The sequence below is a fragment of the Gavia stellata genome, chromosome 5 (genome assembly GCF_030936135.1).
Source record: "Gavia stellata isolate bGavSte3 chromosome 5, bGavSte3.hap2, whole genome shotgun sequence".
NCBI lineage: Eukaryota > Metazoa > Chordata > Aves > Gaviiformes > Gaviidae > Gavia > Gavia stellata.
The window spans coordinates 10,886,346-10,994,427 of NC_082598.1; the positions used below are offsets into that span (position 1 = coordinate 10,886,346).

Consider the following 108,082-nt stretch of genomic DNA (forward strand, 5'->3'; position numbering starts at 1 on the left):
CTGTAAGCATTTCAGAAAGGGAAGCAGATATTAAGAAAAAAATTCCCAGACCGGATAAAAATTAAACAAATTACTGAAGTTAAACCTTCAAGCCACAGTTTTAAAATCTGTAAGTTTTCTTACAGCCATAATAGCAGCAGTGAGTTGTGGGATATATATCCTGCTCTGGAGATTGAAAAAAACTTGAAAAAAAGGTAAGCATTCTCCTACACCTTTTGACTGGTGAGTTCAGTTCCATTTCAGGTTCCAGTGCATAGAGAGACTGAAATGAAGAAATCCCCTACATACAAAGGATTTCTGCCAGTCCTTGTTCACAATTAAAGATCACAATCTTCTGCAAAGATCACAAAATCTTTTCAGGTTCTGTAGGAAAGTCAAATACATTTGGTTAATTCTTCCCTTGTTCTGGACCTTATATTTCTTTGGAATCTCTTAACTGATGTTCGCTTTTATGTGCACCATCCTTCCCTCTTCCTATTTCTCCTATTTAAAATAAGGTTTTCTAGTATTGCTCTTCTGAAATAAAAAGCTGTCCCCAATGCATTTTGAGAACTTGTTGCCTGTGCCCTGCTCCATCTGGCTGGCAAAACTTCCCCTTTACACATACTCTTGCCCTTTGGATGCTTAATTACTATGAAATGCCTCACCTACCTCCCCACTCTCATCAGATGGCTTAATGGCTGAACCTAGTGCCACCCTGCTCCCTCCCAATTTTACCTTTAGCTTGTAAGGCCTGTCTCACTTTCTTCCTGGGCTTCAAAGGCATGGCACACCAGTTTGATGCACCTGTGAACGCCTCCTGGCCTGTCCTCCCTGAGCAACCTGCCTCTTCTCCTCAGCACCACTTCAGAGCTGCAGTTTATTCTAAGGAGTCTCTTCCCTGCCAGCTAACGCCGTAGTGCTGTTTGTATGAGCACTGGCTCTACGTTGTTATCCCGACTCCGCCAAGACCGAAGAAGGTGTCGCTACTGTACGACATTGATCATTTAATTCCTCCCCTCACCCCGGTTTCGGCCGCGGGGCCGTTTGCTCCCTCAGCCTCGCGCTCGAGGGAGCAATGAGCGCCGTTCGAAAGAGCGCCGGCAGTCCGCGCCTGCGCACTCCCCGCCCCGCTGGAGGCGAGGGGGCGGGGCGCCCGCTGCCCACCGCGCCCTGGCGAGGCAGCTGGGGGAGACGAAGGAACTACGCGGCCCGGCATGCCCCGCGCGGCCCGCTCCCCACGGCCGCAGGGCGCGGGCCACTCGCAGGGCACGCCGGGAGCTGTAGTTCTTTGGGTCTGGGTATTGTCTCTCCCCTTTCTCTGTCCGGGAACCCGACCGCCACCCCTGCCGGGTGAGTGCGCTGACTGACAGCTCCTTGCAGCCAGTGGCCGAAGCGCTGTGTGGCGGAGCCCGGCGCCCGTCTCCTCGGTGACCGGGGGAGCTGGTGCCTCAGTAGAGTAGCCGGAGTCCTGGGGGACAGAGGTGAGTGGGTCTGAGCGGGGGAGCGCCCACCCCTGGCCGCCCCGCTCCCCCCTCCCCCTCGCCGCCGAGCGCCTGCCCCGGGACCCCGCTCGGGGTGTGGTGGGAGGAGGGGGCAGCAGAAGGGCGGCGGGAGGGGGGCTGAGGGGGGAGGGGAGCGCGGCGGAGGGGGAGGGCAGCGCCCGCGCCGCCCCCTCTGCGCGCCCCTCGGGCTGCGGCGCTGCCCGCGACCCCCGGCGGGCAGCGCTGAGGGGGGCGGGGGGATCCGTCCGCGGCGGGGCCGGGGGGGGTCGCGGGTACTCCTTGCCCTCCCGACGTTTTGCCGCTTGATTTTTCAAACCGTCCCTGCGGGCTCAGGTGCCGCTTCTCCCCTCCCCGCAGCTCCACCCTCCCGGGAAGCGGCTGCCCCGCGGGGCGGTTAATGTGTAAGCCCGCGGACCGTTGCTCGAGGCGGGGAGCGGCGGCGCGGACCGGCCGCCTGCCCCCCCCCCCCCCCCCCCGCTCGCCCCCCCGCGCCGCTCCGCGGCCTGCCGGGTCGCCCTCCGCGCCCAGCGCCCGCGGGATGCTCCCGCGCCCCGCTGAGGGCAGCGCCTGGCCGCGCCCGGCGCCCCCAGGTGCGGGAGCCCTCCCCGGGAGGTGGGCTGCAGCCCGGTCGCTTGTGCCGCCGAAGAAGCCCGCAGCGCAACTTTTAGAGCGGCTTCCGCAGCCTTGCACCGGCAGCCAGACGTGCCCCTCCTGGCTCTCGCCTTTGCCGGGAAGCGCCGTGAGTGCAAACCATCCCAAGCCTTTTCCCGGCCGCTTCTATTCCTGAGCAGATCTCGCGTGTCGCTGCTTCAGTCTGAAGTGCTGCCCTTTTTCGCGGCGTCCCAACAGTTTTGGAACGTATTTGCAAGAAAAGAAGGGGAAAAAAATGCCTAACTACCAACAAAACCTTTTCACGTTCTTAAATACGACAAATAAATTAATCTGAATTGTAAACACATACAGTAGCTTTAGAAAACTTTGTCCTTAGTCGCGTGAGTCTTGTCAGACAAAACAGCAAATGTCCTAAGTGTGTTTTTTACGCTTTGTACGCTGGCTTCAGTGTGAGAAGAGTTTTTATTAGCAACTATTTTTTAGCCTGCTGTTACGAATTAAAGTCAGTATTTTTGAATGATTGCACTAGGCACACCTAATTGTTTTCTGGCAAAGCAGTTGCTGCTTATACAGGAGACATAATGGTATGTTTTGCTAATTGTGAAATGCTGATAAAATTTTATTATTAAAATATTGTCGTGCCCAAGTTCTCAAACAACTGGTAGCTGTCTTCTACAGGCTGTGCTGTTACATTTCTCGTGTAACTTGTCTACGAACATGTACCACATTTGAATAGTGAGTGGAATTCAAATTTTATAACTTCATTTGATCTTTGTAGTGGCATCATTTGTGAAAGTCAGCTCAGCCTTAATGAATGGCATCCATGCTGAAGAGTCTACTGCAATACTCCAAGATGAGTGTGAGGGATGAGGGCACAGCCTCTCTCTGCTATGTGCTTCCACTTTGCACGCTTTATTCTCTTACAGTCTCACTGTTGAAAACCAAAATGAAGCCAACCAATTCTCTGCTTTTAAAAAAAAAGAAAAAAAAGCAGCACATTAACATGGATACTGTAGTGCTGAGTATCAGCTCACTTCCAAAGGCTTTTCAAAATGGACTAACTGGTGGTCAGTAATGTGGTCTTAAACTTCGCATGGTCCCTCACTGCCCTCCGTAACTGTTAAGTTTATAGTCTAACAGAGACTGTACAAGGAGTGTGACTCCTGTTTCTGTTTGCTTTTTTTGTTGCTATGAGTTAACAAGAGCAGAAGCAGGAAACAAACCACCTCTCTCCCTTGAAAGTAAGCAAATAAATAGTATTTTCTCTGTAGTAGAGGGTTTGAAAATGACATGAAAAGCTAGTGTGGATATGTAAAAACATTACGTAAAGAAATGCGGTGTTTGTGGGATAAAGTACAATGCAACTGTAACTGGTATTTTTGGTGGTTTATACCCCAAAAAGAATTGATTGAAATGGTAGTCCAGAATGTATGCTGGCAGCAAACTCAAATGTTTCTTTTTGTTTTGCAGTTCTGTGACAAAGCTGATGTAGATGGGCAAACTGTGTTATTTCACATACTTGAACAACTCTTAATTTGTGTTTGTTAGTGTTTCTGTCTGAAATGTCCTCTGAAATATTTTGTAGTTATTAAGCTGTATTTGTTCTGTGTCATGTTACTAAGCTGTGTGGGTACAAACTTTGATGAACTTTCTGAAATCATAGTAGTAATTTTATGTTTGCAGTGTTTTTCAAATGATAGTAGGAATTCTATATTTTCAGTATATTGAAATGTCACAAAACTGTATTATTTGCTTAAGATTTAGTTACTATGTATTACAAATCATTCTGCTTTTATAGGCCTTCTTTCTCCCATAACGTGCACATATCCTCCTGACATAGTCACTAATGTGTTTTGGTATTGTACAGACTTTTGTCTTTAAGACTTCCTTTATCATACTTAGCAGTAGCAGAAAGTCAAAGTAAGCTTGGCCATGTGTAGTATTGTGGTGTAACTGTTTTTCTGACCTGATGTATATGACTGAATGTAGTTATACTATCAAATTAATAAATTTTCAGTGCTATAATTATTAGAAGTAATTACAGTACTATATTATTGGTAGGCTCAGTAAGATTCAGTATTTAATTTGTACTGAAAATCAACAGCTCAAATCATTTTATCTTTGATTACTCGTGACAATTAGCACAGGTTATATAGTTCACTAACAATTTCACGTTTTAGTAAACATGCAGGCACCTGCAAAGCTTTATTCAGTGCAACTAAAATGATGTCTTTGTTTCACTGGATACACTACACATTTTGGAATCTGTTACAGGAAAAGGATATTCAGACATGATTATTATGAAACTGTGGAAGTTTGTGCCATTTTTGTGCCGTATCTCTTTAACTTCAGGTTTCAAATCTGCAAAGAAATTAAAAGAAAACTTAGGCAATTAGATAATTTGATAATTTAGTTTTGAACTAGTTTATTACAGTTTGTAACTGAACTAATCTCTGTTGGAATCTCTCTGGTTACAAGAAACACTTTTTGTAATTTTTCCATTTGCCTGTCATGCCATTGTTGCAGTAAAACATACTTGAACGCTGATGGCTCTTGCAGAAGAGCTACATTTGTCCTTTGTCTTGAAGTTTTCTCGATAAATTTAGTGAGCTGTTATTTATCATGGGTGTAACTGGCACAAAAAATGCTCAATAATATTCAGCTACTGAGGGAGGGAAGAGATGGCTTTTCCAGTGATGTAACAGTTTTTTCTTTGGTGTTTTTTTTTTTTTAGTGCGTATCTACATTAGTAGCAAAACCCCCTTTAATGTTGAATTACTTCCTAACTTTACACTCACAAAATTACACAAATAAATTAATAGATGGAAGTCTTCACACCTCTTGAACTTCATCATTAGAGAAAAGTAATGTATTAGCAGCCTGCTGGTTTTTTTTTACAATGGTCAGGTTTTGGAATGACGTTCCCTTATTAGTGGTTATCATCTGAAAGAAATGCTTGATGTGTAAGGGGAATAGGTTAGGAAGGCAAAGAGATAAATTGACTTGTGAATAGAGTTAAAAGGAATCCTCTCATAGAAAATGTGGAATCCTGAGGTAAGATAGTAAGGTAGCTGGGGTTTGCTTCTTCCCAAGAGCAGCCTAACTCCGCTTTCAATGTGTGTTTTTAATAGTTGCATTTCGGGTATTTTTTAATAGGTTAGAAAGATAGTTGGAAAAATCTGTTTTTTCTTATCAGCCACTTCAACATTACAGAATTGAATCTAGAATTTTTTGTAACTACTGCTTTTTATTAGATTTTTTTGATCAGATTATTTATAATCTAATATTCTTTTAATAGTTTCCTTTCCTCTTGCAAGCTAGTAGCACACTTCTAGGTGCCAGAGACTACAGTGCTTTATGTTGACCGGGTTAGTAGCACAGTTTTGGAGGTTACCCAAGGGACACATTAGGCTGGTTGACAGACAATTGAGAACAGAAATATTCACTACAAGGCAAATTAAAACTTGTATATATTCATGCTCCTAGATAGCAGGGTTTTATTTACTGTTGAGCATTTGTTGGTTCGTTTTTTTGGTTGAAGAACTATATCTTCAAATGTTTAATGGTTATTCTCAGAAAGTACCAGACCTAATTAGAGATAGCTGAATGCACAGTGATCTCTTGGTTCACAAGTTTAGCCTCATCAGGAAAAGGTCTGCCTATGTTTAAGGCACAAGACTGGATGCAAGTTGACAGGGGTCTTTTACAGCAACGTGTGAGTTTGGTTAAATGTTTGCAAAGCATTTCTTATGTTATGATTTCCATTCAAAGGTTAAGTGTGAAGTTTCGTTACTTCTTAAAGCGAAGTTATTTTCTCAAATTATAGGGGAACTTTTGCTATTGAAGCTAGATAATTGCTATATTAAAACAATTTGCAAAAAACATACTACATTGAACAGTCGCAGCTGCACCATGGAGACATAAAAACCTGGTGTTCCTTTGCTCAGAAAAAATGTAAACTAAAACTCAAAAGTGAAGCCAAGTGAATGTCTTCTGTAGTATCTTGAAGGCTGTCCTATTTAGGATTTGGAAGGGTCCTAGGGGAATCACATCCTGTACTTGAGTATTTAGCAGAATATTCAAGAAACAACAGTGGTTTTTAAATTTGGTAATCAAACAGCTCATATGTAGTTAAGTACTTAAGACTTTGTTCCTAAATGGTATTTTAGGTTTTTTTTTTTCTTTTTTTTTCTGGTGGAACTTTTGAAGTCATGGCTGCATTTTACCCACATACACAAGATACTTGCTTTCAAGTACCTTATACACTTTAAGTATGTTACAATGTGACTGACTGATGAATAAACCTGTGGACCAACACAGAGAACTAATTATTTTCAGATTAGTTCTTACTTGCTCAGATCGAGTTTATTACAATTTTATGTAGCTGTAGTCCTCCAGTTATTTCAGTCATCCTCCAGACCTGTGGAAGTAAGAGTTCATATCATGCAGCAAGGGGATAGTTTCAAAATTTGAACAAATTGTCATTTCTATTCTTTGTATTAAAACATTTTTATGCATTTGAACCTGCTTAGTGGAGAAGACCTGTCTAAAGCAATGGAATTTATCTGAGTATAATTAGAACGAGACATCCAAACTTAAGTGTCAACACCAAAATGTACTGAAATCTACTATTTCTTGCTGTTCGTATAAAGCTGCTTTATTTTAATTGTAAAGTCATGACTAGATTAATACTGGCAGCATGTGGAGTTCCTTCTTTTTTCCACTTTTTTTGGAAGTTTTTATCTAAACTAAAACACATGGATGTTGGAATGACTGACTGAAATGCATTTTTTATAGTGTTTGCTTTCTGACAGGTTATTTTTGAGTAGATTAATTGGTTGGTGTAACAGAGTAAATCTGATTTTGGATCCCTTTGGTCTAACACATGACAATTTCCGTTTGTTGTTGTGTATGTAACTGAAATGTGTGTGTCAAAGTTGAAGCTTGAGACACTTATTTTAAGCTGCCTTTACAGTCAGTCAGTGGAGAGATACAGGCAACTCTAGGGGTAATTTATCTAACCTGTTTTACATGAGTACATTTAGTACCTGTTTCTGTACATTGACTATAAAGGGGGGTTGGCTATAGCTGAGTAGATACACTTAGGCTCTAATTTTTATGTTGCTGGGAAAGGAGAGATGAGCTTCATCCTGGATTTTCACTGTGCTGTAAAATGTGCTGGTATTCCAGTGGTGCAGTAAGCCAGAAGTTAACTGAATAGTAGGTAACATGCTGGAGTTGAGGAAGATGTAACATGCTGTAGTATAAAAATACTGGCTGTACATCAGAAGGCTTAGATTCTATTCTTAGTGTTGCCATTCAGTTACTTTGCCATTTTGGACAGCTACTTTATTTGCATTTGCTGCTGCTTTTTCATCAGTTAAATTAAGACTGTGGTACCTGTTCTTTTCAAATTGTTTTGGGTGTTGTGTTAATTCTCTAGCAATAGTTTTTGGTAGAGTTCACTAGCAGTATTTCTGAACAGTAAAGGGAATACCGGGTACTAAAATCCTGAAATATGATTAAGAATTAAAATGTCTTTTTTTTTTTTTCTTTCTTTCTTTAGAGCTTCATCAGATGAAGGAGTGATACTGTGAAACATGACAAAAAACTGGACTAATTAAAAGTTTTCCTATTTTAGGAAAAAACCTCAAAATGTATAGACCAGGGGAAACAGTCAAACGTCGACTCAACATGCATGCTCCTCCTCGGATAAGAAGCGTGGAAGTTGCTAGAGGAAGAGCAGGTTATGGGTTTACTCTTTCTGGACAAGCTCCTTGTGTTCTTAGTTGTGTTATGAAAGGAAGCCCTGCAGATTATGTTGGACTTAAAGCAGGAGATCAGATATTTGCAGTTAATGAAATCAATGTGAAAAAAGCCTCTCATGAAGATGTAGTGAAACTTATAGGAAAATGTTCTGGAGTCCTGCACATGGTCATTGCTGAAGGGATTAGTCATATAGATTCATGTTCAAGTGATGAAGAAGTTGGTTTTTATGATGGAAAGGGGTGGCTGAAACCCAAACCTGACTCTAAAGCTCTGGGTATAAACAGAGCAGAGAAAGTTGTTGAAGAAATGCAGTCTGGTGGCATTTTCAACATGATCTTTGAGAATCCTACTCTTTGTGCTGGTACCTCAGATAGTTCTGCACCAAAACAGAGATCATTTTCAGATTCTGCTGCTATTAAATTTGAAACTGGAAATGAAAGTGTAAGCAATCCAAACCTACTGTCAAAGGAAGAAATATCCAAAGTCCTGAATGATGATTCGGTTTTTAGAATTGGACTGGAGAGCGCAGAAGACTTTGCATTAGATGCAAGCATTTTAAATGTTGCCATGATTGTAGGTTACCTAGGCTCAATTGAACTTCCTTCAACAACCTCAAATTTGGAAAATGAGAGTTTGCAGGCTATTCGTGGATGCATGAGACGTCTGCGGGCAGAACAAAAAATCCATTCACTAGTGATGATGAAGATAATGCATGACTGTATTCAGCTCTGCAGTGACAAATCAGGTGTAGTGGCAGAATATCCTGCAGAGAAACTGGCATTCAGTGCTGTTTGCCCAGATGATAGAAGATTCTTTGGACTAGTTACAATGCAGACAAATGATGATGCAAGCTTGGCTCAGGAAGATGAAGGGGTTCTGAGGACATCTTGCCATGTTTTTATGGTGGATCCTGAATTATTTCATCATAAAATTCACCAGGGCATAGCAAGACGTTTTGGACTGGAATGTACAGCGGATCCAGACACAAATGGCTGTCTAGAGTTTCCAACATCATCTCTACCTGTTCTTCAGTTTATTTCTGTCCTGTATAGGGATATGGGGGAATTGATTGAGGGAATGCGTGCGAGGGCTTTTCTTGATGGTGATGCAGATGCTCATCAGAATAATAGTACAAGCAGTAACAGTGATAGTGGAATTGGAAATTTTAACCAAGAAGAAAAGAATAATAGAGTTCTGGTGGTTGATTTAGGGAGCAATCCGAGTAAACACATTCCTAACAGCATGTGGGAAAATCCAGTAGGAAGGGGACAAAATCAGCCTGCTTCTCATTGGAATGGCTTCTGTCATGAACAAGAAGGAAACATTCCTTTAGAAGTAATTCAGAACGATAAGTCCCAAAATGTTAGCAAACACTTAAGTCCTTCTGCTCGTATTGAAGTTCCACTGGTTTCCTCCCGAAATTCAATACCCCCATCAAAGAAAAACACTGCAGGCATAGGCAATCAAAGGTGGTTGCCTGTGCATGTTTTACAAGAATGGCAACATGGAAATGCTAGTGACCAGGAGTCTTACACTGATTCTACAGATGGCTGGTCAAGTGTTAACTGTGGAACTCTTCCCCCGCCAATGAATAAGATTCCAGCTGACAGATACAGAGTTGACGGCAGCTTTGGTCAGCCACAGTTAAAATCTCATAAAAATGAATGGTCTAAGAAGATGTTTTGCATGCAGAACAAATTTGGCCCTCCACACAGTATTAGGAAGTCTAAAGAAGGTAAAAAGGTAAGAATATGTTGATACTGGTTCCTAAAAAAAAACCCAAACAAAAAACCCCCAAACCCAACAGCCTGTGGTATTATTTGCATACTAAATTTTAAACATGTATTATATCATTTACAAAATTTCAGATGAAGAAAATAATATGGTTCTTTCTCCTTTGCAGAGGCTTTGCGTATTCCTGTTTAATTGAGTGCAGCTCTGGAATTGTACTTCTGCTGGAAGTGTTGTCTGTTAGAGCTTTCTCACATTTCTTTTTGTCTCTTCATTGTTTCCAAATGTTGCAGTGGCATTGCAATAAAAGGAGACATGACATTCTAGCAACTTAGTTCCTTCTGACCTCTAGCAACAAAAGAATGGAAACAGTCTGGATATTCAGTCTGGTTCCTTTTTTATAGAAGGCTGGCTTGCAAATGTTATTATTTTAGTGATAACTATTTTTATAGAGAGGTAGTCTAATCACTAGTCAAAAGCTTGTGTTTTACACTTTTAACTGAGTAAGACAATTTCATTATAAAAACTGACTCCAGCAAACCTCTCAATACAACCTACATCAAAGGATAGTCATTAGTGGTGGTTATAATGTCCATTATTAGGTCACAAATCTAACATTCTGCCAGTAAGCTGTAATTCAAATTTTATTCCAAATTACTGCTTCGTTTACTTGTTTTGTCTACTATTAGGCTTCTGTAAACCAAAGCGAGAAGATTAAAAAAAAGAAGTGTGGGAGGGGTATCCAACATAATTACATACCGTTCCCTTTGTCACGTACACGTTTTGCTGTTGAGGGAACTAATCTCATGGGAGTCTGTTGTTGATAACTGGGATTCTAGTAAAGTGGAGGTCATTGATCTTACACTAGAAGAGTTAGTAGCACAGTTGTATCTAAAACATTTGCTGACTCCATGGAAAGACAAAACCTTATACTCCAAATTAGTCTTCAAGAAGCATTGTCCTTCCATGAGAAAGTATTGCTTGTATGATTGATTCAAGCATCCGCCATGCTATCTAAATCTGTTTTTGAAAAAATATTTTTTTCACCTGATTAAAAATATCCAACTGCTGCTCAAGTGGATGACAGTAGAGATTATTCATTATTAGTTGTTTCACACTGTTATAAACAAAATCTTTGCGTTGGTGTGACACTCGGGCATATACTTGTTGGGGATTAGAACGCAGAACTTTAGAACATTTTGGTTTTGGTGTGGAAAGAGAAATTTATTTTTTATTGCTTTTCTTGCATTGTGAAGCCAACAACTTTCACATATGTTCTTTTGTATGCTTTTTGCACTGAAAATTAAAAAAAAACCATAGTATATACAATAGTTATACACTAGGGTATTTTTAAGGTGAAGTGACTGGTATAGGCAGCAATGTTTTCCAGACCCACAATAATGTATTAAATTTCAAGTGATCTTAAATACAAGGTGATGCACACTTTTCAAAACCCAAACAAATTATCCAAACATAAACACTTAACTTGTAAACATTGCCCACCCAAACCACCTAACAATCAATTCTGTCTGCTGCCCTGAAGACTACATGCTTTATGATCTCTTTGCTGATGGACCAAGGAAAAGGTCTCTTTGCATCTGCACCAGGTGCTGCATATATTATGGATGTTTGGGATGCTGTTGAAATTCCTTCAGGGTCTCTGCAACAAGTTTGTGTCTGCAGTGTTGTCCATGATAGTCATATGGCTTAGATTTTTTTTCCCAGATATTTAAAACTAAAAAAAATATTTTTGAAATGTTTGAAACATTTATTTAATGGAAGTCAAGAATATACTAACGAAAATCTCACAAAATGTTACACTTTAAGATGAAAGATGTTCTACATGTGGGTAAACAGGAATAATATTCCACCTACTGTATCACTCAGGTCAGCATATACCAGAATATATGTTCCAACACTAACTATCTCAATTAATCTTCCCTTAATTCTTCAATTAATAATGAATTTGTTTGCAAGACACATTTAAAATGTTCCTACATGGCTTTAGCATTTAGTCTCGTTAAGGCTACAGAACCTCTTTTGCATTTTAATTTTGTTTGTCAGTATTATTGAAGGCTATTGAAACTGATGAGAAAAAGCTCGTGAAAGTCTTGAAATCATTTGCAAGCATGAGTTGCAAGCACTTAGGATTATTTAGAGCAATTCATAAAGATGAAGCAGTACTATGTCATCATCTTAAATCTTTAATGAAAATAGGGGGGATGTAGTTAACTGATGAACATACCTCTGTACTTCTTTAGGTACTGCATATTAGAGCACTAATTTGCTTTCATAAGAGAATGATATTCAGAAAATCAGACTCTCTTTTTGCTTTGTGTGGAGAGAAGAGGTAAGATTGTCTGTTCCAAAACATTATTCAGATGGGTTAGATGTTGCGTTCTAGAAAACCATACATCCTCAGCTTCCTGTGACCTTTTTAAGTGGTAAGGACTGATTTTACATAGCATGCTCAGACACATTCCAGTCATGGAATAAAGTATATGAAGTGGCCACATGGGATTACATTCATATTTTTACAACCTAGTGGCTGAGTTTAATGCTTCATTTAGCAGAGCAGTCCTTAAATTGCTTTTTAATTAAGGTGGGGTTTTTTTTGTCTTTTACATTAATATTGAAGGGTAAAATATCCTACAAGTGGGAATGTGCGGAAGCCACTAGAGGGAGAAAAGGTTACCAAAGCTAGAGTTTTTTGTGATGGTCTCTGCACATCCATATTATGTACCGTCTTACTTGGTGGAGCTTTCATTACACACTGGGGAAAGGACATGAGTTCCTGGACGCAATTCTGATCTAGCAGAACTGCTGTGCAGCTAAACGGTGATGATTGCAGCATGTAATTCATGAAAATACGCTGTACTGTACAGTGCTCGTGGGGGGTAAAAGGGGCATAAACTCTTTCCTGATTTTATAGCTGCACTGCTAAAACATTTGTGAATTGTACAGAGCACGAGAGCAGATGTGAGAAAGCTCTAGTGAATGTATCTATTTAAAATTGCACTTCCAGAACTGGACCTGGGAAGTATTTCTTGTGGGTAGGGATAGGTATGCATTTTAGACTTCAGGTTACAAAGAAGTAAACATGTTTTCTGAGCTTTGTTTTCCCTTTAGTGTGTAGTCCCTTCAATGATGATGTTTTCAGCTCACAAGTTAGAATTGTGGTTAATTTTGTAATGATTGGCAAAAACACTTTTGAAATATTAATATTCTTCACACTGCTACAAAGCATTTTAAAGTTCAGTATAAGTGTGACTCGTTGAAAAAAATTAAAACGCCTAATTTGATTAAGTCTTACTGGATAGCATGAGGTTCTTTGTTTTGCTTTAAAATGTTGTTAAATTACTGAACTTGTACTTTCACAATTGCTGTATTTTTTGGGTTTTTTTTTTTTTAATCTTTGGCTTTTAAAATGGACATGGGAAGAGGAGAACCAAATCAGGGAAATTTTGGTTCTATCCCACCTCTTGTGACTGATGTTTACTGGAAGGTATCTCTGGCCTTATGAAATAATCTAAAATTATTTCCTGTACCAAACTTCATGTTTCCCGTGTTTCTTAACAGTTTCATGGGAACAGATTTCTGTTGAAGCATTTTATGAGACTTTTTTGGGTGTCTCCTTGACTAGTGGAAGGCCTGATGATGTTGCTGAAATTCACTGAAACAGAAGGTCATGGAAGGTGGCTTTGAATCTCAGAATGGCTGAGGATGATTTCTGGCAGCAAGAAGCTTCTGAATTGCTAGAAGACTGATACTGGGTAGGGATGTGTGGTCTAATGAGGTCTATGAGAATAGCAGGTGAAGAGACTGGTTATGGTTTCAGTGTGAATAGAATAATTACTGCTTTTTTGTTTGTTATTCCTTTTGCCCTGTACTACCTTTGCTGTTGCATTGTTAATTCCACCTTCTTCAGCATCCCGCTAAGTTCCAGTCACTTACCTACTCACCCTTTTGCATGATTTTGGTTTATGCAAAAGAAAAGCACCATAAGCAATACAAAAACATCAGGGGATGTTAGGGTTGGCAAGGGACTTGAGAAATTGCTGAACAGGGAAGCATTCCTTTCTCTCTAGACTAAATTAATATAATACGTTTGATTTTGTTCAACCCTTACTCTCTGTTTTCAGGCTAGCGCCTGGCCAAAAATATGTCTACCCATTACTGTTTTAAATTAAGTCTTACTGGGAAAATACTCCTTTTTCCACTGGAAAGCTTCATAACAGTCAGTTTAGTCTTTGAGTTTTGTCTCCATGAGCACAGAATCCTAGGCATTGACCTCTCACTGTTCTGTGGTTGTTTTCTTTTTTTTTAATAAAGTCTTTTAATATTGTGGAGGCAAGTATAACATTTAGGATCACAATGAGTTTTACAACCTGATCTTAATAACTAGTATTTGGGTACTAGGTTTATTCCAAGTGAATATGACAGATCTATTAAGAAGTAATTAAAAAGCCTTTTTAAATTTTGGGTATTGATTTTTAGAAACCCTTTTCTGCTTCACATGTATTGTAAGACTTCTGTCTTGACCACATTATTGTTTGTGCTCATGAAGAGTGTGAATTTGTAAATTAATCCTATTTGTAGATCTTAGAGGAAGAAAAAAAATAGATAATCTCATTGTCTGAGACTCACTGGACAATATTATTGCAAATACTTTTTTTTAAACCAAAAACCGTATCAGCTACTTTGTAATCTTAATGACTTAAGCTACTGAAAATACTGTAAAAATATAGAAAAGAGAAGACAGGTAAGCAGTACTGTGGGATTCACTAATGCATCTTTCCTTGCTAATATATTTTCTGGCCTACTATTATTGTTACTCTGTTTTGATCAGAAGTTTAACTGTAACTACTTCAGAGTTGTCTTTGTTTCCAAAGCAAGTATTACTAAACAAGATATGCTGTTCAAGTTAGAAATGGAATAGGCTTTTTTGTGAGAATTTGTAATTTGCTTCAAATCCAAGAATTGCAGTTCTTAATGTTGGCAAATGAATGGTGAACTAACTGAAAGGCAGATACTTTAGATGCAAAGACAATGTTGGCAAAGCTGTGTGATTCCCATATTTGTTTTTTGCTGTATAATTACATGTTTTTTTCCCTTTCCTCTACAATTCTGTTTGCTCACTAGCTTCAATTGTTCCACCCCAGCTGTTTATAAAGCAGAATTAATAGCAGCTGGATTGCTATTCTTATGCAGTACAATTTAATGTTAACCTTTGGAATTACAGGCTTTGATCTGATTTGAGATGTACGTATACACCTTAAAGAGAACTCAACTGAAATCCCAAACACCAAGCTAGGTCTGAGAATGTGCTAATGTGCATTAATCTGCAAAGAGACATTTACATGAAATAGATCCTCTGATACATTTTGCTGTGAGAAAATGAAAAGCTATTAAATGTTTAGTAATTTCATGCAGCCTTTTCATATGTATTGTAATCTTCTAAAATAATGCTTTAAAAAAATGGTCATTTCTAGGATCTTTAAAAATGTATACAAAGCCAAAATAACGCTGGGTGCTTCTCTCTGAAAAAGAAGTTAGATAAAATCTGAACGGTAAATGTCTGTAGAGCAACGTTGACTTCGTGAAATTTTCTCATTTCAAATTTATGTGCTAGAGATTTAGAATTTTTCATTACATTATTTAAATGTTGTCTAGATCAAGTGTAGGTTTAGACTTCAATTAACATCATGACAATTAAGCGGAGATGCAGGCATCTAGGTATTTCTGAGCTAATTCTGAGTTGCAAAGTCACAGGAGAAGGTAGCATCTTAAGAAACAAAGAGAAAAAATGAAGAAAATAGTGTGGAGAAAAATAATTAGCACAGAATTAATTGAAATAATGAAAAATGGCTTCAAGTTTTAAACCTAGAAGCTTTGAGATAAGAGATCATAAACTTATTGTCTGAGCTTTCAGTTGTATGAAGATAGACCCCAATTCCTTGCAGCTGAGAAGATTTAGAGAGGAAAAGGAGTTGTAAAATACCAGTTCTTCACTGGAGAAGAAATAGATCAATACAGAATAAAGATCTTTAATTAACAAAAATAAATATGGAAATGCTAAAACGTACGTGAATTGTCTAAACAGAAGCATGGAAAAATGAAGCCTCAAGAGAAAGACTTAAAAATTAATCCCATCAATAAAATGGCCAATAAGACATCAATAAGTTTGTAAAGATTGTACCAGAGAAGGATGTTCTACATCGTCAGACCAAATTCTAGTTCTTTTAGGCAATCATGTATTATCATGCCTTCCATACACTTAGCAACTGTTCCTTTGAAAAAAATATGTTTACATCCTGCCTTCCCTTCCACCCTGCCTTCTACAGGAACAATATGCCATCACTGTTACGATGTTAGAAACTTTTTTTATTTTCCAGTCTGAAATCTAGTCATGGCCACCTTATACCCATTTCTTCTGCTGCTAGTGTCTCCTTTAGTGAAAGTGACTCTTTCTTCAGTGTGTACCTTTTTGTTTATGCTTAGAAATCATATTCTCTTTTGGCTTTCATTTTGTTTGATGTGAAGTGCTTAGTCTTTTAGTCTTCTGGGAAGTAAAGTCTTCATTCTCCAGATAACTTCAGTAGCTGTTTTCTGAAACTATTCTAGTTTAAATTCTTCTTTCTTAGAGCTGAGTGACCAAAATTTTATGCTGATTTCTTGGTCAAGCTTTTGTGTAATTGTAGCGTACATTTTCCCGTCTCTGTTGTTAATACATCATACAATAACTCTTCATACATTGTTTACTTTTTTTCATGGCACATAGCATTGATGGTTAATACTTATTTTGTGATTGATCAGTAAAAACATCCATATGTATCAGATGAGATATCCAATATTGAGGTGACTGTCCTGTTTTGGACACTGGCCAGGAGCAGCTGCTTAGAAAAACCATGGAAAAACAGTGAAAAATATATCCTAATTTTCAGCAGCATGTGGTTTAGACACTTTCCTCTGGTAGAGACACCATCCACATCAGTGTGTGTAATAACCTTTGTGAACCTTTGTTCTTGAATTTGTTGTTTCTTAAACTCAGCTGTATTTTTGGCTTTCCTGGTATCACTTGACTTATATATTCTGGAGTTTAATAGCATGGAAAGAAAACAGTACATAATTGTATTTTCCATATAGTTTCGTTTTATACCTGCTAATATTTGTCATGAGAAATACTGAGCAATCTTACTCTCTATTTATTTTCTTAGTCGTTTTATTTTGTTTTAAACCTCAACCACCAATCACAGAATCATTAAGGTTGGAAGAGACCTGTAAGATCAAGTCCAACCATCAACCCAATACCACCATGCCCACTGAAGCATGTCCCAAAGTGGCACATCTACAGGGTTTTTGAACACCTCCAGTGATGGTGACTCCACCACCTCCCTGGGCAGCCTGTTCCAATGTTTGAACACTCTCTCAGTAAAGAAAATTTTCCTAATATCCAGTCTAAACCTCCCCTGGCGCAACTTGAGGCCATTTCCTCTTGTCCTCTCGCTAATCACTTGGGAGAAGAGACCAACACCCACCTCTCTGCAACCTCCTTTCAGGTAGTTGTAGAGAGCAATGAGGTCTCCCCTGAGCCTCCTCTTCTGCAGACTGAACAACCCCAGTTCCCTCAGCTGCTCCTCATCAGACTTGTGCTCCAGACCCCTCACAGACTTCATTGCCCTTCTCTGGACATGCTCCAGTACCTCAATGTCCTTCTTGTAGTGAGGGGCCCAAAACTGAACACAGTATTTGAGGTGCGGCCTCACCAGTGCCGAGTACAGGGGCACGATCCCCTCCCTACTCCTGCTGGCCACACCATTTCTGATACAGGCCAGGATGCCATTGGCCTTCTTGGCCACCTGGGCACACTGCTGGCTCATCTTCAGCCGGCTGTCAACCAACACCCCCAGGTCCTTTTCTGCAGGGGAGCTTTCCAGCCACTCTTCCCCAAGCCTGTAGCATTGCATGGGGTTGTTGTGACTAAAGTGCAGGACCTGGCACTTGACCCTGTTGAACCTCATACAATTGGCCTCAGCCCATCGATCCAGCCTGTCCAGATCCCTCTGCAGAGCCTTCCTACCCTCGAGCAGATCAACACTCCTGCCCAGCTTGGTGTCGTTTGCAGACTTACTGAGGGAACACTCAATCCTATCATCCAGATCATCGATAAAGCTACTAAACAAGACCGGCCCCAAAACCGAGCCCTGGGGGACTCTGCTTGTGACTGGCCGCCAACTGGATTTAACTCCATTCTCTACAGCTCGGTCATCCAGCCAGTTTTTTACCCAGCGAAGAGTACACCTGTCTAAGCCACGAGCTGCCAGTTTCTCCAGGAGAATACTGTGGGAGACAGTGTCGAAGGCTTTACTAAAGTCCAGGCAGACAACGTCAACAGCCTTTCCCTCTTCCACTAGGCGGGTCACCTGGTCATAGAAGGAGATCAGGTTGGTCAAGCAGGAGCTGCCTTTCATGAACCCGTGCTGGCTGGGCCTGATCCCTTGGTTGTCCTGCACGTGCCCCGTGAACGCCCTCAAGATGAACCTCTCCATAATCTTCCCCGGCATCGAGGTCAGACTGACAGGCCTGTAATTCCCCAGATCCTCCTCCTGACCCTTCTTGTAGATGGGTGTCACACTGGCAATCCTCCAGTCGTCTGGGACCTCCCCTGTTAACCAGGACTCTTGATAAATGATGGAGAGCGGCTTGGCAAGCTCCTCTGCCAGCTCCCTCAGCACCCTTGTGTGGATGCCATCAGGCCCCATAGACTTGTGAGTGTCCAGGTGGCATAGCAGGTCGTTAACTGCTTCCTCCTGGATCATGGGGAGCCTATTTTGCTCTCCATCCTTGTCTTCCAGCTCAGGGAGCTGAATACCCTGAGGATACCTGGTCTGGCTACTAAAGACTGAGGCAAAGAAGGCATTAAGTACCTCAGCCTTTTCCTCATCCTTGGTGACGATGTTCCCCCCTGCATCCAATAACAGATGGGAGATTCTCCTTGGCTCTCTTCTTGTTGTTAATATATTTGTAAAAATATTTTTTGTTATCCCTTACAACCGTGGCCAGATTGAGCTCTAGCTGGGCTTTTGCCTTTCTAATTCCTTCTCTGCATGACCTAACGAGATCCTTGTACTCTTCTTCAGTTGCCTGCCCCTTCTTCCAAAGGTGATACTCTCCTTTTTTTCCTTACTCCCAGCAAGAGCTCCCCGTTCAGCCAGGCCGATCGTCTTCCCTGCTGGCTCTTCTTATGCCACATGGGGACTGCCTTTTAGATTTCCTTCTTGAAGAAGGCCCAGCCTTCCTGGGCCCTTTTGCCCTGCAGGACCGTCTCCCAAGGGACCCTCTCAACCAGCATCCTGAACAGGCCTAACTCTGCCCTCTGGAAGTCCGTGGTAGTGGTTTTGCTGACCGCCCTCCTTTCTTCACCAAGTACTGAGAATTCTGTGATTTCATGGTCGTTAAGCCCAACATGGCCTCCGATCATCACTTCTCCTGCCAGTCCTTCTCTGCAGCAGGTCAAGCAGGGCACCTCCCGTGGTAGGCTCGTTTACCAGGTGCATAAGGAAGTTATCTTCCACACACTCCAGGAACCTCTGGGACTGTTTCCTCTCTGTTGTGTTATATTTCCAGCAGACATCCGGTAAGTTGAAGTCCCCTACAAGAATAAGGGCTTGCCATTGAGAGACTTATGCCAGTTGCTTGTAGGACGCTTTGTCCAATCACTTAGTGTCCAAGCAGAAGTCAACTTAGTCTCCTCCCATACACACACAGTTGTACTATATTGTACTATATTGCCATAGTTGTACTATATTGCTTTAGAGGTGGGTTGACCAGAGCTATAAGCAGTTTTTAAAATGTGTGGACAAGCAATGTATTCGTAAAGCTCATTTCTTGATTTCTTTTGCTTTTCTGATGATTCTTCGTTTGCCTTTTTGATTGTTACTGATTATTGAGCCATACTGACTTAATGTGTCCAGCTGATGCCTACCTAATGTTCAAGATGATTTCGAACCAAATGTTATGTGTGTACTTGTAATTTTCTCCACGTTTTCCCCTAGTGTACTCAGGTCTTTCTGTTCCTCTGAAATTTCCAACTAATACGTTTCCAACTCATACAAGAGACTATTATGTAGTTATACTGAGAAAATTATCTTACTACTCCATCTGCATTAATACCATCAATGTGTGTGGTTTTTTGTTTGAAAAGGGATTAGGATAGTATTGAAATGCAGGTGGTCAGTGTTTTGTGCCTAGTATCCTTAGTACAGGAGACAAGCAATAAATTTCATTTACTTGGATGTCCAATGTGAGAGGATGTCCTCTTTTCTATGTCTTCCTAGAGTGCATAGAGATTTTACATGAAATTTTACGTCATTCTTGATTGTATTATGGGCCTAACTTCTATTAAAACTGCCACTGTAATGGTTAGAATGCAGTGAAATGTGTCACTACCATGTGATTAGTAAAGAGGTATTCTTAAAAGTGATCAATCCATTGACCAGTAATGGTGAATTTGAATCCTTTGTCATACTGGTGCCAAAAAGAAAAATCATTACAGGAATTGCAGTATAATTAAAGTCTGTGGAAAAGCTGTCTGTAAAGTTTGAATGATGCTAGATCTTTTTTAATTAACCCTCCCCCACCTAATCCAATTTTGTGAGGTCATGTCCATCCATGATGATGGCAGCAGCGCAGGGCAGCCTGGAGGGGTATTACTTCATTCTTTTTTTGTTCCATAGTATATGAAGCCCTCTCTATGAGCATGCCTACCTGCACCCCAGGACTTACTGCTTCTGTTCCTATCATAGTCCAGGGGACTGGGCCACTGCAAGCTCTTTTCCCATTTCCCTCTCAGATTCTTTCATCTCTTTCAGGGTATGAGAGGCCCTAACCCAGCATACCCCATATTTCAATCCATCCCATTCTCAGGCCCCATAAACCCTCACTTTACAAGTCCTGCAAGTCTGCACTGTCAGTTTTTGGGTGGAGGAGCATGTGACCCTGGCTGGGAGGATGAGGAGTAAAGGGAGGTCATGGCCTACAGTCTTGCCTGCTCTGCATTGCTGTAGTGGGGCGGTCACTCAGCTAAGAAGACCCGTAATCAGGAGAACGGGCACTTAGGGATGATAGTGGACAACAGAGGAAGATTAAGCCAAGTGGTCCAGAGCAGGATTTGAGACTAATATTGATGACAGAATAATATTTGTATCAACTGCTTTGTTCTATGATCCTCCAAGACTTTCAGTATTTTTTGAGATTTTGTGCACTGACTATATTGGCATTACTGTGGCATCCCTGTTTCCCATCCCTTTTCAGAAGGGTCTAAATTAGAAACTTTCTTTCTGAAGTCTTAAACCTGCATTTTTTGTGAAGATGAACTGCTGCTCCAGACTGGCTCTTCTGCTGTTTAACATCCAAGAGTAAATTTGGCATGCTTTGTAATATCCACAGAAGTTTCAAATTATATGATCTGTGTATCTGGGTTCCGAACTGTTATGCAGTTTACCATACAAAGTCATAGAGTAAAACCTAAAAACAGTAAGAGTTTTTAAAAGCTTCAAGAGCTGTAAATAGGAGTAGGACAAATTAAAATTTGATGATTTTATAGTTAGTATGATTAAGCTCTGTGACACATAGAACACAGCAAATTCTGTATTAGTTGAGCTCCTTAAATTGAGGCCTTTTAAATGGTGCTGTTCCTTTTTTTTTTGCGATAAAATTTGTGACTATAAGCACCCTCCTTTTGTTACGTGCTTTTTAGAGGCAATCAGAAATTAGTACTCAAATTGACACTTGTTGTACAGACACTCATAGATGGAGATTTTGTTAAAAGAATCTAATTTATTGGACTTTTTAGTATAGGGAGATTCTTACCTGGGGAATTGACTCTCTGGAGCAGGATGGCCAGTTGCTATCTGCGTAGTGATGGATGAGAGGACAATATATGTTTACCTGTAGAGAGACACAAAGACTGTGTAGTACAAAATGGAAATTTCAGGTTGTTATGTATGACAATTTGTTAAAAAGTTATAATACTTGATAAGTGCATTTGCTAGAACATGAAAGAGCATGACACAGCTCATGCTATAGCTGGGAATTTCTTTAAGCTAATTGAAGATGTTTTCTAAAGGTGTTTGGTTTCCTTGGGTTCTGAATAATTGATAAGTTTTCATCAACTTGCTTCTGTGCACTCAAGCTCCAGGTTAGAGTATTGTATTGACTATCATAGTTTCACATTGCATTTCTTTGGTAGTACCAACTTAAAGAGTTCCTGTCATGCTCAGGCCAGAGTTGGCAGTGAGCATCATCGGTTGTGTTGGCATGGCTGTCTGTGGATCTGTGTTAGAAACAGGATTATTTCATTTCATAAACTATAGTTTATTGTTAGTGGAGATGAGGGGGCAGCCTGCTGCAATTTGGGAGCTGGCATGAGTGGCCAGAGGTACATGCAAAGTCCTTAAGCTAGCACAGCTGTTGAAAAGAATGTTATATGGAACTACTACCTAACTTATTTATCAGTTAAAATTACTTCTAAGACCCCATCCTTTTTCTTTCTGTCTTTAAAGAACTAGATTTGTGGAAGTCACCTTGTATTGGATCACTTTTGTTCTTTCTGTCCCTTCATTTGCAGTCTAACATGAGTCATGTACTTCTTCACTCCCTCTGTCTTGCTAATACATGAAGTACAACATTTTCCACTTTCTCATTTGTACTTTTCTTGTACACCTTTCTTGTTATCGGGCAGAAACTGTTCTCGCTTGGACACATTCACAAACTGCTGCTATATCAATCCTCTGGCGACTTTTGTTTTTAATGCTTTTCTTGTCAAGTAGATTAGGAGGTAGCTCATCCACAAGGCCAAATAAGCAGTTTAAAAATTAAATAAAAAAAAAAAATTGTATTTGAAGGGAAAGACAGACTATAGTTTGGTCAGTGATTGATGGTTATTTCAGGGGAATGTATTTGTACTTGCCGTTTCCTGTTAGCCTAAGGAAAAGGGGTGATCTAGTAATATTAAAAAAATTATGCAGACCCATTCCTTGTCCTCCTTTTTCTCTTATGATTCTACATTTAACTGGTATTTCAGTCCATGCTAGTTCATAATTTTTACTTTGTTATAAGATTAGAAAAAGGAATGGATTTTTTTAGAGTATCAGTGTGTTAATTCCTTTAATCCTTTTTTGTTTTTCCTCTCCATCTGCCAAATCATAACAGGATAAAGGCTTTTAGAGATGTGTTCTTTTGTACTTTCACCATAATAGATAGTAGTAGCAAGGTTCTAAGTATCTATATTGCAAAATGCAGAGGATGTCTTGCTGTAGCACATGCTTTTCACTAATCAACTTGTTCTCACAAATTTCTGGGCTTTTCTGTTTGTTTCTGGATTCCTAAAATGAAGACACTTAGTGAAGTATCAGGTGGACTTTAGTTTCTAATACTGTTCTGTGATAGGATTTCTTAGATTTTCTTGAATATCTAGATATTTTTAGAGTTTTCTTTTATAGATTCAGCAACACAGTGTTTCCGGAAGAGAATCTTTTAAGATGATAGTAAATAGTTCTAGGGCTTATAGGCAATCTGTATTTAAAAAAACCCCACAGCCCACTGTTCATGTAGCGAATTTCAGTGTTATAGTTTGGCAGCTAACAGTGAATGAAACAGCATTTTGTTGGTCATATAGTGTACTGTTTTGAATTTTATTTAGGTTCATTGAATGTTTTTAAATATCTGTTTAATAGTGTAATAAAGGCTTTTAGAAATATGATAATTTCTTTATGGCTAACAGACAGCAAAATTTACATCAATATCAGTCATTGCACTAGCTATCTCTCTTTGCTGAAATACTGTGGATTTCTTTAGCCATGCTGATTAGTACATTCTAGTTGCAAGGGCTGTTCTCTCTTCAAGTCATGGATGCTTTTATTTCCAGCTCTTCAGAGTCCTATGAAAAACATTTGCCAATATGTTGCTGTTATTTGCTTAAGCTATGTGATTCTTTATTTGTGTGCGTGTGTGTATACAAGGCAATTTTCTAAACTGATCTGCAGAAGGAGGTCTGCCTTCATAGTCTGAATGTCTGGAATAGAGTCAAGAAAAGATGAAAAGAGAGACTTCTCAGCACCCTTACCAGGAAATTAAATACTTTGTGAACTGCAGTCTTTTTTTTTAGCAATGTCTTCCTTAATTTCCTAGATTATTAATTTGATTCGTCAGAGCAAGGAAGAGATTTTTGTCAGTTGAAAACATTTTCCTAATTGCAGTTGTTATCCAGATGGGTTGGGGAAATGGTTAGCTCAGTGAATTTTTATATTTTGCAATCATTTCTTAAGCACTGTTTTATTCTCAGGGTCTGTTTTTTTTCCTGCTCTTATCTTTACCATTCCATCCAGGGCTCAGTAGTGAGTTTTGTGTAAGAATGTCAAAAAATGTAAATAAAATTTTTGATTGGATACTAAATTACTGTTTTCTTTTCTACTACCACACAATTTGCAACTGTTTTTTGTCCACTCTCCCTCTTTCTCTTTGTTATCCTTCTGACCACAAATAGGTAAGCAACATTTACTTCTAAAATGGGGCATCTGGTGATAATTAATCTTATCTAGAATCTGCTTCTCAGTGGAATCTAATTAGGTATGTCTTCAGGCAGTTTGTTCCTCTTCCTTCAATTTGTAATGTTACTGTTTCAAAAATTTTTTCAGTGTAAATTCTCTAGTTGTATGTCTTAATCTCCCAGAATCATATACGGCAATCACCCCTATTTAAACATATACTGGACAGTTTATATTCTTTTTGGGCTGAATTAGAAACAAAAGTGAAAATTTATTCATTACTCAAAGTAGATATGACTGCTATTGATAGGTTTTCTTTTCCTTTGTTTCCTTTCACCAGTTTTCTTTTATGAAAGATGAGGTCCTCTGAGGGATACATCTTGTTTTGAGAAATACATGAAAGACCACTAAGCAGAATTCATACTGTGTAACTATTTCATTAGTTTCAAAATACCAGTTGTACTGGCACTAATGATGTCATTAATTTCACTAGCATTAGAATTTGCTGAGCTGTAGTCTCATTGTTCTTTTCACTAATTCACAGATTAAAAATTTAAAAATTGCAAAACTGGTGTGGTCATACTTGACTAGTGGTGAAACATAATAGTTGTACACATATATTCATGCTGATTTAACAGGAACATGCTCATATAGGAGGAGCCATGTCAGTGTTTTGGTATGTTGTGCAGGAATAGTAACGGATACTGCTGAATTTAGTCAGGGGATAATGTGGAGTTCACTGTTTGACACAGATGACTGCATTAGGTATAAGCTTTCAGTTTAGACAGGAAAGACTGCTGTGACTGTAAGGTATGAGCCAAGGGTGAACCACCTCAGTGGTACCTGTCTGGATGAACAGAAGATTTTAAAAGTTGCTTAGAAACACAGGAACTGTCATCATTCCAGTGGGTGCTATCTGTGAACATTTACAGAGAGCAACTTTCCTGTCTTCACATTTAGTTGATCATTTTAGCAAAATCCGTCTTAGCTTGTTTATACTGCACTTTTACATGTTCTTTTAAAAACCTTAGAAGCTAATCTCCAGCTGCCAGATTTCCAGTTTTCCTTGGCAGAACCTGCCCAATTTTCTGCTCAGCCAATAAAAAAACCCCCATAGTAAATTGAAAATTGGGAGGGAAGGAGATTTCATATAAAAATGGGTCACTTCTAATACTGAATGAAGAAGCTGGAGTCTCAGCCTGTTGCAGTGATGAACCCTGCTACATACTTTGGATCCAGATTCCTGTAAACTGTGTCATGTCTTGACATTTCTACGAGCTTGTAAACAGAGTCTGTTGTGAATACTGGTGACAGTTAGAGCTCTGTTGCTAAAGAATAGTGTTGACTCCATAGGAATAAGCAAACAGGCAGACATCTTCTTTTGGATATCTTATCTTTTATTGCAGTAAGGAGGCTATATAATATTCTCGATGCTCTTCTCTACTTTGTATGAGTGTTTGTTAGCATGAGATCATAAGAATGTGAAATTTATGCTTGTTCTTTTGGTTAATGTGACACATACAGACTTTTAAACAAGTGATCAAAGGGATACCAAAATATTTCAGTATTGAAAGCATAGCAACTTGCCCAAAGGAAGAAACAAATACAAATACAAAATTTAATAAATATTGCAAAGCTGCCAATAAGCAATTATAAAAATACTAATAAATATATTTTTAAGCTTACTGTGATGAAGAAAGATGCTGAAATGAAATAGAAGAAAATTTACTCTGAATTAAACTCCATTATTTTCTAAAGTGAAAAAGCATCAAAAGACAGGGAGGAATTTTCCCCTCATTGAATGTTACAGTGAAAGGAATCAAAAATTTCAGGCACATAATCACAAGTTTTCATAATGTAGTGAGTTTATGTACATCTGCTTAGCACCAGTCACTGACTGTGTGCCTACTCTTAGGTTTAAGCTTACACTTTGCCATTTGGCATAAACTAGATGTGTACATGTTGAGCTGTTGTAGCTTAACTGACATCTGGTGACTTTTTAAGGGTATGGTTATGGGTATGAGTATGTTATGGGTTAAGAGTATGGTTATGGGGAAAAGAGCAAGCCATTAGATTTAGTTATTGCAGCACCAATTCTAGTCATGGAACATCCATGTGAGGTAGTTTGTTTCCTCACAACAAAAGTTCCTGCATTTTGTGCTGTGTGATTTAAAAAGTTGGACCTGACAGTAGCAAGCCTTTTAAAAAAAAAAGAGGAGTGAAAGTAAGATTTTTAAAAGTGTGGAGAAAGATTCCAACAGAAGCTGCGTGACATGATTTCTAGCATGGTAATTTCCTATAAAAAGAACAAATATTTTGTCATTATAAATGTTTTCCAGTTAAGACAGTAAAGAGCTAAGATTGTCTTGCTTTTAATTAAGCTCTGTCTACTAATACTGACATGTAGAATGTGTACACTTCAGCAACCTAACTGATGACTCATGTTTATACAGTACCTTAATGCTAAATATTTGTGATATTTGACTTGAGACTGGAAAAGTAATAACTACTATGATTTTAATACACGATTTTACAGGGGTATGGCAAGTGACCAACTTGTGTTGAAATTGTGGTCCTGGTACAGGTTTGCAAATCCATCTCCTTGGACTTCTGTACCTATCGATGCTTAAAATTCAGATGCTGTTGCTATGATAGGCAATGTACTAAAACTAAAGAAGTAAAATGATAATATATATTTTCTGTTTTGTTTAGGGTGCAAAATTTGGACATCCGATGGGATTAAATCAGGCTCCTCCCCCGCGTTCTTCTGTTCGAAGATCATTTGGAAGATCTAAGCGATTTAGTATTACTCGTTCTCTGGATGACCTTGAGGTAATTAACTTTTACTTAAAACTTAGAAGTGAGTCGTGGAGAGGAGCTTACAGTAGTTAATGCTGATCATTAATGAAAGAAAGAAAGAAATAGCTGTAGTGTAGTAAAGTTACTAATCATCATATGACATTTATTTGAGGGGAATACAGATTTCGGGTATCACCTAAGTTTTTTGGTGTTTCTTTAATAGTTTACATTGATGCCAGCAGTGGCCATTCTTCCTGTGGGGAATTTTGACTTTATTTTACCCACCACAACTGGTCATAGAAAGCAAAACAATAGAGTTTTGCTGATCAAAATGTTCATCATATGTTAGAAAACATTGTATCATGATATCATATAAAAAATCAAATGGTCATAATATTCTTCTTTTCAATCAGCTGATGATCGTTGCATTGAGAAAATTTTGGGGGATTAAATTTGTTGCTGGACCAGGCTCTTTACATAACTTCCTAAGCAATGTAGCTTACTGAGTATGGAAAAATTTTTAAAAATACTTAAATAGGTTTTCCCTCCTTATACGTCAGCAGTTGAGAAAAGGGAATTCCTAATCAACTTGGTGTTGGTCCTCGGTTAAGGTGATTTTGGGTCTTTCTGAGTGTGATATAATAATGCTATTTAACATCTGGTATAACATCAGCTGATGCCTGGGCCTCCGTGGTCAAACCTTATTGATTTTAGTGAAAACAAGGAATGAAAAGCCATCTGAATTTAAAAAGCTGCTGCTCCTGCTCTGCTGAGAGCCTCCGTCAACCAGCTGTAGGAATATGGCTTCATTATACCTTCTCTTCTAGTGTGCTTCCTTGGGAAAACCTTACCCACAGTGATGTGAAGGTGAATGGAGAGATTTTTCCCTTACCCCTTTATCGTGCTTATCTGGAAGAAGGTTTGTGGTTGGGGAGAAACAAAAATATGTGCAGAGCTCTTGGCATAGGAGCCATGTAATACATATTACATTGCTCTTCAGCATGGGAGGGAATGTGGCACACTGATTCCTCTAAATGGGAAGGAGGTGTTTAAAAAGCATTTGAGATGGGAGGAGGAATGAGGGAGATATTCTGAGTTTCCTGCCGTGGGAAAATGTAGGAAGAACAGCATTTCACTGACTCTGAACTAAAGGAGAGGGGACCTCAGTCCTCTGGATTTTTAGGGAACAGAATATATGGAAGGAGCTTCTGGCGTGCTTAGGGAATGCAGGTAGGAACTGTAATTACTTATTTCTCAGATGTTTTAAAAGACATTTTTCATTGTGGTCTATTTCTATCTTGTTATCTGAAGCTTTTAAGTGTCTTGCTTTTTTTTCTAGTCATGGAAATTACTTTTTCATTTCTTTGCACTCATAACTTTAATACAGTTAGTGCATAACTTTAAGTGCATAACTTTAAAAAACAGAGCAAGATCCTCTGGATAAAGCTGTTTGGGAACCATCTAGCTACATCTTTCTTAATCAGAAAATGGTGATTCTTCTAAATTAAAAAAGCTTGCTACTATATATTACCAGTTTTGACAGAATTTCTGGTCACAGTAAGAAAGAATCCTCTTAGAATATCTAAGAGCCTAGTGCTAGTAATTCACATTCAATAGGAAAAACATGGTTCACGCCGTGTTCTTCCACATTTCAATTTCATAGAGATTTATGTGTACATCTCATATTTTGAACACCATGGATATAATTCAGTTTCTGTAGGAGCTGTTTTACATTGCATAAATATTAATTTAAATAGGGAATTGGTATTTACTTTCCATTACTTTCAGAAAGATGTTATAGTCACTGGCCTAAAAAGTCCATTTTTCTCTCATTATGTTTTAGTTGATATGCATTAGTGTATATAACTTGAATAGCACCATCAGTAGGGATTGAGAGGCTCTCTGTGTTATCCAGTGTCCTAATTCTTAAAGCTGATACTTTGGATGGTGAAACTTACATTCTAGGTCCCAGTATGAATTGGACAAAGAAACAATCTGTATTAAAATCTGTATTTGGATGAATGCCCTTACTACATGTAGCTATTTGGGTGTGGACTGCTCTCTGTCAATTCCTTCTTTTCACTTTGAAATCTCTTTTTTTCCTTCTGCCTGCCATAAGAGAATGATATCCTAGCCACCAGCAGAAACACCAACCCAGAGAAGAATTTCAAAAACTTCAGAAGTCAAAGTAAAATAGTGTTGAGGTGTTTCGATTTTGGTTCCAACTTTAACATTGCTACTGCAGCACTTTTCCCAAGTACTGTTACACTAAGTGTAGTAGAACACAATGTTGTTAGTACATGTTTAGATTATTTCAGGACATCTATTTAGAGTTGCTGGAAGAGGAAATAACAATACCAGGAAATTCTTAGAGACTCCACCTTTGGAATAATGATCGTGAACATATTATATAGGCTACTCTGTTGTTTTTGTGTTCTTTCCAGTTATCTTAGCAGAATGGATAAGGTACTAACCCAAACACAAAGTTTGAAAATGAATATGCTTCTCTGAGCTTGTGGCTTTGATTCCTGCTGGCATCCAACTTAGTCTTCTAAATTGGGCAGTATAAGTAGGTTCCATGCAGTTTCTTTTATGGGCATATGCTGAACACTGTTCATTTGCTTATGGGACTGAAGAAGGCTGTATTTGGATTTTTTGTGAAAGTATGAACTTGCTCCTCTTGTCTTTGGAGCTGTAGTGTGTGAAATACCAGCCGTCAGTTTTGCTGTCTTCTGCCATAAGGTGGCGTGATTTCTTTGCAGTTTGTTTTTTTTTAATCTATCCACGAATAAAACATATTTTTATATATATTATTTTAATAATTTTAATAAAAGCAATGATTGCAAGAGACTTTCACTTTTTCTTTTAAATTGTTAGATTATGGCTGGCTATACATGCACAGACAATATTCTTGTAAGTTTAGAATTAGCTGTAGTGGTACAGTTGCCCCTCCTTAAGCATTTTCCTCTTACGTGCAGAAGCTGTATTATACATAGAAGAAAACAGACAAGTTTGTAGGATTAACCTCTAGGTGCTGTTTTTACTAATAGAACCAGTATACAAGATTGTTTTAAAGCTGCAGGGATCAAAAGAGGATGAGAGTGCAAAATTAATGGATGCAGTTATGCTATGACTATGGTATGGAAAATGTCTCACAAAACATAAAATACACAATTTTATTTCTGAACTGTGGAAGTTGTGCTTGTTCACACCAGGGCTGAATCTGATTATTTTGTAAGTTGGAACTGAATTCAGAAAATTAGCGTGTGTAGTATCTGCCTTAATTATGTTGTTTCCACGAGAAATATATTTAGAACTTTTTCTTTATTATAAGAAATCTGTTTTTACTAAGAACAGATTCCTATTTTGTAGGTAGTAATAAATTTTCTTATGTGAATCATTTGTCGATAAGAAATAGTGTCCATTAACAACCGTCTTAAAATTCTGTGATTTCCACCAATTTTACTTTAAAGCATGTTTGCTGGTTCATATTTGCAAGATGTAGCTTAAGCTAAATGGAACTTTCCATGATTTAGGATTACTTAATATTTGGACTAATGAGAGAGCATAATCCTATCTTTCTTCCTAATTTTCTTCCCTGTAGGTAAGTGCCACTACTCTCATCCTCTTGCACGATTCTGTCCTTGCAAAGACATTCTTTATAGATTGATAAACACATTAAAGGTGACTCTGTGAGACTGCAGAGGCTAGAACACTGCCTTTGTAAAAATTTACATTAAACAGAGTAATCCTTTTACTTATCGACAGTTTTGGAACCAGATTCCCTAACACTTTCAACTGTAACTCATTCCGTTCATATCTTAATTTTTATTGAGGTATGTAAAAATGGGGGACCCTTGCAGTATTCCCTTGAAGTCAATAAATTTAGGTTCCTCCTCACCAAGGAGAACATTCAAAGCTGTTGTGCTTCCTGAAAATCATTGTGGTACTTGTACTTCTGGTATTTCTCTGTTGTTAAAAATATGGGAGAATAGTAACATGAGACCTAATGTCTTAGGCAAAGAAGTGTCAAGCTCTTTGAGTATTGTTAAATAATCTTTTAATGTAGAGATCTTTTTAAAATTAAAGACTATTTAATTCTTTTAACTAAATATCACGACAAAAAAGATGGCTGTTGCTGCTTTTCTTCTTGTCCTCATCCCATTTTGGAAACCTTAAAGCTATATATCCTATATGAAAAAGAAGAATTGTTGGATCAAATTTTTAGAGTAAGTAATGTTTTTGAAGTTGGAATGTATCTCATATCCCTTTTAAAAATCAGTGTGAGGAATTTTTGTTAGAATGTTCTATCTTAATTATAACCATTAATAATGTTGTATTATTAGCTGTTATTATAGATAATAATGCTTGATTTTTTTTTCTGTTTTGTTAATTCCACTGAAGCAACTTTTTTGCATTTCATCTGCTAATTGAAAGCATACGACACATCTCTTTGGTATGAGGTTTTTATACTAATGAATGACATGTCTCTGCTGGATATTAGCTTTGGCATCTGTGGGTGGCAAAACCCCCTAAATGCTCATTTGACTTAATAATGAGTTTTTAAGTGGGTACCTGTCTTTGTTTGACTGATTTAAATAATCAGACAAAGCTTACACAGGGAGATAATAGCTTATATTAGACCAACTAGTATACTAGGAAAATCAGACAAGAAGAGCTAAATATGCCCCAAACTTTTCCCACCCTGTCAGTTGATCTAATAAAAAATATTAACTCTGCCTGCAGAGCTTGCTTCTCTGATGTTCTTAGATCATCACCACGGCCACAACACCACCACTATGGCTAGTATAATTACGTGATTTAAATCAAGTGGCCTCTTCATTCTCAGCTTATAATTGTGAATTCAAAATTTTAAAAGAATGTATATTTGTCTTAGGTTTCACCAATTTTTTTAAGCTATGATAACTCGCCATGGGCTGCCAGTATACACAGGTTCCACATTGTACTACCTTTAAGTATTTTATCTTTTGCATGTATTTTGTCCTAGTTTTTATCTAAGATGTAAATGACCAATTGACAGTTTTGCTGTCTGCTTTCATGAAGGTGGAAAAAAGGCCAGTTGTGAAATAAAACTGTGTGCAAGAATAAAATCTCCATTTTTGTATGTAAAAGGTAGTTTTGTATTTTTAGCATGCTAGTAATAGAGTTCTTAAAGGGCTACTCCTGTCTCATACATGGATATTCTGAAGTCCGAATGCTAACACAGTCCAGCCCCTAACACTCCTGTTCTGGAAGCCCCATGGATCTGTGACCACAGGCTTGGTTCTTTGTTTCTCTTTTCCCTTTGCTAGAACCTGGGTAGTGTTGCTCAGCGGAGTAGCAGCAAATGACAGATCCTGTTTCTTGGAGCATGCCACCAGGGGTCAGCTTTTAATACAGTGTGAAGCCTCACATGTGTGCTTAGTGATTTTACAGTCACTTGCTGTAATAGCTCAAACCCTCTTGCTGATCTATAATATATAGCTTTAAATAGTGTAAGTTAGTCTAAGTTAGTCATGACATTAAACATTGATTTCTTTACCTTGAATCACTGTTGCATATGTGGTCATGGAGCTGATCAGTAAGGCTTTGAAAGTGGCTTCCGCCAAGCATTCTTCTGCTCTGTTCAGACCTTTGACTGTTACAGTCCTGGCTGGAGTCATTTACCTACTGTGCTGCATAGTGGCTGCACACCTGTGCTGGTAAATGAAACAGTGCCAGGACACGGGGGCAGGCAGGGGATTGCGATGTTTGTACTGTCACATTGTTGGTGTTGTCATTTACGTGGCTTTATCCTGGGCCAACTACTGTATTTTCTCAAATGATTTCAGCCATGGTATAGAAGTTAGCCCTAATAGCTAGCATCACTGTGCCCAGCAGGCAGTTTTGATGCAACCATCTTGATTGATAGGAGGTTGGGAGAGCTTGGTATGATAGGGGCCAGAAAGCACCTTCGGAACTACACAGTAGCTTATTGCGCTATTTATTTGACTAGCACAGATATAGCCAGCATGTCTGTAGGTGACCGTCATCTCATTCTGGATGATGCCTATGTTATCCCTTCAACATTTTTTTTTTTCTTGCTGTCATCATTCTTAGTATGTCTTAAAGATTTCCAAAAACATCATTTTTTCACATTTGGCTCTCTAGACTGCTCTGTTAAGAATTTCAAACTCTTTCCAGCCCACTCTTATCTTCTTCAGGCTTTTACTTTAGCATGTGTGATCTTATCAGGTACTTTAGTTTTATCCATTGTTACTCCCTAAAGAAGGAAAACATCATGCTAGCAGTATACATTTATTTATTTTTTCTACAGATTGTGCACTAGCATTAATGTTAAGTCTTTGCTGGTATTTTTTACTGTACCATAATTTTTAAAAGATTACCAATAGATGCTCTTAATTTTTCCTTACATTTATAGACTTTATCTTGGAAAGTTCTTATACTCTTCACACTGTTTTGTAAAATATCTGACAAAGGTGAGTTGGTCAACAGATGAATACAGTTGTGTGTAACCTTTTTATCATGAATTGGAGATGCTTATTTCAAGATATAATCCAGAATGTTAAACTGTGTGATTTTTTTTCCAGACACTGAGAATAATGGGATTTGTTTTCTGTTATTGCAATTAGTACAATCACCATATTTCAGTAATTTTACTCTTTACTGTTTTCTCCTGGTTTTTGGGTTATTTTCTTTACTTCAGATTCTGGAGAAATTTACCATGTAAATTTGCATGTAAAAAGCAGAGTAGTTGGAGAATGTGCTGAGAGATGGATCTCATCTCTACTTCCTTTGTGAGGTGCATATGGCAGTGCTCATCATGGCAGTGCTCATCCCATACTTCGGTGCCTGAGAAGAAACCAACAGTGTTGCCTAGGGTGGATTCCATAGGGAATTCAGTCCCCATATGTGCAAAGACAGTTGGCACTGTATGGAGAAATTTCTCCCTGAGGAAGCAATCAGTACTTTGACCCTGCCACTCAAGTGCTGTCCAAGCCTTATTGCCTCTGGGCTTGGCTCTCCAACACAAGCCAGTTTCTGTCACAGATCCCGAGGCACAGTATATGCTTTCAGGACTAGATGTGAACTTGTACTCTGCTTAAATCCTCAGGCAGCAGGCCTTACTTCTTGTCATTAGCCAGTACCGCCATTCTTAAGATGTGTGATTAAATAGGTGCAGGTGAATTCATAAGCTGTCAACATCTCTGATGCTGTCACGTTTGTAGAACTACAAGGATCAGCAGGGTGAACAAGTTATAGTAACCACCTGAAGCTACAGAGGTGTCATATCCCTTAGTTCAGCAATATAAGGTATCAGATCATGGTTTTGACTCTATTCTTCTGGTTCTGGTTGCCTTGAGTAGTGACGAAACAGTCAGTACTCGCAGAACTGAGACTCTCAGTAGGTGGACAACCTCTCAGGGGTGTCTTTCTCCATAATCTTTGGTACCTAGCGTTCTTTTAAAATTAGGCTTGCTCTCTGAACTAAAACTCCTGGGTCTAATTCATGAGGCATGTTAACCACCTGACATGAAGGCAGAGTAATAGCTTACAGCACTGAGGTCTGTTACTGAAACCCAGAATTATTTGCTGCTTAAGGCTGGCCCTTGCTTCAGTTTCTTATGTTACACTTGTCGATTCAAGAGAATCTTTTAAAGCTCCTCCCAAGAAGGTGAGCAGTGAGGTGAAGTTAGTCAAGGTAATAAGGACAAGAGCAGTCTCTGAAGATGAGAGCAGGCTGGATGACTGGACAACGAAATGGCAGGTGAAAATGTATGCAGATAAATGTAAAGCAATGCAAATGAGGGAAAATAGTCCTACCTTCATATATCAAATGATATGTATACGTCTCTGAGCTGACTGCTTCCTCTCAGAAGTGAAGTCTTTGAATTATAAGAGACAGTTGCATGAAAACATCAGCTCAATACAGTAGCAATGAAACAAAATCTTACGTTACGAATTATTAGGGAAGGAATAGAAGAAAAAACCCCACATAATAATTCTGTTGTATAAATCTATGATTTGCCCACAACTTGGATGTTATATTCTGGTCTCTTTATTTCAAAAAGGTTACAGTATATTAGAAGTGGAAAAGGTGCAGAAAGGCGTAACAAGAGAACAAAATCATGGGTGGCATAGAAAAAGTGGTTGGGATTGACTGCGCACTGTCTCCTTCAGGACAAGAAGTCAGCACCATTAATTAAAGGTAGCTGGAGCCAGGAGCAAAACAAACAGAACACGATTGTTCATGGGAGGTGAGTCGGTCTGTGGGACGCCTCACCACTGAGTGCTGTGGATGCAAGAAATTTGCATGTCCTGGGGGGAAAGTGGACAAGTATTTGGAAAAGAGAGCCACTGGGGATTATTAAGGAGACAAGCCACACCAGGTTCAGGAAATCTCCTGAACTAAAAATACCTGGAGTCTGGGAGAATGTAGTCAGGGAAATGTCCTGTATGTTGGCCTGTGCTACTCGTCGGTAGACACCCATGTGTGGCCACTACTGGAAACATAATACTGGGTTTGATAAACCTGTGTTTTGAACTGATTCTTATGTTCTTAGACTCAAGGATGGACATTGCTTCTCCTTAACTGTGGGATTATGGATTGTACTCTCAGCACAGGAAGCTGCGTTACCTTTCACTTGGTGTAAACTTGTTTGTTGGTAAAGCCAAGGGCTCGCTGACCATAGTGTCTCCTAGCACAGCGTAACTGCTGTGGGCTCTGGGAGCATTTACTGTTTGTGCTGTCTGAGGGAGAGGGCACCTGCAGCTTTCCTGGATAGAGCTTCTGCTGCAAAACACATTGCCCATGCAATTCTTGGGTAGGAATGAGGAACTGTGTGAGTGGTTTCACGCCTCTGTTCCTGCCCTCCCTCGGCTGCTCTTCCTGTTACCTGGTACGTCTTTTTGTCATGTCACATGCTAATGGAGGTGAGGAGGGATTTTTGCTCTATGAGATCTGGTTAATGTTAGGAAATGAATTAAGGCCTTATTGAATGAACTGAATTGGTATTTCTAGAGCATAATCACAAAATAGATACAGCACAAATGATAGCACTGTAGCTATCCATGAATTGTTTCTGACCCTGTCTCCATGCTTAAACTGCTGGGATTTTGGCTAGGAGTTGGTACCATTCAATTTTTACTGTCCTCTTGGATTTATCAGTCCACTGAAGTTAAAAAAAAAAAAAAAGAGGACTCACCTGTGGAGCTTCTACTAGATGAGCTACCGCTTTTTATTCAATATTAAATCCTCAAAACATTTCATTGTTCCTCTGATGTTTAAAAATATAGAGTAAAAATCCATCCTCTATTTCACTCTGGACTGAGGAACTGCAGAAGGATGGTATTTAAGCATTACTTGTTGGGCAGAAAGTGTGTACGTTTCTTTCTGAAAATACACAAATATTGCTGGTCTGTGTGGAGAGTAGGTGTGGTATTGAAAATTACGAGAATCATGTTTCACTTGGAACGCGATCCTTGTAAATGCCAATGCCCTGCTTACTCAAAAGAACACGGAGCATTTTGGTAGGATGAGATAGATTGCATAATATGCATACGTCTGATTGTAATCATACTAGGCACGTACCTACATGTCAGAAATTGAAATAAATTTGCTGTGAGACTTACAAGTTTTAACAATTTATTTTTTTAAAAGTATTTTTAGATTATATTTTAAGTATTTTTAGTAGGGATTGATGGCCTAGTTCATTCAGATAACATACTCATCAAAGTTTCAATGTATTAAAAAAGAGAATATTTTGGAGGAGAAAATGATGTTGACTCAATGCTTAAACAAGTTTGGACAAATGTTTAAGACAGAGTCCTGTAGGCCCTTACCGAATGCATTTTGCATTAGCAGATTCCTCAGCAGCATGCTGTTGTCTTTACAGAAGCTTTATTGTTACACAGGACCTGCCTAAACAACATTTTAAAAGCTGTCTGTTTCTTTTGATGAGAAGATACAGAACCAGTATTGAGGGCGGAGAATGTGCTGGGGAGGGAGGAGAATGGGAGAGGTGTTGATAGGGCAACAGACAGAGAAGCCTCATTTTTTTACTGGACTCTGGAAGAAGTAAATATGTGTTCAGAAAGAGCATAATAATAAAGTTGAAGGGACTGTTTCTTAACAATGAACTATTAAACTATTTATACATGGAGAAAACTTTTACTGATAGTCAAGTGTCTGTAAGTATAAAGTTTTGTTTGTCTAAAGCGAACAGAAAACAGGAATATGGTTTAATGAATAGCCTTCCGAGCTAAGAAATCTTGCAGTGAAATATGATAAATAATGCTTCTAAGGATTCAATGAGGTTTTAAAGATACAAAGTTTGTAAGTATAAGTATTTAAGTTGACTTTCTATATATGTTATGAAATTAAGAATACACTATTTTTATAGACATGTTTTAAATCTCTCTTTAGCATTGTACTGTTTCTAAAATGTGGAGTGAGTTTAGTAGGTATACAGATATTTCTCTAATTAAGTTTTTTATAAATCTTTCACTTAATTTTCACTATGCTTGCACATGTGTTTCCGTAAAGCAAGAATGTCATGTTAAAGTTATGTTACCTTCTAATTGTTACAGTGTTTTTTTAAGGTATGCAGCTAAAGTGATTTTTTTTTTTAATTCCAGCTGGATTTTTATCCAATAAAACAGAATCCAGATGGTATGAGTTATTAAAATAACTGAAAATAAATGAAAAGTATTTATAGAATACAAAATTTCTGAGGTGTAGAGACTTCAGACCAGTTTTAGCTTCTTGTTGCTCAGAAAACACATATTTTGTAAGTAAAGGTCCTAGCTGTACTATCAAATTTTGACATTATAGTCTTATTCTTTATGTCTGTATATCTCAGATTGTAATTGTCTTTAATGCTAAAAGTTTAGCAGCAAAACTGTCAGTTTTTTAAAATGAAAAGGGAAAGAAACAGTTGCAAGGCTTAGGAAGATATATACGCATTGTTTACTTAAAAATTAGTAGTTTTCATGCTCAGTTTTACATTAATTTCCTCCAAATCTATTGCTTCTTAGAGGCTCCATCTGCAGGAGTAGGAAATTCAGAAGCAGCTTAATGTGTTTCAGTGATCTGTCACTTAGTCATATCCTCCTTAATTTGTAATTTAATTTTAATTTACTATTGGGCTGCAAGTCACCTTTCATCTGGATGTGCAAGTTATGCTGTTTCTGCTTGTTTTTATTAGTGGAGAGAATTCAGTTGTCTTAAAACAGAAGGAAAAAATAGTAATTATTTAAAAAGCATTTGTGTATTTTTTATTATCAGTTTACAGTCAGGCTCTACAGAACTATTTTTCAAAGTTCACCATACGGCTTTCAAAACCAAGTATTTGTTTTTAGAGTAAATTTCTGCATGGCAAATCTTGAACTTAACACTTTAAAATGTGTGCATCACTCTCCGAAGTGTAGCCAGACAGCAGGGGGCACTCGGAACAGCAGTTTGCATCCGCTCCCTTTACTTCACTGAATTTGTTGTATGGGAAGTCTTGGTATTTGATAATGCGGCTTGTATTTCAGTTATTTATACACGAACAAATTCCAAATAGTTTGGCTTGAAAATATTTTTTGTTAATATTGCCTTGGAATAGGAAGGACTTTTGTCTTTAAAATTGATGGAGGGAATCTTCCCTCTTTTAAACAGTAGCACGTATGGGGTCTGTTTATTGTTGAGAAGCTGACAAATCATTGACAAAAATATATCTAGACAGATTATAGAAAATTTGGAGACTCAGGGAAAAAAGCATTTTATTTTATAGCAAAGTTTTCTTAATTTACATGTATTTTTGGTACTCCTGCTTTTTATTTCAGTAACTAGGGTCAGTGAGCTAAATATTTTTTCTCTGGCTTTCATGCAAGTAGTTGTTACTTTCTTTAATATGAGATAAAAAAAGAAATACTTGATATTGACGAGATTTAAGATTTTTGATGGTGCATTCTGCTAATGTCAAATTTACTTCAGGAATTTGTGTGACTAGGAGCTGGTTCAGGGGATTGCGTCTTTCTAGTTGCCTGGTGTTTTTTGTGTGTGTTTTCTTCTTCTAGGAGTCAGGGATATATTAAATCCTATTCATCTTTTGACAAGTTAAAACTTATCCTGGCTTCCTGTCATTCTGTCTTTCTCTTCAGCTTTTTCTGCTCTGAAAACAAATGTACAGAAGAAAATATGAGCAGGAAGTGGAGGGAGGGTAGAAGAGAAAAACAGATCAACCATATCTGGGGTCTCTACCCTTTCCCACAGTTTAGCTTCTAGCAGATGGACGTGGGTTTACAAATGTCATCCTTGGTATATCTGAATAAGGTTTTTAAAGCTGTTGTGTCATATTTTAACACTTCTCATTAATAGCTTTGCATATTAACATTCCTTCTGCTTTTGACCTTTGAACTTTGAGTTGCCTGCCTGGTTTACAAATATGGTACACAAAATCACAAGATTTTGAATCTGGCAGCTGTTGAAATAACCTGTGAAAATGTAGAGGGATATGAATTTTTAAAGGGCTTTCAGAGTCACATGACATTTCATAGCCATTATCATTAACTGGTACTGTCTAATTGGTAGAGCTTATTTGCGGTCCTCGTAGAGTCACTGTATGGAAAAAATGTGGACATGCAATGCTTAGTTCAATGAAATAAAATCAACAACTCTAAAGGTCTGTTTAAACTAGGGATTATTAGGTTTATAACGCCAAGTATGAGTGCCTAGAATGTGTAAAACATTGCCCACACACAGTGTTCCTAACAACGTTCACTAAGGTTGCTCCGGTGAACTGCTAGTCTTGCAGCTACATCCCATTGCATGTGGGGTTATTTTTCTCCAAATCACTTGTGTTCTTGTGGGTAGCATCCTCACCTGTTAAAACTCTGATAGTACATTTGGCCTTTCTAGGTGATTCCTAGAGGACTTAGGTTGAGCATTAAGTAAACACTATTGATGAAAGTCCTTTTTATGTTACCCCAAAGGGGTGTTCGCAGGAAAGTTCTCTAGGCATTTCTGATCCATTTGTGCTTTTTACTTATCCAGTGTAAGGATTATTATGCACCTGGTCACCTGCATATTTGTAACGGTGTTCCTGTTTGGCTAAGGTATTGACAATGAAAATACATTCTGCATCCCACTTGGTTTAGTGTCAAGCAAAATGCAGTATCTAAACAGCTCTGTTTGGCATTTTTGCTTTATAAAATTATAAATTTTTAATACTTATCCACGCATAGTGAAACTGTTCTTCTGTCCAAGTATCATAGGGCATTTGCTTCTTAAGTCCTCAAATAATGGAGGGTGTAATTTGTAAAACACATTCCTTCCTGTCTACCCACCCATTTGCTTCCATTGCATTTCTTCATGGTATTAAATACTTGTAGAAGACAGCATTCAAAAGTGCAGTGGTGTGCCTATTCAAACAAGTAATCAATCATAAAATGAACTTTGTCCATTGCAGCAATTTGCTTATGTTTCTGGAATGCTTGTTAAAGTATGCTTCCTCCATTTTCATCTGCAATTATCTTAAAATTTCTTCTCTGATCACTCTAAATTAAATTGAGAAGACTGAGTTTTTCTGTTAACCAAGTCTCTTCATCCTAAATGCAAAAATGGGAAGATGCGCAGATTTGCAAGCCAATCTTACTGTGAGATCTTGAGTAAAGGCTCTTAACTTCTTTTTGCCTCATTTTCTTTATAAATAAGTTCAGAGTAGTATTTACTTTCTTCATAGAGTTATTTTTATACTAGGGTCTCAGCCTAGGAACTGTATGGATGTGGGGGATTCCACATACTGCATTGAACAAGGGAGAAGATTCCTCTTTCCCAAACTACTATTAGTAAGTCCACCTTGGCTTTAAGGACATCCCACTAGCATAAAAATGCCCACTAATCATTCCCAGTTTGCAATTCTGGTGTTTGTTCTTAGCAGAAAATTGTATTTTGATTGCTTAAAAAATAACAGCAATGAATGATTTAGGTACTATCGCTATTTACTTGTGAATATCAGCAAACTTAATGAAATCCTATACTTTCCATATACAGTCTCTTGAAGACGCTGCTGTCACAGGCAAGTTAATAGCACTTCCCTCTTACATTACAAGTAGCCTATTTTGCTCTCTGTTCCTAAGGTGCTGTGCGCAGAACTGTCTTGACATCAGTTGAGCACAGGCTCGGGTAGTGAGGAAGGAAGGGCAGAATATCAGTTGGTTTCTGAAAGGAGAATTTTGTCTTCAGTGACAAGGGGCTGCTCCTAGGTTTAAACAAATATGCCAAGTTTCCTTGTACTGTGGATTTTTACAAGCAATTTATAGTGTTAACCACTGAAAAGTTAAGCAGAATAGACCGTTTGAGGTCCTACTTTATTCTGGCTTGCATTATGTAAACCTCTGAAAATAGTGGTTTACTATGTAAATGTTTCTATAACTAATGTTAGAGTGATTAACTAATGTTTTTCTGAAAGCTGTCTTGGAAATCTGTTTTATTGAATGCAGGACTATCACACAATTCGACGTCATTTTATTTTCCTGATTGGTTATAGGAAACATTTTAAAATACAATCAGCATGATTTATATAAAATGATCTAGCTTTTCTGGTGAGAGATAATCGAGATCTAATCTGAATCCCTGACGAACCACAGCTTCCTGCATTGGCCTGTTGCTATGGGTAACATAAAGGGAGTAAAATAGAACTTCATACGAAATGCCTTTAAACTTTACTGGCATGTACAGGCATGGAACAGGGTTGAATTTTTTAGTTTAATCTTTGAGAAGCTGATGTGTTAAGGAAATGCTTCTTCCATATTAAGTGAAGATGAATTTAGGAAGAGTACTGTTAGGAAAAATAACTGCTGTTTCTTACGAAGAGCGGGTAAGTGATATGAATTATATTTAGCTAAGGCAAGACATTGTTGCAGTGAGAAATTAGAAGAGGCTATTGTTATTGGCAAGAAATTAGAGAAGCATGTTATCAGCTTCAGAATGCTTTTTGTTTAGCCTTTAAGCTTTTTTACTTTAAAGTATTTGAGTTAAAATTCCTTTGTAAATGCAAACGTTGGGTTTTATTATCAGAGAAGAGTAAAGGGAGTCTTACTGTACCAACTAACATTCAAATTTTGAGATGTATTTATGAACTCTGCCCAATATGTATAAAGCTAAAATAATCAGTATGTTTGTAGTCTATGCCTACTTTTTAATTCTGTGCAATGTATTTTGTATATGCTTTCTGTACCATTATATCAATATTATATCTTTAGGTAAAACTGTATATATTTTGTATGTATCTGTATCAAAATAATTTTAGGGATGGATTTGGCATTTAAGGCACTGTGTTTATATGCGATAAGACTGGTTTTGTTTGGGGTAAAAAGTTGAACATTTATTTCTTAAAGGAATTCCAAATGTCACATCATTTACTGTTCATATGTTGGGTTTATAGATTCAAATATTTGACAGAAATATTTAACCTTCAGAGAAGAATGTATTCAGTTAAATTATTGTAGGGTAGTTGTACTGTATTTTTTTTTTCCTTGGGAATTCTTACATCTATAATACTTCTGTATTAACCATTATAAATGCACTTCAAAAGACAAATTATGTAATAGTCCTCCTTTAAGTGGCATTCTGAAGGGGCATCCTTCTCACAGAATTCTAAATCATGAAATTAATTGCAATGATATTTTGAAACTTGGATAAAAATACTATAATGTTACTCTAATATTTAGGTGAGAAGTACATTTGAGATTATTTATTAGAAGAAAAATCTAGCAATAATTTATAAGTAATATGGCTTTATTTTTTATTTAAAATGTTAGGACAGTGTATACCATATTTCGAGACATGATCTCCCTCACAGAGATCATTTGAGTTCATGGCATTTGTACAATGTTAATGCTGTAATGTATTTAAAAGGATAAAAATACGTGTATGTAATGTAAGTCCTGGAGTAATGTGACTGAAGATCTAGGGAGCTGCTCATAATTCATACCTTGGCAAAAGGAGAATTTGCTTCAGGTGATTTAATAAGGAGTTTGAACAAAGCTAGATGCAAGCAGACAGTCAACTGAGTGATAGGCTTTCCCTGAGCTAAGTGACAGAATGTTTGAAAGTTGGCTATTTGTATTCAGTCTGTACATCTTCAGTGCTTCATCTCTTGAACACGACAAGTTTCCCAAACTTATTTTGTACATTAAAATCATATGAGAAGATCAGTTTAGAAGGTTGGTGGAGCTAGGTATGCCATTCCAAGCTGAAAGGCTTAATTAGAGGGACTTCTGTAAAATAGCGTGTACTAGGTAAATCTAACAGATTCTGAAGGCAGCAGTCAGAGAATTCTTTGCATGCAGCAAAAAGTCGATGCCTGTATTGAAAGAAAGTGTGCTTTCGAAAGGACACATAGAGAGGTCAGTTTTAATCCCTTTTTCTCTGAATCTTTCTGGATGCCCAGGAAAGAAATGTTTCTGTTTGGTCTGTGATTTTGTCATTGTTAGGGTAGCAGAGAGGAATACGTTTTCACTCTCCTTACAGATTTTATCCCTCCGCATCTCAGAAGGAGTTGGAAATAGATATGTCTTTTTTGACTCAGGAAGACACTCACCCACACTCTATTAGCACAGATGATTTCACTTTGCTCCATTTTATTGCTAAGGCCTGGCGTTTCCTAGTATGTGTCACCCCTCCTGGTATCCCCATCTTTCCCTTTGTTCTACTCAAGTACTTGAGTATGTCTTGGACTTGAATGACAAATCTCGAGGTGGAGAAAAAGGACATTTTTGTATTGTGTCATCTGGGTGGTTTGTACACATGGATTTATTTGCTCAGTGTCATTTCTGGGATATGGGTAGGGTATTTTGGGGTTTTCTGCATCATGGTATTATGGCAGACTTTGACAGTGTTTAGTTAGTTTCTGGGGCCCTGATCCATGTAAAATGGAACTAAGTGGACTTTCTGGATAAGAGTTTCTGTCAGCTGAGAGATGCCATCAGACTAGTTCCATGCAGTGGTGCACACATCTAGCAGCTTATAGACCATGAAAGCTAAAACATACAGGCTGTTTCAACCTTATGAATTATTGTCCTTTATGCCGTCTCTCCTTTTTTACCCTGTTGTTGGTGCAAGACACTATGTTGTCTATTTCTATTCTGGAAAAAAAGGTTTATATACTCACAAAGTAGTTTTTTACCTGTTAATTATTGTAAGCTAGTACTCTTTTAGATTGTTGCAAGCAGATCCTGAACACATCAAAAAACTCATGGGCCCTTCTGGTTTTTCCACCTAGCAAAGAGACATGATACAAAGAGAAATTCTACATCTTTTCTCTTAATCAGAACTTCATGCTATGTAATATATGCTGAAGCATTTGCCAGTTTACAGAGACCTAGAACATCTTTTATGGTGTATGATAACTGGGAAGACACTGTTCAGCTTGCTGGCCCTGGCACTGAGCTCCTCATTTGGATCACAGGAATCAAGATCTTGCCCTTCCCTAGTCTAGGGAAGAGAGTTGCATCTTCCACCTTTGCAGGGTGAGTGTGTGTCTTTATACCTCAGCTGCTAATCCAGCTAGATGAGCAAGCAGAGTTCCCATGAAGAGATATACTGGAAGACGTTTTAGTTTTCCTAAACTAGATATATTTTTTTAAATTTTGTTAATCTGTTACCATCAGACTCCTCACATATACCATGGGCTTTTTCCTAAACCAATTTGGAAGTCAGGGTAATTTCAAGAACTAATTTCAGTTCTTATCTGGTTGTGAAAGATTTGAGGGTTGAATGCAATTAGATTTTATCTCTGGTTGATAGTTCATATGTACATTCACAAAATGAATACATGTATGTCCTGTCATTTGGAATGAAATACTTAAATACTTTTTTTTTAATCTTCACATTAGCCCTAACTGGGACGGGGTCATACCCTATCCTTCCTCATCTCTCAGAAATGGTTACATACAGGAACTGTTAAACTTTATATCTTTTTAATACATGTTTTTTAATAGGTAGTTCTTAATACGTATGTGGTAAGTGTTGAATTGCATCAAATAACCAAACTTTGTATGTATAGTAGATCAAATTTTGTCCTGAAGAGCCTCCAGTGGTGGTAAGCGTGAGTGCTGAAGAATGAAAAACAGCCCCCAACATACAGTGAATTTTTAAAATGAGATCATAGTATTTAAAAAAATCTGGTCTTGCAACTTATACCTTTGGACAAATCTAGACAAGTTTCAGCTGAACAGTTTAGAAGAGAAACTGCTTTGTCTAAATGTGGACTGCATGCAACTTCTGACAGGTTTATATTAAGATTTTTAAGTACTCACAAACATGTTTTGAACATATTACTGTGAATTCTTACACAATAATTACAAGCTTTAGTTTCTAGCTGGTTTTGTTGAATTAAGTGGATTTAGTTCAGTTACATAGATGAATTTAAAGAAATGTTCTTAAAATAATTTTTATTCTGTGATCTACAGAAGTAAACTGATAATGCTTGGAACATGCTGGGTAGTTTCAGTGGCACTGTAATGTAAAAAAAACCCCATATAGTTGGAATGTATCAAAACCAAAGGGAAATTTGAAATATCTTAATAGCACAGAAATAGGTGGTTGATATCTAGATAAGAAATTTGGTTCTTCCTATGGGTACTATTTTTTTTCTTTTAATGTTTAAACATAATAATTATGAAGGCCTTCCTTGGAGAGATTGTAAGATGTTGATATATGCAATATAACGTGCATTAGCCAAAACATTTAAAATAAACACATGAAACCAACCCATGGTGTGTTAACTGCATTAACTTATGCTAAATGGATTGAGGTAAAACTGTATCTCATTGTTCATAGGACTTTATTAAGTGGTACTATTACTGTAATATTTGAGCTTTCCTGTGAAATCACACCAGTTTTCCTTTGAAATGATATTTTACAATTGTTAACTTCCCAGTTTTTGAAAAAAGTAGTGTAAATATACCTTTTACTATCATGAGAATCCTATTCATTTTACTTGATACCTTTCAAAAACATGAAAGAGAATTGTATTCGGTATTTGAATCTAGATTCATGCAAGCTGCCAAAGTAAATGACCATTCATAAATGTATTTTGAAAGTATTTTTATTTTTTCTGTGTAATGTGTAAACTGATACTATTACTTTACTTTGAGTCATCCTTTTCTTCGTTTTTTGAGAAATGACATTGAAATCATATGTGAATAAGAAATTAGAAGCAATGATATTTCTAAAACAGATTTCAGTAATGTAAATTAAATTTTCTAAGTTACGAATATGAATTAAGTTACAGCTTCTGAATGCATAATATCCTTGCTAGACTTACGTGTAAAATAGAAGTAGAAAAGATGTCCTAAGCCTCGCTGAAGAACTGTACCCAAAACAGAAGTACTTTTTTGATACCTGAAACAGTGCTGTTAAAAAAAAGTGAGAGGCTGGATTATATTATTATGCTGCACAGATTCAGAAGCATTTATTTTTGTGTTGTTAAACATGGTGTCATCATTTTTTTAATCTTTTCTATGAAAGATGTGTTTGTGTTTATCTGAACTAGCACCAGAGGAATGATGTCAATAGGGACTAGTTTAGAATTTCAAAGTTCCAGAATACTTGTGTTAAAAACTAGATCAGATCCTCTGATGATGATGTGAATGGTGAGGATACAACAGTTTATAACAAGTGATGTTCTTCAGATAATGTTAACAGCAGTATGAGATCCTGCACTGAAATAGAAAAGAGAAAGAAAGGAGAAGATATTCTTTTAAGGACTAGTAAAGTTTTTTGTGGGTTTTGAAGGGGAGAGGGAATGTTTGTTGCCAAGGCTGGAAAATAGAAACAAACCGTGGAGAGATAGCTTTTCTCTCGAGTTGTGTATATATGTATGTTTTTTTCTTCTGTGTGTTTTCCATCTTGAAGAAATTGTAGATATTGTAGGGTATTCTTTCCTAGCTTTTTGAAGAGCAGTACAAAATAAGAGAGTTTCTTTTTAACTATTTAGAAAGTTACTTAAAGGTTCAAGGACACTTTAAATGACCAAGAAAAGGTTCCCCATACTAAAATAATAATAATAATTTTTAATAGCCATTAAAAATCAATAGAAGCTTAAATCTAAAAATCAGCTGTCCTTCCAGTTTTTCACTCAGCTGAGTGTCAAGGTGCAAGCTCTGGAGTACATGTTTGGGAAATGATCACCTACTTGGTTTTACAGAAATGTTAGCTGCCTTGAGGTAATTTGTGATCAAAGGTGAGAGGTTTAGGGTAGATAAGCACATAAACGTCAACATTTCACTGGAAGACTAATTGTCCTGGAAAATTTGATGTAAAATGCTAGTAGAGATGGTGAGGAGTTCTTACCTAGCTTATTGGAAACACTTTTAACATCCTTTTGGCTCTGTGGAAGTGAGAAGTCATTGGCAGGGGAAGTTTTCAGAGTCATCTGACTGACAATACTAAATTTTAATTTTGGTTCCACATATCCCCAGATATTGCAGCAAAATGAAGTACATGAGGTGGTGTTTTCATTTTAAGTCTTTGCAGGTCAGTTTTAAGGTACCTGCTTTCTCACATATACCAACTGATTGACTCTATTCATCTCAGAAGGACTGTTGGAATCAGTGTAGCTACTCACAGGAGCAAGTACTTTGTCCAGTAAATACTGGTGGGATCAAGTGCCAGGAGAGTGGTTAAAAGGCCTGGGGTGAACTTCATGGTGGGGAGGAAACACCTGTGGGAAAGTAACAGCTGGTTTGTTTAGATTTTCCTCTCTTACGTTATCTGTTGTTAGTAAGACAATAAAAATAGCTAATGCTTCAAATATTATATGGAACTCAGAGATTCCTAATACTTACCATGAAACTTAAGTAACACTTATTTTTCTCTTTCTTATTGCAGTCAGCAACTGTTTCTGATGGAGGTAAGCTGAAGCTTGTTTTTACTTTTATAATGAAAAAGAATCAATTTTCCACTTGAAGCAACGTAATACGTGGTAAATAAGGTGATACATTACAAGATGTTAGTCCAAAGTGGTGCAGAACTCTGTGACTTCTTTGGGAACTGTGCCAATGAAAATATTGCAGGAAGGTGTTCGCATACTTTCACTGATTAATTTGCATAATTTGTTTTGTGGCACATCTCCACATATGCACATTTTTATTATAACTAGACTTCATAATAATAAAGAGGCAGAGCTGGTAGACTTTGGTATAATTGGATGGTAGATAAAATCTTGTTCTCTGTTTTATTGTCCTTTACGTACCCTATTTGCTTTTGAAGAGATATGCTTTAGCTCCTAAGTTGTAAACTGTGTTGGTGCACTTGTTGAGGTTGAAATTTCTTTACAGTGTGATGCATTTTGAGAAGGGGGTAAGTAATTTGATATTTGTAAAATCCCAGCATGGAGCTTTTGTCATTCTGGACTACTTCTAAGTAAACTCCTTTTTACCTCACCTAAGCTTGTTTGTTTTGATTTTAACATGGCTTTAATGTTTTAAAGGATGTCCACTCTCTGTTAAACATTAGAAGATGATTTCTCTGAACCTTTGGAGTTAATTGAAACAGTTTAAGTATGCTTCCTTAATGGAATAAAGGAATTTGTGTAGTTTAGGGTATACAAGGGATGGCTTTTCTCACTTGTCGTGCTTGGCAGGAGTTGGTTTGCTTGATCCTGCAGAGAAACTCACATACATATTATTACGTTTGCTATTCTTTGACAACAGTACAAGACAATTTTGTTAAATAAAAAGGGGACAAACTGTGTTGCTCTAATTGGTGCAGTGAAATTGAAGAAATATTTTGAATGGTAAGGATAGTTTTTTATATTACATGCAAATGTAAATGCAAAATTAGCAATACTAGTCACAAAACTCCATCGTGTCCTGATTTCTGATTCCTTGCAAAACTAAGGCTACAGTTGAGAGAAACATTACTGTTTTGGTCCTTTTGACAGAGCCGTTTCCAAGGGCTGGTTGACTTTATCAGGTATTTTCCTTCTCTACTGCTGACACAGTCTACTGCTGTAACAGTACTTCTGTCTAGAAGAGAAGATAGACTCTATATTGTATCTGTCTTGTCTGCAAAGTGACAAAAGAAGGAAACAGAAACCAATTGTGTCTATTCTGCTTTCTATTTCTAAAATGTAGCCTATGTTTTTGTGGGAAAACCATGTATTTTTTCCCCTAGATGTTCCCTGTTTGATATAAAAATCAAGACAAGCATAGACTTTTTTTCTTTGTGTATGTAGTTGAATTAAGTTCCAGGTGCTGAGGGGCAAAAAATTTGATTGATCATTTTTAGCTAAAATGGAATATACTTTCTCCATGAGGGTTCTTGTTCCATGTTAATGAAAATTATTTCTGTTGCCTATCCAAACTTGGAGATCCCTGTGATAGTACTCATATGACAATAATTTCAAGATTTTTATGCTTCCAGCTGAAAATTTATTTTAAAGATCTGACTTATTTTCAGTTCTGCCAATGACTTTTGTATTTCATTCTGATGCCTAGGTAATTGTGTTTTCACAATTAATTCTATATGGTTTTGTGAAGTCATGAAATTTAAGGCCCATGTAGGTTGCAGAGGTGAAAAAACAGATAATAAGTTGTATGCATTTTTCTGCTGAGTTGTATTCTCTACTTTTTCAGCTAGTGGTGAAGATTTAACATGGACTTTCTTCACTGTTGAATGCTACTTAAGAGGGGGTTGTAATCTATGTAAAAAGCGGTAGTCGAACTATACTGAATAATACGGAATCAATGCTTAAATACCTAGAAAGTGGATTGGAAAAATAAGAACCAGAGAGACTGTAACCAGAAAAAGTGAAATGAAATAAAATCCTAATTCATTTAATTTAGAGCTGCATTGAGTAAAAAGCTCTGATTCATGTCTGAATTACATTTTCAGGCTTTTACTTTTATTGAATATGTCACAGCACTGAAATTTTTCCAATCTTCTCTAATCTCACTAATTTATTAATAGATCCACAGATTTACATGTTTTAGGGCATGTCTAGATTAGAGGAGTTTTCACTAGTGTAGCCATTAGTATAGCAGTGCACACTTCCCTTCCTAGACTAAATCTTAATATTAGTATTTGTACATATAACTAGATACTATAAATACTGTTGTTAAGCTTCAGTCTGGGAAGGGAAAATTGTGTGTAAAAAGTAATTATTATGTGTTTATATACATCCCTTCAGTATAATAGGAGGCATGACAGCTCTCTGTACCTTTTCTTCCCAAGGTCTATGAAGTCTCATGTCATATGGCTTTTATTACATTAGAGCCAGGCACTGGAAACCATCTACCCCTTGTTGCATTTATTTTACATGGTAACTCAGCTTGTGCAAAGCTGGGATGTTCCCATCAGGCAAAACTGTGGGCTTGGGCTTTGCAAGATAGCTAACATGTAAAAGATATAGGTACTTGAAGTAGTGTTGTTTCCAGAGATGCCGACCAGAAGCAACTCTTAACTGTAGTTGATTTGCTTAATGAATTGCAGACAATCATAATGCAAACTGTAATAATGCTTAGATGCAAGATCACTGCTATAGATCAATTAAATCTGCAGCACCTATGCTCTAGGAATGGCAGAAACCATTTTATGTTACTGCGATGACTTGTAATGAGCAGATTTCGCCTACTTCCCATCTTGGAAACTGTCCATTTCTGCTGACTGTAGGAATAGTGAGAGTGAGTATACAGCATGCAGGCTGTGGCTGATGTTTTGAGCACTGTGTCATCTAAATCATCACAGGGATGATCTATAGTCCCCAGCTAATGTCTGACTTTGGCTGTTGATACTTAGATGGCACTTTACAGAGGCAAAACCTTAAGGTCAAAGGGCATATAATAGAAGCACATCATCATTCATCTCCCAGACAGACAGGTGCTGAGGTATCTGAGCTACTGAGAATGTCTAAGTCAGTTTTAACCTGCTATTCCCTACAGAGATCAGTTCCACAAAGCTGAAGTCTAGTATTTCCAAATACTTAAGCATAACAGATACTATATGTATGTCTTTTTCCTAAGATACTACTTTGCTGTAGTTTCTGCCAATTTTTGGTTTTAATCTTCATCACCTGGAAAGAATTTTCATAAGGAAAAGTGTTCTTAAAGACTTTTTTGAAAGGAATCTGATGTTTACAATAATAAATAATTTAAAACTGTATTTTAAAAAGTAACTAAAGAAGGTAGAGCAAAAAATCCACAATGAAGTCCAAAATAAACCGAAATGCTGTTTACACTTGTACACTATAAATACAGATGGATTATTTCCTCCAACAGGTATACGATTTATTTGTCAGTTACGTTGGCAGTCCATGCTTGCTGTAGCTATGTTCCACTCTAACATAAATAATTCAAGTTCCTTTAGCAGCAGTGGCAAAAGGTCTTTTCTTTAAATTATTTATGTAGCATTTTATAATGCTTTGTGTTAAGTATACTATTGGTTCCTCTGCTTGAAGCCATGAGGGTAAAAGAATCAATTTGTTTAGAATGGTGTTAGAGGCTACCAGGAATTGCTGGGGGGAAATGCGTTAGCTTCCCTTACCCCGAAATTGCAGAGGAGCAATGTACCGTACAGTAAGACTAATCTGCACCCAATGGGTTCCGGGACATTACAGCTGAACTTGGTATGGATTCAGAAGGATGGCTTTCAGTGAATGGCTTGAAGTATTTGGTTAAGTGGCACCACAGTGGTTCTTACCAGCTTTATCCAGGTAATGTATTTAGTGATTAATTGGAATATCTTAATTATATGAATGTATGCATTCCGATGATTACAAGGAATATGTTTAGCTTCTCACAATAATAAAAAGTATTTCTAGATTGAAAAATGTATATGGATTTTATAAACAAATGCATACAAAAATACCCTTAATTAATTGTATTCAGACTTACTGCTTTATATGATTTAACCCAAAACTTTCAAAGCCATCTTATCTTGAATACTTTCAAGATTTTAGTTGATTAAATGCCTGCATTTTCGTACATAATGCTGTTATTGTAAAATAAATAAAACCAAGACCCTCCACAGAATCTGTAAACACAAAAGCTGTAAAATACTGAGTTTTGAGGATATTTAGAAAGCATTCTGTGTCAATTCTGTATTTGAAGGAGGTAATAAATGAAACTAGATGAGTTTGCACAGAAAGTAGTACTTCCTGGCTAGGTATGGTGGCTCGCAAACAACAGAAATAAATTTAGGTCCCTGGGATTTGGGATGCTTGAGTAAGGAGCCTCCTTTTACAGGTAATGCAAGATGAGTTGGTGCTTCCACACAGTGAGGAGAAAGGAAGGCAGGCATTAGGAAACTTCACAACGCTGCTAAGTTGTCCGTGCACCTGAGTTGGGATTTTCACAGTAAACTCCTGGTATCCTGAGATTCCCAATAGCTAGTTTTCTTTTTTAAAACACTTTTTTAAAACAAGAAGGAGGAGGCTGCTTTGCACAACAGCCTTGTAGTTAGAATGTTTGAGGGTGGGAATCAGGGCTCTACATTTCCTTTAATGATCGTCACAGAGTGCTCCTTAGACAAAATATGTGACTCAGTCGGAAAGTTTCTCCATTCCTGCTGTCCAAGGTGGGCTGTGTGTACCTAGGAATGCGTGAGTTGTGAGAGTCGGGAAACCTGACACTGAAGTCGTACATTGGAAACATTCCTCTGCAAGGGGAGTGGAGCAGGAGTTACAGCTTATACGGTCTTCATTTAAGCGTGATTTGGATAAATTGTGTACTAGTGTTTTAGTTGGGGGGATGGTGCTTCCCATCTGACCTTTCTTTTTCTCTGATTCTAAATGGCATACCTGCAGTAGGTTGTAACAGTTTTAATTGCAACTGTTGATAAATGTAGTAAAAGAAACTAGAATAACCAAGCCTTTTCTGGGAAACAACCTTGTTCTGTGTTGTTTTCAGGTTGACAGGTACCCCAGCAGAAATCTGTACAGATTTTAAAAGCAAACTGACGGCATTTTTCTTTTAAGAGAAAACAAAGCAGTGTCAGGGTTAAGTATGAATTCAAATAGGTCTTTCTGAAAAAGTCTGAATTAGCTAAATAAAAATCCACCAGAACAGAGACAGTTTACTGTGAATGAGTAATCCCTTAATGCTGCTTTAACACTTTGGAGGACCTGTGCCAGTAGCTCTCAAAGTTGTTGAAAATGAAGTCTTATTTTGGTTCATTTGTTTTCATGGGACCTCCAGAGTCGGCAGCGTATCAGAGGAACGAGAACCCAGTGTAGTTTAGAGCAAATGTAACTCTGGCAAGCTGGCGAGAGTGAGCAGCTGCTAGCAATTAAAGGTAGTTAGCAGTCACCCACTGGTGTAAAGGCTCAGAGACTGTAATTGCAGTTTGGTCTTCCTGCCTGCCATGGGGAAATTGAACAGCCATCACTTGGAGGGAGGAAGGCGAAGCTGACCTGCTAATGACTGCTCTGCCTACCATTTTGCAATCCCTTCTGAGTCCTGAGGCGCTGTGACTTGGGGATTTAGAGTTGAGCACTTCATGTGGCTACTCCTTAATTTCCCTCTGTCAGCCAAGTAGGTTTAAATGGTTTGGTATGTGGGATGGGTTTACCTTTCTGATTTTGCCTGAGAGGAACTAGGAAATTTTCATCATTCATCACTGGAGAACACTGGGGATTGAACCCTCTTAGGAGTGAGGCAGTATCTGAAACTGTTGCAGATATATCAAGAAGTGGGTGTCTATTTATATCCTGGGCTGTAAAATAAAACGTATCCACCTGCAGAATTAAAGCAAAATACTTCAGATAATAAATTTAGATACAATTCTCTTCAGATTCACATTAGCTTCTTTCACAGTAGTTTCACTGTGGTGACAGGTATTCTCTAATGAAGCTAACAGTTGACTTGGTTATGTGCTTTCATATGTCTTAAAGGAAAAAGTGAATAAATATTTCTTATTAAAAAATTGGCATTATTTGCAGAGTGTTTTTCATTAGCTTTTATTAATATGATGATTAGGCAAAGAAAAATATTTGTATACCTGATGTGTTATTATAGTCCTTAAATATTATCCTTGTTGAAAATATAAAGTTACATTTACATTCCTCCCTAACCTAATTCTTATCTTTGTCTTATTTTTGTCTTAAACAATAGCTTTTCTTACAGAAATTTGCCGTAGTTAACCGTTACATCTTAGTAAATATTTCTAAGCTACAGAATACATTTGAAGTGAAGTTTCAGAACAATATTTTTTAATTTAAGTTTTCTTATCTTTATGACTATCTTTATAACTTTTTCCTATTTTCATAACTATCTTTGAATGGTCCTTTTTTTCAAAGTTCATACTTCCAGGGAGGAACAGTAATGTTTTGTAACATAGAATTTGGAAATGCAAAGTGCTTTGACATATAAATAACAGAAAAGGAGAATGTGGGAGGTCTTGCAAAGTAGTCATTTTTGTGAAATTACTCCTTGCTTTAGTTAGTCCAGGTGATTAACTGAGGAAAATAAACAACAATAAAAATGTCTCTGTGAAGAACAGACCATTTCTTGCTGGTTGTGAATTCAGTTTTCTCCATCAGTTTACATTTATAATGACCTGTATATATGCTTTTCCATTTGGCGTAGAATTATTGAAGATATAATCTATTTTATTTGAGGATATTATTTTCTCACATCTATTACTGTTAATTTTTCAAATACTTGAATGTCTGCTTTTTTTTATCTCTTCATCAGAATCATTCAGTTTGGCATCTCTCTAGTGCAAGGCAGGGTCCACTATGAGATCAGACCAGGTAGCTCAGGGCTTTATTCAGTTGTGTCTTCAGAACTAAGTAAACCTCACATCACTTCTGTGAAGTGGGTATCTGTGAGTACTACTATGCCAATTTTACGTTCATGTAAACAGGGATGAAGAAAGCGGTGATTTGTAAAAGGGCATACAATAAATAAATGACAGGTTTGTAAATAGGACCCTGCTTTTACTTAGAGCAGCCATTTCTTTCACCTTTGCATTTCTGTGAACAAGTGGTCACTTTAAGAATTTATTGTTCATGCTCTGTTTACTGTTACGTGACAAAGATGACCTCAGCCAATACTTGAAATTACTACAGTCATGCTGCTACATAAGGTTGTGTTTTCCTGAATTCTCTATGGGTTCTTGTTAAGTTGTCTTTCAGAATACAAAAGAGATTTCTATTTTTCTGAGATCTAAAGAATCTGATCATGTCTCAACTTGGGGTCCCCAGATTATTGCACTATGTTGGCTCGAGTCTGGAAGGGAGTCACGGATCCCTGTTTTTATCAGAAACCCTAATAAATTTAGCACCTATGGTTTGATACCTCTACTTTCCATGGATGAGGAAGGCATCCATTACTAGCTCATTCTTTTGGTGTTCTTTTCCTCATTTGATTTCTTTCTAAATTTTCAGCATTTAACAGGAATCTCTCATTTCCATGAAAAACTTCACGTAGTCCCTGTCTGCTGATTTAAGAGTGTATGAGGTTTTGCTATCTCCTATCACCTAATAGGTTTTTTCCCACTTTCTGATGATCAGTGGGTTCTTAAAGGTCTACTTTCCTTGGATAATCTGACCGAAGGATTGCAGTCGTGAGGTGAGGAATGTGAGCAGAAAATTTTGTTCAAAAGATTTGTTTTGTGAAGGAAGAAAAAAGATTTCCTTTCGTGCCTGCCCTTTTTGCTTCTGGTCGGGGATTGCTGTTAAGACACTCATTTAGTTTTCCTTGCGGTGGAACAGAAGAAAATTGAGAGATGGTTGGAGTTGCTTTTTCTATGCAGGTGCTCCTAATAAAAATGCAGAGGGATAGTTTGAAGTTTGCACTACTTTCAGCTTGAGCAGAAGGTGTGATAAATCAAGTAAACAATGCTGAAGAGTAAAAGTGAATATTTTATTGACAGATTTGTTCATTTTTTTTTTTTAACAGAGCTGAATAGTACTGATTTAAAAGACTGCATCAGTGAAAATAGCCTCAGTAGCAATGCTAGTCTTCCCAGTGTACAGAGCTGCCGACGACTTCGAGAAAGAAGAGTTGCAAGCTGGGCTGTTTCATTTGAGCGCCTTCTTCAGGATCCTGTTGGTGTTAAATATTTTTCGGTAAGTTTTGAGGGACAGTAAGAGGCCTTCCAAAATGCTGCACTAATTTTTCTGTATTCTTTTTTCTTTCTTGACAGTATCCTTACATAGAACAAGAGATAGGAGTTCATTGTTCCACAGTTGTTATCTAAGCATCTTTGTAAGTTTAAACTGGCTCACAGTTGAATAAAAGTTCATAGTAATACACATATTGCTATGCATTTCTGGATAGCAAAAGTTTCAGATAAAAATTGAGGTTATACTTTGCTTTGTATCTGAACTTTAAGGAAGCTTCCCCATTTTATAAAACAATTACATTTGGTTACATTTGTATCTGTAGCCTTTGAAAAAAGAAAGAGGCAGTAGTTTCCTAAGAATTGCTAATCTATTCATGTTTGCCTACTGAAATCTTGGAAGCCATGTAGAACGTTTTTTCAACAATACAGTGGCTTATCTTCCTGCAAAATATTTTTAGAAATACTTTTTGGAAGTAATTAAGGTAGCTAACAGCACTGGTTAAAGCTGCAGCTTGCAGGAGTAGTGTTGAGTATTTGCGAAGCATAAATTAATCTTCTTAACAGCACATATATGAAGTTGTAAGTAGTATCATCTGTTTTACGTGTAAGGAAATAGAAGTTTATACACTTTTGCATTGTTGCACTGAAAATGTGTTGCTGATTCTTAATCACAAGGACATTTTGTGCTGCCCAAATAATTTTCACAAACAGGACATAAAGAAACCGATGGTATAAGAGATGTAGATTATTGGACTCCTTTACTTGCTACAAAACTACATTAAAATATCAAATGATTAGTAAGCAGACTTCCATATTAAATGGCGTGGAGACCCATAAAAACCATGTTAACAGTGAACACCTGTTTGAGGAAACAGAGAAGATGAAAACAAAATAATATACCCTGGGTATTATGTTCCCTGTCTTTCCATTTTTCTTAGGAGAGTAGCCTAAGAGTTATTAGCGTTTCCGCTTAGATACTGAGACTTCTTCTCAGACTGAGAGAATTACAATTTTGATCTGATATTAGAATCCACCTGGAAAATGGTATAGTTTGTGAGTGTGCTAATGAAAGTTTAGTTGTCTTTTCTCATTACTTTTAAGTCACTGGAAAACTTACGTACACTTAAGAGTGTAAGCCTTGGAGTCATAAAGCAGAGTCATGGTGCCTGAAAAAAAAAAAAGCCTTTTCAAGTGATAGGTTAGCATTCTTTCAAAGGGAAGCTCAGAAAGCCCATGGACTGAGAAGGGAGTCACCTATAACTAGCCAAAATATACAGATTTCTGCCAGTATTCAAGAACATTGTAGCATCAGCATTTAATTTACGATTGCATAGTAAGCATCTTGGTGCATTTGGGATTCAGCATGCATGGGCCTTTCCTGAGGACAGCTTTGTCACAGAGCAGGAATTACTCTCTATGAAGAAGAGATTTTGCATGTTTTGCAAATACTCACATTTTGCATAATAGTCTGCTGATTAGAGCAGTCATCCAGGAAGTGAAAGACCTGATTGCAAGTTCCCTCCTCAAGTGGTTCAAACCAACATCTCCAGCTTCCCAGCCATGTGTGACAACTGCAAGGTTACATAATGTTCCAACTGGGGCACCACTCAGTCTTCCTGATGAAGCTGAACTGTTGTGCAGCCAGCTGTGCCCAAATCATGTGGCCAGAAAGAAAGCAAGCAGGAGATTGACTGCAGATTCGTAGTGAAGGCACTGAGTGGGGAAGTAGGTAGTTGGGTTCCAGTTCCTGCTTGCTAATTTGATTCTCTTTTAATCTGTAATTACATGTAAAATGCAGAAATGTCCCCTGACTACTCTCTGGATTGTCTTTTATACTTTTGGTGGCTCAGGTTAGGTACCTGAAGAACTTTTAGTTTAAATTGAGAGCTTGCTAGTGGATTTAGAATGCCTGGATTGTAGTTTATCTCAATTGCTTTCTTACAGTTGGACTCCCTAAACTCTATGTAAATCTTAAAAGCACAAATAAAGTTAAGTTTTAAGTATTTCTGTGAAGATTCCTCTTACACAGCTTTCTGACACTGCCTTATATGTTAAGGAAGCTTGAGTGATACCAGTGTGGCACTTGAGTGAAGGTTTTGGCTTGTGGGCTGACTTAAAATAAAATTTCTAATTAAACACTGATACCTAAAGCTCTAAAGTGTAAACAAACATTGTTCCGATTACATGAATGCCTAGATAATTTTTTTAGGGGATCAAGCTAATTTTTTTTTTATATTTCCTTCCCCCGCCCCATTTAAAATGCTTTCAAGAAACATATGCTGAGAGAATATTGAATTATACAAATTTGAATCGGGGACAGTTTGTGGTTGTACAGTTTCCCAACTGAAGGGTGTCCCAATCTTCATTTGGACCTTTGGATGCTATAACATAAATGCCCTGATTATTGTGTGTTGTACTGGGAGAGATTTTTTTTTTCTCTAAGAATGCATTTTCCAAGGAGAACCTATGTAACCACATCAGCAAGCAGTGATAAATGATTTTTTTTTTTAGTTGCCACGTGATGCAGAAAGACGCTGTCATGAATACCGAATTGATTACGGGCACTGCTTGATAAACACCTACTCTATTATACTAGTAGAACTGCAATTAAAGACAGCTGGTTTACAGTGTAATTTTTAAATGTAGTTATAAATTATTTAGTTTTTTATTAAAAGTTTATACACTAGTTTATATACTACTTACATGGAGTTTCAGACTTCATCTTTGTACGTGCAAATTATTTGATTGTAACTTCATGGATTCTTCTCAATTGTATACATTTAAAAAGACATGAGAAAGATGAGAAGCACTAGGTGTATATTGGACATGCACTGATTTTTACTTTAGAAGGAAACCGGACTGTGAGACTCATTTAAATGTTATCATTAACTTTAATATTCTTATCAAGCATTATAAGTAAGTTGTTTGAAATGTCAAGTAACTTCTTTATGAGACATTTATTTATTTTTCCCCTAGGAATTTCTACGGAAGGAATTCAGTGAAGAAAATATCTTATTTTGGCAGGCCTGTGAATATTTTAACCATGTACCTGCACATGATAAAAAAGAGGTAAGTCAATGTTGTATGTCAATATATGGTGTTGCTTACTAAAAATTGTTACTTCTTCAAGCTTATTGAAATTATTGGAGCTGTGCTTGGTCTTTGTACTGTGACTTCACTAAAATAGGGTTGGAGCCTCAGTCTAATTTTCTCAATCCCCTGAGAGTACTACCCCAGGTTTAAGATGTTGGATATATTTAGACTGCAGTGAAGTGCAGAGGTAGCTCTGTAAAAATGAGCTAAGGTATATTGGATGTTGATAAATGGCTAGCTGCAGTAGCCCAGTGTGAGGGAATGCAGGGCAAGTTAATTTAACATGTCGAGGAGAGGTGACAACTAGCTTCTGTTGTGCTCTGTCAGCTGGCTGCCTCCGCTAGCCAAGATAATGTGTTTATAACTAACTTAGATATATCTGCTGCTCTAAGTGTAGTCATGTTTGTTCACAAATTATGAGAATTTGCATCTCATCCTTTTAAGACAGTCCTATGTTGGTCAGGCAGTTTTGGTGAATTTTGAATTTTGTGCAGGTTGGCAACATTTCTGTCGACACCACAACCAGATCTAGTCAGGTTTAGACTGTGGAAATGGTTTCATCTTGCAAGTCCCTCTTTGCTCTTTTGTGGACCATTGAGGTTTTCCCCACTTTCTTCTGTCTTCGAACAATGTATTTTCTGAACAATATCCTTAATGGCTTTGAGATCAGTTTGGTGGCTTTTTCATTATTTCCAGAATGTGGGTGTTTCAAAGTAAACAATTTAAAACCAGAGCATGAACGTTTTTAACAGTAAATATTAAAATATATGCTTACATTTTTCTAACTTCTAGAAATTGAAGCTTAGAGGATTTATTTATATAGTAACTGTTATGTAAAAGGTGTAAAAAAATCTATTCTCCTTTGTAAGACAGCATTTGATGTGCTTGACCTTTATTCATAGTTTGATTATTTTAAGTTTTATTTTGGTGGCAACTTTTACTGCTTAAGAAATATCTGATTAATATTTGTAATTTTAAAGGAAGAGCTCTATTTATATGCCTAAAACTAACAAAAGTTATTAAATGAAAAATGCTTATATATTAAGGAAACTGGAGTGGCTGTATATTTTTGTGTGGAATATATCAGTGTAAAAAATACCTGTATAAAAATATGTTTGCAAAACAAACATACACTTTTCATTTATTTTCTGTAGCTTTCTTACAGAGCTCGGGAGATCTTCAGTAAGTTCTTGTGTAGCAAAGCTACAACCCCTGTTAATATTGATAGCCAGGCACAGCTGGCAGATGATATTCTCAATTCTCCACATCCAGATATGTTCAAGGAACAGCAACTTCAGGTAACCATCAAAAACATGACTGTTGTACGTTTATGTCTATTGTCTTTTCCTCTGAAGTGCTTTAAAATCTATAAAAATAGTCTCACATACTGTATGTTTTACCATGCATAAAAACACAGAAAAGTCAAGGTCATATAGATTCTATTAGCAGAATAGAAAGAGGCTGTATAATGGAATGCTGCTTGACTTTTTCTGTACATTTGCATATGTGTGGAAAATCAACATTAACTAAAAATAATCTGAAAAATACTATTATTGAAATGAAGGTTTACTGCAAGTAAATAATGCCATGTGGTGCAACAACATTGCATATAGTGTTTGCATATGGTTGCTTATTCTTTTTAGTGGACAATTGTGTACACAAATAGAGTCTAATTTTGGTTAAAGTGGTTTGTAAAGTATGTCTGTTGTATTGAAGGAGTGAGTCCTTCCCTTGTGCTTTAAACAGAACTGTCAAACAAAGAGCTTGTTAAAACTGTTGGTATCTGAAGACCTCTGAAGTGGATGCATTTTAAATAATTTTTGATGTTCAGAACAGAACAGTTATGTAACAATAGGATACAGTTCACATTTTCTGTAGGATTTAAGTTTCTTCGTTTTTCTCCTAAGTAATCTCTTTGGTAACTCCTACCCTAATAATTTATTAGTAGAAATAATTTTGAGATCATGTTATTTAGAAATCAGGGATATAGCTTTAAGTGCAAAAATGAAGTAGGTCACAATCTTAGTCTTAGTGCAACCTCGGATCGCTTGCTTTTGGGACATAAGAGCAGGTGGGTATAGTATCTTCCTCCATGTGCGAAGTGGAGATAGAAAGGTAGTTCTAACTGCTGGTCAGCTATCTTCTAGCATTACAGCTACCCCCGTGCACCTACCAAGGCCTGAGGCTTTTGTGGGAATTACCAGCCATGATCTTTCCATAGATTTTTTCATGCATTCCTTATCTCTGCTTTGTGGAGCCCATGCCTGAATTCCTTTTCATCCTCTCCCAGTTGTTTGGTGGAGCAGATGGTGTTCTTATGAGTCTGGTGGCTGGGCTGGTGCAGGTTTTCTTCCTTCTTTGAAAACACTGTGTCTTTAGGTTGGAGGGCTCATAAGGTGGGTGAAAATGCTGGTGTGAAGTGCTGCTGTGGGTCTAATCCCAGCCATGTGGCCTGTCTGGACCTGACCTGCTTCTCTCAAATTATCAGCACCTCTGTAGTTCTCCCATCAGATCCCTCAGTCAGATCCGTTCCTTCCACTGAAAAATTAGGTGAAGCAGGAAGAGAGTTACTTCTGCCAAAGTAAGTGGCCTGGGAGCTAGGTGTGCCCGCTGGGGTACTAATGGTGTGTTGCCAGGCTGAGGTTGGTGCTGGGTAATCAACTGCCTTGATAGCCCTTAATATCTTGGTTTCACTAAGTGGTGGTTCTGCAGTAGGTCAGTTTGTGGTCCTGATGGGTGGCATGACCTCGGGAACACAGAACTGTAGGTGTGTGTAGTTATTGCAACACACCCACTGAATTTCAGAGTTTAGCTCATGGTGGTGACTACATATTAATAATGCAAAGGCTCTGCGTTTGTGGTCTTTCACAAGATTTTTTAGAGTGCAAGGGTGCTGATCTGTGGTGGTTGTCAGATAAGCATTATATGATGGGGAGTAGGGAATGTTGCTGTAAGGCTGCAGTGGAGTTGCAGAAGCGTGTGTGGGAAAGTACCTTGGAAAGCACTGCTGAGGCCGTTATCTCTCAAGCGCACTGCTTGTTGGAATGCTGCTGGAAGTTGCTCTCTGTCCATAGCCTAACAAATTTGCCATTGAACCTGTTGTTAGAGGTGTTGTAATATGACAGTGTGGATGCAGCCAAAATACCTAGTTAGGATTTCACGGTTTCTTAGAATAGAATAAGAACAAGCGTTTTGAATGTTTCTGGATGCAAGACAGTGTAGGTCACTTGCAGATACTAAAATAAAGATAAAATATCATTTACCTCATGTAGAGTTGCGTAAATGAATGTAAGTTTTTCTACCCTTGTTTATGTGTAAAATTCAAATTAAGCTATATTTCTCTTTCTCATTTGTAAGAACAAGAAATAGCATCTGCTAGATTTTTCCAAATAAGCAAAGTCATTAACATGTGTAAATTAATAAGGTAATAATGATAAATATAGGAAATTGGGGATGTAGTGTGGGCTAGCAACATAGTAGGGCAGATGATGATCAGCTCAAGGTAAATTAGTTAAGCTGTCATCACTCTGTCCAACAAAGTTAAAAGGTTGGAATGTTTTTGCTGTATTAAGTATATTTAAACGGCAGACTTCATCTCTGCGGTAACCCTCTTTGTGTCTCTTAGTTCTCTGCAATATTTTCCTTTATTCTTCCTACCTAGCATGGAATAGCAGTTTTATTTTCTTTTGGTGCTAGATTCTGTGGCAGAAGGCAACTCTGAAAAACTTCGTTTTTCATCCTGAAACGTTATTAAATTTAAGGTATTAGTGTTAGCTGTGCTGTAGAATAACGTCTTATATTTTAGGGGCACAAACTGCATTTAGGTTAAAATATTGTGATTTGTTGTTGAGTGTAACCTCTAAGTTTCATTTTCTTAAAAAACTCAAGGACAGGTGAAGTATTTTGTATTTTTTTCAGTTAGCTTTGGTTTTGCACCTGTGTTGGTGTTTGCAGACTGTACTTACCATTTTTCCCCAATAACCTTTCATCAGCAGTGCATCTGTGAGTCCATGAGATAGAGACATCCTGATTTCTTGTAGTTGCTCCTCTGTATTTTATGCTGTTTTGGCAATACACCACAGTATTATTCTTTGAGCTCAACAGAGCTCAAGAAAGGTTTCAAAGCTATGTGTGTCGTGTATACTGAATAATTTATTGAGCCTTGGTCTGAAGACTACGTGTGCTCTGAAACTAGTTGCCTTTTTGAATTTTGCTAGTGTACCTGAGGTCAGAGAGGATTTTATTTTTCATAGTGTGAGAGAGAGATTCCCCTTTGTGAGCAGTTTTTCAAGTGGGAAATCTTTGACACTGGATTGTCTCTCTGATACTACACTGAGTGCACATCAGACTTTGTGCTTGGCCATTTCAGTACGTTAAGCTGGCAAAACTAATCCTACAAAAGTATTTTTTCCATAGCTTACCATGCAGAAAACAGTGCATTAGAAGGCCCAACAAACACGACAGGTAGCACCTAAGCAGGAATGGGAATATCTGGGGGGAAGGCAAGAATGTGGAAGTCAGCATTCAGTTTGCATTAGGTTTCTGTGATGCTGCAGGATCAAGTTCTCTCTGCGTTATCTTGCTGTTTCCCAGAAAAGCTTTGGGTTAATGCTTGTTGAGAAGGGTCTTTCTGCACAATCTGAAAAATTATTTCCATTTGCAACTGGGCCACTGTGGCTTAGTGATGGACTTCCCTGTAGACTCTTGGGAATGCCATAACCAGTTGGGTGGCACATACCGTTCTTCACTTGTAGGGAATTTATCATGTCCAAAGAAGGCGGCATTCATACTGTTTTTTCAGGTAAGTGAATCACTGGAAAAGACATAAAGGTAAAAGCATGGATTCACTTAAAACTACAGGTTTGCAAAAATGGAACAAGAAATCCAAACATTGTTTAGCATTTAAGAAAGAACTTCTCTTCCTTTACTTTCGTAAATTTAGCTTTGGCTGAATTATCCTTAGACATTTATTCCAGGCCTGATATAGAGCTGCTTCCATCTTACGTAGTTAAAGATAAATGTTGATGTTGTCCAGAGCAGCCATTTTATGTAAACTGTTCTTTTTCAAGGTCTTGATTTTACAGCACCTTGATTATTGAATCTTCCAAAGATATTGGGGTTTTTTTCCTTATGATTGGGCACATGAACATTACATAATACTGTAAAGGACTCTTTGCTCCTTCCCATGTCAGTAATTAATTTTGTGTATCTTGTATCAGTGCGTACTATTGCATATTGTGATTATATGATATTCCTGAGTTTTAGACCATAAACTTTTTTCTTGTTCACAGCTACCTTAAAACACACTTGTGTAATTTAATCCTGTCACCTGCAGTACTGATGTAATAATCTTTAAAAAATATTTAAAATGGCTAGCCTGATACGCGCTTTGCGTAGAATGTACAAAGGCATAAATGCAGTAAAAGATGGCTGTAAGGATGCTGTTGTCAAGGCTCTACAGCATCTCAGCTTCTCATGCACTTTGCACAGATCATAGCATTTTTCTGAACCTGTGCGAAGGGAATAGATTAAATTATCTTTCACTTTGAATTAGTGCAGTGTATTTAACCAGGTCTAAACAGAATCACGTCTGCTGCTGTTTACAGGTTAATGTCCTAAATTTTGTGGGAGTTGGCTGTTGCAAAATAGCTTCATTTTCTTCATGTGTTATTTAAGCTTATGTAACCAGTATCCGTTGCATTTTAATTTCAGATATTTAACTTGATGAAGTTTGATAGCTATACTCGTTTTCTCAAATCCCCCCTTTACCAAGAATGCATCTTAGCTGAAGTAGAAGGTCGTCCTCTTCCTGATCCTCAGCGTGTTCCCAGCAGCCCCACTTCTAAACACAGCATCAGTTCAGAGAAGTCCAATATCTCAACACCGAAAAAGGTTACCTTTTATTGTTGTTATCTAAAAACTATGTTCTTAAATAATGTTTTTCAAGTTCTTTAGAAGATCAAAGATAATATTTAAAAAACAACTAGAATGTGTGTTTAGTGGTGCTGGCAAATATAATTAGAAAATCTTTGTGTGCTCAGGAGAATACTTATTTTTTTTAATCCATACCTTTGAATCAGATTTCTAGATACTGACTTCCTGAATATAATTTTAAATCTTTGTTATTATTTAAATATATGTGTACAAAAAAGGAGGATTATTTTAATGCATCAGTTCAGAGGCTTATTTTGATTGAATATTGGAATTAAGATGTGATATTTTAACCTTTGCTGAGAGCAGACATTTTATCAGAAGTAATTGGAGAAGGCTTAATCTAATCTAACTCGTCTTTGCAGTGGATAGTTTTTTATTTTTAATTTCTTAGCCCCTACTGAACTAAGGTAATTCTGTGTAAAACAGATACATCTGCTTGAAAATTAGACCAGTAGTCTTACTGATCTCCTAACATTATTTAGAGTTGGGTTGGGGTTTTTTAATTTGTTGGGTTTTTTTAATTCATGTAGATAATACTACCATAGTATTACATAACTGTATGGGTAAATTATAACTTTGCATTTTTCATGTCAATCACTATACATTAACCCATCTGCTATTATGTATTTTTATGACTAGGAACCTTTTTAAAAGTAGCATTTTAAGGAATACTCTAATAAACTAAAAAGAATACTATCTTGTTAAAAGGAAGTTTAGTTTAATATCAAACATTCCTGTTGTTTATATTCTTCTCACTAATAAATACTTTGATTATATTTGTAAATGTTAAGCAATACTTTGTTGTTGTCTTTAAATGCAGTTCATGTTCAAGCCTAGCCTAGGAAAAACATCTGAAATACTGAAATGAAATTCTGTGTTTTAAAAGCCAGGCAGATGGCCTTTCCACATTACTGGTGAGATGTGGAGAGTTCTTTCATGTCTGCAGGAGCTCTCCATGGCTTGTTTCCAGCTACCATTTTGTACTCCCTACCAAGTAGCACATTTCCATCTATGTATCCCTTTTGGTTTTTTTGGTTGCTACTTAGAGGGATGCTGGCATATACACTTGTGAGTGGGGTAAAGAAGACAGCTAACCTGACCATCACACTCTTGTTTTGGGAAGAAGCATGGGAAGGTTTATTTTAGATAATACGCTTGCAACTGTGATCCAACCAATGATTTAATTCTGTTTTGGTGATAGTTAAGTGGTAAATCAAAGTCAGGAAGATCTTTAAATGAAGAGTCAGGAGAGGAGGACACTGAGAAGAAAAAAAGGGGAACTTTTTTCTCGTGGTCAAGAAGTAAGAGTTTGGGAAAATCACAGAAGAGAAAAGAAAATGGTGATTATCCAAATGGTGAGTATTCATGTTCTACTTTGTTGCAAAGTTGTTTCAGCAATAGATGTGAGTAATCTCATCATTTATCATCGTTTAGTTTGCATCTAAGTGCACCCTTGGGTGTGACAGAGGGAAAAGAAACTGTCAAGTCAGAAGGCCATAGCGTGGCCTTCACTGGAATCAGTGGCCTAATCATGGAAGTTTTGTGGAAGCAGATGTACGAATAAATAGATAAAAGTATGAAAATATTTAAATTTGTTTTTATTGACTTGCAAGAGACTTTTTTCTTCTTTCCAGTAGACTCTGCATTTCTGTGTGGTGGCAATTGCTTTTTCAAGCAGAGAGCTACTATTTTTATAGTAAGATAATTTCAACTTTATTTAGTTGAATTTATAGTAAGATAATTTGAACAGAGAAGTTCAGGAGCTGTACATGCAAATAGTGCTATAGTTACAGCTATGTAAAATTTCCTCCATCTGCATTATCCTACCTTTCTTTCTTTTATTACTACCACACAGGTATGTTCGCTTTTGAACACACTCACTACCTGTTTCCAGCTTTGCTGCCTAAAATAAAAAAGGAAGAGTCAGAGTTGTTAAAACCTTTGTAATCTGCTGTTTTGTTACTTAACTGTTTTTGAGAGTTTAAGGAAGAGTTCCCCTATGAAAGCACCTGTGCACGGCCTCTAGAGGAAGAGATGAAAGTTTTGCATTAACACATTCCATTGAGTTAAAAATAATAGAGATATTAAATCAAAGCACCAAATTTGGACCATATTGTTACGGTGGTTTCTTCTTCTCTATTTTCTAGTAAAGGCCCAGACCCACAAGATATCTTTGATCATATGGATAGTTTAAGTGTTCTCATTATACTCATATGTGAAAAGACATCAAAGGCATTTGCTAAGATTATAGACTTAAACTTCTGAAAGTGACTAGTGATTATCTTAGATTTTAGTTTTCTAACACCGTACTTGCACTTTTAAAAATATTTATCTCCCTTCAAAATATCTGAAGAGGTATAATAATTTTTAAAAACATTTTAAGATTAAAAAAAGAGGTTTGGTTTTTTCCAATATAAAAGCAAGTGGGGTTATTCAAGGGTTACATAACCAAGGAATACTAGACCAAATATTGTTTTGGTTTTCCATGCTTCACTGTGCAGTATGAAGATTCGGTGTTTTTTCCTTTAATGAAAAAAATTATTTTTCTGACCAGAGGAGCTACTACTTGAAATAGCTTTCTGTATCATAATAAATAATAAAAATAAGCCTTTTTACTGATTGCGGATTCTTTCCACAAACAGATTCTATTCAGTCCAATGGATTGTCATACAGACGGGAATCACAAGGCTCCATGTCATCAACTGCTAGTCTTGACTTGGTAATGGCTGGCTCTTAATAATGAAGTAGGGAAGCAGTGAAAACAGTGAATTACTAATTTTTTAAGTAGTGTGAAGTAATTTGTTTGCAGCAGTGGTTTGAGAAAGGGTCTTTAAGTGATACAGTTAGAGGGCAAGATGTGTAATATTAAGCAATTTTAGAATACTAGTAATGTAATAGAGGTTGTTTTAATATATTGCTTCTTATTTTGTCCTTGTAACAGGAAGATATCCTTTGCATCTTGTCTGTCTTAACTTCAGGTACCACTAAACTTCCAGAATAAAAGTTTGCCTTTCAAAGAGAGCTACTGTAGCTCTTTATAAACAGCTTTTTTCACCTACCAGACCTTTGAGATTCTGTTCTGAACAGCCACATGTTAAAGCTTTCCTTCTGCTTTACCTGTATGCAAGTTGTGTTAGGCTGATTTCTGTGGTACCAGCGTCTGTCGTGCTTCTTTCCTTTGAGTTGTGAGTTTTAATTCTTGTCATTATGACTTAACTCTGCCCCTAAAACACGAGAAAAGAGAGGTAGGGAATTTCATTGCAAACACTGTGATTTTTGTCATAGTATATAGGAAAATAATCACTGAAGACACTATGATTTTTAACTATCAAGTTCTACCTTTGCAGTGTAAAACTAATGAAACGCAAAATTAAAACAGTGTTAATAATAGAACATAAATGTAATACTTTAACTATGTTGATACAGAGGAAGAATATAAAAAAGGAAATTTTTAAAAGGTTTTTTTGTAGTCTTGATATCCCTCTAGTAGACTAGATTCTAGCAACTATGTAATTTTGCCTGTGCTACAAATATTGATCAGGGAAGTAAGCATGGCAGTCATGTTTATTTCTGTTGCAGAAAAGTCTTGTCTTAAGAAACAGAAAATGCAAAGCCTCCCTAAAGCAACAACTGATTAAGTCAGAAAGTTACTCTTTTCTCTCCCACTCCAACTGATTAAGTCAGAAAGTTACTGTGATTTGGATGAGAAACAGCAAGTTAGAGAAGAGAAAAAGCACGATGAGTACCCTAAAAGACTGTTGAAAACAGTATTTTTGTAGTGTTCCTTTAAGTTATAAGTCGTCTTTTTGTTAAATTTTCAAAGGTACTTTTGATATTTCATAGTTGTGTTACTATTCTACTGTTACTCTAGAATAAAGGTTAATACTGTGCCCTTTAGCCTTTAACCCATAACATTGTACTTTTTGTTCCCTTAAATAAAAAAAAAACATGGTCATTAAGTGAATTATTTTAAAATTTTAATTTCTTTTTGGTGTATTTGTATGTGTGGCATTCAGATTATGTTAAAGTAAGAGGAAATTTTGTTTGAGGAACCTGATGTTTAAGGGTGTTCCTCATCACTGAAATATTGATTCATAATGTGCCGGTGGTAACTTTTAAATCAGCAGGTCATTATTGAGTATAGACACTTAACTATTTGGAAGCTAAATAAGATTTTTAGTTACCTCTTACATTTTTTGATTAGGAGTTCTGTTCTATAGTTTGAGAATCTTGTAACCTGTTTTACACCCTCGCTGTCTAGAACTTCATCTGTTCTTGAAATACATTTAGATTTGTGCAGTGGTGTTACCTTTACCTACACATTTTTTTTTTCAGGATTTAAATTTATTTGATATTTGTGATATTTGAAAGGATTTCTAAACTGTAAACATGGTACAAAGTATGCTTCTTGGCTTGGTTTGATTTGTACAGACTCTGAAAGTTTATGCATATTCCTAATTTTCCTGTTGGGCACTGACTTGTCTGTCTGTCTTCTGTCAAGTCTGAAGCCTCAAGATTACCTGCGTTTGTACCAGATAAAGAGAAATCCCCCAAATACTGCTGTATAAACCTTCCGGATGGTTCATCCAGCAAAATGGCTGTTAAATCTGGATTCTCTATCAAAGAGGTGCTGTCTGGGCTCTGCGAGAAACATGGCATTAACATAGCTGCAGTGGACCTTTTTTTAGTTGGAGGTGATAAGGTATTGCATGTTCCTGTGCTTTTTTTTAAAGCATTTTCACTAATTTGGCTAATAAGGAATTCTGCTGTCTCAATAGTAATACATATCTCCTGGTTCTACCTATAGCTTTACATTGGCAATGCTAGTTAATTGAAGGAGAATTTTGGTGAGACTAGAACTGGTACAGTACTGTGGTTGTGTTATCTACATTACAGAAAGCAGAAGAAAGCTTATGACAAGGATTTTATTATAATAAGTTAATTTAGCTATCTATTCCATATATTTTGTCAGGGGAATGGTTAGCTTGTACTTAATTGAAAAGTATCCACAAAGAAAACAAATGTGTTGTAGTAGATGGTAGTTCATTAAAGCAAAGAAACATAATGACATTCAGTTGTTCAAAAGTGAAATGGGTTGAATTCATGCTAGAATTAAGGTACCTGTTTTAATATTGAAGAAAATTTCCAAGACGGCAGTCTATGTTGGTGGGGGATTGATGGTTCTTATTCCAATAGAAGTATCTCCAATTGAAAGAGAAGCTGTGGATGTGAAACATTTATTGTCTTAAATTTGTGCTTATGATCAATCTAGATGATTACAATGACAAAATCAACGAATGTGCATAGTTATGTGCCTGTTCTGTTAAAGCTTTTAATGACTGTTAACTTGCCATATTTTCTAACGCATCATTCTATGTAATGGTTTATTTAAGTTGAAGGACCTAGGCTTGTTTTAAAACACTGAGTTCCTGAATACCTGCTGACTCCAGTGGAAGTTGAAGTTTGGTCATTGTCTCACAACTAGCCAAAATAAAATACACTTTAATCATGTTGCATATTGTAAATGAATATCCCCTAGAATGCATACAACCCATATTAATAATTTTCTGAGTTATCTGAAAAAAAATTTTAACCACTCAGCTGTTCTTTTTTACATATTTTAAAATTAATTTGCTCTCTTTTCTTTTGTTCCTGACATGTGCTCTGTAGCCACTTGTATTGCACCAAGACAGTAGCATCCTGGAGTCTCGGGACCTACGTTTAGAAAAACGCACTTTATTTCGGTAAGAGTCAAAAATACTATCTTCCTCTGGCATTTTCCACCCATTTTCCATTTTACTTTTTGTAAGTGCACTAAAGTATATTGTCAGTTACCTGTGCAGCAAAACAGTAGTTAATGCAGAAAAGAATTTGTCTGAATCCAGTAAAAAATCCAGTTAGCCATGCAATGCAACATCTTAGGTTGTAATCCTGAATCCAGCATTAAGGGATCCAAGGTTCCCATTCATTGTACAGGCACATTAGAAGAAATAGGCCTTAGTATCAAGCAAAGAGTCTCATGTGAAGAAGGAAGGCGACCTAACGTTTGCAACTGAGAATTATTGACTTCCACATCTTGCAATTAACTCACAGTTTGCATTTCTATTAAAGTCCATTTTTACTTTAGGTTGCAATAAAACTTAGGCAAGAGATACACGTTTAGCATGGGGATTCTCTTGAGTTACACAAGTGCCTAAGTTAGATATGCTGCCTACGTTTAGGCACTGATATTCCTTAGATTTAGAGCCAGCTGCTAAGTGCTTCCTCTACAGGTAATGGTGAGATTGGGGTACCTCTAAAAGGTAGTTCAGATGAGGGCAACCAGGGTAGGGATCAGTGGGAGAAATGTGGGCCTACAGGAACATTTCAAACTGAGTAGAGCAGCACCTGGTGAGTTTTAAATGCTGCAAGAGGAAGCTTTCTGGATTGTTGTCTTGCATACAAGTGGGATTTTGATGCCAATGTTCCAGTTTAGGGCCATTTAAATATTATTATGATGTCTAACTGCTCAAGCTGAAGCAGTTGTGAACAACCGTATAGGACAGATCTGCAGGCCCAGAGGGACTTTCCACATCAGGAAGAGACATGTTTTGTATGTTGAAGCAGGACAAGAATGAGATGGAAATTGAACTGCAAGTCTCCTAGTATAATCCTCAATGCAACAATAAAACCCCAGGCCTTTAAGATTAAATGGATATATTTATTGATTACATGTTCCCATTCAGTTACAGCTGTAATTATGTGCCTAACTGGCAGATTACAGTAAGACTAATTGTATAAATATAAATTCATCTGATTATAGATTTATAACCCTGAATCTTAAACTAGTCAATGTTATAATATTATCATTAATATGGGTATAATATAATTCAGTACATTATATATTTAGTATTACATAATATTTTTATAGTACACAGTTTTTTCAAAAGCATCTATTTTTTTCCTAAATGCCAGAAAATCTTTTAATGTTCCTAAATTCTGAAAGTCCAAACTAGTGCTATGAAAATTCCTGAAAAAATTATTTCAGGAAAAAAGCATGAAGCAGAATGTTTGTATTACATTATTGAGTTGTGCTTTTGAAGTGAGTAACATTTATTTTGTCAGGGATTCTTCATTTTGGCTTTTTATTACTTTTCTTTAGGAAGTAGGGCTAGTTTCTATTTAAGGGTTCTTCAGATTAATGAATATGGTACGGCATATTCAATTTCAAAATTGAGATTGAGCCGTCTTTTACTAGGTGTGAGTTTGTTGAGTTTCCAAATTAAAAAGTAGGCAGTACCATATGTTCCTTGTGTGTTAATTAAAATGTAGAAATGTTATACATTATTTCCTTCTGTGGGTAGACACTGTGTAAGCAAAAATACTAAAATATTTGGAATATTTCAGACATAAGACAAATACTATGTGGATATACTTGGTTACCTGAACGTCTGCCACTTCTGTGTTGATTACCAGTTAATGATTAAAACTGATCATTTCTATTTAGTAGCTGTTGTATTCTAAGAAAATATGACAGACAAATTTCAGTTATTCAGGTTTCTTGTGGAAGGGAAAAGTCAATAAGACTAAACATCTTGTATTTAAGTAATTTGTGTGAGAGAAAAGATGGGATTTACATTTAATTGTGACTGACAATTTTCATTTCTTCTGATGATGTACATTTCTTCTGATAGTTTTGTTAGTAATAAGCCTGCCTTTGTTTTCATACTATAGGGCCATTATAGTCAAATGTGGCTGTTATGGAGGAATCAGGACACAGAGGAAGAGCATTAAAAAACCCTAAAAACCTAGGCACAGTTCTGTGCAGGGAAATAGACATAAATGGAATACTTGTTTGTGTTTTTAAAAATTTTTCTTATTTCATTATTTTGTTGCTATTTTGATGAAATGGTATAAAATTGTGTAATAGACTCTGAATAGGGCTGTCTTTACCCTTTAAATTCCAACTGAATTGCTTTTACAGCTTTTGCATGCAAGTTTCTCTTACAGCAATTTTTTGTGATATGGTGGCATCTAGCCAGAAATTGGCATCATCTGGAATTCTTATGTTTCAAAATAAAAATTCCTGTCCAAGCCTGTCTCAAGTAATTGAATTAGGACATTGTGAGTCTCTCTTGTGGAAGTGGGGAAATACTTTTCTTGCATCCAAGGCTACCGTACAGGCATGGAGTCACTTTGGAAGCACTACTAGACCAGAATGGTCAGAGCAATCTCACTGTAAAGATGAAAGTGCTATGGAATGTATTTAATTGGTCTGAGGATCACCATGCAATTAGGGTGGCTCATACCTTTGCTTAGCTCTGGCGAGTGAAACAGTGGAAGTTTTATTTATATTAAAAGTGCTTTATACCTTCAGGTTAGGATAGATTTGTGTTAGTGAAGTTTCAGGGTCACTGGCTATAAACTAGCATAACTTTGCTGGATTGGATTTATACACCTTGTACATTTTGTTTATTGGAATATTTCATACTTAATGTTACAATTGATGTGTTTCAGGCTGGATCTTGTTCCAATCAATCGATCAGTTGGTTTGAAGGCTAAACCCACCAAACCAGTAACAGAGGTCTTAAGGCCTGTGGTTGCAAAATACGGTTTAAATCTTAATGAACTTGTGGCAAGATTAGTAAGTATCTTTTGATGTAATTCAAGCTGCAGTATTTTTTGTCTGGAGAAGATCATATGATAGTCCCTGAAATTATTCCTATCCTTATAATTAGGCATTAAAATCTGTATTTATAACTACATGTTGAGATGAAAATGCATAGTAGTCATAACCATTATGCTTAATAGTAACTACCGCAAAGCTTTAGTCTGCATCTGTTTTATATTCTCTTTCAGAATAAATTCAACATCCTAAATAATAGACCCTGAACTTAGCTTCTTCCAGAGCTCAACTTTTCCCATTATTAGCCAGGGAAGTTGATTGACATTAGTTAAAGCTATCATTCCATTATCCTGGGAATCATGAAAGTTGCCTCTAATCCCCTTGCAGAAAATTTCTATGGGAGCAGACTGATTCAACTTCTCTACTACTAAACACTTGGCTAGCATTTTCTCTATTCTATGATGATGGAATATCAAGGAATGGAGTTACTTTTGTGGTATTTCTAGAATGTATATTGTCTTGGCTGAACCAGTCCATGTTTTTAAAATAACTGGAAAACGTGTAGGTATAAAGATAGCTTCATTTAATAAAATTGCAAAATCAACAAAGTACAAGCAATTTAGAATATAAAATAATCTCAAACTTCCTCTGAAAAATATGATTTGCTGAACATACACACTAATGGTCCTGGAGTATTTCTGCATACTTGCAAACTGGAAGATTTTTTTTTCTCCCTGTATCTTTTCCCCAAATACCGTTCCTCTCACGTAAATGGGTTACACTCATTGTAAGCAAGGTAATTTTACACAAATGGAATAAACAGTTTTAGAATGGTAGAAGAAAGACATATTGAGGCTACACTGAAATGTAAAAATGCTTTGCTCATTGTCTTTCAAAAAATATCAGACTGCTTAAATTTGTTCTGAAAACAGCATTTTCTCTATTATATACAAACTGTGATCCGACTTTAGAATGGTGAGCAGGAACCACTTGATCTTGGTGTCCCTATATCTAATCTGGATGGTCAACGAGTTGTTCTAGATGAAAAAGAGCCAACAAAGGGTAGAGGTAAGTTGGCATAAAAGCTTTCATTTATGATGTTAAGTCAGTCATAAACCCTGACTTTGGTTAGTTTCTTCTGTTGATGCGAAGGTGAGGTAAATGTGTTAAGTCACATGTAGCATATATCTTTTTTAACTAAAAAGGAATGCAGTTTCTAAAGATTGAAGATTAAATTAATCTGTTGATACCAAGTACTTTACTGTTGCCATAAGAAATTTTGCACTAGTAGTACTTGAATGCTTTACTTGCGCTCAGCCATAGATCCACACAGACATTTAGGGACTTAGTGCCCAGTAATAATAATGAAAATAAAATGCCAAATAGTTTCGGTGAATTTGGCAATTAATTCAAAAGAAACATTCTGTATAAGTAAAACAGATGCAGTTTGTGCAGCAGCTATATATACTGCTATAACCCCCTTCTTTAACATGAGAAAGTAGCAGAACCGACATCTCCAGTTTTAAGTGATGATTTCTGGAGATAATCCTAAAAAGGATATAATTTGTGATTGCCCTGGACAAAATAATTTGAAAAATAAAAGTTGGTCAACCGAACAGCTGACAATCTTTTGGCACAGTTAACATGCTAGATTAATGTAAGCAACCTTGAGAGTAAAGGTTCAGTTTCATTAGGAGACCTTTTTATAGATAGAGAATACTTAGTTTTAAAAATGAAATTAGATGCAGTTAAATTAAATTGACTTAGAACAGAGATCCTCTTTGAGGAAGAACTAGGAGAATAAAGATGGAGATATTTATTGAGGAGAATCAGATTTATCGCTTTTCTAGGAAACAGAACCAATTGTTATTAGTTTAAGGATTACAAGTAAAACTGTAATCCTATGTGGTCCCAGCTGCAATAAAAGCCTAAATCATAGAGGATCGTTCTAGCAGTAGGCTGATTCTGTGGCAATATACTAGTGAAAAAGGGCCATGATTCTGTTTGCAGCTTGGTCTTCAGTTAGTATATTTGTTGTAGGCAGATGTAATTTGAAGTAGCCATTTAGTTACTTAGAAGTAGACAAGGAGGATATGGCAATGTCTAGAAAACAATTGATGCACAAAACAGGTTGGAAAATATTCCACATGACCTTTCAATGGTCTTTTCTGATGATTATTTTTTCTTGGTTAAATTCTAAATTTGAGAATTACAAACTGAATTATTAGCTGAGATTTTAAAAGCTGTTTGATATAAATCATCTGAAAATTTAGGAGAACTTAAATGAAACTTCAGCATCCTTAAACTTCAAATTTTCCTAATACTGCCAAAACTTTTAAAGATGACAGGGAGATTCTGGTAGGTTTTGACTAAAAGGTATCAGGGATATCAACTGGGCTTGCTCTTTATTTTCTGAGTACATTTTTGAGAAATTTTAAAGCAAAAAATCTGTTTTGTGCATCATTGTCACTTAAGTATTACTTCTTTGGGAAATTATAAATTTGTAGTTATAGAAGGTATGTTTATGTTCAGTGTTTACAGATAAACAAAAAGGTGCATCAGTAAAACAGAGTGCAACTGTAACTACTTCAAGAAATCAAGTATCTACTGTAAGTCTTCTGCAATGACCTTTGTCCCTTAGATCATCTTTTGTTTCCTTCTGGAATTCTGTACTAAAAGCTGCATTCATCCATGATTTTGAATCAGCCAAATTATGTAATTAGATTGAGTATAGCTATAATTCATCCGATATTTTTCCACTGTCAACAGTATTTATTTGTGAGAACTTTGTCTTCATGATGAACCAAATAGCTCTTTCACTGTGTTGTGTTTGTTGTTTTGTGTCTCATTGGCTTATCTATATTTGAAAATGATTGAATTACTCTGAAATTCAAAGGCCCTTTCTGTAATGTGAATTCTTCAGAGTAAACAGTGTTATATTTATTTATACGTTTTTGGGAAGTACTATGGCAAATGTTCTTTGCAATAATCAAAATTAAACTAAAACATTTGTGGTGGTATTAGAGAAATGTGTTTTCAAAGTAACTTTTTTGTTCACTTAGACCATATTATGTACACAATGATATAGCCCAAATGTAAGTAGTACCTTAACTTTCCTTCTAATGCAGGGAGAGGGAAGAACTCTAGGAAAGTCTAATTCTATCAAAATGAAAGGCGAAAATGGAAAAAATGCTAGGGAAGTCCGACTGTCAAAGAGAGAAGACTCTATTGCAAAGATTGGGAAAAAAAAATGTCAGAAAATAAATTTGGATGAAGCAGAGGGTATGTGAACTTTATAGTTTATGTATTAACATAAGTAGTCTTAGAAGAATGAGAATTTTGTATCTGTGTACGAAAAAGTACCGTGTGTTTAATAGTGCATTGTGAAAATCATAGTCATGATCCTCATATTTTTGTTTGCTACTGTGTGTGAGTCGTGAAGTTTTTGAGGCTGAAGGTAAAATTTTAAGAATACCTAAAGATAGATGCAGGTGCCTAGTGGGATTTTCAAAAGTGAAAGCTACCTAATTCCAGGTAAAATAAAAAGGAATTAGTTACTCAATTGCAGTTGAATATCTCATTTGATACCCTTTGCAAGCCATGTAGAAGCTTGCCTTTCTGTTCACCTTTACTTAAGAGTCTTTAACTCACTGAAAGGCATTCTGCACAATGGTGTAGACCCTAAGTTACTCAGGTAAGAATTTTTGAAAATTTTATGCTAAAGTCTTTAACAGTCAGGGCAGTACAATCTGATGACCGTGGAGGAGCTGTGATGGGCAAGAGTGAAAGCTTGGTTTACATTCAGTAACTGCTCTGAAAAGGTGGTTAGAAGTAGAAATAAGCAAAGAGGTTATTGGTAACCTTATATATTCTGAGTCCTATTTTTACCTTCAATTACATCTTAATAGTTTTGGTGATATAATTGGAAAAGTACTCATAAGAGAATTTGCGTCCATATAGAAAGATGTCCGTGGGAGAAATAGGAATAAAAACAGTGTAGCAGTAGAAACCTTGACATACCACCCTGTGCCCTAGGGCAGTAACTGAAGTAATTGCCAATCTTGTCAGCCCTACACATTCCTCCCTATTTTCCCAAGTAGAAAAAATCAGAGGACATATTTTATCCACAGATTAAAATTTACTGCTGATGTTACCTAATATGCATATCCAAAACCTGGTTATGCACACTTATACAGCAAATGAATGTTTATCTGTGAATAAATGTGCACTGACTGGAAAGGAAAAAAATGCTGTGACTAAAACTTCTATTGCAAAATAGATGTTTGTTAATATAAGTGTTATTATGAAATATTAGTGCATTTTAAATTATTTTCTGTTGCTTATTTTGTTAACTTGTTTTCCATATTTTAATATTTTCATTTTTCTTCCTAGGGCTGAGTAAAACTTTAACATAATTTGAAAACTTCAGAATTCGAGGCTTTCACATTTTATTTTGAATTTTGTGAAATTTGTCCAAGTTTGGAAAATACATACCAAATGTTGTAGACTGTTTTTTAATGAAAAAAAACCCACAAAACCTGTTCTATGAAGTTTGAAATTTCAAAAAGGAACATTTTTTGTATGACACATTTCAGAAATGTTGCATGTTTTAATATGCATACCGCCATTTTGCAAAACTTTGGCAATAAGAAGCATTTTGAAGCTTCCATCTTGGCTACATTCAGATTTTATGGCATTTGACAAAGCATGTTAAAAAGGCATTTTTACGAATACATTGCACAGCCTGCCAAATGTGAATAGAGGATTAGGAACAAGGTCATACAAGTGCAAGTGAATGACTTCATATTATGCTAAGTTAAAACCGATACTAACATTCTGTGCTTTATTTTGTAATGGCTTTTGCTTCAAACAATATTTATAAGCTGGATTGAAACTATTGATTTTAATTCATCTGTTGGAGATGGCCTTTTTAAGCATCTTTAATATCCGTAGTGACAGTGCTCTCTTCTTGAAAAATTAGGACATGCAAAGACCCTATATTAAGAGTTACATATTTTTATATTTATATGTTTTGTACCAAAGAGTTTGTTTATTGTTGTGATGCTTCTTTTTTGAGGAGTGGTATAATTCTTGGCTTATGATTGATAAGTTTCTTGTTGCCAAGTTTTGAGACTTTCTAGAACAGTGGTGATTTACTATGAGTATTATTTATATATAGAAACGTATTAAACCATTGGACGTCATTAAGGACATGATCAGAAAATCACTACTACTTCTGTTAAAAACTCTATAAAAAAGCTGCCCCATCCCTTTTAGTAATGGCTCCTTTGATGGTTATTGACTACCTATATGCTAGTGATTCATTGCAGTGCAACGTAAAATGGGGTTACTTAAATCATCATCTGATCATGCCCTGTGATAACATCCTGGATTAAAACTCCACCATGAACTGAATTTAAACTGTGATAAATATTACTAAACTGAGAGAAATTCAATATAACAAGGAAGCTTGCAACATTTTGAATCTTTGAACTTTCAAATGGCGTGGCTATTTTTGAGTTAAGATGGGTAAAACCCATCCAGAATATAAAAACGTGCACCCATTGTCAGTAAGACCAGAGCCTTGTTTTGTATGAAGAATTAAAAAATCCTGTGTGTGTGTACAGATTTATTAACTGCGTAAAATAGAAGATGTGTTCAAGGCTCAGTGAATTGCAGCTGTTCTAAACTGCAAAACTCTTACAATAGCAATCCTGATGGTCTTAATTATAGTGATGCTAGCGAACATTGCTGCAATTGAAAAAGTTCCTAATTAACATGGGATCTTATTTCAAGGCAGCATTGAAGGAATTGAAGATCTTCATGGAAAATAAATGTGCTGAAAATTTAAGTTTTAATGACATTGCACTTTCTGACAAAAACTTGTCAATTTTGGGTTTTTCCCCAATAGAATTTTTTGAACTCATATCCAAAGCTCAAAGTAACAGAGCAGATGACCAACGTGGACTGCTAAGGAAAGAAGACCTTATTCTTCCTGACTTTCTTCGTTTACCGCCCACTGGACCAGAACCATCCTCATCTACTCCTGTAGGCCCTAAAGGCCTCAACAAGCGAGTTTCAAAAAATGAGGGCAAGGATGGATGTACATCACCAAGTGGAAAACAGGAGTCTGTGCAAAACTTTAATGAAAATTCAGTTAAGAAAATGGGTTACTCAGAAAATAAACATAAATCTGCTTTGACAGCACTCCACAGTCAGAAGACTTTCAGTGTTCCTTTTAATACTGCATTGTCTCCAATTCCGCATGCACAGGAAAACAATGCAACAATATGGAAAAGGCAGTCAAGAGAATTGCAAGCTGAAGGCATACAGATGGTAGATGATGAGAATGTGGCAGACTTGACTCTTGTGGCTGAAGGAGATATTAGTAGCCCTAACAGCACTTTGCTACCACCGCCACCACCAACACCACCGTCAGACATCAGTAAACTCACAGAAGCCAACTATCCACCCCCAACTCCTTTTGCAGGTAATCAGGAAAAATCTGGATATCAGAGATCCAATTCAGGTATTTCTAGATTTTAATAGTCTTTCCTTTCATGTAAAACTACTTTTTCTTGGCACTGTTAATCAGTATTTGGCACCCATTAAAACAAGAAAGAAAATTCTCTCTGCACCTTAATTTTTTTACAAAAAAAAAAAAAAATTCATTGCCTTAGTCTGTGCTAACTGTAATATTTCAGGTTGCCTTTAACAGTGTACTTTTGTTTGGATTTGGCATGTGGCCAAAAATAGACACGTGCAGACAAACTTTTAAAATACATCCATATGCTATAATTATCTCATTCTGTACCCTAGGAGTACAAAACAGGATATCTGCATTTTGAGCTGCATAACACTGTTGCGTTCCAGATTTTCTGATCCATTTGTCATAATGAGATACATGATTAGGGTTTGGAAGTTTAAGTGCTTTAGCAGGAACCCTAATTATGTGTTGAAAATTGCAGTACTGTTTATGATTAAAATTCGAAATGGATAAACCTTAATTTAAAAAATATTTCTCTAATAAATTAGATATTTGTGGCTAAAAATAAAAATGTTACAGGTTTTTTTTAACCCGTACTTTGCTACACAGAGAAATGGATTGCATCTATCACACTTTCTCCCAGAAAATTCACATGTGAAATAGCTCTTTCTATTAGACAATTTTAAAGGAAAAAAAGTAACTTTTTTAGGATGTAAGTTTCATGGTCTAGCAATATCACAGAGCAATATTAGCCCAAGCCTGAAGTATGGAATTTCTTTATAGGCACGGACTCTAGTAATAATTGCTATTACCAGAAACAGGAGTTTGAAGACAATGGGTGTTGTGACATTGACGTTTTACAGTCATTGTACTGTACATTTTAATGTAAAATACAAGAAGAGGTATCTATGTGCTACATTTATTTTTGATGTTTCACAAACATATGGTGCCATAATTTGTATGATCACATTTCTTTGTGATGTGAGAATATACATTTTAATTATTTATCTTTTTACACAGAGTATTTGATACTGTTCTTTATCTGTATGGTTGATGATTTGTAAATACTTCTTTGGTTGTTGGATGCTTATAAATGGCGATGCAAATTATTTCATCCTCTTGGTATTTTAAAAACAAATTCCTTTATTAGTAGTATTTGAGAAATGTTCTATAAGCACTACCACTTAATTTCTGAAACTGAGTATTGAACAGACTTGTAACCAGTGCCTACAAATAACAAAACCACAAAATGTACTTCAGACATATTGATGTGTATGTGCATAGATTTGTGTTGGTGTCTTTCTGATAATATGACAAGTGTACAACATAGGTATCAATTTGCATATTTTTCAGTGAGAACTGTTAAAAAAACCATTTGCACTTAAAAAAAACTTCATGAATTTACAATATTTTAATGCATGCCATACATTTCTGTGTAACCACTGAACTGTAGCTTTCCCTTTTCCCACTTTCTACTTTTTACTTTGTAGAGATCTTTGTGTAGTTTTCACATGTATTTTGTATCCTTGTTCTCTCAGGAGTAATAAATTCTAGACCTAGTTACGCAAACTGGTTTTAAGCTTTGATTTTCTTTGTTATTTAAAAACAGCTCTTTCACTCCTGGATTAAGAATTCTGATCAAAATTATCTTCTAATAACAAACAGATTAATAGATATGGACTAGCAATTACCGTGAGTCAAAGTTGACAAATGTTCTATTTGTTAATAATCTAGATATCAAAGGGCAAATGCCCTGAGATGCTGATGGGTCACATGTGAAATCCATAGCATTGGCATGTGCACCAGAAAGCAGACAAGGCAGGAGATTTCTTTTAAAGAAGTCATAACAGGAACTCCTGAAAGGAGAGTCTCTTCTGTCTTTGGGTTCTTGGGCTAAACTTTATATTCATTACTTTCCTTCTTATTTTAAACTAAAGCAATTCTTCCCTGGTCTTTAAGAAATGAGCTCATTTGGTACGGAGTAACAGATATAACAACCTCTTTGGTAGTCTTGGGTGAGAAATGAAGGGTTGGATGAGTGCTGGAATCTGCATTCTTAGAGGTGAGCCCTACATAACAGTACTGTGAAGCCTAATTGAAACAATACTGCAGAGAGGCTTGTGGTGCTGTTACCTAGGTCTCATTGTGTTCAGGGGGCTGAAAATGTAGTTTTTTCCAAAAGTCACTGTGTTCCCACGTAGTTGTGGGCCTCCATGAAAGAAAATTAAGCAGCTGAAAGTCCTGTAGCAGTTCCCTTTTAAAAATTACTCAGACTTTTCCACAACAAATAACCAATAGCCTGCATATTGAATTATTTAATTATTTTTTTTTACAGATTTTAATTTTCATGTATTCCAACTGGTCTACTCTACTTTTACTGGTGATTGTGTTTTATTTTTCTGTCCTAGTCACCTATGAGAGACCTTTAACAAAAATAATTTACCAAAATACTTCTGCAGAACTAAAATCTTAGTTTCTCTTAGCTTTGTGACAAACCATATTTTATCTCTGTTTTTTGAGGAATAACAAAACTTTAAAACACCTTCCTTTTTGGCTACAACCTTGTGGTATACACTAACTATTCTACACTCCTCTCACAGTACATTACTATTTTATGGGAACTATTCTACAAAAGAACGGTGATTTCTATAGAAAAAGTGTGGGCTGAAACAAAACTTTTCCATTTTAATGATTTCATGGAGTTTACATGGAAAGACTATTCAATGATGTACAGTAATTATAATAAAGACTGCTGGAAACTATCTTCAGTCAATAATTGATATTTCAAAGGACTAAATCATTAATAATGGTTGCTTTTTTAAGTGCTTTAATGGTTCTCCATTCATAATCTCCTATGAATGGAAAATGCATTTCTGATTGGTTTATTGAATGAAAATGTTGGGATAAAAATAAAAATAATGACTACATAATTTAAAGTGGTCTATAATCTTGGTTTCAAATTGGTATAAAGGCAAATGACATGTATGCTTACGCTATGCGCTGGGCTTTTATACATTGGGTTTATATATACTGGGAAAAGGGCTTGGGGGATGTAGTGGTCCCTCGTGTTCTACAGGGGGCAATTTGCTAACTGCGGACTGATGTAGCAATGCCAGGCCAATATCCATCCCTGTAGTGCGTAGTAACTCTTAAGGTTTTTTTTCATTTGAAGATCTAGAAAGCAAAATATGGATAATGGAAAACAGCAAAATGAGGTTTGCATCGCTCAGAGCTTTTGAGAACAATTTTTCAAACACAGATCTTAACTTTTCTTAAATAAGTGAAATGTGTTTATACTGTAGTAATATTTAGCTATGAAGTACATACCAAATCAGTTTGCAATACAAGAATCACTACTGATTCTACTTGCGTTACTCATCAAGAAGAAAATGTCTTTATTTTTGAATAAGCCTGCTAGTTCTGGCAGATTTCCCACTTTAAAAATCAGGGGTTTCTGGAATCTGAACACTAATTCTGAAATGCACTTGCTTCATGTCTCTACATATAATGGTGGTGGTACCCATCTGTGGAAGAAATCATTATTGTGTGGTGTAATTGGCTTGAAGTCATGCATTCATTTTTTGAAAGTGTTAAAATACTGATTTAATCTCTCTGGGTTTATTTTTTTTTTAATTGTGTGGTATAGTCCAGGTACTTTGAATGTTGTCCAGTTTTTCCCGGGGGTTGGGCACGTTCATTACCCAAGTGAAAAATAGCTGTCATGGAGAGAGGCAGTCTTTCAAACCTTTAGTGCCCTCAAGAGCTGTGAATATCAGACCAGAGGCCTTGCACTAGGTTATTTATTCAGCGATATTCCAGTGGGGCCAGTGGGTTGTTCACTGCGATTGTTGTCTCTACTATAAAGTAGGTGGGCATGTAGTCTTAATAGCAGTTGGGCTTTTTCAGGGAGTACCATTTCCTCCTTAGATGGGACAATTTGCAGCAATCCAGAGTGAAGGTGCATGGACTGCAGATTTGATTCCATAGATTTGATTCCATCAAGTTGTTCTTTCTGTTATTAAAAAAATTCCCCCCCCCCCTTTTTTTTTTTTGCATTTAGGATGAGAAATAGTCTTAAAATGAAATTCCAATTACATTCAATGGAATTATTGCCTACCCAGTAAGAAGGTATTTTTTTGAGTAGATGTATAGACTGAATCCAGCAATTCAGTCAAATAAAGAGTTTATTCAAAACTCCCTTTTAATAGGTATAGAATGTCATTGGTTAAGATAGAGAGCCAGCTAGGGAAAATAAAAGCATTGTAAACTCTCTGGAACTATACTTGAATAATAAGGCTATGGAAGATAAAATGTGAATTTAGACTATATAAACAGTTACTTAATTTGTTCTGAAGATACTGCTGTGTTTCTGAAATAGATGGGCAATGGTATCCCCAAAATAAACTTGCTTCCTTTCTTATTGGAAAGAATTCTTTCAGAAATGGGATAGTTAGTACCAGTGCTAGGATTTTTTTGCTTTGAAAGATAAATTATGCAGAAATAAAATGCAGGGTGGACTCTCAGAGCCTGGGGCTGGCTATTGTGCCCAAAGACAAAAAAAAATTCCCAACTGCTCTTTTTTATTATTCACAGAGAGGACGCAGTATGCTGCAACCAAGGAACAGAGATCAGATAATAGCAGCGGTATTTCTGTGACTTTCACTTTTTGGCTACGAAACTTTTCAGTTATAAGGGGAGTGAATTCCAAGTGCAATAAACTTTGTGATAGTTAAGGAGATTAAAAATGATCGTGCGTATGTCTTCAAAAATGCAAAATAAACCTTTGTTTTGTAATAAATTCTGTAATATTTTATGTAATTAATATTTTACATAATCCCTTAATTCATGTGGCATATTTTAGAGAAAATCCAGTGGTATTTCCTGTAAATCAAGATAGCCACGTAAATGAAAACAGAAATGAAATAAATATTTAAGTAAAGGAAGGGAGTATGACTAAAAGATGTAAAAATACTATAAATGATTATTTTTAACAAAGGCTGTTGTCCTGCAGTTAATTGTATCCTTACTGGCTCTGTGTAATTTTATGGAAGGTAATTGGATTCTGGATCAATATAAAGAAGTACTCGTGGGGATCCAGTAATACTAAGGCCAGAATCTGTTAATCCTCTTTTAATCAGAGCATGATTAAATTGGAGAATTACATGTAGTACATGACTGAGATCAATAATAAACAAAGGAGAAGGAGAGTTATGTTAAGAGTAGACAAGCGGGAAGCGAGGAAGGCCTTGAGGGATAATTATTTGAAATGTATGCTTATTTCAGTCAAACAGCAAGATCACATTTTAGAGAAGATTACACATTTTATCACTGACTAGATAAAATGTTAGAAAAATTACAACTGCTCTTTGAATCGAATGCACACTTCGTTGAATTATTAGTTGAAATGTAACTGTGGTATTCCTGCTAAGCCACATTTTAGAGTTTCTTAATTGAAACATAACAATGAATGGCAGATTAAATTAAAACTGATTCAAGTAATTCAATCCACTATTTCCCAGCTTAATAATCTCTGTAATAATTAAACCTGCTGTTACCGACTCCTGATGGAAAAGCAAGACCATTGTTAACAATTAACGCTGGGAGATGAAACTGGGGGCTGAATGCTTTTAGACTGTTGCAGAGATGTTTTGTCATGCCCATTGCTTGGAAAGTATTCAAAAATTATTTCAATTTTAGCAGTGGAGAAACAAAGTTTAAGCAAGTTGGCCAGCGTTATTGAGGCATACGTCTCAGTCTGGATCAAAATTCAGAACTTCGTATTTTATTTCTTCTTGGACTATTCCTGGCTTTTAAACAACGTTGTGCGCAGTTCCCTTCAGCAGCTGTTGTAGCCATGTATATAGAAGGTCACTGCCCCCAGCAAACACAGTTTGCAGTGTTTCCTTTTCTGATTATATACGCCGCTGGTGAGCAGTAGTAGTCATACCAGCTCCCTCTTCTATGTAATACTCAGAATTTGTCTTTCCAAATAATGTTTTGTGCTTTGTTCTTCTTGCAAATGCTTTTGAGATGAGCGCAATGAAAGGATTTCTATCCGCCCTGTCTTTCTAAACTTAACACTGCAAATGTATTCCAGAAATTCCCAGGACAAAAGTAAATAGACTGGTAATGCAGAGTATTGCTGCTTTGTAGAATAATCCATTTCCTAGCTTGATGCCCTGATTGTTACTGAGCCAGATTTCAAGGCACCGAGCATATGCTGCAGTTGGTGTTTCATCATGCAAGTGAAGTACAGCTTGTAAAGTCAAATTTCCTTTGAAAAGATTTAGCATAAACTGTAGGTAGGGACCTTTTATTAAATCCTCTTTCTCCTCGGTGTTGTATCATTTAAGAGATAAAAGGAAGGAAACTTTTGAAGGGAATTTAACCTGCAGAATTCTAAACCTTAAATGTAAAGTATCCTTTTCCCTTCGGAAGCATAAATCACTTTGCAAACTTAAAAAAAATAAATGGTTACAGTACTAACAGTACATCAGCCAGTGTGGAATTAATTTGTCCACCACTGAAAAGAATCCACATCTGGGAAGCCTAAAATTTTGAAGTACCATTTCACAACAGTTTAGGACAGGAAGGGAGAAGTGTTTTTCCCAGAGTGAAACTGCCAGATTACGCGTATCTTAAGGAGAGTTACTCATACTGAAATATTTCCAGGGCATCAAAGTGAACACCAGTGCAGAAGTGACCATCGCAAAGCTGCTTTTTTATAGTCTCATGTAAAAAATGCTCTCTCAGCCAGCATGCTGTCACCTTAAGTTAGGACAGGTGGTTGAATGGAATCAGAGATGAGAACAGTATCTGCCCAATCTCCCACATTAAAGAACACACCAGTCTATGAATTTGGGGACTGAAAATGACTGATTGCATTTGGAGGTGCTATATGCCAGTAAATAACCAATTCCAGGAGTTGTTCCTGAAAACTTTTCACAAGAGTTATAAGTATTATGAAATACTTCAAACAGATTCTAATCTGCTGTAAGTCAGCACAAAATCATTAAACTATAGGTAATTCTTTTTAACTGAATATCTGATCCTGGGATCAACGGTACAGAAGTTAGCAGAGTATTCTTGTTACCTTTCAGTAGAACTGAGTGCCATCTAAATGGTAAATGGTTTTCACAAGAACAAAGGTAGAATGCTAAGTGAAACACTGAATCTACAGGGAAGAGGTCTGTCTATATGGAAATGGTGGGAAAATTATGGAATAGAATTTAACATTCTGTCATATATGAAATCATATGTCAAATATGAGCTTATCTCTTAAAGTGAAACTTAATAAACATCTACTTTTATAAAAAAAGATAAATATAGTGTGAATGGAACTGTATTGAGTATTGATCACTTAAAAATAAAGGTGCTGCCTTTCAGATCAGCTCTCAATTATGCTTTAACAAGTGAATCATAGCTAAAATAAGCACATTGAAAATAAATGGATCTAATAGTTACAGTATAGAAATAATACCATTGCAAAATGTTGTGGGGTGGACATTTAAATCCCAAGTATCTGCATTGAGTTACGGTTTTTTGATCCCATCATCTACATTTGAGAGTCACTGCTGTTCCTGAAATTTCCAGGTTTTTTGTAACCTCATCTTTGCCTGGAATTTGGTCAAATGCTCCCTTGGTTCTAAACTAATTGGAAGACAACGTCTTCCAGTATCTTGCTTAGATCTTACTTAGAGCTTGAGGAATTTTTTATACAGAAGAACAAAAATTCCCTTTGTCTTCCTCTGTAAAGACACTTTTCCATACTCATAATGTTAAATTCAGAGAGCTTGAGAATAACACACAAAATCAAAATTTCAGAAAAAGAGAAATATTGGTAAAGAAAATCAGGAGATCAGCCAAAACCCTGCCTGATCATTTACCTTGTGCAAAATGCAGGCCGGTACACCTAGCCTTGTAAGCAGTCGTTTAGCTGCGAGTCTGTAAAATAGGGGATCTCCAGTTTAAAGACAGAAGACGACATGCATCATCCCATCTTTTAACCAGCTGGAACATATTAATTGTATCAGATGCACAAGAAAATTCCCTTAGAGCTGTGTGGAATGCTTAGCAGGGGAGCCAAAGATTGCCAATAGGCGTGATTATGCTATTCCAGTCTGTTTGGAAATTAATCTGCACAACTGCTGCTCTAAACACTGGCTTCCATTCCCTTCTGAAGTTAGGTAGGACATTTGACAGATTAGATTCAGGAAAATGTAATATCATTCCTGACATGCTTTATGCAAGGCAAAGCAATCCGTAGAGATACTCATGGAGGTTTTCATCACTTCAGTGCAAGAATATGCGAAGAGGAATTTTATCTGTGAAAGCTCTCTGCACCTTAGATGGTGCCCTGCATAGCTAAGTTTGCTCAGGTATTTGTTACTCAAAAAGAGAATATGAGAAGGAGGCCAGTGCAGAAGTGTTGTAGGCATCATTTAAGCCTCATTATAACGCTCCACTGAGTATACGCAAATCTTGAGTCTATTTGAAAACTTGTGAGATATGTTTCTACAGAAACCGGTTTCGGGAATCTCTCCTATTATTTGTGCTAAATAACCTTGCTTTATAAATGCTTTGGTTTTAAAAATGGGGAAAAAAAGCACATTAAAATATTTTTTCAGTGTAGTGCTACCCTTGAAATCATCTTCCTGTTTGGTGTAGATGAGCCAAGATCTTTTCTACCCTGCCAGGAAAAGAGAAATCATCTTCACAGTATCATCCCTTAGTAATTCCATATTCTTTTGAACCAGTATTTTAGATAAGACCTTCTCTGTTACTGTCCTGCCTCTAGCAGTAATTTATTAGATGCTTCAGAGGGATTGCTCCTGAGAAGGGCATTAATAGAAAAAACTGCCTGTAGTGTGGATTTATTCCTCTTCAGATGGGCTTATGTCTTGTGAAGCCCGAGAGCTAACTAACATTGACCTCATTTTTGCTTTGCTCCTGTTAGACAACTTGCAAGCCCAGTTACTCCATGTGGTGACTCAGTGACACTGTAATTCCAAGACTTAATGGCATTTCTTATGTGTAGCTGTAGAAAGACTTAGCAACCAAATAAATACAGCAAGACTTACACCTTCCATAGCGTTCCTCAGCGGGAGTTTCCAGCTCTTTCATCTTTTGCACCCTGTTAATGCAGGCTGTATCTTTTGACTGCGGAAAGTGTTTCTTTACACTACATTTAGTAGAAGGATGTATTCTCAGTACTAGGACTACTGGATGACTCATGCTCTGTCAATGCAAACTATTTGGTGTAATTTATCATTAGTATGACTGTTTTGAAATTAGTATCTCTCTTAAACGAACATGAAAGGACAATCAGAGATCTTCCTCAAAGGGCATAGAATAGTAGATTAAAAAGATCAAGAGTACAATTCAGTACATGCATGTTAAGATAAACATTTTGGAATAGAAGAATAGCATTTTACACCACATCCATGCAAACAGCAGTTAAAATTAAGCCAATGCTCAGCTGCAGTGGGAAGACGTAAACATGAAGCCTAATATAGTCCCATTAAATATTTGCTGTAATTTACTAGGCTGGAGTCATGCTGGGCTACCAGGGCTGAGAAGCCTTTCTGCCTTCTGCCTGCTATTGCTCAGCTGAATTGTTTGGAGTTTGATCTAATTCCTCTGGATGTGAAAAAAGGCAAGCGTTACCGATGTGGAATATCTACATTATTAATGTGGGGCTGCACTGTAGCTACAGCACTAAAATAATATTGCACTATTTAGAATTTTAACTTATTTTCATTAAATAGAAAGCTTTAACCCTTGAGTGATTTGACTGAAACAGTATGAAATTGCTTTTTTTCTCCTTTTCATTTGCATTTTCCCCCTTCTCCATATCAAAAAGTTCTTGATTACGATGATTATACATTGAAATTTATTTTTCTTGCAAAAAACACTGTACACATCACTTTATGGAAGAAACACAAATCGAAGATTTCAAAGCCAGCTATGGGATTTAACCACACAAGTCTCATGGGATTTGCGTGGCTAAATGTGCTAGCCAGACATTTGTGTGTGCTGTGGTAAAAAGTTTAAAAATGGTTTAGTAAACCATGTTGGACAAGATAGTATCTTTTGAAAGACCAGCTGGTATACATGGGAAAAAACAGTTAAATGTGAAATGGAAGCCCTTACTCAGGTCTGCCTTTGTGCCTTCAAAGGTTTTCTATTTTTCTCTTGGGTATCAGTTGGTCTAATAAAAGTAGTTCTCTCTACCTGCAAATTTTGCCACTTTTTATATCATTATGGTGGAGGTACCTCAACGACAGAAATCTTGCTGCTAACCATGGTGCAAATCATGAAATCAACTTATTCTTCATCCTTCCCTTCTTGTTGCCTGTTGAAACAGGCAAAAGAGCTTTATCTACATTTGCTTTAACAAGTGCCTGGCAGTTTGCAGTGTCACACCTAAAACGCAAAACTACCTTTTGGGGGGCTCAAGGTTTTAATCTAGGGTTGACTTGGGATAGTAACAACTTTGTATGAGTAGTTCTAGAGAATAGGCCCAAATCCTAAAAACTCTTATTTTAGAAGCGCTGTACCAAAAAGAAACTTCAAGGTTAAAACAAATCACACGTAACTCAGGTGTTTCTTGAATGTTTAAAACCCTTCAGCAGATTAAGTTATTTTTTTTCTTCTTGTTGTGTAAACCGTGGCCCATAATTGCTCGGTTGCAGTTCAGGACAGTGAACTGCAACTTCAAATCATCAGGGATCTGGTATTGGAGGCCAGTTCAAGTCAAGGAACATCTCCTGTTCTGCCCCAGCGGAAGCTCTGTATTCTCCTCCTTCACCTTTGGGTTTGCTCATGTGGGAGTTTTTGTTCTAGAGATGTACAAATTTATACTAAGTCTTTTTAAAAACTCTGAAAAATGCTAAATTAAGACAGATGCATATTAATATTTTACCTGTATCTTTGAGATCTACTGTTTAGTTACCTACTTGATACATCACGTCTCCTGTATGGGGCAGAGGAGTATCCCAGCTGACTATCTACCATTAGGACCTCAGAGGAGGCTGTGATATTGAAAACTGCTAAAAGCCAGGAGATAGGTACCTAACTCCTCTGTTTTGTGTTTTTTGTTTTTAATTCTTCTGTTAGGTGCAGACCACAGAAAGAAAAAAGATTCACAAGGGACTTCGGGAAACCCTTGTGAGCAAACCTCTCACAAAGGGAAGATCAGCAGAAGCTTTAATCCTCCCGGTGCGCGAGAGAACCCCAGTACAGAGCTCCCTGTAAACAGGATAATCGATGTGGACGGAGTCAAACTGGAAGACACTGGCACACGTTCCTGTGACGATTCTGAAGGGAACCTCAGCTTTGAAGGTTACATCTCTGAACTGAGATCTTGCCAAGGGAGGATGAGGACTGGAGTTTATAGGACATCAGACCTTCCATCTCTGATTACTGTCAAGAGTGAGAAGAATAAGGGCACTGAGAATCAGTATAAAGCTACTTTCGTTTAAATCTCTGTTTTTAATTAAGAGTTCTGGTATTTTTGCTTGGCATCAGCAGCAATGGAGATATCCCTTAGAGACATGTTTCTGCAAGTTATAAGTTGTTTTCAGTACCCATTGCCTTCAACAAGCCTGCCAGACCATCTCTTCTGATATGAGTTAGAACCTGTAGAGTGAAAAAATACTATTTCAATGAAAGTATTGAGCTATTTGTTTTTGTTCTCTTACCATTTCTTTATCATTTTGCCTGGGATGATTCCATTGCATAGTGCAATTAAAATTATTATTTCCACCCCTACCTTTCTTGTCTTTAATAAAGACAAACTCACTTTAAATTCCCCTATCCAAACTTTTTATTTAAGATAATTTCACTTTAATCTTCTAATGTTTTTCCTGGTCTGCAGGATTCCCTGTGTGTTGGTAGATTTTTGAAGTGGAAGTAAAATCAGTTACTGGTGTAAAAAGATTAGGATTATTTTCTTAATATCTTCCTACCTGTCACATAACGTTTGGGAAGAGGTCCAGGTGGAATTTAGTCTTCTCTAATGCATTGCCTGGATGGATGTATGCAATAAGACCATTTTTATACAAGCAGTAAGAAGCACAAAAAAAAAAGCTGTGAATTTCCTCTTCTGGGAATAATAGCTGCTCCTGTAGCCAACACTGGTGATGTTTCCATACCAGAAATGTATATACTAATTACATAGTTGTGGGAGGGTCATCCAGGTCCCTCCTCATCACTGCTCTTGGTGTCTTAGCTTTGGGGGTGGCAGATTTTGTTATTGCTCTTTCGATAAGCGGTTAAGTGCCCCTCATTCTTCTTGTCGTTAATTCTAGTTTCAGTTAATCTTCTAGCCTTGGGCGGAGTTTTGAGAAAGAAAAGATACTTCAGACTACTGAACATGTTGCTTTTGCCAGCCCCTCCTTTTCCTCCTTTCCCATTTCTTCAGAAGAGGTTATGAGTCTGGACAAGCAAAAGCAAAAAAAAAAAAAAAAAAGTCTGGACAAAGAAATGAAAGCGTTGGACCTCTGCTCATCATTGTGAAACAATATTGAGTGTATATATTGAGACCTTCTGGTGGTTCACTGCTCTGAAATTATCGTGAGATTTAAAAAGTCATGTTGCATTGCTCCTAGACTGCAGATCCACACAGGCAGTAAGTCGAAAGCATTACAGTAATTATTCATTAACTTATCTTTCTTTGCTCCTAAAACCGACCAAGAATCATGAATTTTCTGAATAGCCAAAAATACTGGAGAGAGTCACTCAGTTTCTTAAACTCAAATCTGTAAGATGAGAAAGAGGTACCTATGATTTTATAAGAGTAAAGTAAGATTCCTAAAGCTTAAGAGTTATACATCAAATACTCCAGTGATATAAATGGACACAGAACCCATTAGCTGTAATACTTTAATTCTTTTCTACTGCTAAGTGCTTCTGCTCTTGATATTGAGGAAAACCCTTGTTAACATCAGGGTCAACTCAGTGTGTGACTGAATGAGGTTATATCCTATGAAATAGATGGTTTTTAAAAAACTTTCAAGATTAAACCCAATTCGAGACTCATGCTAAAATCATAGTGGTGTAACGACACTAGAGCCTTGGGGAAACACAGTGGGCAGCAACTGAGATCAGAACTAGGAGTGAGTGAACAGGCTTGGAAACGGATGTAACTGGGTACCACACTGCAGCGGACTGTGCTGTTAAAATACAGCCACAGCATACTGTGTGCGGTCTGACGTTGCAAGCACTCAGACTGCACCTGTGCTGAGGATAAAGGGGGAAAGCTTTTATACTGATCCACAGGATATGTTGTTTTGTATTGTACTATATGTCACCTCTGTGGGACACAACGTAACAAAACAGTCATAGCCCAATGATGTGAAAATATTTAAGTATCTATGTATTTTTCAAGTGGTTTTGCCATGTTTATTTCTTTTTTGTTGTTGTTGTATTTTGCTAATAATTGCCCATGGGAGGATATTTCTTTGCACAGATAAATGGCCACAATTTTTTTCTATCTTCTGGAAAATTAATAGCTTCGTTCTAATCAAGACCAACATTACACCAGTCAAACTCAGTAGAGGGCTTTTTGACCTGTGATATGCTTTGCACTTTTTGAGTGTCTTGGAAAATCAAATCCTGACTTCATACAAGTAAAAGCTTGAAATTCAAATACAATAATGACAGTCTTTATCAATCTCCGATCAGTATTTTAGATGAAACAAGGTTGCTTATCTTACATTGTGCAAGTGCGCTTAAGTGAGTGACTCTCAGTGAGCAACACAAAATTCTTCAGCTGGAAGAAGAGACAACTGAGGGGACGTATAATAAAGTCTGAAAAATCTTGAGTGCCATGGAAAGGGATTGACTATTCACACTCTTTCCTAATACAAGAATTAGGGGCCATCAGATGAAGCTAGTAGAAGCCAGGTTCAAATGAAAGAGTTGGTTCTTCAACTTCTCCTGTTTTCTTTCCACAAGCTGCTGTGCTCAGGAAAAAGGCAAAGAAAAATGCTAGTTTTAAATTCTGAGTGCAGCAAACTGGATTTGATTGTATCAAGGATTCAAAGGGAATTTGACAGCATGGGAGAGCCAAGCTGTGTGCAGGAAAATGAAGGATGTGAAAGAATGGAGTTTTCTTTAACATAGGGAAAAATCTTGGCACAATGCCTGGAAATCCTGTAAACAAAGGGACATGGGAAAAACCGTTCCTCCCCGTGCTGCACTGTTATGCCAGTTATTGGCATATTATTTAAAACAACCACTTCTTAGGACTCATGGAAATTCATTACTTAGTTGTAGAAATAATTAATAATATTAGCTCTCCTAGTCAATATCTGGCAAAATATAAAAGCTAAACCTACTGGAATCAGTTGCCACGGATCACAGAGTTAATAAAAATGAATGTGGACAGCCTGTCTCTGGTTGATGTCTTCCAAGATTTTACTAAGGATGTTGTCCAGTTTTAATTACTGCGTGACTTCAACATTATAATACGATTTTAAGTTGCCTCATTATACTGTGATTTCCACTACTAATGAAATCTACTTGCAGTTAAAAAAGCAGCCCAATTGAAGTGCTGCATGATAGCTTAATCCTTTATCTTGCCAGCTAGTTCCTAAAGATAATACGATTTTATGTGGCTTTATTTCTCTTTTACTTTTCCCAGTTTTCCTGTTGAAACTCCACTTGTACAGAGTTACTCTTACATCGCCTTAATTCCACCATGATAAATAAAAGGGGAATTTGGTCTCCCCATCCTCTTACGTGGAAGAGGGAGATCCACTGACCTATATCAGTACTCAAACTTGAAACTGTAACAACCAGTGATCTAAAAAAACCCCAACACTTAGAAAATCCTGCAGCATTCTAAATCTTATTTAATACACCAGTTCTCTCGTATTTCATTGTTGTCATGGTATTAGATTTTCAGATGGTAGCAGTTTCAGCCTCATAGGCTCCACAACGGTCACAGTTTTGTTGCTTTTTTTTGTTTTAAAGTCTCTGTGAAGACTGAAAAATATACATATAGGCAAACTTGCAAAGGGACTTCCCCCTTAGGATTACTATGGCAGTGTGCCTTGTCAACAAATCTGTGATATAAGACACATGCAAAATAAACCACTGCGCAATTTGGCTCTGGGGGACTGTATGACAAATAACCGATGTTTTTTGAAGGCACATAAACAGGCTTTGCAAAGAGGCTTTGCAAGAGATTTATGGCTCTGTGGGAAGGAGCCAATACCTGACTGTACCGTGTCCTTTCTCATGCCCCTGAAAGTCTTCTGGGAGCTATTTAATGTCTTTCAAGGATGCTGGGTCCTTCGTGCACTACTCCTCTGCCCAAAAGTTTTGGTCTGTTTTCTTGCATTTGCTATAGTGTGTATTGTTTTATTCCTCCTTCTCGTCTGATCCCAGAATCTACTGTTCTTTACAGAAAACTGTTAAAAGATGTGTCTCAGCCAGTAGCCTCCTTATCTCATTGTAGCAGAGATAGTCAGGACTCTAGGAGCTTATTTTGATTTTTTGGAAGTAGCCTGAGTTTCCTCACAAAACTGAAGTCCTTGCCAGTAGTTGTTTCCCAGTGGCAGTGCTGCTGCTCATCCCAGATCTCTCCAACACAGTATTAGTAGTGAATGTTGTCATTTAAAATGGTCTCTCCTGAGGTACTCGGTAGCTGGGAAACAAGGTGAGTGTGGGGTAGCGCGCCGTAGCGTCCGTGATGCAAACACCCAGGGGCATCTTTTCACAATTTCTCAAAGATTTTGAAAAGTTTCCAAAGGCTCAGTTAGACAAAGGCCATGGCCCAACGGCAGGTCCTTATCAAGAGGTGTGAGAAGCCAAAACCGTTGCAGGTCCAGGGCACTCCTCCTAACTCTCAACTGCAGCTCATTGTGTTCAGTTTAGAAACAGCCGCATTTTCTGCATTAACAGGCAGGTTTCCAAGCTTTGTGGGAATGTAGCAAACCTGTGTGACAACAGTGTTGCTCCGCGGAGAGCGTGGGTGTTTATCCTGCAGCAAAAACAAGTGGCGCATCCAAGTACTTCTCTCTGCCTGTGCTCTTGGAACAGCATCCCAAACTTAGCATTGTAGGGTACCGAACAGCCGGGACATCTGTGAACCCTAATCCAATGCCAATTAAAACACAGGAAAAGCTTTCATTGATCTTACTGAAATATTTCCTTGCTGTAGACCAACTGTCACTTTTAGCCAGGTTGCTTCTGATTTTTTTCTGAAGACCTTTATCCGTTGAGAAGTGCTGGATCATCAGGTGTCTGCAAATCTTTCCTGCATTACTCAAAATGTTAGCAAATCCAATATGTTACACGTCACCCAACATGTTTTCTGAATTGTTTGTGTGGAAGATAAGGAAAGAAAATTGTTTTTTTTTTCCTCATCCCAAGTGATCATTCTGTTGTACAGTCTAAAAATGTTGTTGTACAGACGTTGATTTGTATTCTTATTTTATTTGTGGTTCTGTCTTTAAACTTCTATATAATGACTTTCTAATATGAAAACGCACATTGGATTTATTTCTCATATCTTGTATCCCCATAGTATTAAGAAATCCTGTACCGCACAATAATGTTTATGGAACCTTAAGTATGTCAAACTCATTTAAAATGTTAATTGTATATGTGGTAAGTAAATAATTTATACCACTGGAACTGATAATGTTTCATTGATATCTAATTTCAATGTAGGGAAAAGATGTGAAAAGGTTTTTTCAGTTATTCTGGGACCTGCTGCCATTTGGACATCACAGCTTCAATGGAAGTATGAGGCAATGTGAAACTAGCCTGCATTTTATTAGATTTTGCAAAGATGTCTTCTTAAACCTGGCTTACGTAAAGAAATTCCTTTAAAAGAGGATTGTTAAGAATTTCTGCCAAATATTTATATACCTTAAAAATAGCTCATCCTTTGGAACTTAATAATAATGGGTTAGGTTTTTAGCCTTTAATTAATTCCTTTTGCTCTATTCTAGCAACACAAAGGGATTGCAAACCTGAGGTAAGGCAGCAGCTGAATGTTTTCCAGGTACAGTGTAATCCTCCTCTGGCTTCCCCTCCGCATAGCCTTGGTGAGTTGTCTAGCTCTGCTATTTCTGAGTGGACAGATGCATCAGAACTGCTCTGCCCTTGCAGCAGGCACTGCTAAAATATATGAATGCTCTACCCACCAGAGAGCAAGAGTGGAACAAACTGGGGGGGCCCAGTGGCTCAGTGTCTGCGTACACTAACCTGAATCAGTGGCATGATGCTCCTTAAACGATTTGCATCTCATTCACCATCCTCTTTGTTTGTTCTTTGAACACTGTGTGCCAGAGCAAGGGGGCATACAGAAGAAGTTTGAGTACCTATAGTAGAAAGTAACAACTGATGGGAATGGGATGAAATGCAACTCTTCCAAGTCCATGCTGACACCGTATTACTCCCCATGATAATCTCGTACGGGTTTCCAGTGACGATGCTGAACCCACCCCTGAAGGTACACAGAGCTGCAAAGCCCCCAGAGCATTTCCAAGCGCCCACAGCCCGCATCAAGCCTCAGGGCAGGTACTGTAAAGGCCACTCACCTACCTGACTGGAGAAGGCCCTGAAGTCCAAGCCCGGGAAGTGTATTCTTAAATACCTTATGTCTGCTTTGCCAGGACACACCAACCTGTACCTTGATTGCATTCTCTGCCTGGAAAGATCTGCTCACAATCTCAAACTAGTGTATAATTTAGTACAACTTCAAGCCTCAATTCCAGAGCAGGCTGATAAAGAAATGAAAGGCCAGCTAGAAGTTCATCTAATTAAAGCTAATCCTCTTGCTGTGGCATGATCTTAAATCAGGGCACAAAAATGAAACTAATGCCTCTCCCCATTCCTGCAAGAGATAACTGGGGTCTTTCTTAATGATTTGAGTCTTTCCCAGAAAGATGAAACCATGTGATGAGGGGAAACTACCCTTTAATTACTATTCTCCCTCATTTATAGACTTGCACAAGCATCTTTTTCAGTAACTGTATTTGCTAGTATACCAACAACATGAACTCAAATACTGACAATATCTACATAACTTCAACCTCTTCCACACTTTAAAATTTTCCAGTCAATACTATGGCCAGGATGAAGCAACGCCTTGCAGAGATCAGCCCTCTGTATGCAAAGCAGTTAGCTGAAACTTGTTTGCAACCCGGAGATAATCGGTGGTGGTGGACACATTTCTTTGATCTTGTCCTTGCTCATTTGAGCATTGAGTAAAACGTGTGCGTGTGTGTATCAGAAAATCCAGAACAACGCATGCCTCAGCCTCACTCCCTGGCCAGAGGGTGAAGGCACAAACAGGCAGATGTTCATCTTCCTGTCGGAAGGTGCTGGGTGGCACCGTCGGTCTTACACCACCTCAGTCTCCTGGAAAATGCTGGTCGTCCCATTGCATCTTGCCTGGTTGTTTTATGCTCTTGTGGGAAAGGGACAGATACAGAGGTATGAGATTTTGCTGCCATTCACTGCAATCACGTCAGCTTGTACCATGAAAGGACCCACTCTGCGGTGCCGTAAGATGTAATTTTCCTTTCTAAGCAACTGCGTAGTTAACAGGATTGGGCCTCATGTGAGCAAAAGAAAGTCCAGTTTAATTCAAAACAGACTTAACAGAGCTGATCTGAAAGTTAGGATTTCTCTTGTAGGTGATCCTGGCCGGGATCTTTGTGCCTATCTTTAGGTGTCTACTCCAAAGCTGCCTTTGTATCCTAAATATGGGTGTTGCTTTATGTATTTGTTAGAGATACAGTTAATACTGTCCATGGGTATAAAGAATTAATTGTTTAACACTGTCCATGAACATAAAGAACGATTTGTTTCATCCTTGAGTTGAAACATACTTTTGAACAAGTGACCCGTACCTTAAATTTCACTCTTCCATATTTTCTAGATCTCCATTGCTTATACTGGGAGCCTTGATAGCTACCTCAGATGTAAATACATATGCAGCAGGTCCCTGAAGCTAGCTGGGGTGACTCTGATCTGCCAGTTTCTCCTGATGTGTGAACAATGTAAGTCAATGACAGCTCAGATTGTTTCTGCAGCAATTACACAGAGCAGCAATTACATTTCTGCAGCAATTACAAGGAGTGGCACTGGAGGTACAGGGAAAGGAGGGGAAAAAAACAGAGAGAAAGAAATACAGCGGGGAGATTGGCCAGGTTGTGAAATCTTTAGCCTAAGCCTATTCTTGAGGCCAGCAGTGAGATAGCGAGTGGTTCACAAATCACTTCTGAAGTCATGATCTGTGCAGCGGGGAGAGGGCTGCTCACCAGGAGGGACCCAGTTTCTTCCCGGTACATCTCTGCCTGCCTTACACTTGGGATCACGGGAAAAAGGCTTTAGATTTTTGTCAGGGACAGAATCCCTATTGATTTGGTGAAAAAACCGTGCAGCAGTCTCCAACAGGATGAGACTGTGGACAGTCGGGAGCAGAGGGAGGTAACAGAGAAGAGGAGGCCGTGAGCAGCGGGGCTTTTGTATGCAGTGGTGGAGGAGCCCTGGTTGAGGGGCACCCACGTCACTCCCTACAGGAGGCAAGCTTATCTCCCTGCCTACCCGTTACGTTACCAGCTCTCCCAAACGCACCCCGAGGCGTGGGACTGTGGTCCGAGGGTTGGGCTCCTGCGTAGGAACAAGAGCTTGGCAGCAGGGAGACCGAGGGGAGAAGCTGGGGGAGAAAGGCAGTGGGAGGAAGAGGCAGGAGGGGAAAAGGGATAAAGGAGATTTGTGTCTGATGGGGAAGAAATTGCAATTTGTTGCTGTCCTAAGCAGCCGACTGCTTGACTGGAGCAACGCTTACCCACAGTATGGTTAGAAATACCCTCTGGGGACAATCCCTTAGAGGTTTGCCACCAGATTTGTAATGCAAAATCCCCAGGGAAAGCCTAGGCAAACACTATGCTAGATTAACAGGGTGAAAATACAGACTGATAAATCTAAGGTGAGTATCCTTATGACGACACTGCAAAATCGAGTGCCCAAGCAGCCCTGTTGGCCCTGGACAACTGCCGCAGCGACACAGAGTGACAGGAGCGCTCCCTGCGCAGGGGGCAGGTTTAGCGGAGGGCACCTCATTTTGTGGCTCCCCTGGTCACCATAGCCAAAAGGCTGATCAATGGCTGTCACCTGGCTCTTCAACCCTTGGCATATGAGTTATCTGCAAAGCAGAAAGTGAATGTTTAATAAGACATCTGGTTTCCATTCATATATATAGATGGAAAAAAATATATATAGAAAATATATGTGTGTATATATATACACGTTTCTATACAGGATATTATTAGGGCTGCAATCAGAATAATTAGAGCACTATTCGTGAACGCTGCTCTCCACCCTACCATGGGAAATAACCCCGAAGTCGAGGCAGGCTGTGGGGCTGGTGTCCTTCCCATGGGGCTGTCTCTTCCCCATTAGTCCTCTTTCCCACTTGGAAAGGGAAGACTTCAACTGCCTTCAGCTGCAGCGGTGGAGCCACCTTCCCTCACACATGCCTGACTTATAGACCATTTTAAAGTATGCCATGGGGGCGTCTAATATGCTAATGAAGAAAGTGGGTGGAATAGCAGGAATTTGAGCACAGCTAAAAATGTACATGCCTAACAATTGCAAATCAGCCTGTGCTGAAGTTACCTAAATGGATTGGCATTGGTGGAAGGTGGGTGCCTCTACACCTCTTCTTGTCAGTTTTCAGTGAGTATACAGCTAAAAAAATCATACGCCTCTGTATATGGGCCTACTGTTTCAGCCAGGGTTATCAGCAAAGGTTTATATCAAAGTCCTTGAAAAATACAGTTACCTACTTTCCACTCTTATTCATATACAGTAGGAGGAACAGTCTCTTCAGGCAAACACATCCTAGACTGGTTGCAGGCATAGTGTTTTCGGCATGTCATGACATCTGAGTGTATGAGCAGATCTAAGTATCATCTTGAAATGGACTTCTAAAATCTTGGCTAGTTTTTGCAACTAGATCCATGTCTGGAGTGTATAAATGAAGGTTCCGCATATTGTGGCTTGTAGCAAAGCCTTAAATCACTCACAGATTTGTGTGATTAGGGGTATAAAATCAGTCTGGTTTTCTTTCTGCAGCTCAAACTCAGCTCTTCCATTGTTACTTTTATATGATTTGATTTTTGAGATCAGAACTAAAGTTTTTGGGATGCATGAAAGAAACATTTGTAAGCACAGCTGCAGGTAGAGGCTTTTTAAATATATACCTGCAACTGCAGTGGCTGAATCTGGCTAAAAGTGGGATTTCACAGAGAAGAAAGCAAGAAGCCATTACAAAACCAGTGCACACAAAGGTGGTCAATTGAAAAAAGAAGAATCACAGGCAGAATATTGTCTGATACCGCATCCTGCCAAGGCAAAGCCATACCAATGGGAAAAAGTATCCAGGAGGTCGTGCTCGCATAGTTGCAGCCTGATCAGTATGTTATATGCCTCTTTGGGACGGTAAATGTTAGCAGGAAAAACTGGTGTGGGAATGGATGAAACGGGGCTACAGCTGCAGGGAAGGTACAAAAAAATGGGGAGAGTCTTCCTAGGAGGGCTGAAACCAGAGGAGGGCATGCCCCGGGTGTTCGCTGCTGCTGCAGAGATCCCATCTGAAAGGCTGCACCTTCTGGGTGCTGCTCGGTCGAGGGTCTTGTGCCCGCTCCTGCCAGGCGCAGGTGATGAGGAAAGGCTGTGAAGCTCTGGGCTAGGGAAGGGAGATGAGTACAACAACCCTCTGACTGGGGAGGGACTCACAAGGTCTGATACTTTTAGCTGCAGGTAGGTATAGCTCTGAGCACTGACCCAGCGGGGTGGGAAGAGAAGATGCTAGTGGAGAGCAAGAGCAAAGAGGCCATGTCTGAGGGGCAGCGGTGAGATGAGCAGAAGTGGCAGATGAGCACCAGGATGTGGGTTTTGGTGAAGAGGGATGTTTAATGAAAACACGCCAAGGCCAACTGAGGAACCATGGGAGAAAAATTCAGGAGACCAGGGGCAGATCCATCTCCATGGGGAGCCGTGATGGTAACGTGAAGGTCTGCAGAGCTGCCGAAGGAGTGGCCCAAGCCCTGTAGAAGGCAGAGGGGAGAGGAAGTCCGGATAATGCAATGAGACCGGCTTATGCATGGAAGGAAGATGTTCATCTGATTCCGCGCGCTAGGGAGGCAGTGGAGGCTGCTGGCAGGGTCGTGGTCCAGGATGGGAGACCCACAGCCAGCGTGTCAGTGAGGGATGAGGTTGGTGAGGGAGTGAGATCAAAAAAATAACACAACAGATCTGAGAACGGTTTCAGTCCCTGGAGAGAAGAGAAAGGAAATCAGTGCAGAAAACCCCAGCGCTGTGAGCTCGTGGGTGGGGGAAGCCAGGAGAGCTGCGAGAGGTGCTGGAGGAGTGTGGGAGGTGAGAGGAGTGAGGAGGAGTAAACATTTGGGTGAAGGCGTATCTTTCTGTCCCAGAAAGCAGCAGCGCCAAATCCGTGTTTGCTGGATCCAAGCTGCCCAGCAACCAGCCTTTTGCAGCTGTGCTTTTACCAGCCTCGCTGCCTCTAGGAGAGGGGAGGATGGTTTGTTAAAGGATTTGTTTGCTCTGTTACGGTGTGGCAGAGGTTATGCACAGCTTGGGGACTGCAAGTGTTAACAGCAAAGTCTGGTGCAGGAGAGGATGGACTGGGACTCCAACTCTCTCTGAAAGCCAAAACCATGTTGATTTTTTTCCCTGGGATTTCTGAAGTTCCCAGGAAGAGGAAGGGGTGACACCCAGAGGTGTGGTGGTTGCAGCGTAGCTGGGTTTTACACTGTTTAAGGTCCGTGTGAATAACTCAGCTTTTCAGTTTGATTTGAGACAAAGCTTTTCTTTTCCCTTGCTGAAATAAGCAAAGAAATAAAATTATTTCAGCTTTCTTCCTTTGCACGCGGCATTAGCAAGAGGAACGCAATGGCTTTACTCTAGGCACCGCTCCAGAACAGAGAAGAGGAGGTGGAGGCTTACTTCTTGCCCAGCGGTGAAGATGTTGGTTTTGGATGTGAGCGACCAGATTGAGGTTGCACCGTTTCCTGAGACACGTCTGATCCGTGCCCTGCCGCGTGGGGCAGCCCTGAGCAGTAGGTGTGAGAGGGAAGGGGAGGGCTCCCTCATGCACTCCCAGTGTTGCTGCATTGCCTTATTTTAAAATCTTTAAAAAGTCACTTGACTTGGAGCCTGTGAGTATTAGCCTCAGTTCTGGTGACTGTGAAATTCATTAAGTAACGGGGACAGCTGAGTTTTGGTAATGGCTCCCAGGACCAGAGGATGGGAATGGTCTCAAGCAACGGAGATGAAGGAAATCCCATCTAACAGCATGACAAAAAGGTCTGCAGTGTGGTTTGCAGGTCCCCCAGAGGAAAAGAAAAGAAAGTTGGGAGGGTTTGTACACCAGTCTCACGTCGGCACCAAGTCCCTTGCTAGTACACCAGGAGCAGAATCGCCACACGTGATTTGCTCGCATCCTACCCTCCTTGAAAGATGAATTTGAAGTTGTATTTTTCATGCTAGAAATAATTCTAATTACTTCCAATTCATGTGCACTCACCAGGTTGTATAAACATCTCGGACACAGCACGCTTGCAGAGACTTTAGATCTAGCAGAGACTTTAGATCTAGCACTAGTTCCATTGCGCCAACGATGCTGTAGCCTGCAACTGTCTCCTTATCCGGGAAGCTGGCTTTGAGCTTCCTAACAGTAATGCCAGCTAAAGCCTGGGCACCAGATCATCGCAGGAGGCAGCACTGCCCCCTTAGCTGGCTGCCATATGTTACCTTCCAAAGGGACAAAGAACCTGGCTTTGAAAGAAGAAAACCTTGTTACCTTATCACTATGGAAAACCATAGAAGTTTGCAAAAAATACATGGGGGAATCAGTTAGTCATTAGAAAAGATTATAATTTTTCTTCACTTTTGCAGTAGCTGAGTGGTAGATTTTTCAGAAACGTTTACAATGGTCAGGAAATAACATAAAAATGGAGAACACTGACGAACTTGCAGTCATGGACTAACCGGTCCCCTCGGTAGCTGGTACACAGGAATGAATGCAAATGGATGTGTGTGTGTTTAAACTTGTCTTTTCCACTTATGCCTAGTGAACTAATTGATGGGAAAAAAACCCCCCAATTTTATTATTTCATATTGGTGACTGACTCAGTTAATTTACTTTTTGTTGGTATTTAATTATTTCGGGTGGTTGTTAATATCATTTCATTATTACTAAGTAGCTTAGAGTCTGGGGTCAGTCTGGGCTTTTATTAATGATCGTTAAATTTAAAGAAATAAAATGTGGAAAGTGAGGAAAAGGCAGACGTATGAGGCAGCATTATCAGTATTTGCTATACTCCCTGCAGCAAGGATTTCTGTCTCTTTCTGCTCATTTAATGTGTGTTTATTTGCCTTTTCATTTTCCCATGATGATGTCAATATTAAGGGAAAAATGCTGAAACTGAAGGATTTTAGCCTTTGATACAGAAGGATTACAGCCTGCATAGACAATAAAGAGTTCCTAGTCTTATTTTGAAACCTTTCATTGACTTCAGCAGTAGCAGAATCTGGCTCTAAATTCATTTGGATTGTGTGTGCTCCACAGGACATGTTCAATATTATGTGCAGCAAATTTAAGAATCAGAATGTGCCTTTCTTTAAAAGGAAAATGGAATTATCTTAGAAAACAAGAACGAGACTCTAGCTGCAGTGTCACTGGTGGGATGAGCTGCAACACAGGCTCCAGGCCTTAGAGCTGCCAAATATTCTGTCACCCTAAAGCCAGGTCTTTCCTCTAGCTCCTATTGCCAGATTTTCTCTCTTTTTATACACACACATATTTATATTTATATTTATATTTATATTTATATTTATATTTATATTTATATTTATATTTATATTTATATTTATTTATATTTATATTTATATTTATATTTATATTTATATTTATATTTATTTCTATTTCTATTTCTATTTCTATTTCGTTTCTAGTTCTATGTCTTTAGTGTTTTACAGAGCCTCATTTGAAATGGGTGCTAGATGAAATCTAAAATCTAATGCTAGGGACTTTATCTTGAATGCCATATGGATTGTTTCCATATCTTCATTGTTTTTCTCGTTGTTAGGATATTTGCTCCATACACACCTGACTCTTTTCTCCCTTAATGGAAGGTTTCCTTCAGTAGGCTGGAAATAATGAGTCACAGATGAATTGATTTGAGAAGGTTAAGGAGAGCAGCTCTGTGGGCTCATCAGCCTGACCCTTGGGGTGGTGGTTTTGGCATGGTGCCTGGGGTCTTGCAGGCTGGTGGGTTCTGAGCTGCAGTGATACAAACCAAACAGCATCTCCTCCCTACAGAAGACTACATTTCTCTCATGGTAGGCATCCCCAAAGGTCTTAACAATGTGCAATCTGGTGATACCTGAGCGTGAGAGTGGCTCTCTGGTCTTTGGCAGAGGCAGAGGGCTGCTGCGGGTGTGGACCTTTTGATGCTCTGTGTGCTGAGGAGGTGGCTGGCTGTGTGCACCGGGTCTGCCTTCGTCTCCGGTTGGGCTGTGCCTGAGGTCAGGTGTAATTCCCGTCAACTGTCTGAGCACCAGCGACTGCGGCACCGATGTACACAAGTAAGTAAAAAAGTTTACACTTACTGAAACTCCCTATGCTCTGTGCTGCTTATTTTTCTCCCAATTTTATTATCTTCACTTTGGAAGCACTGTGCATCTGGATTCTTGAAGGAGAGGCTGCGGAGTCAGGTGTGAACACATGTTGGGGGAAGGGACGGCCTCCCTGCGTGGTGCCTCTCTGCCTTTGGGGTCATTCCCAGCTTGCCCAGCACCGTGCTGATGGATGGCTCTATCTGGAACGGCGTAAAACGGGACCAGCGTAAGGGATTCAGGTGTCTCAGCAATCTTTCCCCAGGTTTGTTCCCCAGCTGTCCCTCCATGCACTCTTCTTGTGCTGCTCATGGCCAAAAGCTTCACATGGTGATACACAATAATCTGCATCCAAGATCTTGTTCATCACCCTCATGAACTCCCAAGTGCCCAAAACCCTGTGAGGTTTATAAGAATTCAGTATCAAAACTGAATCTTCAGTTTTCTGAGTAGTTTCTTGCCAATGAGATACAATGTTTCTCAAAAAAATATGTTGCATACTTCATTTTTACTCATTCTAGGAAAAGCCTGATGAAGGCAGGCAGACGTTCTTCTGGCTATAAACAGCTGAAAGAGTCACTGATCATTTAACATAATTTACAAAAAAACGCACCTTAAATTCTGCCTTTTCTCTGTGGCCATAAGACCTGTTCAGACACCTCTCTGCTGAACCAATGCAGGCAGCATACATGTAGCAGTTAGGGGTTTTTAATGATTCATATCTGTCTGAACCCTGAAATCACTGTTCGGTTGTTATTCAGACCTTACTCAGGGGTAATTCCCATTATATGGTGGTGCTTCTCTGGCAGCTGTGCCAGCTCCTGGCTTTGACGTCTTTTCCCCTTGCTTTGTGCCAGCACCGCCCTATCTGTTGAAGTGGCTCCTGGTGTTGGTGCTTCTTCCTTTTTCTTATGTTGAGGAATCGGTTTGAGCTAAAAGCTTAGAGTTGTGACTCCCCAGAAAGACAGTCTGCAACTCTTGCTTGTAGTTCGATGCCTATGAACTACAGCAACAGGGAGCAGACACACGGAATGCATTCTTGCTTTTCTTCTTTCTTACTTTTAGGTATGGGAAAATGCTTTCCTGCAACCTGCCTTGGTCACCACAGAAATACAGTGTTTCTGGTCCTGGGAGTGCATGGTTTTTATTCTGGAAATGGGTGGAAGAGGGTGTTTCCGCAGCTTTAAAGAAGTATCTTCCTCCTCCCTTTGCTGTCCAGTCCTTGTTCCCCTGCTCCTCTCTTTCCACAGAGCTTTTGGGAACTCCGGATGGAATAGCAGCTAATGGCTTTTTTTGCTTTCTTTGCACAATTTCAGTAGCCTGGATGGTAAGCAGATGTCTACAAGCCATTGTATAGGCATTACTAGTTTGAAGCCTCATGGCCAAAGTCAGGAATGAGGGTAGGAAGCGGAAATCTATGTTCCAGCTTTGCCAGGTGTCCCTGGGCAGATCAGACTGTCTGTACATCCTATTTCCATGTCTGAAATGAGTGAAAATAAGACAGATCTATTCCACAAGTCTATTCTGAAGCTTTGTTTACTTCAAATCTTCAGGCAAGAAACAATGCATAGAGGCAAAGAATTTTTTTCTGCTTGTTTGCTCTTTGCTGGATTTTGGGAAGAAAATTCCAAATTGGCCTGGTTCCTGCTGTTTCAAGCCTTGCTGACAGTAGGAAAGTTTTGTCCATAAGCCTATAGATGCATAACTGTGCTAACAAGAGCTATTACTGTAACGACAGACACAGCAGTGTGCTAGCATAGCCAGCCAAAATCCCCTCCAACATTACAAACCATCATGGCAAAATTGTGCTGGGGCAGCTCCACTGCACTGCTGGGCCCTACTGCCATAGTCTCGTTGGGTTAAAAAAACCCCCAAATCACATCCCTTCCATAGCTGTGCTGTGAAACTTCAAAGGGTAGAGCGCAACTTAAGCAAGGACTATGGTATTCTTTCTGTTGTTGTGGCTGTGGGGATTTTGGGTGTGAAGAGGTGCGGTCCCTGATTGACGGGACATGGCTGGCAAAAGCCTCAAGCATAGACACAGTTGTACCAGCCAAATCTGTGGATTTTGGTTGTGGGGCAAGGTGGGGCTGAAACAGGCTCAGGTGAAATCTCAGTTTTAGCAATACGCTCTGCATCCCTGTTAGAAATGCTTCTGCAGTGCAGCTATCTCAGCCAAACACTTCCAAGCCAGAGATGGCTTTGCTCAGGTGGCTGTAGAAAGGAGCTTTTTGGTACACTAAATGTTTTGTTACAGTAATGTCTATTTTCTTTCTTTTTCATTTTCCCAGT

General features: G+C 37.8%; 1 protein-coding gene across 4 annotated transcripts; it reads left to right on the forward strand.

Moving 5' to 3' along the window:
- The first annotated feature begins 7,751 nt into the window (after positions 1-7,751).
- RGS12 (regulator of G protein signaling 12) lies at positions 7,752-92,017 on the forward strand. 4 transcript variants are annotated; one of them, XM_059817613.1, is made up of 18 exons: positions 7,752-9,608; positions 26,855-26,974; positions 47,823-47,844; positions 55,835-56,004; positions 58,977-59,069; positions 60,248-60,391; positions 64,806-64,985; positions 66,229-66,382; positions 67,670-67,746; positions 69,529-69,729; positions 70,698-70,771; positions 73,524-73,650; positions 74,604-74,700; positions 76,165-76,241; positions 76,761-76,914; positions 79,544-80,161; positions 91,238-91,561; positions 91,998-92,017. In XM_059817613.1, the coding sequence occupies exons 1-18, from the start codon at positions 7,752-7,754 to the stop codon at positions 92,015-92,017; spliced, it is 4,509 nt and encodes a 1,502-aa protein (XP_059673596.1). The 4 variants fall into 4 exon arrangements, with proteins under 4 accessions (XP_059673596.1, XP_059673594.1, XP_059673595.1 ...); XM_059817611.1 differs by lacking the exon at positions 91,998-92,017 and having other exon boundaries at positions 91,238-91,602; XM_059817612.1 differs by lacking the exon at positions 91,998-92,017 and having other exon boundaries at positions 76,174-76,241; positions 79,544-80,122; positions 91,238-91,602.
- Positions 92,018-108,082: the final 16,065 nt, after the last annotated feature.

Bases quoted from the DNA above. Each gene is read 5' to 3' on its own strand.
- RGS12 (XM_059817611.1), top strand. From the start codon at position 7,752: ATGTATAGACCAGGGGAAACAGTCAAACGTCGACTCAACATGCATGCT. The intron at 59,070-60,247 runs GTAAGTCAATGT...TATTTTCTGTAG, and splicing joins CTGCACATGATAAAAAAGAG to CTTTCTTACAGAGCTCGGGA. The intron at 76,915-79,543 runs GTATGTGAACTT...TTTCCCCAATAG, and splicing joins AAATTTGGATGAAGCAGAGG to AATTTTTTGAACTCATATCC.